Source organism: Trachemys scripta, chromosome 1, assembly GCF_013100865.1.
Source record: "Trachemys scripta elegans isolate TJP31775 chromosome 1, CAS_Tse_1.0, whole genome shotgun sequence".
NCBI classification, from domain to species: Eukaryota; Metazoa; Chordata; order Testudines; family Emydidae; genus Trachemys; species Trachemys scripta.
The window spans coordinates 235,630,952-235,775,130 of NC_048298.1; the positions used below are offsets into that span (position 1 = coordinate 235,630,952).

Sequence of the window (144,179 nt, forward strand, 5' to 3'; positions counted from 1 at the left end):
GCCATTAGGATATACTAGCTCTATGTTTGGTACACAACCCCCTGCCGTCCAAATATCTAATAAAAACAAAGCATTCACCAAGGTAGAAATGGATCCACCAAGTGGTCTAACTGCTACTTCAATTCTGAGGATTTTACTTTATAATATACAGTTTATGCATCTACCTGTCGTTTTAAACCTCTCTCATTGGAATATGGCAGAATTTGGTCATTGTGTAAAAACAAATGTATCACTTCTATATGCTCACTTGTTGCTAGATACTATAGCCTCTTATCAGGAATGGGTACAAGATCTGATAACAGGATGAGAAACTTCCACAATTTGGTATTATTTGAACTAGATGATTCCAGAGTTTAGATGGAATGGTGGTTCTATTTCAGGGTTATTTGGAAAGTCTATTTGGAACAGGGTAGGTATGGAAAACATAATACGATGTTAAATATTTTGAGCATCAGGTTACAAACACAGTTATATACATATGTTATATGGCATTGATGGTCTGACTACCGAAGAAAGACATAATGTATATAATATGCATGAATCTGCTAATTTGTTTAATCACATGAAAGTAAAAATTAATGAATTAATTACAGAAAATAATAAGAAAGTAAAAGAGCCCTAAGTGGGTAAAGAGATTATCTGTCTGGCCTATGATAGCTATGTGTTACCTATCATAATAAATTCATCAAGGAGTGTTGAACAAAGTAAATTGCCTGATTCAACCAGTTATGACCAGTTATCGAAATGGTCTTGCTCTTAATGTATAACAAAGATTCTTGTAAATTGGCATGTGTCAAATCATGCAAATTCCATATATCACAATTCACAATTTGGGGTCACTAACACTATATCCTAAAAAAGGGTATTTGTTATTTAAAACTGTTTTGTTTACTGTTGGGTTCCATGTTCATTTCCTTTATGGTATCTTTACCATTATTGGACCTGATGTTGCTATATTTGAATAAGTGGCAGCTGTCCCTTCAGTGGGTTACCTGAAGAGGACATCTACAAGGAATGACTGGCTCTGCCTCAGCTACTAGTATTTCATCCAATGACAAAAGTATGGCTGAAATCACATACAGCCGACTGTTCTGTAAAGGGGTATTGATATGTTTGTACATGTGACATCTTTGACATTGCAGCTCCTGTCTGTGATCATGCCAGCCAGATGCAGACCAACAATACAGATGATTTAGCCACTTCAGTTCTCAGAGGCTGCTTACTGGATTGGGTCCCGTTCAGAATCCAGCAAAGAAGGAGGCGATTGGTGTTAGTGCCCTGCTTATAACTTTTAGCCCAGTGGTTAGAACACTTTCCTGGGATGTGGGAGACCCAGGTTCAATTCCCCCTCTTCTCTGCCAGAGGTGGATAAAGGATTTGAACAGGGGTCTTCCCTTTCTCAGAAGAGTGTTTGAACCACTAAGCGATGGAATATTCCAAGGGGCGGGGGCTCCCTCAGTCTCTCCTATTGAAGCTGTTCCCCTGCGTATAAATAATGAATGAGTGGTTGTAGCAGGGGGACTGGACCTGGGACTTACTCTGCTCCAATAGGTGCCCTACCCACTAGGCTACAGAGTCATTCTCTCTTTGGCCTAATGACTATTTAAGTAGTTAGCCACTGTGAATAGTCACTGGGCCACAGAGAGAGAGAGAGAGAGAGAGAGAGAAGGACCACACCCCCCACACACACAGCTGCTTCCCCCTACTGTTTTGTGTGGAGCAAGACAAGTGCCTATCTCATTCCTGCAAGAAACAGCCCTTCCCTTAAACTGCTGGCATTTGTGTATCACATTCTAAGGCTCCTATCTCTCCCTATTCATTGTATAGGGAGCTTGGGCACCTAACTTGGCTTTGTGGCTCACTGTGGTGTTCCTGTGATTTCCTAGGCACCTAAAAGTTAGGTGCTGCAATGCTCAGCTTTGCAATATCTAAGTCCCTTTGTGAATCCCATCCTGATCCTTCAAACTCTTATGCACAATTATTTCATTTTGTGCTAATGGTTACCCGAGTGTCTAAAGTTAAACATCTACATAAATGCTTGCAACATCAGGCCTTTATGCATGTGTTATATCAGAATCAGACCATGTGAGTGTTAATCTATGTCTAACTTATGTAGGAGAAAGATAATGCTCTAATAGAATGGAGAAAGACATCCCATTAATAAGCCTGTTCACTCTAAAAAGACTAAGGGATCTAGAGAAGATAATTCAGCTATGACTCTAATGCCTGTTGGTGAAAAACTTTATAAGACTTGATAGTAGAGCTGATTGAAAACTTTCTTGTGGAGTGTTTTTCCTCTGGAAAATGCTGATGCAATGAAATCAAAATGTTTAGCAGGAACATCGATTTTGTTAATTTTCGATGAAAAATTGTCTAAACATTTTAATTCAATTTAATCACAATCTTCCATCTCAAGAAGTTATAGTATTTTGTTTTGACATATTATAATAAAATATTTTGAATGTAATATATAAAATGTCAAAATGATAAAGTTGAAACTAAATTTTTCAGAAATTTCATTTTACGGGAGATTCCGACATTTTGACATTTTGTTCCAATCTGGGATGAAAGGAAATTTTAAAATGTCAGCGTTTTCCTTGGAATGGAAATTCTGAGTTTCAACCAGCTCAACTTGAGAGTAGCTCACCAAGGTAAAAAAGAAATGAACTGGCATCTCTCAGATATATTGGGGGAAAAAGTGGTCATCTGATTGTTCAGGACTAATTTTGCATTTATCTGATAAAATCATTTGAGATGGTAGAAGTTCCAAGCCTTCAATAGGAAGAGATACCTGCATTTCATCAGAGAAAAGAGATGATTTGTCAAGCACTGAGAATAAACAGCATACTTACATATGCACTTTTATGTTTAACTGCCAATATCTGTTGCCCAATTAAAGTGGTTTATTTTACTATCAAGTTTAGCTAATTGGTACTTTGTTTTGGGTAGTGAATACAGAGCAGGTTTCATGGGAAACTAAACTCATTTGCTATGTGTAGTGGGAATAGATAGCTGGTACGAATTGCTCCTGATAATTAATTCCTACTTGTTTTATAATATAATCTAATGTCTCAAGCTGTCACTAAACTCCCATGTGGCCCAGCATACACACAAACACACATCAGGTGACATATTAGCGAATTTCAAAGATAATTAGTAAGCACACCACTATTTCTATATCTTTTATACATTAGTTTCTCTGTGAAGTACACTGGCCTCTAGTCAAAAACATATGGCCTGATTTATTTAAGAGGTGCTTAGCACCCACAGCTCCCATTGACTTCAGTAATGTATGTATGATTGTCTAAAGAACTGTGAAACATTTTTGATAGTATTGTTTTGTTTTTCCAGGTGCATTCTCTGGTTTCTTAGGTAGGCAAGCCGGGTTGTAGAGATCTCTTTCATTGCATGAGCATATTCCTGGTTTCAAAGCAAATGACAACTTACTAAAACTTTCTTTTATATAGCTTCAAAAATGTTTATTTCACCAACTTGATGGATGAGACAGAGCTAGTGTAATTAGTATGAGGTACAACTGCTCTGCTTGGCTGTAATGCTCTGAGACTGTGATGGGAGTGCAGTCAAGAGCACAGAGCTTCTGGGAAACAAGAGTGCAATGAGAGCTGTGAAGTGGTGTGCCAAATCTACTGGAAGAATATTCTCAGATCTGAGCCATTAGAACTTGCACCTGAAATAAGTGGCCTAGGGTTTTGTGAGCCTGGAACCTTTGTAAATGAGAGCAGTGCCCAATCCTATTATTAACTGTTCAGTAGAGTATTCACATATATTAGCAGTTATTTGTAACAGCTAAGGGGGTTTCAAACTTAGCTCAGCTTACACTAAAAGTCATACATGCTGAATTTAGTTGTCTCTTATATCTTTCCATCACAGCTGTTCCCTCCTCTGTTCCTTTCCAATCACTGCTTGATTATAAACTTAAAATTATTTCCATTTTGTCATATCATCCACCTCAGTATTGCAGCATTATTCTCTAACACCTACTTTTAAAATAATGAAAAGACACCTGGATGGATGTTAAGAAGAGGGAAATCCTACTTGAATATATACATTATTTATCTGTCTATTGATTGATTGCACCTAAATACATATTACTTCTGTCTGGGATTTGGCATATGCCCCACACTTGCAAATAAAGGATTAACAAGAGTCTCAAGCCTAGTTACCTCCACCAGTTTCCACCTATGAAGGCGGGGAGTTGGGAGCATTAGGACCAATTTAATGTTTGGCCCAGCTGAGGAGGAGCTCCATAAAGACAGGCCTGAAGCCAAGCAAAGTAGAGGAGGATTCTGGAGTCAGCCAGAGAGCCTGAGGAGGGTCTTGAGGGATTTGCATGACGAGACACTTCTCTATAGTGGGAGTCAGACGGCAGGAGACACTAATGAACAGTGGGAAAAGTAGGTTGCAGCCCGTAGAGGTGCTGAGGGATTGATGGAACAGGCCTTATATGCACAGCACAGAATGGCTGGGTTCGAACTCAAAGGAGAGGGTGGGCATGGGGTACCTTTCTGTGCCCCCAGTAAGAGGGGAAACACAAGCCTCAGGATTAAAAGAGGCAAAAACTGACAAGTTTTAGATGGGGCCTGAAAGTTTGGCATAAAAACTATTACAAATTTGGATATATTTTTTTCTGTTTGGATTTTTCTGTTATCTTGGAAGGGGACTAAACTTGAAGGGTGACCTGGGCATGAAAGATGCAGACTGCTGCAGAACCCGATCAGCGAACAACAGGAGGCACTAGAGTGGAGAAACCCATGCAGTCTGCATCTTGACTTGAGGGGGTGCTCTGGTGGTGAGTTAACCCATCACAGGGCTTGTCTACACTGACAGTGCTGCACCGGTGCAGCTGCACCGCTCTAGTGCTTAGTGAAGACACTGCCTCTGCTGATGGGAGAACTTCTTCCATCGGCATAGCTGTCTACACTGGGGATTAGGTTGGTATAACTACGTCGCTCAGGAGTGTGGATTTTCCACACCCCTGAGCAACGTAGTTATACTGACATCAGTTGGTAGTGTAGACCAAGCCAGTATCTAAATAGTGGTCTAGAGGGCAGGGCATCAGATTGGAAGTTGATTCCTGCATCCTATTCCTGGCTCTGTAACTGATTCATATTAACCCTGGGCAAGTAACTTCATGACTTTGGGTCTCAGTTTCCATGTTTACAAGATGGAGGGCGATGGCTAAACAGACACCTTGCACTTAGAGAGCTATGAATGAAAAGTTATGTGCATTAGTAGTAGGAGTAGACTTTGGTACCTAAGCACCATTTCTGAAATCTCTGAATAGATCTAAGTTTTTAAAAGACTAGTGCAACTGGATGGACTCAAAAGATAGGCAATGAGATGCCCGTCCTTTCATCTTAGACCACTGCTTTGGACTCAGAACAGGTTGATAGTATTGATCTAAAGATGTTATTATCTGATAGGCACTTACAGAGATTATTAAAAACTATTTAAATGCATTATCTTTTGATAGGCATATTTTTGTACTGTTCTAAATCTTGTTAGCTTGACCCTCAACATTAGAATTCAAATCTAGCAAATATTATAAGGACACGGTTAACTTATTGTTCACAACAGATAACTAAACTTCATGCTATTTGTAAAATGACTAACAAATTATTACTCCCCACTGTGGGTCTTAGCCCAGTGTACCCAATCCATATAAACTATAAAAATGTTGCTTGGCCCTAGCTTTATTGTAACTTACTTGCGAAGACCCCGGGTGGGAGAGGTACAGGTCCCAGCTGACTTTTTAGGCCACTTAATAAATAGTTATCTATTAGTCCTCTTGAGGAAGGTTTTTTTTTTTTTTCCCCAGCTCCTCTTCCCCCAATCTCACTTTTACATAGGAAAGAAGGTACTGTACTTACCACTGGGCTACTTGCTTTTTCCTATCTGGCAAGCAGAGGGCAGAAAGAATAGAAGCAGGGACGGCTTTAGGAAGTGCGGGGCCCGATTCGGACACCCGGCGGCGGTCCAGGTCTTCGGCAGCACTTCGGCGGCGGGTTCTTCACTCGCTCCAGGTCTTCTGCGGCACTGAAGGAGCCGCCGCCAAAATGCCGCCAAAGACCCAAAGAGAGTGAAGGACCCGCCGCCGAAGTGCTGCCGAACACCCGGACCACTGCCGGGTGAGTAAAAATTAAAAAGTTAGGTGCTCTTCTTTAGGGCGCAGGGCCCTCTTAGGCACGGGGCCTGATTCAGGGGAATCAGCCTAAATCCGGCCCTGAATAGAAGAAATGTCTTTGGGCCATACAATCCCATTAGAAATCTTCCACAGTTTACAGAATATCTATCCGTCAACAAACACCTCTTCCTCCCTTCTGCAGTACACCAGCCCTGATCCCCCTTCTGCCCTCCAAGCCCCTCGGTCCCAACCCAGAGCACCCTCCCACGTCCCAAACCCCACCCCAGAGTTTGCACCCCCAGCCAGAGCCCTCACGTACACCCCGTACCCCAACCCCCTGCATCAGCCCAAAGCCCCTGGCCACACTCTGAACCCCTCAGCCCCATCCTGGAGCCCCCTCCTGCACCCTAAACCCCTTATCCCTGGCCCCGCCCCAGAGCCTGCACCCCCAGCTGAAGCCCTCACCTCCTCCTGCATCCCAACCCACTGCCTCAGCCTGGAGCCTCCTTCCACACCCTGAACTCCTCATTTCTGGTCCCATTCCAGAGCCCTCGCCCCCCGCCCCCACTCCAGCTCCCTGAGCCAACCTGGTGAAAATGAGTGAGTGAGTGAGGGTGGGGAGAGCAAGCGACAGAGGGAGGGGGGATGGAGTGAGCAGGGGGCATGGCCTCGGAGAATGGGTGGGGCCTTGGAAGAGAGGTGGGGCAAGAGTGTTCATTTTTTTTTGCAAGTAGAAAGTTGGCAACCCTAGCCACTGAAAAAGGGATGCACTGACTATGTGGAGTACCTCCCTGAAATCCCAGTGGGAGAAGTTGCAAAGAGGCAAGATATTCCACCTCCTATTTTCATTGGTACTGAGCAATTCTAGCTCCTATTCACTTCGGTGGGTGTTCAGCAAGCCTGAAATTGGCACATATTTATTTATGTGGATGAACAGGCTCCATCCTAAGACCATAACTTTAAGCAACCCAGGTCTGAACATTCTGGCCTAATTCTGTTGTGAATTACAGGAGTGCAGAAAAATAACTAGAATTGGTAACCCTCTTCTGTACACCTTTAAATGAAAAATGGCCGTATGGACTTCAGTGAAATACTGGTGAAAAAATCAGTTCCCAGACTTGGAGGTAAAACCTATTCTCGGCATTGAATGTGTATGGCCAAGTGATTAAACCCTGGAAAAGAGGATTTACAATGTAAAAGATAGAAGCTTTAGAGATATAGCAACACTGGCGTGTGTGGCAGTAAAAATGAGGAGTATTTAAAATGTAGTTTTATAAACGCCTGCGTACGGTATAATGTTAAAATGATGATCTGGGTTAATTAGGTGCTAACACCGTTTTCTTTATTGAGAAGACAGTTTGTCTAGTAATTATTTTACACTAAGCAAATGAATCTCTAATGATCACAGATCTGATAGTTGAAACAGAAAGATGATAAAGTTATTTGTATTCTGTGGCACACATGGTAATCATAGGAGTTACAAATTACACTGTAAATGTGAAACAGATCCACAGAGAGAGAGAGAGCTCTGACCTGCAAAGAGAAGAATCTGGTAGAAGTTTTGCTCTTTTTGTTGCACACAGGGATCTGCCAACATTTGTTGAGTAATGCTCTGTTTATTCAAATAGGCAGGTTTTGGCCCCAGTTCTTTGCATCAGATCCTCAGCAGGAGTAAATTGACATCGTTTCACTGCAATCAATGGAACTATGCCAATTTTTCACCAGTTGAGGATCTGTCTCTTTAAATGTACTGTGTTTTCATATATTGATATGAGGCCATATCAAAGTCAAATTAAGCTAGTGTGACAACGATGAGATTGATATTGCAGTCCTTACTCAGTCATAACTCCCACTTGTGTCCACGGGGTGTTTTTCCCTCAGGGTGTTTTTCCTGATTGCAAGATTAGGGCCCGATTCAACTCCAACTTAAATCAATGGAAAATCTCCCATTGACTTCAATGGGAATTTGCCCATTAATGGGTTACATCCCAAGAGGTTCCAAGATACTTCATTAATTTAAATGGAAGCTGGGGGTGACATAGGATCAGACCCTAGAAGTAAATATATTTATGGGTAGTTGGTGAGTAAAATCTAAATAATGTACATACCGCACACATTAATAAATACTGGTTGGGTGGGAAGTGCTTTTACAGGGAACGTAGCAATGCAGACCTGGAAGCATTATATTATGTTACTGATTTTCAGTACATTTAAAAAAGAAACAAGTTAAGTTTAACGAGGTTTAGTGATAATACTCTTAAAAAGCCATACAGAGTATTTCTCCTTAACGGAAAGAATTACATATAAGATTCAGGAAATAATTATATTCATTAGATTAATGGAAGAAAGCTAAACTATTGCAGCAGTGCTCCTCCTACTCAGTATTCCTATAAATTATAAATAACATTCAATTTACTATGATTCCATAGAGAAGACAGTGCCCTTAATCTTCAGCTGGATTTCAAGCTCTAGCCTTCATTAATCAAAAGAGAAAGGAGCGCTTTCCTACATGTTTTATATTTATCAAAAAACTGGCAAAGGGAGTGAAAATATTTTAGGTGGAGAATAAAAGTCAAACCCTACTCACAAAGAAATACAGCTCATTTGAGACAGTTTTAAATAAGACTTTAAAAAAGAAAAAGAAGGTTTTTTAAAAAAATAATAAGCCTGGCATTCACATTTTATGATTAGTTTCAATTAAAGACCGCCCAACGTGTTTGTGTCTGATGCTGACCCTGAGCAGGTTTTGGAGTTCAAACTTGAGGCTAAGTCAGTTTAGGGGTTGGTTTTGGATTCCATAGTACAATGCTAAAATGTCATGAGGTGTTCTTTCATGACTTTGCCTAATGATGGATGTCTTCTCAGATGAGCTTTGATTTCAGTACTATGCTATCTTGAGCTGGAATTGCATGAAAACAGATCTTATTTTGAGCTTTCAGCTGCAATTGAACCAGATCCAGAAAATAGGGCCCCTTAAGTTCTGGATCAGAACCTAAACTGTAGGGATAGATTCTGATCCAAGGATTCAGTTCTGAACCAACTTGCAATTCAAACAAGTCTGAATTTGAGGTTCCAATATTGGGCCCTCCTCCCCACCTACTTTATAGTGGTTTTCCCCCCACTTCATCATAAATGGTGATTTTCCTGATTTTAAAATACCCATTTCAATAATCCTTTTATCTTTAAAATAAGGCAGTTTCCTATTTAGAATCTTATGTTCTAAGTTGTTCTCAGTCAGGATATTTCAAGAAAGCAGCACCATACAACAACTTTCCATTCTGCAATATTGGGTTTTTAGAGACTATTAATACTAATGTTGTACAGTTCCATCCCCTCCTCCCACACACCCTGAATGTACTATGTTTGGTACTACGACACCAAAACTTTAGAAGTACTAGAACTGTTTCAAACCTTTGGAAAGACATATTGGAGTGTGCAATTTTGCATTCCAGTCTGTAAAACCTACACAAATAATTTAGTTCAGATTGGTAAAATTGTAACTTGCTGTTCACCAGAGGGGCCTACTGCTGATCCATATTTTATGGAACTTACATTTTTAATGAAATAAGGAACAGCATTCCATTTCAGAATGGAATGAAATCCTGGCTGTTCCGTAATTTAAAAGAAAGAAAGAAAAACCCAACTCTACCGCAGCTCTCAATTGCAATGACACACTTGATTGCCTCTTTCTCTTTTCAGGTCAGTTCCCCTTCCCTTTCTCCCCCCATATCTCTCTCTCTCACACACACACACACACAACCCTACCTACCTTTTCTTCCAAAGTTTATTAATGGACCAGACACAGTATCCCTTTTGGCACAGTTTTGCGACTGTTGCTTCCTCTGCTTTATCTGCCTGTAGGTGTTTAAAGTGTTTCTTGGCTGGGTGGCTGCCCTCATGCCCAGGTACTGTGGAGTAGGCTTTGTGTATCAGTACTCATCTTGGCAGTAAGTGATAGACACCATTCCTCTTTCCCTCATACAACAGACAGATTTATTCAGAAAGGGGGAACCCTCCCCACTGAGAAGGGGAAGTATTGGGTTTTCTAAGACCCCTTTTTAAAGTTAACTCTAAAAAGATTATTGTTGCTGTCAGGACTGGAACAAATAGGGTTTGTGCTGCAAGTTAAATCCGGCATTGTTTTATTTATTTATTTATTTATTTATTTAAGTAGCTACCTACTGTTCTCAAATTGCCCTTTACTTTTAAAAAAGAGCAATGTAGATTGATTGCATTGGCAGGGCAACACAAGAATACTTGAATTGCAGATGCCAGCACCATGCCTGACCTGAAGAGAAAACTTTCTCCTTTCACAAGTGCTGTACAAATGCTCAGTTATCCATTCCCTTGAAGGAATAAGGGGGAAATTATCCCAGAAGCTGGCATGCTGCCATATTCTGAAAAGGATTAATATAATCTATGTAGTGATGCTGTATTTATATTTGATTCCCAGCTATTTTTATAAAAGCCAACTTCAGGTCTCTTTAAAGAGCAATACACACTGTTCAAAGAAAGAAAGAATTTAGAATGTGTCAGCTAATGAGAGGGCTTCTATGAGAAGAAAATTGTGCACACTTTCTAATTGTCTAAAACTACTTATGGCATTTGAGCTCATCTAATGTGCTTCCCCCTACTGAGTGAGACAATTGCAATAAACTTATTGTCAGGATGGGGATTGGAAAAGACGTGTCTAATTTGCCTTGCCAGTTGATTTGACATTTTTTGCTCTGACAATTGTCTTCCAAAACACACAAAGCACCAGTTTAAATAGATATCTAATTTTCAATTCTGTTTCTGCTTTGGCTTCTCTAAATTCTTTTCCTATACCTCCCTCTAGTGAACTGGAAGCAATGTAACAGGACAAGGAATGCTCTATAGTCCGCACTGAATTAAGAAAAATTATTTAGGAGTACTTTTCTTCCTTTTTAAACAGAGCCACTATCTGAATTTAAGGAAATTATACTTTCCTTTTGATATAAAATGCCTTTATTTGGAAAACTATCCCCATATACCTGATAGAGGCAATGTTGACATTTGCAATCTGTGATAAGCTTGAAACACCACCAGACTGGCCTTTTTATTATAGTTTGTCATGACTGTATGGATGGAGATAATGGATGCAACCTGTGTTTAAATACATGTCATTGTTATCAGGTCCCCCTCAGTCTTCTTTTCTCAAGACTAATCATGCCCAGGCTTTTAACCTTTCCTCATAGGTTAAGTTTTCTAAACCTTTTATCATTTTTTTTCTCCTCTGGACTCTTTCTAATTTGTTCACATCTTTTCTAATGTGTGGCACCTTGAATTGACACAGTACTCCAGCTAAGGCCTCATCAGCTAATAATTAATCCACATGCTACAGCCAGTTCACCCAAATCTCATTGTACCTTACTTATAATGAGAAGCACCTGGCTCCATAAACAATCTCATTGACATCAGTGGGACTGCTTGCAAAATGTGGTACTCCTCAATGCAAGTAAGGGTGACTGATTCTAACCCATTGGTTTTACTGTATATCTTTTAAAATCCACCATTTAAGCAGAGTGAGTTAATAAAACTATGCTTTAAGAAAAACTATGCTTTAAGAAAGAAATGCCTGAATGAACAAATCCTGATGAAAGAGCATCGAGGTAGTTTTCAGGCTCATAGTAAATTGGAATTGACTTGCAAATGGTGTGAGGCTATTCAGTTTTAAAGAGTACATTGGGGTATCTCTTGTTTCAGGCTTCAATGTCATTTGTGTCTCAATTAATTTGTCTTATAGAAGGTAACTATACAAGCCAGAAATCAATGCAATTATTTACATCCTGGTGACAAGTTCTTCTGGTGCAACAGCATGTAGCGAGAAGAGTAATTCACAATATGAGAGTCATATGTCTTTCACCTAAAAAGCAGAAGGTATACGGTGCAGGGCCAGGCAGGTGCCGTAAAACAGACTGCTATAGTCTGCTGATCTGAAGCCAAGGATACATATTGTGACTTAACTTAAAACTGAATAGCTGACCAGCAGCTGCTATATGTAAGATTTCCCATACCAGCCAACAAAATACACGTTTGTTAATAACACTTGAGAAGAATGTGGGAAATGTCATTATTTTTAAAAAAATAATGTGACTTGGTTTACCCATTCACTATTATTGCTACCTTCTTGGTCTCATAACTGACTTATTTCCAGAGACCCTCCTTGTGTGAAGGAGACAAGGAGGGGCACCTGAATGTCTGCCTTTGAATGAAAGACAAGGTGAGTGAGATAATACCTTTTATTGGACCAACTTCTATTGGTGAGAGAGACAAGCTATCGAGCTACAGAGAGCTCTTCTTCAGGCCTGGGGGCAAGTCCACACTACAGAATTAAGTTGATTTAAGTAACGTTGACATATACCCACTGCAGTAATTAAATCAGTTTTGCATGTCCGCACTAGCTCCTTCTGTCAGCAGTGCACAGCCTCATCACCAGGAGCACTTCCACTGATTTAACTGTCAGTGTGGGGCATTGTGGGAAACTGACAGCTGGAGCCCCACTGCACCAGGCTGACAGACGGAGGTCTTTATTTACATCTGCCTTATGTCAACTTAACTCTGTAGTGTAGACCAGACCTGGGAAACTTACTCAGAGTCTCACAGCTAAATACAAAGTGGAAGAGATGTTTTAGCATAAGTAGTTAACACACATTTCAAGGGACCACTAAGATGAAGTGGTCTGTTAGAACTCCTCCAGTTACAGGGAGGAAAGGAAAGGAGGGAGGGGAAGCAGCAGGGGGAGTTGTTTGTTGTAATAAGCCATAAATTCAGTATCTGTATTCAGTCCATGATTTTTAGTGTCTAGCAAAATTATGAATTTAAGCTCTCAGGCCCGTCTTTTGAAAGTGTTGTGCAGGTTTCCTTTGAGCATGAGGACTGATCGATACAGAGTGATCACTTTGTGAAAAATGTTCACACGTCAGTGTTGGGTGTTTTTGTCTTTTATCTGTTTTCTGTGTGAATTCATTTGAGAGCACAGTGATTGTCTGGTTTCACTCACATAGTTCCTATTGGGGTATGTAGTGCAGTGGAAGAGGTACACCACAAATTGTGATAGGCATGTGTAGGGCCCATAGAGTTCCTGAAATATTACTACCACCAGATAAGGATCAAACCAGCAGACAGATGACTGTTAACGAGGCCAACCAGCAACTCTCCTGTACCAACTACTATAAAGAACTCAAAGAAGACTCCAAACCCCAATTTACCCAAGAACTTAATGGCTATCATTAAGTCCTTCTCCAAACTACTCCAAGAGAAACTCTACAAACTCATCCCCCATGAACCCATCCCAGAGATTTCTACATACTGCCCGACATACACAGACAAGGGAACCCAGGCAGAACCAGCATATCTGGCCATGGCACTCTTACTGAAAGAATATAGGGAGTCATAGAAACCATCCTCAAACCACTCACCACACAAAGGGCCAGCTTCCTCCAGGACACACCAACTCAAAGCAGCACGAGATCCTGCCAGCACAGATGTAAAACCTGCACACATCTCCTATCAGAACACTCGGTGTGCCTCATGTCCCAACAACAATTATGTGGGTGAAGCCAGACAATCACTATTCTCTCAAATGAACTCACACAGGAAAATGATAAAAGACAAAAACACCGTATCACCAATGGGTGACACTTTTCACAAAGCTGTCTCTTTATAGCTGAGCTCTCAGTCCTCATCCTCAAAGGAAACCTGCACAACACTTTCTTAAGACAAGCCCGGGAGTTTAAATTCACAACTTTGCTAGACACTAAAATTCATGGACTCAACAGAGACACTGGCTTTATGGCTTATTACAACAATCTAACCCATGAACAACCCCCCCCCTCAGCTGCTTCCCCTCCCCTCCCCTCCTTTCCTTTCCTCCCTATGACTGGATTGGTGTTAACAGACCACTTCACCCTGAATGATAGCTTGAAATGTGTTAACTACTTAGGGTATGTCTACACTACCCGCCAGATCGTCAGGCAGCGATCAATCCAGCAGGGATTGATTTATCACATCTAGTCTAGACGCGATAAATTGACCCCCGAGCACTCTCCTGTCGACTCCTGTACTCCAGCGCCACAAGAGGCACAGGCAGAGTCGATGGGGGAGCGGCAGCAGTCAACTCACCACGGTGAAGACACCCCGGTAAGTCGATCTAAGTACGTCGACTTCAGCTACGTTATTCACATAGCTGAAGTTAACAACAAGGAGTCTGGTGGTACCTTAAAGACTAACAGATTTATTTGGGCATAAGTTTTCATGAGTAAAAACCTCACTTCTTCTGATGCATAGAGTGAAGTTGCGTAACTTAGATCAATTCCCCCCCCCCCCCCCCACCCCCAGGGTTGACCAGGGCTTAGCTAAATACAAGATGGAACAGATTGTTTAGCATGTGACACTCTGAGTAAGGCTATGTTTACACTAGAGCGTTTACAGCAGCATATCTGTAAGATCTTTCCTGTAGCTGCTCTATGCCAATGGAAGAGAGCTCTCCATCAGCATAATTAAACCACCATCAACAAGCAGCATTAGCTATGTCAGCGGGAGAAGCTCTCCTGCCGACATAGCGCTGTGCAAACTACCACTTATGCCGGCGTAACTTATGTCACTCAGGGGTGTTGTTTTTCACACTCCTGAGCGACATAAGCTTTGCAAACATATGTGGTAGCGTAGACATGGCCTAAGTTTTCCAGACCTGAAGAAGAGCTCTGTGTAAGCTCAAAAGCGTGTCTCTCTCAACAACGGAAGTTGGTCCAATAAAAGATATTACTCACCCACCTTCTCTCGTTAAGGCTTGGTCTATGCTACCAACTTATGTTGCTATAACTACATTGCTCAGGGGTGTGGGTTTTAGTTAACATGCTACCTATGCCAACGGGAGACCCTCCCATCAACATAGCGCTGTTAGAGCAGTATATGTACGTCACTCAGCCCCTAAGGGCTTTCACATCGACATAGCTACTGCCTCTCGGGGAAGTGGAATATCTACACCAACGGGAGAAGCTCTCCCATTGGCATAAATAGCGTCTACACTAAGTGCTACAGCGGCACAGCTGCCCCTCCACCACTGCAGCACTGTAAGTGTAGACAAGTAATATCCTAGTACTGACAAGGCTACAACAACACTGCCTTTGAATGAGACAGTTGTAAAGGACTATCAACAAGGGAATAGGCCAAGCTGTGGAGGAACAATAGGGGACCTGCAACCAGCTCTCTCCAGATCTCTAGAGGAAGGAGTGAACATAGGGGAGAATGGAGAGACTGAGGTGTTGGCATAGCCCTTTGACACCACAGAGGCTGAGAAGATTTGTGGGGAGGAACAAAGGGACAAGTTTCCTGAGCGAGAAGGAAACATTTTTAACTATCAGATTGGTTGAGCTGAAGGACACTGGATGCAGGGGTCAGAAAAGAAGATTCCATGTTACAAAGGAGAAGTCATATGAAAGAAGAAAAAGGGAGAGGAAGGATCTCTGATCCCCACTCGAGTGGTAAGGAAACTGAGGCAGGGAATGGTATGTAGGTGTTTTGCCTAGATATGTATTTTTCTTGTGCTGTCTAAAGTAGTCATTGTCTTTAGAAATCCTTCTGCAAAGTCTGTGTCTATTTGCTTTGACTACCACCTGTCCTTCAAGGGATAAACTGTAAACCAGAGTGCTCACAAGAGTGGAGCTCTAGGAAAGGATATGCTTAAACTACTGGAATTCTTGAGGAGTCAACATTGATCTTGGGTCCTAGACCAGCTGGGCTGTGAAGTTTTACTTCTCAAAAGGGATATCAGGGTCTGTGCCTAGGAACTGTGCCAGTGAGGCTAGAGCCAGATACGGTGGCTGGAGCCTGCAGTGACACAAGGAAGCTTAAGCACATGGGGCCAGCATGCGGGTTCAAACAGAGCATTCTCATGAGAGTCCAGTAGGAGAAGCTCAATAAAGGCTGTGATAATACATTGCATTTCTCAGTATACTAAAGACACTGTGAAATCTCTAGCGGACATATTCTATTTTTGGATATGCCTGTGCAGCTCCTGGTGACTGCCACGGGAGCTGCATGCACAAATATGAAGGCAGAATTTGTGTCCTGGTATTTAATGAAGATTCTCACTAGAATAGGAAAATACATATCCACCACTGAAATTCTCCAGAGTCCAGAGAGGCTCAGATCTGGTATTACCATGTGGGTCCATCTCTACTTCTTACCTAGTGGCTTGCAACTTGTTTGCTTTAATGAGCATGAGTGAGAGCTAAATCCTTCCTCCTGGTGGTTGTGCCCATTTGCTCAGCAATACAATCAATCTCCAGTGAGAAGGTCTATTTTCACTTCTACCGCTACATACTTCAGGGTACAGTAAACCTGAAATCAATTGAGAGAACTTAACTAGCTCTGGAAGCCAATGCCTCCTATTTCCTAGTGTCTGACCTACACTAGGCCACAATGTGGGTCCGAAGAGGGCAGTGAGGGAAGATTAACACTATTTCTACACCCTGGTTATGCTGTGGGTAGAATCCATTAAAGTGTATAGACTTAATGAGTCTTTTAAAAATCAATTTCTGGGTAAATAAAGAGGGTCTTTTTTGAAAAGATGCTAGCTGGCCAGTTTAAGGACAAGTGGTGCTTCAAATCAGTTGCACCACAAACCACACACTGTTTACAAACTGTAGTTGTGCAACCACCCACAAGCTCTACAGGTTGATACTGAATATCTTGACTGCATTTTATCAAAATACTACAGTAGAACCTCAGAGTTACAATACGAGAATTACGAACTGACCAGTTAACCACACACCTTGTTTGGAACTGGAAGTACACAATCAGGCAGCAGCAGAGACCCCAAAAAAATGCAAATACAGTACCGTACTGTACTAAACGTAAACTACTAAAAAAATAAAGGGAAAGCCAGCATTTTTCTTCCACATAGCAAAGTTTCAAAGCTATATTAAGTCAATGTTCAGTTGTAAACTTTTGAAAGAACCGTAACATTTTGTTCAGAGTTACGAACATTTCAAAGTTATGACCAACCTCCATTCCCAAGGCGATCGTAACTTTGAGGTTCTACTGTGTTCAAAGGTCATACAGCAGAAGGAACTTGTCATGCACAGTACATGATGCTCATCAGGTGATCTTATTTTGAACTGTTGTTACCAGAAAAACAAGGTGAATCATAGAATCATAGAATATCAGAGTTGGAAGGGACCTCAAGAGGTCATCTAGTCCAACCCCCTGCTCAAAGCAGGACCAATTCCCAGCTAAATCATCCCAGCCAGGGCTTTGTCAAGCCGGGCCTTAAAAACCTCCAAGGAAGGAGACTCCACCACCTCCCTAGGTAACGCATTCCAGTGCTTCACCACCCTCCTAGTGAAATAGTGTTTCCTAATATCCAACCTGGACCTCCCCCACTGCAACTTGAGACCATTGCTCCTTGTTCTGTCATCTGCCACCACTGAGAACAGCCGAGCTCCATCCTCTTTGGAACCCCCCTTCAGGTAGTTGAAGGCTGCTATCAAATCCCCCCTCATTCTTCTCTTCTGGAGACTAAACAATCCCAGTTCTCTCAGCCTCTCCTCATAAGCCATGTGCTCCAGACCCCTAATCATTTTTGTTGCCCTCCGCTGGACTCTTTCCAATTTTTCCACATCCTTCTTGTAGTGTGGGGCCCAAAACTGGACACAGTATTCCAGATGAGGCCTCACCAATGTCGAATAAAGGGGAACGATCACGTTCCTCGATCTGCTGGCAATGCCCCTACTTATACAGCCCAAAATGCCGTTAGCCTTCTTGGCAACAAGAGCACACTGTTGACTCATATCCAGCTTCTCGTCCACTGTGACCCCTAGGTCCTTTTCAGCAGAACTGCTACCTAGCCATTCGGTCCCTAGTCTGTAGCAGTGCATGGGATTCTTCCGTCCTAAGTGCAGGACTCTGCACTTGTCCTTGTTGAACCTCATCAGGTTTTTTTCTGCCCAATCCTCTAATTTGTCTAGGTCCCTCTGTATCCGATCCCTACCCTCTAGTGTATCTACCACGCCTCCTAGTTTAGTGTCATCTGCAAACTTGCTGAGAGTGCAGTCCACACCATCCTCCAGATCATTAATAAAGATATTAAACAAAACCGGCCCCAGGACCGACCCTTGGGGCACTCCACTTGAAACCGGCTGCCAACTAGACATGGAGCCATTGATCACTACCCGTTGAGCCCGACGATCTAGCCAGCTTTCTATCCACCTTACAGTCCATTCATCCAGCCCATACTTCTTTAACTTGGTGGCAAGAATACTGTGGGAGACCGTATCAAAAGCTTTGCTAAAGTCAAGAAATAACACATCCACTGCTTTCCCCTCATCCACAGAGCCAGTTATCTCATCATAGAAGGCAATTAGGTTAGTCAGGCACGACTTCCCCTTCGTGAATCCATGCTGACTGTTCCTGATCACTTTCCTCTCCTCTAAATGTTTCATAATTGATTCCTTGAGGACCTGCTCCATAATTTTTCCAGGGACTGAGGTGAGGCTGACTGGCCTGTAGTTCCCCGGATCCTCCTTCTTCCCTTTTTTAAAGATGGGCACTACATTAGCCTTTTTCCAGTCATCTGGGACCTCCCCCGATCGCCATGAGTTTTCAAAAATAATGGCTAATGGCTCTGCAATCTCACCCGCCAACTCCTTTAGCACCCTCGGATGCAGCGCATCCGGCCCCATGGACTTGTGCACGTCCAGTTTTTCTAAATAGTCCCGAACCACTTCTTTCTCCACAGAGGGCTGGTCACCTTCTCCCCATGCTGTACTGCCCAGTGCAGCAATCTGGGAGCTGACCTTGTGCGTGAAGACAGAGGCAAAAAAATCATTGAGTACATTAGCTTTTTCCACATCGTCGGTCACTAGGTTGCCTCCCTCATTCAGTAAGGTGGTGAGGTAATATCTTGTATTGGGCCAACTTCTGTTGGTGAGAGAGCTTTTGAGCTTACACAGAGTTCTTCTTCAGCTCTACAGTGGAGGTAGTAGGAAGACTACAGAGAAGAAGAACTCCTTCTCTGTGTTCCAAGTTTTAATGACCACAAATGGTATTGCCCTATTTTCTCTCATCTGAATAATCACAATACCCACAGCAGTGTCCCCTAACACCATGCAGGGGCATTGTGTCAATTCTGGCTCAGAATGAAGAATACCTGTTGCTCAATTGCCTAATGCAATTCTCAGCACCAGTAACACAGGGGAGGAGAAGGAATCCTCCACAAGGCTATATTACTTACTACAGTAACCAGGTATAGAGTAGAAAGAATATTGAGGTTCCTAAAAGTAGGCAATCTGAGCTGGGTGGTTTTAGGTTCAGAGCTTGTTATCAAATATGGAAACCTACAGCATTGGCTTACAAATAGTATAAGGAAAAATAATTACAAAAGTGAATAAAAAAATCATCCAAAACCCTCTTAGTAACATGCAACAACCACTATTGGGTGGATATTGATAAGATGGATGTTGGATCTTGCTTTCCGACACACGCCTACATGCCTTCCGTTCTCACTTGTTCAAAAGCAGCTGGCTCAGTTTGTCCAGCAGGGGGCATCCTGCTGCTACTTTTCCTACCACTCACTTTCCTTTTATCCTATAAAATAAAGGAAAATAAGAATGTCAACTTTTACCTTTGGGATAAGCAATATTAATGCGGATTCCCTTATTTTCATCACTGTTCCCATTATAGATGAACCCAGCTTTTCAGCTATGTATATCTTTTTTAAAGTGACAGACAATTGTCTCAAGTGTGTCACACTTGCTCTAAGCTAACAAAACGAATTTCTGAAATTTCATAAATCTAATGAGCCATTCAGCCCTCTTGACAAATCTGTAGCTTGGTGTGTTTGTTTTTTGCTTATGTCTACTGGAGAGCCAGGCCATTTTAAGAACTCATAACTTAGCAGATGGGTAGGGCATAAATTAAGCACAATAGATTAAAGTCTGCTCTTATTTATGCTGCTTGCATAGTGAGTGAGTCCACTGAAGTTAGTGGTGGCTCTCCAGATTTACACCAGTATAAAAGAAAGCAGGATCTGATCCAATGAAGTATTGGCTTTGGTGAGACAAAGTGGGTGAGGTAATATCTTTGTATTGGACCAACTTCTTTTGGTGAAAGGGACAAGCTTTCAAACTATACAGTTCTGGGAAACACTCAGAGTGTCACAGCTAAATACAAAGGGGAACAGATTGTTTAGCATAAGTAGTTTACATATGTTCTAAGGGACCATTCAAAGTGAAGTGGCCCATTAACATCACTGCAGTCATAGGACAAAAAAAGGGGGTTGGTGGTGGGTTACAGATTGTTGTAATAAGCCATAAATCCAGTGTCTTTATTAAGCCCATGATTTTTAGTGTCTAGCAAAGTTATGAATTTAAGCTCCCAGGCTCATCTTTTGAAGATGTCATGCAGGCTTCCTTTGAGGATGAGGACAGATATATCAGGTATAGAATGATCGCGTTGTGAAAAGTGTTCATTCAACGGTGACATGGTGTTTTTGACTTTTATCATTTTCTGTGTGAGTTCATTCAAGAGCACAGTGATTGTCTGGTTTCACCCACATAATTGTTCTTGTGGTACACATTATGTTGTGATAGGCACGTGGAGGACCCATGGCTTCTGTGGGGGGGTGTTTGATCATCATAGCAGTGGAGTTATGTCAGTACATTTTCCATCTGTTCTGGCAGGGTCTGGTGCTTTTAGTTGGTGGGCCCTGATCTCAGGAAAGCTTGCTTCTAATTATGAGCTTGGCAAGGTTAGGGAGGTGTCTGAAGGCCAGAAGAGGGTGTTAGGAAAAATTTCTTTCAGGATTTGGTGCCCATCAAGTACGGGTTGTAATTGTTTAATGAGACCTTGTAGGGGTTCTAGTGTGGCATAGGTGTCGAGCCCTAGGGCTGGAGCACCCATGGAAAAAAATTAGTGGCTGCTTAGCACCCACTGGCAGCTAGTTCTCCCCTCCTCGCCCCCATGGCCTCCCATCTGCCGGCAGCTCCACCGCATAACTCCTTCCCCTCCCTTCCAGTGCCTCCCACCCACCATTAGTTGTTGGCAGCATGCAGGAGGCACTTGGCGGGGGGGGATGGGGAGGAGTGGGGATGGTGCGCGCTCAGGGGAAGGGTGGAACTGGGTGGGAAGAGGCAGGGTGGTGTGGAGTCTGGGGCATAGCAGGGGGTTGAGCACCCCCGGGGCCTGGAGGAAGCCGGCGCCTATGCAGTGTGAGGTGGCAGGTAACAACCAGGTGTGCAGTTAGAGGGTAGCGAGGTTTTGTGGGGGTGTTTGGTTTTTGTTTTTTTTTACTATATTGAAGCAGGTTCTCTCGGGGTATTTGGATGGCCCATTCCATGACGCAATCTACTTTTCTGTGGAGGTAAGTATGGTGATCCGTGGGTTTCTTGTATATAGCTGTCTGCAGGGTTCCATAGTTGAAGCTGATCGCGGTATCCAGGAAGTTGATGCTAGTGTGGGAGCATTATGACAGCAAATTTCTTGCACAAAAGCCAAGAAATGCCAGAGTTAAGGTTATGCACAGTAGCTCTATTCCCCCTTGTGTGTATGTTTTTGATTTAGGGGGAAATTTTGTGGAGGTTAGGCTATCAACTCTCATTAATTTAGAATGGCAGTTGGGTACCCAACTGCCCTTTGTGCTTTTGAAAATTTCCCCCCTAGGCTTTCATCTGTATTAACATACAACTTTTTCTACAACCTTGTTAAGTGTCCACAGATTCTTTATGGTTCTCACTGCTGACCTCATTCAAGACCTGATCCCAAACCCACTGAAGACAACAGGAGCTGTTCTGGTGCCAAAAGCTAAGCTCATTAATCCATTTTTATGCACCTCAATAAGGAGCCTCATTTTTTTCAAAATCTGAGCACCTCGCACTTCCCAGCAGCTCTCTTGACTGCTAGGCACCTTTGAAAATTAGGGTTCTTACCAGGGCCGGCTCTACTGTTTTTGCCACCCCAAGCAGCGCGCCGAATTGCCACCGCAGACAGCGGGGGCAGTCCGTGTGCCGTTAGGGCAGCACGCACATTTCCGCGGCAGCAGCAATTGGCGGCAGCTTCTGTCTTCAGCTGGAAGACAGAAGCCGCCAAATTGCCGCCGCGGGCAGCTGAACGTAGAAGTTGCCGCCGCCTCGGAAATGCATGTGCTGCCCTAACGGCACACGGACTGCCCCCGCCGTCTGCAGCGGCAATTCGGTGCGCTGCTTGGAGCGGCAAAAACACACGGTCTGCCGCCCCTTGCAGATTGCCGCCCCAACCACCTACTTGGAATGCTGGTGCCTGGAGCCGGCCCTTGTTCTTATATAGGTGCCCAAATATGGATTAGGAAGCTTAACTCTAGGTGCCCATTTTTGAAAATCTTAGCCCTTGTATGTAAGCAACTTTCTTGGTCTTTGTCTGGCATACACAGATTCACCACTTCTCCCTGCAAGTCTTTTGATTATCCAATAGTCTAATTCATCATGTTGTCAGGAAGTTTGTTCTAATATTGATTTTAAAATTTCCCTTCTTTAAATTTAATCCCGTTCCTCCTAGCTAAAACCTCTATACTTTCTCTTCTTGGTATTTACACCCTTCAAATAAATTGCAGGTTCCAGCACATCAAAGCAGACATCAAAGGACTAGTACTTTACTGCAAGGGACTGACTTCTAATAACATCTAACACCAAGATTATATGTTGGAGCGCACCATAATACTACACTTTGGAGGGGAAAAAAAGTATGAGTTCTCTGTTGGGAAGCGAAAAAAAGTAGACTGGATAATCAGGCATTTGTTCAGAATTTGATCTATGTAAGAAGCATCATCGTTGGAACATTTTGCAAGGTGAAATGCCACTGAATGACCAAGATGTTTTATAACTGCAAAGAGAAAGCAGATTCTAAAAAAAGATATGCTTCTCTTAGCCAAAATAAAGCAGATACACCAGTTGGATACTGAGAAATGTAACTCACTAGATATTATGACAGAAGACAGGCTCAAATGGGCTACATAATTGAATTATTCCTACTAAGCTTAGGAGAGCATCTGCATTTGCATTGCTGTCAGTCTAATCACAATGTTCTTAACAGCTACACATCTCCATTAATATAAAGCAGATATGCAATCTGACCTCATTCACTATGCAAATCTGCACATTTTTGTTTTGTCACCACTGCCATGATCTGCACCTCAATTATGAAATAACTTTATAATTCTGGGTCCCAATCCTGCAGTCACCTCATACTTTAAACACCCCTGCACTGAAATCAATGTGAGTTTCAGGTGCAGTAGCAATGAAGATTATATCCATGATCATGAATGGAACTTTCTGACTGGGGGTCAGGAATATCCTGTTCCTCCAGTCACAACACGAATGCAGAAATGTTACTCTTGTCCTAGCAACAGGAGCATTTGTTCCAGGCATTTCAGGAAAAATATTTTGTTTTTTAGATGGTTACAGTAAATCCATTTTAACATTGTATTATAATAACCCTGGTGAAAGCACTAGCTAATACCCAAGAAATGAACTGCCTGCTTAAAGAGCATCTGAAATGATATTTTGGCTTAGGATGAGGCATAGAGAATAATAGGCCAACCTTACTGTACCTTAAAAGTGTTCCATATTAGTTTAGCCTGTTTTGGGGCCCATGACCCTTCCTCTTTCCTACTGCTAGGACCTGGCTTTGCAACCCTTACTCACACTGAATAGTACTTGTGCAGGCAGTCCCATTGACTTTGAAGGGACTACTTGCCTTAGTGTACTACTCATCAACCTGAGTGTAACCCTTCTGCCATTATTGATGTAAGACATAGCCCAGGTGCCAGGTGAAGCCAACAGCAGCAAGGGCTGGGTTCAATGTCTAGTGGTTCCTTCTGACAATATAACACAGAACCGTCTCGAGTCCCCACCCAGTAACACGGGACAATTACACATCACCTCTGGGTGCCTCTAAGAGGCAATACTTCCCCTCTCGCAAACACTGAACCTGTGTATGGAAAAGAAAACTTTTAATAAAAGGGGAAAGGAACCCAGCATACATTTGGGAAAACACCACAAGCATGATCTGAAAACATATGACCATGAACAAAACACCCACCCCAGAGCACACAGGGCGGTGTCCTTTTTCCACAGCCTCTCATCTTGTAGTGTGAAAGTCCAACAAACAAATGTCCCTTTAACATGCCACTCCCCTCTCCCTCCACTGCATGCCACTCAGTTGTTGTTCTTGGTCAGCAAAGACTAAGGCTACCACAATAAGTCGACCTAAGTTACGCAACTCCAGTTACGTGAATAACGTAGCTGGAATCGACGTAGCTTAGGTCAACACACTGCAGTGTCTACACTGTGCTGGGTCATTCCCGGTGGAGTACCAGGGTTGACTGGAAAGCGCTCTGCCATCAATTTAGCGGGTCTTCACTAGACCCGCTAAATCGGCCCACGGTGCATCAATCGGTGGGGGGGGGGGACATAGACATAGCCCCAGAGTTCACAGGTGCATTCGCACGAGTTCACATCCCATCCCAGATGGGTGGGAGAAAGGCACTGTCAGCTGCTCCACCATCGCTTACTCCACCACTGTCTTCTCTACTGCAACTGATGGAATGTCTTGAAACCCCACCACTTAACACAGCTCTCAGTGATTTCAGCACTGAGTGATGGAGCCTCACTGTAATACAGGCTGGGTAGACTTTTTTACCAGAGACCCTGCCCCATAGCAGTTCTAATGCTTAGACCTGGCTAGCAATGATGTCAACTCTAGTGATCCACAAGAAAAGCCTCTCAATTGAGTCTTAATCAGGTCTGTTATTAAACAGGTTAAATGCTGTCTAGACCCTTAGTCAGATGCCACACCACCAAGTACAAACTCAACTCTCCCTGTCCCTGTCCCTGTCCCTTGTCCTCCCTTCCACATCGCTCATCTCCATTGGGCTTTGGCATTCCTACCCCATGCTTAGCAAGCGCAGTTCAGTTGAGAGTGACCCCTTCAATCAGGGCATGCCAAGCACAGTTGTGCTACCCTTGATTCACACAACAAGGATAAAAAACCCTTTATCATCCCTCCACCCAATAACAAAGTGACCTTCAATCCAACACCTGCCAAAAGTGATCATTTGGGCTCCATCATGCTGGCTGAATCAAGTGGCTCCATCACGCTGCACACCTAGGCAGAGTGGGTGTGTCTATACAAATACAGGCTGTTCCTGATGTCCAGGGAGAGCTCTTTCAGACCCTGGTTACATGAGGAAAGGTTGCAGAATTTGTCCCTTCATCAGCAGCAAGGGGCCAAGTTAATACCAGCACCAGTTGCCTGTAAACAAAGACTTTGGCTGATTCAGTACCATAGTAAAGACACAGTTTGGGTGGAGAAGCACCTCACCTCTAGTCAAGGCAAAAGCACTAGCATCCTCAAAATAGATGATGAGACAAAGAAAGCTCTGCTTGGGGGAACTGTAGTTAGAGACCTAGGGGAACTGAAGTGAAGAGGACATAGCTCTGTGTTGGGCAGATAGAGGATGAGTTGTGCTGGCTGGCAGAAGAATCTCTGCAGGGGATGGGGCAGGAAGCTTCTCTTGGCAGGCACAGCAGGGAAAGGGTACACAAGGAATGAAGATGCTAGGAGCACAGTCTAGGATCACAGTCAAGCAGTGAAGCCAACCCTCCCACTGAGCTCTCTTCTGTTCCTCCAACCTTCTGCTGCAGAGTTGAGTTTGCCCAGAGAATTCCAATTATCTTCTGGGGATTTACAGTCAAATATTTTCAAACTATCCAAAATGTATGATATTCCTGAGGGACTATGCCCTGCAAAATATAAGGTTTTACAATTTAGCTGCTCTGTGTTATTCCATCACAAAGCAAATATGGGAATTTTTTTTTAAATGTGAAAAATATATCATCCTGACTCTCCTAATTCAAAAATTCTGAAGGGAATGTGCTCAGCTTTCCAGGAAAAATTTCCTTCAGACAAGAAGCCAGACATGGCAAAATTCAGAGCTAAAGGTAAATATTTTGAAAGCTTGAATGGCAGCAGTTTTGCAACCATTGCAGTGCTTCCTACTGGCACCTGCTCTAATATCTGCATTAGAATGTTGCTCATTACCTCCTTCATAGTCAGTGCTGTATATTACACATGCCACATTAGGCTGGACACTTGCAGAGCTGTAGGAGAAAGACAAACAGTGACCTTATGCGTATGAGTGTAAAACTCTAATGCATGAATACAAACTCCATTTTAAATCAGGCCTAAAGTTGTCTGGTGTTTTGATGTTATAATTCAGAAGCATCATAAGAAAGTTTCACTGTATTTTACTTTCAGTAAAGTTTATATAAGCACCTTCTTTAATTGCATGAAAGAAGGCCATTTCCATTTATAGAGCATTACTCACTGAGAGGCATTAGCAGCAGCTGCCTGGAAGTCAGAACCACTTATCGTAAAATGCATCTCCCTTCAACAAGGCCTCTTCATCTGGAATAAAAGAGATCACTACAATCAATTATTGGGTGCATAACATGATATATGTTCCTATTGATTCTCAATACGACTAATTGAAACAAATAAGAGCAGAGGGATCCCAAACACTTGGGGACTCATTAAGTGCATCTTAACTGGTTTACAGCAAAATACATTATTATTTTAAAGAGTGCACTACCTTCTAGTTATAAATTGCCTACTTCTGTGTGATTGAGCAATTATGGAGTGGGCCATAGAAGAAAATATATGAACCTGGGCATCCAAAAAAAGTGAGGCACTCAAAATGAAAGGCCACTTTTGAAAACATTGGCCTAAATAAATGAGATTTTCTAACAGAATTAGGTATCCAGCACACACTGAATTTCAGTGATTCTGTAGTGAGGCGGGGTGGCCTCCCAGGGACCCGGAGTGGGAGGGCCCCCGCACTGAGCCCTGGTGAGCGGAACCAGGGCCTAGTTGCCCCTCCCCCAGGAGGTGGGTTGGAGGGGCAGGAAGTATAAAAGCTGACCCAGAAAGCTCAGTAGGGAGGCAACCACCGAAGACACCAGATGTCTCCTGTGGCCTTCCGAGCTGGGAAGCGGCAGAGGGTGCCGAGGGAGCAGAGGACTGGCCTGGACCGCCCAGACCACTGTTGGACCTGACCCTAGAGGGAGAAGACAACTGGCCCGGACCACCGCTGGACCAGACCCCCCAAAGATTTGCTTGTGGTCCCGGGAGTCGCCGTCAACCTTGACCCCTCCTCATGGCAACAGGTACACCAAGAAGGGGAGTGTGGAAGTGGCCCAGGGGTAGCAGACCCCTGTCTGGTTGTAATACTGACAGAGGGTGAGTAAGCATGTTGCGGCGTGGATTCCCACTGACCCAGTGACAAAGCGCTTTTTCACTGTCAGGACCCTGGGCCGAGACGCAATGGAGTAGGTGGGCCTGCATCCCCCCGTCACCCCAAGCCAGGCGTGGCAGTCTCCCCTTCTTCAGGCCAGACACCTGAGCCTCAGACTCTTTGTTGCCCCACCTTGATCCAGGGCTGGGGCCAATTGACTGTTTGTTTCCCACCCAGCCTGAGTACAGGCCTGGGCCTCAGCTGCAAGCAGAGACTGCTTCGTTCCCCACGGCGGCCGACGTATCAGTGACATGGTGAGGCGGAGTGGGAGGGCCCCCGCACTGAGCCACTACAGATTCAAATATAAAAACAAAGAGGTGGGAGGAAATACAGCATGCTATTAATGTGCTCGTCAAACTATAGAAAAAATATGTAAGAGATATATATTTGATTTCTCAAACTATAAACTAACTACAGCACAAGATCAATAGATTTTTAAGGCCAGATGGGACCATTAATGATTATCTAGTCTAACCTCCTGCATAACTCTGGGCATAACATTTCACCAAGCCATTCCTGCATCAAGCCCATAACTTCTGTTTGAGTTCAACTAGATCTTTTAGAAAAGCATCCAGTCTTCATGTAGCGATGTACAGTAATATAGAATCCATCACATCACTAAGTGGCTTGTTCCAATGGTTAATTACCCTCCCTGTTAAAAGAAAATTGCACCTTATTTCCAAAAGGAAAATTAAAGACTGCATCATAACCCATTTGCACAAAGTGTGCATGACACTTTAACTTTCTTTTCCTGACTTTTGAGTGACTTCTTGCACAACGTTGGCATTCAATTAATGAATTAATTCTTCATCTGATATTAAACAGAAGTTCATTTGTAGCTGTGTCTCAGATCAGTTCCCAAAGCACAAGAATGAACATCTAAAAAGCCACAATAACTGGCAGTATTTGGCAAACTCGGAAGAAGTCAAAACCTGAACGGAAATGAAGAAATATAGTTGTGTTTTGTAAATCAAAAAGAATGATCCTCTGTATCTCAGGGTAGCTGCTTTTTCTGCTCACTGTTTGCTTTTGATTCTGGGGGGTGCATTTTGGGAAAGTCTGAACTGCCCATGCTATATACCTGCTCTGTGGGTAAATAGAGAACTTTAGCCTCCAGGGCTTTCAATATGACACCTTTCACCATGACTAAATACTTACAGAAGCTAGATCTTCAGTTAGTATAAACCACTGAAGTCATGGAGCTATACTGACTTACACCTGGGGAAAATCAGGCCTAAAAATGTATTTAAAAGAGAGTGGGATGGCGAGAGAAAGATTTGGATTTGATCAAAATTTATATCAAATGATAAATTTCCTTTCAAGGATAAAGAAACAATTTTTATTGGTTAATATTTCAATGATTTACAGGCATGGATAAAAATTTCACACCTTAAGTAAATGTTTGAAAAAATAATTATCTTGAGGAATATCTTCTGTACAAATATTTCAAACTGGCCCCCTGATTCTTGGGCAGAGTTCTCTACCCTTGTTCATTTTTGTTCTTGTTCCTGTCTCTGTTTGCTCAATTGATCTCCAGGTAATTGTTTTTTCTGTCTGCTCATCTTGTCTTTTCCTCTTCTGTCCCTGTTTTCTCAGGTCATTTAACACTGAGCTACATTTTCCATGTACTCCTATCTATGAAGTTTTAAATGGAGGGAGGCAGAAAACAGAAAAGTCAATGCCACATTACTGTAAATTCTCTTTGGAACAAAAGCTGATTTTGCTCAATCTTCCTGGAGACTTTTTGTGATCATGGCTAAATGCATTTAATTTTCACAATAAAATCTGATTCAGTCATTCGTGATTGAAACAGAGCTATAATTCAATTTGGAAATGTTCAGATTATATTTCTGTTCCCACAAAAATAAAACCCATTAACTTTACATTAAGGTGACTAGACTGCATGTCCCATCAATGCAAAGCATATTTCCTCTTTTTTATGGGGTTATGTCATTTAACAATCTATAAGCTACTCATTAATTCCTCTTCTGCTTCTTGAATAGCCCACATAGCTCCACATTTAATCCTGAACAACAAATAGCTACCCTTAACTCTGACCATATTTATTAGTTCTGGAGGAGGAGGCAGTGGTGCCTTCTAACAACTATTAGCTCAGTCATTAGAACACTTGCCTGGGATGTGAAAGACCCAGTTCTACGGGTGGATAACTAATGAAAGAGTGATGGGAGCAGAGGGGCTAGATCCTGGGGTCTCCTGCCTCCTAGATGGGTGCCCCAATCACCAGACTACAGAGTCATGCTCTCTGTATCCCAATGATTGTTCCACTGTGGATAAATATTTAAATAGTCATTGGGCCACAGAAAATAGTAATGACTCTGTAGACCAGTGCTGAGAGCACCCACCTAGAAAGCTGCTCCAACCACTTTTCATTGGTTAACCACAGTGGAACAGCTTCAACAGGGACATTGTGGGACCCCCACACTAGTGTATCCCATAGACCAGCAGTTAGAGCACTCTTCTGAGAGGTGGGATTTGAACAGGGCCTCCCTTCTCCTTTTCTGATAGAGAGGGGGAAATTGAACCTGGGTCTCCTACATCCCAGCCAAGTACTCTATCCAGTGGGCTGAACCTGATAAGGTGGGTAGCAGCTCCTCCTCCTCTGGTCATATTTTGAATGGCACCCAAGCTGATAAGCAGCTTCTGAGCATGCCCATTAGTGCAGGCCCCACATGTGACTTAGGCAGCCGAATGCCTGTCTTCCCTAGTTTGTGAATTACTCAGGGGCTTAGGCAGGAGATACATGTCTGGTCAGCTAGAGGGAGGCAACAGTACATATGCCCAGAGGCAGGAACATAGGTGCCTAGGGAACTTTTACTTTGAAAACTTGGGTGCCAAATGAGTTTAGGTGCCTACACAGCTTGGTGAAAGTTTTGTGGATCCCAGCAGACCCAAAACTGGTACTTGGGCACTTAAACTCAAAACTTAGGTGCCTAAGTACCTCCCAGCCATTTGTGCCTTTTGAAAATCTCTCCTGTATTATATTCCAGTAGTGCTTGCATTGGGCTAGGCACTGTCTAAACACACAGAAAGATACAGTCCCTACCGCAGAGAGGTCACAATAATATTTTTATTCAGAAAAATGCAACTAATTCCGTGTCTATTCATACACCTTAAAATTTGAGAGACCTTCAGGCCCAGCAAACAAACCTCCCCTCCTGCTCTCATCAGTTGGTTCATTTTATGTTAATGATACTGACATAAAAGCCTGATGTTCCGCCCTGTTGTTAGGGAAGATTTGGCTTTGTAATCTGTCCCTTTGGGGACTTTTAATATTGGCACATTTCGACTTCACGATTTAAATTAAATGCTACAAATTTAAAAAAAAAAAAAATGTGAACCTGAGTTTCTGTCCAGGGTGCTGATCAGATGATTTCTAGGCAGCAAATGGCAATAACATATTGCCTTGCGTGATTGGAATACTATTTAATATAATTAATTAATTATGATGTGCTTTATTAAAATGTAGAATATTTCATACATATTCACTGATTTAAATACTTACCTATTTCCTAATAAATATAAACATTTTAAAAAACGAACTGACCCAACATCAAACAAATGTACACATACAAAATTAAAGCTTTACCTACAAGTGTCAGTCTTCCCTCTTTTACAATATTGATTACATTTGTTCCTCTCCTGTGAGAAACATTTTAAATTCATGTTACAAAATGTGCACCTCTCTTCACAATATCACCACAATGGCAACTATTGTGTATGCAGTGAGTTTACACGATTCATTAAAATCACAGTGGGTTCATGGACATATTAGTGAGTCTAGCACAGCTGCAGACACGATATCATATCAATGACACATGTTGGAATTAAACCACAACGATGCATACAAATTACATTAACCATTTGACAAAATCAAGAAAATGTACAGCTGAATCCGAACACATTCCTTTGCCTTCCCTGCTGTGCATTGATATTTTAGGTTACTCTAAGCAGAAAATGAGGACCATATGTGTGCACAGCTCTGTAGCCGGAATGACTGAAGCCAGAATATGGCTACATACTAAAACAAACCCACAATGGGTTGTAATAAATGGACTCTGCACTTTGCTTTTGTGACTTCAGGATCTTGTGATTTACTGCCTTCTGCTTGGATCACACAAGGTCTTTCTCTTTTTCTCATTCTGTCTAACAACTGCAGGATGGATCACCCACACAGCTATAGTGCACATAAAAAATTATTAATCATTTTTGAAAGATTTTTGTAAAAATTACATACAAATATTATGTTTCCCTGTCATTTGTTTAAGTTATAAAAGCACAGACTGAGAGGATGACTTCATAATAAATCTGCTAGCACTCTTGGGTATTGCAGCTTTATGTAACTATGCTAATAAATTACCTCTTTTTTATGAACACTGTAGTTTAAACATCTTTTAGCAAAATGCCAAAATGAAATGCACCTGTGGAAGCCCCATGGGCCTGAATTCAATCTTTTCCTAGCTTCAAGTTAAATGAAAAACAAATCCTAGAAAACATTGTTTTCATGCTATTTGCATTTACCTCCCATCTGTATCAGATCCTAATACCGCAAGGAAAATTTATGAATCTGTATTGACTGCATAAATAAAACTGTAGAATTAAAAATGAACTTTCTTTGGCAGATTCTTTGTCAGATTACTAATTCCACTTTTACTTTAATAGGAGTTACGTTTTGCACCCTATTGCTCCACAAAAACAAATTTAATGAGGACCCTGCAAGTTTCCCACCCTCCTCTGTCAACTTGCTTCAACCTTTGTTGTGTAGGGGACTTGACTAGAGTTGAGAAGATCTCCATGCTCCTTTGGACATTGACCTTTTGGCTGAGCATGCTAAAAAGTGTACTAATTGGTGCTGATGGTGACTGTGAAGTGTGTTGTATGACACCTGTCTATTAGGAACTGAAGACGGCTAGCTTATTTCAGCTAAGCCACACAACTGCTGGCAAATGGCAACAAATGCCCAAAATAACGAATGATGCTGGTAGCAAGCCAAGCTATGCCTGCACAAACTGGTGCCCCTGCTAATGGGACTGTATAGCATAAAACACAGCTGTAGAGCACTCTGAGGACCATAGTCCTCCTCGCTGCCAACAAAGAGAGAGAACTTTTCTCAGCATGGAACATTCATTGTCTGCTGTACTGCAGGTGTGGCCATGTTCCATACTTTCAACATTCAGAAGAGTTCCAGTATACCACTGGTCTGTTGTAAGCCTGTTGCTCAGCAGATACTGGGAGTAGCAGGCCTGCCTGTGTGCTGCCTTTCACTGCAATTGCAGCATTGCTCCAATGCTGACTTTTGAGGCATGACATCAGTGTAGAGGACATGTGTGATTGGTTTGCTGTGGCTATTCCTCATATCCTCCAGAAGGATTCTTGCTGTGGTCAGCTGCAGTTCACATCATGTATTGCTAGGTTTACTGAGGCAGATTCAAAAAGGTACTTCAGCACATGCACACCAGTAGTTCCCCTGAAGTCTTTGGGAATAATTGCATACTAGAAGTTAGGCGTGTGTTCAAGTACCTTTCTATATCAAGGCCTGAATCATGGGCTCCAATGCCCAAATCTACAAAATTGGTAACAGTGAATACTGACATACAGAAATAAATTTGTTGAAACTCTTTATTTAACTGCTCAGACTAATGGAGGATAGATTGAAATTAATCACTGAATGGCAAAATAAAAAGGAAAGAACTCAACTGTGGGTGAAATTCACCCATGTGCAGAGGGCCTACAAAAGGTCTGTGCAGCATATAAAACCCACTTAAGCCCTCAGACTATAGTTAAGAGGCTTTATATTTATCTTTTAAAAAAAAACCTCTGTCAAATTAGTCACATTTTCTTCCCATTCTGTTCTAGATGATCCAAAATTATTGTCCCATTTGGAAAGAAACATCTTAGTCTCTGATGGAGACTAAACATGGCTTTACACCTAGGCTGAATCTCATCCAATTTGTGTCAGAGGAATAGAAATTCTCCAATCAAGTTCAACCAAGTGGTCTATTCAGCAACTGCCTCCATTATCAAACTACCAGGAAACATTTGTGAGCCTGCATTAGTAAATACAGAAGACAAGCTGATGCCTCTGTCCTTTGAAGATTGAGTCACTAGGTAGTCATAGTGTGTCAGATCTAACAGAATGTCCTGCTCAAATATTTGGGAGAGATTAGACTGTATCCCAAGCTAGAAGTGCTGGCTCTATGCACATTGCCATTAAGTGTACCACACGGCAAGTATTTCAATTGGATAATTTTACATGAATCTGGTTGATAAGTACTGAAGGAGGATTTGATTAAATAGACTATTAGATACTGTGTGTGAAACGAAAAAGATGTATATAATTTCCATCACATTCCTCCAAGATTATCTCTACCCTGATTTTCTTCTCCAAAACAAGTTTAACTAGTTTGCTAAAACCTTGTCGAAATCGGGGCTTATGTTGTAAGCAGGCCTATCTGGTGAAGTTAAAAGAGTGTCGTCTAAAGGGTGAAATGGAACTCTTTCATTTTTGTTTTCCTGTTGTTTTGGGTTTTGTCTAGCCTAATGACAATGAAACGTATTATGAATATTCATATTTTTTATCTTGCCAAATGTATTTAATTTGAAAAGAGTTGATCATCTCTCTGAAAAGGTTGTTTATAAATCCATACCACATCATCCAGAAAATAATGAACTATTCACCAATGTTTAAAAGATAACTAATTTTGTTGTTAGTTTACGACATATTTGTTTATGCACCAGAATAGCAGTGAGGAGCTGGAACACTGGTACATATGAGAATGATTGGCTGTCTTTTACCAATGGTGTGCATCTGTGATTAAAGCACAGCCAGGATGTGGGTTTTTTATACCTGAAAGAGGTGGGAACCCTGAACCCATGTCCTGTGGTGTTCTGGGAAACCAGAATACCAGTAGGTAGATGGCCATTTAAGTGCATGTGTTGTTATTTGTCTCTGGGTACATTACAGAGTGTGAGTTTAAGATTTTTTTTATTTTTATTTATTTATTTATTTATTTTTGTAATATTTAAATTTGTCTGTGGAGGGATGGGGAGAGACTTCATCCCTCAGCAGGGGACACGGTTGTAATGCTTATTCTGAAACTTAACTAGGATTTAAATAGTGCATATGACTTGTGCTAACCTTCTCAACAGAGGTGAATTTCATGCATCAAGAGGCCTGAATGTGACAGTCCAGTGGGTCTCTCTTAGGCTCTGTTGGAGAAAGCATGACAGTAGTCAGAAGCCTGGCCCCATTTGTGAGTTTTAGGCTCCCAGCTTTCCTGAGTGCTTTTGATACTACATGCAGATATGTCATCTTGGGTAGTTGTATCGCCTTTTAAAAAAATTATTTGAGTGGTTTTCCCCTCTTCTAAATCTTTTTAAACAAAGCAAAATTTTTCTATGACCTTCCCTGGCAACCCAATGAGAAACCCAACCCCTTCCTTAATCCCATTAATTCAGATAAAATAAGAAAACTATAAGTATGATGTTATACCCTAACATTGTTGTATATGTTTTTAAATGAATAACTGGCCTAAGAATTTTCATCGTATTTATTTTGATTGTGGTGAACTTCACACAGATGAAACTTGACAGCAACTAGAGTATGAGACAAATCAGTCTATATAAAATAAAAAACTAAACAAAAAAAGAGAGAGAGCTCTGAATGAAATGAAAGTAGATGCTCCTAGTACAAAGAAATGTGATGTGATTTGTGTAGATACAGGAACATTGTGAAGAATTCTGGCAAGATTTCCATTAAGAAATTATGGCACGTGTTTTTTGTTCTTCATCAACAACTTAACATCTGAATTGAACTCTGATATCCAACTTTTTCATCATTACAGCCCATGATCATAGAAACTAATGAAATGTCATGGACATCTGATGTATAGTATATGGACTTGTCAATTATAGTTCCCAAGAAAAGTTCATCGCTGTCAAAAATCTTAAATCTAGCTAATCCTGAACTCCTGACAAAGGATCAGATCAGTTCCTTCATTATTTTTTCCAGGGGAGATGAAAACTCTCAAAAATGATTCAATATTATTTCAGATTACTTATGTAGATGAGGGTGACAGGAAAATGAGCATTAATGGCATCATTTTGTAATTCATCATCCAACTCCATAGAAGCTTCTGTCCAGGATCTCTGTTCAACTGGGGCTCCATGGTTTGAAGAAAATATTTCCATTCTGTTTGGTGTCAGTTGCTGGTAAGTAGGGTTGTGGTGGCCCAGCAGCTATTCAACTCATATTGCCCTGGGGGCAAGAGAGATATGAAGAAGCAATGTTGAGGCACTAGGTCTCTGTAGCCTATGTGCCTGTCCCCACACCTTGGTGAATGTCCCAAAATCAGTGGCATTGTCCTGTAGATCTTTTGATCTCAGCAGGTTACAAGGTCCACTGATATGAGAATGATTACGGGTCTTTTGCAATGAGAGTCCCCCTATAATTAAAGCAAAGTCAAGATGTGGTCTTTTTATACCTGAGAAAGAGGTGGGGACCCTGACCCAAATCTTGTGGTGTACTCTGCCCCTTGTGGACCCTTGTCCATTTGAGAGAGAAATTAATCTCACTCCACCCATAGTGGGATGGTTCCAAGAAAATTCAACAGGTTGAATATCACAGGATTTTCAGATTCATGCATGGATTTTCTCCAGCTAATCCACCACCCAAGCAAAATTCTGGCTCAAGACACTGGGAACTTTGATTGAATAAGTACTAAGTACGTTCTTTAGTACTGCACCTATTGGTAATTGTAATGTTTACATCAAATAGAATTTGTAATAAATCACATAATTCTCCTGATTCTAGCCTATGAGCTACAGTTTCTGGGTTAGTTTTGTTTGTTTTCTGCGTTGCTTTGGTTGTTCTGAAAGAAGGCTGTTTTCATGAATTGTTTGAGAAATGTTCAGAGACTGATGTGAAATTCACATTGAGAACAAAGTGCCTGTCTATCAGAGTGTGACAGAATATATCTCTGTGTTCACACTGTACACACTTTTGTAATAATTTTTGCACCAGGTATGCCTTGTGAGGTATCATTTAAAAACTCATAATTTGCTGAGCAATAATATGGCAAAATGCATGTAGCAGCATTATATGTGAAATTATAAACATAAGCTGAAATCATGACTAAAATATGTTTTCCAGATAGTGTGAGGAGACAGCTCCTCAGAGATAAAGGACAAGTTGTTGCCTCAGCCTGGTATAAATAATGCTGAAGGACCATTACTTGCTAAGTGGCTATTCTTTGGCAGGTAATGGGGAAAGGGCAAAAAAAAATCTACGTCCCTTGGCCCGCGCCGCTTCCAGCAGCTCCCATTGGCCTGGGGCAAAGAACCGCGACCACTGGGAGCCGCAATCGACCGAACCTGTGGACGTGGCAGGTACACAAACTGGCCCGGCCCACCAGGGGCTTTCCCTGCAGAAGCGGCGGAACAAATTTGGGAACCACTGCCCTAGGGTAATCTTTAAGGCTGGCAGAAGCACACACAGATGTAGCTGTGAGAGACTCACATGCTTGAGGTTGTTGGAGCAGTCCAGGTTGGAGGCTACAGCAGCAAGGCATTGTAAAGGGCACCCCAAGATAAGGGCAGGGGTTACACAGCTACTCACTGGTCTGATTGTACCATTTTATGTCACAAAGAGGCCTACCTAAAACTTATGCCAAAAAGTTTCCAGGCTAATGACTGAAGTCATGCTAGAGCAAGGGCTAAAACAACATGAGTTTGTTTTCACTGGAGGAAAAGAGGCACTGTCCCAATGAATTCCCCAACCACCCTGTTTTTTTCCATGCTTCCACTTATGCATAGAAGGTCCTCTCTACCTTGAAACTTAAGGCCTCTAAATTTGTCTCCCTTAAATCCTTTCTCAATATCCACTTTTTTCCAGGACACCTAGAGGAAATTGGCCAGGGAACAATGGGTAGATTGAGGGACAGTCAGGTATAGTTGGTATTAATTTTTTTAATGTATATGGAAACTGTACATTTTTTATGTATCCCAGTTTCCTACCATTCATACATTGCTTATCTTCTTAGAGCTTGAGCCAAAGCAACTGAAGTCAACAGGAATCTTTCCACTGACTTCAATGGGCTCTTGATGAGGTCCATAGATTATAAAATCTTGAGGGCAGAGACTGTATTTTCCTGTTCACGTGGACACACTCTGCGTGCCAATAGAACACACAATAAATGACACTAATGCTAGCTTAGAAAAGATGGCTAATCTCTGTGCTCCCTATGTTAATAGATTACCAATTCAAAAGATATTATTGAAGCTTGACTAATGATGAGTCTGTGTTCAGAGAGATTTACTGCTTAGGGAGAGATTTCCCCAGAAGTCCACTAAGCATATCAATCAGCTTGATTTTGGCTGGCAATATCTTTCACCATCTTGAGCCCAACAAAGGCTGGATCCTAGATTTGTCTAGCTCTCCTTGTTTATACTAAACTCTGGCTTTTTCAGAGGTTAATAAAAGAACGATAGGCCCTTCAAAGTATTGTTTGCCAAGATGGCCCTCTGGTGTGTAATTTGCTTCTTCTTAAGAGCCTTAGCTATGTCCTATATTGATTTTATTAACATTTCTATTCATTATTTTCATGCTATTGGTATGTTCAGCACCGTACAAAACCTAGAGGAAAGCATAAGGTCTCTGGGACAAGGTGTCATATTATATGTTGGTATAGCACCTAACACAATGGGTCCTCAATCTGGTTGGCTTCTGGAAACTACCACAATACAAATGTTAGTCCCTAACAAACACAATTCAAAAACATAGTTCACCAGATGATTGTCCTCTCTTAAGTGGTGTGTCACAGGAGCTGGGCCTTTCAGAAGAGCCAGGGACAGTCTACCTGTAACGGGCTCTGCTAAGGAGAATGAGCCAGATCCACCTATAAGTAGTTGATTACCTAGTTGGCTGGATGGCAGTTAATTAGTTGGGAACACCTGGACCTAAAGAATGCTTCTGAGGGCTCAGTCTTAGAGAGGACCCAGAACATAGAGAGGAAGTTCCTGAGGAAAGGGACTTCTCAGGGGAGCTGATTAGAGTTCAGCAGGAAAGGAGACCTAGGAAACATGCTTCTGGAGGGAGCAGATTCTGAAAAGGCTATGAGTTCCAGTGAAGGACCTTATCAGACAGTGGCAAGAGGTCCAGATCACTGAGGAATTACACTCCACTCTGGAGAAGAGCTGCAGTGATTTGACCTTTGCAGGGACACTGGCCCCAGAGAAGCAACCCTTCCCCAGGTGATGGCAGGAGGCCTGACTCCAGAAGGGGGTTCTAGGTGGAGAGGGCCTTACTGGCGAAGAGCCTAGAGAGAGGAGACAGATGGACCCAAATGGAAAAGACTGACTAATATTAACTCCCCACCCACATCCCCTGCCAGGGCACTGGGGGGTGAAGACTTGCTTGAATGTCTGTTTGGCCTGTGATTAAATAAATTAGACCCCTGATGGGGCACTTCTTACTATATACAAGCCCCATTAAACTTATTGATAGCCCAAAAGGGGAAAGTATCAGAGGGGTAGCCGTGTTAGTCTGGATCTGTAAAAAACAATAGAGAGTCCTGTGGCACCTTGAAGACTAACAGATGTATTGGAGCATAAGCTTTCGTGGGTGACGAATGCGTCTGACGAAGTGGGTATTCACCCACAAAAGCTAATGCTCCAATACATCTGTTAGTCTTAAAGGTGCCACAGGACCCCCAAAAGGGGAAAATGAGGCAGAGGCCTACTGGGCCACCAAAAGCTGATGCCAGCATTGACACAAGGGGTCCCTGTGGGGGGGGGTCAGCACCCACATTATAACATGGGGCAAATATTATGGATTTGATTCTTCTCTCATTTACAGTGAAGTAAACTAGGAGTAATTCTACTGAATCGCTGAGGTTAGACTGGTGTCAAACTAGAGTGAGAGTGGAAAAACAGAGCCATTTCTTTTTCGTCTTTTGATTATTGCTTTAACTTTTTATTTTCACAACTTTTTAAATACAGAAGATGAAATAGAGGAAGGACAAAATGAATCTCTTGGTGGACTAACAATGAGTGTGCTTACTGCTTGCTAATTATTTGCGGGTAACAATACCTATACTTAATGCTACCCGAAACTTCTCATTATCCGATTGTATTCAGTCGCTTATATCTTTGCCATATTTTAACTGTTCAGGCTGAAATTTTCCATAGCAGGTGTCTGACTAAGGCTGAATTAGTATTTTTTAAGTTTCAGGGTTTAAGGTTTAGCTATTACTGAACTTTGCAGAAGTGCTGAGCACTCATGACTGAGTAGTCATGATGTCAACTAGAGCTGTGTTTTGAGGATATAACATGGTATAAAAAGGTTAAATACTCTGGAAAAATCAGGGCTTAGGTGTTTCGAGCTGGGCACCCTAAATTAATGGCCTCTTGACAATTTTAGCCTTAATCTCTCCATGACTCAGTTCCCCATTTACAAGATGGGGATGATAATGCTACCTATTATCACCGGGGTGTTGTGAAGGTAAATTAATTAATATATATGTGTTTGGATACTAAGTTGACAGCGCTGTAGAAACACCCAAAGAGAAATTAGTAACCTTGTATTTAATGCAGGATTTTAATGCTGTGTAATAAAATAAGGCCTAGGGACATACACTGAATGAGAAGGATAAGAAGAAATATAACAAACTCTTCATTCACTGAATGACACTGGGGTCTTATGGGAAAAAATAATATGTGATCATGTAATTAAAGACCATTTATAATGAATATGAACAAAGGGGTCGAACTAAGGTTGCACGGGCTACCTTATTTGTGGCTTTTCCTAACTTTTGAGTGCTTGATTTTACAACCTTAACATTCTTTTAACATGGGTTCTTTTTGGATGTAATATTCTATAGGCTAAGGGATATTATGCAGTACAATATTAAATAATGTGCTATATACAGTCTTTGCCAGAGAGACAAAGACAGCAGCTACTTCAGCGTTTTATACAGTTTATGATCAAGAAGTTCATGTTTGTGATGCACACTGTCTGGGACTTGTGAGCATAGAACTGTAACTGTAATTTTATCTTTCCTCAAGGTAATCAGCAAGTGTTAATTTCTTTCAGCTATATCTTCCAATATTTTCCCTACTGCATCCAGATGGTTTTGCTGAGCTGTGGAGCAAATGCATGGATAATTTTCTTTAGGGATTCCATGGCTAATAAAGAAATTGCAGTGGGAATCTAAGATGAATGATATCCTGAAAACCACAAACTGGGTCTAAAGACCTTGTTTTTAAATAATTCTGCCATAAAACCTTTCTTTAGCATTTGCCTCAGGAAAGTTTTTACTGCAGGTTTTAAACTAAGCTGCAATAAAAGCATTTTAAAAAGAGAAAACCTTGTTAAAAGTCCTGTATTTTTAAAACACATTGAGATGAATTATTACTTGTTCCCTTCTCTTAAATACTTTGATCAATTCCGTGAGGGGTATCCACTGTGACCATTCTATACAAAAAGCTTTGGTGACTGAGAAATTAATTCAAAGACAAAAATCTTTATTAAGATCAAGTTATGGTTGTAAATTATTACACATGAATTCAGTAAAACACAGCTTGGCACCTTTGCCTGGAGAAAGGAGTAGTGATAGGTTCAAAGGGTAGTAAAAGTGAGACTTACGGCCAGATTATACTCTCACCTAAACCAATGTAAATCGAAAGTGACTCCATTAACTGCAGCTGAATTATTCCAGAGTTGCACTGTTGTAAATGAGAACAGAATTTGGCTCTCACCCAGAATTTGGCTTACAGAAAGTGTTCCAAGGTACAATTGACAGCTGCATAGCCTAGTGTAGAATGGGGATTGGGAATTCTTGGGGGAAGGTCATGGAAGAAGCTTGCAGCTGATAGGAGTGGCCTGCTCTTCCAGGACATTGGTCAGGGGCTACCAATGAAGAGTCATCCAGTGGGTGCTGGTGTCTTGACAAACATCACTTCCACAAACTGAATCCCTGGCCAAGACAGCTGTGTAGCATCTGCTCAGATGGAGCAAGAGAAAACCCGTATGAAAGTTCAGGTACAAAGATCACAAAGAACAGAATCAGAAGGAATTTTGGAATGTTACCAGTTATTCCCCATATTAAGCAGAGCAAATATCTCTGGAAAATGTACTCTATCTAAATCCTGAAGGAACTTTTAAAGTATATGCATTTTAGGTGCTGCATCTAGCAGATGACTGTCATTCAGAGGTGAGACACTGGTGACAGAAACTAAGTATCATCAGGTTGGATGGTATCAGAAAAGTTCATCTGCTCAGCAAGCAACTGTGGATGTCTTAGTAAATAACAAGTAGTGAGGTCTAATGGACAAGAGGAGCATAGGTTCCTAGACAGGAGCACAGTATCCACTAGTACTGGGGATTTTAAACCCCAATCTGGCTACACAAGCAAGGAAGATGTACACAAGACGGTACACTCTCAGGCAACCATGGCTCAGATCATTTTACTGTGTCTTCTCCCATCACCCTTCCTGGCTTGCCACCATCTAGACTATTGGGGCTGGATTCACAAAAGGACTTAGGCACTTAACTGCCACTTTAGGTGCCTAAATCCCAGAATCAGGTCCCATTAGGATTCACAGTCCCTGCTCAGCTGCTACTGACTCCCATAGGTGCCTAAAATCAGGCAGTACCTACATTTTTGCAATAGAAGTTCCCTAAGTGCCTACGTTTCTGCATGGGCACTGCAACCTCATGTCAGGCATCTGGAAACCCAAGCGTCAGAGCAATACATGAACCAGGGGACAATGGTTGTTCCTCTGCCTAACTCACCTGCAAGGTCTGATCCAGTAGGTGTGTTGGGGAGCAATAAAATACCTAGGCCCTAAACTGAATAAAGCACCTGAAAATGAAACAGACAAAATTACTGACAAAGCTTTTTAATGACTGACAAGCATGATGCTCAATTTTGAGCAAAAAGCCTCCTGAAAACCCATATTTGGAAAAGATAAGAATATGCTGACGTGAGTCATGTTGTTCCCCATCACTTTCCCATCAATTAAAAAATAAAGGCTATATTAATGAATGATGAACTATGATATTAATATATGAAGAAAATTGCTGAATGGTAGAAAATAAGGGTTACATTTTTCTTGTTTAATGTTGATGTAAAGTTAATGATTTATAATAGCATAGAATGAAAAATGAAAAACAAATTTATGAGAGTTTGGATAAATATATAACTGGGTATGTGTTATGTTGATAGGAGGAAAGCTAATGAATATGTATTGTGGAAAGGTATCAGAAACCAAGTGAACAAGGGGCACAAGCTGGAAAATACAAGACCAGAGACTGAGATGACCTTCACGACCAGAAGAGCTTCCCAGTACCCTGGAACTCAGTAACATGGGCCCCTGCCTGTGCTGTCGTATCTATTTATTATCTGTCATATATATGATCAGAAATGATAAGTGCCAATGATTCCATCTGAAAATTTATAAATAAAGGCAAAAATTGATTAAGCCTAAGTTGGGTGGATCAATGCCTCACTTTCCAACCTTACAGACGTCGCTGAGCCCGATAGGTGAGCTTACACAAAATCCCAAGGAAGCAAGAGGATGCGCATGTGGCCTCCTTGGATGTTCTCTCTCCTTCCCCCAGATTGCATTGGGCTGGAGGCAGGGGTGAAAGTGGGCCCATACCCACCCTGACCAGTCCATTGCCTCCTGGTGGCGGCCTCATTCTATGTCAAAACCTACCTATATGTGGGTGCTGGCACAGATAGTGGGGGTTCTCAGCCATCTTAGCAGCCTCCAAGATATACGGGAAGATTGTCATCTTCTTACCATCTGAGGCTGCCACCCAAGAGGCAGAGGAGAAAGGCATCTCAGTGGGGGGCCTCTTTGTCCCTTTTGAGCCCCTGGGCATATGGGTGATTTGATCTCTGTCCCGTTCATCCTCCCCATCTCTGCCCTTCTCCTTCTTCTCTCCACCTTAGGAAAGCTGGTATCCACCATCAGCCCTCTCCCATTGGGCTAAAAGGACCCCACCCTCCATCACATCCTCTTGTTCCACCGGCAGGTTACCATCCAGCTGCCCACAGCAGTAAATGGCGGGGTGAGCTTGTCCATCCTGGTTCCTTACCAGCGCATCCTGTGTCAGGTCCATTATTTGTTGGGGGAGGTTAGGTGCTTGTTCTGCTGGGCTTTGGTGCATGTCCAGAGGCACTGTCCCTTGGCCCAGCAAGGAGGGATGCCAGATACCCCCAAAGCTCAGGGGGTCTTTGCTGGTGACGCTATGTGCCCAGTTCCCCTCCTCCTCCACCAGCTGACAATCCTTGGGGGAGCACCAGGGATAGCCGCCCCCCTCCCCTGTGGCACCCAGCTGAGCAGACTTGAACCTATTGCTGATAAAAGCCATTTGGCAGGGACCACGGAGGAGGGAGTGGTTGTGCCATCAGAGATCCCGGGAGAAGGCCCATCTCAGGAGGAGTCCACTGCACCCTCTACTGCCCCATCCCTGCCTCCCCAAGTCCCAATCCTATTGCTCTTGCCCCTCTGGCCAGCCATCCAGTGACACCACGGAGAGCTGGGTACTAGTTACGGGGGGTAAAGCACAGCCGGTATAAGTCTCAGGCCCAGTACCTCCCCCTTGAGGAAGAGGAGGAGGCCTCCTGTAAGGCATCTAGTTGGGCCGCCACTGGGGCTGCTTCCACGGTCCCTGAGAAAGTCCAACCTGTGGAGCTAGCCGGGGAGACAAAGTCCCTTATGGAAGAGGCATTTCTGTCATCTGTTCCTCCCCATTGGTGCCGATATGGAACTCGTCTCAGTCGCTAATGGGGAGGACCCTCTTATGGCAGGCTGGGTCCTCCAAGCAATCCTCTGGGAGAGTGAGGCCCTGGGTCTGACCCCTGTAGCTCAGTGGGAGGACAACCCACAGCCAGCAGACTTTGATATGGGCACCGAGTCTATCATGGTGCCACATCCTCCTTCCCCCATTTCCTGGTCTACTGTCCAAATACTGCCCCTGCTCTAGTTTGTGGGGCACCCCTGTCCTTTCCATCTGCTCCACTGCAGGATAAGTTGCGTCAGTTCCTGGCAGACACACGTGGCTCCAGGGAAAGGTGCAGTTTGCTCTCCAGTAATGGGGGGATTTTAATCTCTTTCTCCAGACCTTAAGGGCCTTGATGGGGGAAAGGAGGGGGACCAGGAAATAGGATTCTGCAGCCTACAAGTGGGTCCACTGCTTCCGTGATTCACTGGTCACCTTTGGGATCCACCATGGGTTGCTATGTGGCTGTGCAGGGCAGTGGTGTTTCCCAGCTGTTGCAATCCTCAATCCTTCCCCCCACCCTGTGATGAGACCAACTACCTTCTCCTCACTCAACATCAGAGGTTGTAGGGTGAGTCTCCGCAGGTGCCAGGTACTCTCCTTCCTTCAGACAGGGGGTATACTCTGTTATCTTCCTGCAGGAGACTTACACCAATCTAGCCACCGAAGCCGGCTTGCAGCTGGAGTGATGGGATGGGATGTACTTCAGCTACCTCACCATGCTTTCAGGTGAGGTGGCCACCATGTTCTCCCCGGACATACAGCCTGAGGTGCTGTGGTTTGCAAAGGTCATGCTGGGATGCCTGCTGTACCTCCAAGTCTGTGTGGAGGGGCTGACATTCAGTCTGGTTAACTTCTATGCCCCAATAACGGGCCTGGAGCAGGTGCATTTCTATCAGCAGTCATCCTGCATCATCACAAATGCCTGGTCCTGGGCAGGGATTTTAACATCACCCTGGACACAAGAGACCACCTTGGGATAGAGAAATGCCAGGCCACCACAGATGTCCTCAAGGAGATTGTCAACCATCAGCCCCTGGTGGAAGTCTGGCGCTACCACCACCCAGATGACTCCACTGCCTTCATTTTTGTCCAGGAGGACACTCAGTCGAGCCACTCCTGGTTGGACTGTATTTACATTTCTCAATTTCACATTTTGTAGGCCCACTCCTCCAGCATCAGGATGGCCCCATTCTTAGACCACCACATGGTGGCCATGACAGGCTTGCTCACACCCAAGAGGCTGGGGCTGGCTGTCAGAAACTGAGAAGTGGTTGGTCAGGCCTAGTGGCTGAAGCAGCGGTGTTCAAGCCTATTGGTCAGGCTGGGGATTGGAGCCAGGGGTCAGAGCAGGAATCAAGAATAGGATGAGAACACGGCAAAGGCAGGAGCAGAAAGAGGCTAGGGCTGGAATGGAGCAGGAGCAGTCAGTCAGAACCACCAAGAGCAGGGTTGCCAACCTTCCAGGATTGTCCTGGTGTCTCCAGGAATTAAAGATTACTCTTTAATTAAAGATTATGTCATGTGATGGAACCTCCAGGAATACATCCAACCAAAATTGGCAACCCTAACCAAGAGGCAGAGGATACTCCCAGCAAGGTAATGACATTGAGCAGACTGGAGTGGCTGCTCTCATTGGGAGCCTATATCCCTGGCCCTGCAGGGATCACCTGGTTAGACCTGGGCCCGGGGATTGACTGAGCCCTTGTTAATTGATGTGGAGCCCTAGGGTAATCAAGCTCAGAGCAGTAGCATAGCTAGGATAGGAAAACTGGATGGGCCCTGATTTTCAGGTGGGTGGGCAATGATGGGGGAGAGAAAAGGGGGAGCAGGAGTGAGGAGGGCCCACCTGCCCCCAACCCTTCCAGCCAGCCCTCACTGCTCAGCAGGCACCCGAAGATGAGACTGGCTGGGGCACACAGGCTCCGGGGCACACCCATGGGGCAGAGTAGGGCCCCACGAGGGCTCGAGCTCAGCCTGCCCCTCCCAACCCCGGCTCGGTGTCCGTCCACCCAGCTGCGTCCTTCTCCTGCAGGCGCCGCATGCAGCTGCCCCAGTCTCTGGCCCCAGCACTAGCCCCACAGCCCATTGAAGGATATGGGCTTCATGGCACCTGACTGGGAGTTCTGGCTGGCCTAACAGAGGCATGCATTTCCCTCAGCAAAGAGGTGGTGGGTTGTGGGGGAGGTAAGTGCCCGGCTGTCCTTCCGTGACTATGCCTAGGGGGCTAGTTGGAGAAGGGACAAGACAGTTGGAGTGAGATTTTTGGAGCTGTAGAGGTGTCTGGGCACTCTCCCTGGGGATCCATCCCTCTGCAGAAATTGTCAGGAGAAGCAGAGTGAGCTCTGGACTTTCGATGACCATTGGGTCCAGGCACCTTCATTCAATCCTGCATTCAGCTCCTTTGGGAGATGGATCACAGCTCCCTCTTCTTCTACACACTGGCAAAAATGAGAGGTGCCAAAAAGCATATCACCTGTGTCCTGGTGGAGGACGTCACCCTTCTCACAGATCCGGTGGAGATGCAGGGAAGAGCCAGAGCCTTCTACACCAGCCTCTTCTCCTCAGATCCAACCAACGCCAATACCTACAGAGTCCTGTGGGATAACTCCTTACAGTCAGCACAAGCAACCGGGTCTGTCTAGAGCAACCTCTCCTTCTGCCCAAGTTCTAGGAAAACCTCCATCTGATGCCCACCAACAAATATCCAGGCATCAAAGAGCTGACTGTGGAGTTTTATTGGGCATTCTGGGATGTCCTCAGCCTGAACCTTGCAACTATCTGGGCCAAGTCCTTGGGAAGTGAGATGCTCCCCTGCCATGCAGGTGGGCCATGCTCGCCCTGCTGCCTAAGAAGAGGGACCTCCACAACCTAAGGAATTGGGGCCCAGTTTTGCTGCTCAGCATGGACTACAAGGTCATAGCAAAAGCCATCTCACCACAGCTGGGGTCTGTGCTGGTGAACGTGATCCACCCTGACTAGATCTACACCATCCTGGCTGGACCATCTTCGATAACCTCTATCTGGTCTGGGATCTACACCACCTAATGTGTAGGGATGGTCTGTCACTTGCCCTCCTGTCCCTGGACCAGAAGCAGGCATTTGATCATGGGTATCTCATGGCCACTTCGCAGGCATTTGGCTTTGGGCCCCATTTCATGGGGTTTTTCTGGTGCTGTGGAATGTCTGGGCAAGCTCAAATAGGCAATGCCCACACCTGTCACCTTTGGTCCAGGGGTACATACGTCAGAGCTGCCCATTTTCTGGCCAGATGTATACCTCTGTTATTGAGACCTTTCTCCAACTCCTCCACAAGAGGATGACGGGGTTGGTGCATCAAGAGCCAGCCTTGAGGATAGTCCTGTCAGCATATGCCAACAGCATGCTCCTTGTGCCCAGGACATGGGAGAGCTATGGTGCAGGCAGAGGCTTGCCAAACCATCTATTCAGCATCCTCCTCTGCCCAAGTCAACTAGATGAAAAGCTTTGGCCTGATGGTCAGGGACAAGTAGCAGGTGGGCTCCCACCCACACTCTGTGCCATCTGATCTACTGCTCTATTTGTGTGTCTACTGCTCTATTTGGGTGTCTACCTTTCTGCCACCAATCCCTCTCCACTGGAGAATTGGAACGATGTAGAGGCCAGGATGTCTGACCAACCGTGGAGGTGGAAGTGGCTACACTGGAGCCTTTCCCTTCGGGAGAAGGTGCTGGTGCTCAACCACCCAGTTCTGTCCGTGCTCTGACACCGGTTCAACACCCTGAGCCAGCCGTTGGGGACCCTGGCCAGCCTTCAAAAAAAGATTCTGGAGTTCTTCTGGCCAGAGCTGCACTGGCTCTCTGTGAGTGTCCTGAGCCTCCTTCTAGGGGCGGGAAGACAAGGCCTGGTCTCCCATCTTCAGGCCCTGCAGAGATTCCTTTACAGGTAGTCAGGCATGGAGCTGCCTCTGAGGGCTCTGATACAACTGGCAGCTCTTTTATCTTCACCTGAGAGGTCTTTCCCGAGACCTCTGAGATGCCAGTCTTTTACCAGGACCTCCTCAGGACCTGGAAGCTAGTATCAGCGACCAGGTCTGTAGTGGCCACCAAGGGGGAGGACCTCCTCACAGAATCCCTGCTACACAACTCCCATCTCCATGTGCAAGTGGTGGAGCCCCACTTGGTGCACCAAAGGATGGACCTGGCTGGTGTCACCAGAATCTGAGACTTCTGGACCATGATCTCAGGGACTGGGCCATGTGCATGGGACTGCTCACCCTCCATGTCCCTGTTGTGTGCTCCAAGAGGTGAGGAACACCTGGCCTCCAGCTTCACTTGCTTTTCTCAAGGTGGGAGGATGCTCCCCGCCCCCAGCTCACCCCTCCGGAATTCATCATCAGGCCCCTGCCCAGTGAGCCTCCCTGACTACCCCCGACAACCACATGAGTCAGCTGAATGCCATCCAGTCATTCCTTCTGTGAACCATACCCAAAAAACTCCCACACACTCTCGTGCTTCATACCATCTACTTCTTTGCCTTCATGTCCCACCCTGACACCAAGTGGCAGGACCTTATCTGATCACAACTCTGGGCAGAGTTCCCCTGGGCCGTGTCCACTGACTCCTTAGATGCCTTTGTGGACTGGTGGGCAATGTCGGGGGTTCTCTGCATAAGTGTCCCCTTCTGGTTCCCTGATTTTCAACCTTTAATATCACTCCTATTCCTGTTTTCTCCTTTTGTCCCCAGCAATCAATTGTAGCCTAGACTTAGTGGTTCTTCCCCCTTTATTGAGGCTTGTCTTTAGCTATAGGCAGGCCCAGACCCACCTGTCCCAGTACTACAAATACTACACACCATCCAACTTCCGCAACAAATAAGGTCTTATATGGCCTCCTTCAGGGCACAACCCTGATTCATCCCCTGATTCATCCCGGGGGCAGCGTGAAAAAATAGTATATGGTTATATAATGAAAGACTGAATCATAATGCATATGCATTGCATAGGCAGCCTTGATTCTGGTACTTCCTAACTGTTAAGAGCTTGATTTTGCAAACTTAATAGTGTTCTTTTAACAGAGTTTTTTGCATGTAATAATATAGATATCATTGCTCTAGGTGCAGTTATGGGTAATGAATGCTATTGGGTGCTGATATATATCAATGATCCTGTCTGGAAGTGCTAGCAGAGCCCCTCTCCAGCCAATAGAATGAAGGATTTTGGAGGGTACAAGAGGAATGTGTTGGGATACCAACTGAAAATCCAACATCTGAACTGGTATGCTGCTGAGTGTGTATTTCTGGGGGAGGGGTGTTAAGTAGTTAATGCTGCTGATTTATATGGCTCCAGTCCAGGACAAAACTGCTACCTCACACTCTTCTCAGGCGGTGGAGTGAGACCACTTAGAAGCAGCAAAGGGAGTCTGGGGATCCAATCCCATATCAGAACTCAATGAACCTACAGATCTGATTAACTCCTTAGAGGAAAATGCATAATTTAACATGTTTGGGGGGAAATAACTAAGTAAAGAATTAGGCACATGTACACGGGAAAAGTGGACCTATGCCCTAGTTTTCACTGACAGACCTGCGGGTGGCTATATTACAACAGAAAAACTTCAAAAACAGACTCCAACGAGAGACTGCTGAGCTGGAATTGATATGCAAACTAGACACAATCAACAAAGGATTGAATAAGGACTGGGAATGGCTGAGCCATTACAAACATTGAATCTATCGCCCCTTGTAAGTATTCTCACACTTCTTATCAACATGTCTGTACTGGGCTAGCTTGATTATCACTTCAAAACTTTTTTTTCTCTTTCTTAATTGGCCTCTCAGAGTTGGTAAGACAATTCCCACCTGTTCATGCTCTCTGTATGTGTGTATATATATCTCCTCAATATATGTTCCATTCTATATGCATCCGAAGAAGTGGGCTGTAGTCCACGAAAGCTTATGCTCTAATAAATTTGTTAGTCTCTAAGGTGCCACAAGTACTCCTGTTCTTTTTGCTAGTTTTCACTGAAGATAAATAATTTTGAAGGTGTGAGTCCATTTCTGCTTTTCAAATGGACAAAATTAGTTAGGACAATTTTCAGGAATGAGAAGAGGTACTTTTTTCCCCAAGGCCTATAACCTGAGAAAAGCTGGCTTGTTTAATTTTAAACTTTAGGGGTGACATTCTGGCTCCACTGAATTCAGCAGGAGTTTTGTCATTGACTACAGTGGAGCCCTATGACTGTGTTTGTGAATTTTCATGGGATGCCATGACTTTAATCTGAGCAGATACCACTCTTGCTCATGATGGAGAGGCAGCTGGGCCAAATCTGAATGGCGTTGAGACACTCTTTCCTCTACCCCCCCCCCCCCCCCGTGTACACAGATTTGGGGTTTGAGCATTTAAGTGTCATGTTTTTAAGTTTTTCGCTACAGACATGAGGGCTAGAAACTTTTTTAATGAAATCTGAGATTCTAATGAATCCACAGGACCCCACGAGCTGAGGCTTTAAGACAAATACAAATATAACTAGACTTATGAAAAAAAATCATAAGAGTTGGTAGCACTGTAGGTGGGAGATGAGGCTCTGAGCAGGTCTGCCTGGGATGGGAGTATAACCGTGGGAACAACAGTCCTGAACACCAGCTGGGAACCATTTCTTTACTTTGACTTCTGCCCCACAGTGGAGCCCATTTTAAGTGATAGTGAGGATGCCAAGGAGGGTAACGAATGGCTCCCACCTTCCCCAGCAGGCACTGTCTACAAGCAGATGGTCTTGACAAGGTATCACCAGTAATGCTACGACACCTTGGTAAGAAGAGCATAAAATGGCTGTTAATTTTCATATCCAAGAGAACAAGAGATCTAAGATATGGCAGAAAGTTAAGGTGGTAGCTATACCAACACCAAGAAAAGGCCATTTCCTTCCATATAGCTCCTATCCAATACCACTTCTGAGCTGTGTTTAAAAATCCTAGAGTGACTAATTCTGCAAAGAATCATGCCCACAGTAGAGCAGGCTCTGACTGATGACCAGGCAGGCTTCAGATCTTATAGGAGCACTTGTGACCAAGTTCTTGCTCTTAGCACCCATAAAGAAAATAGTTTCCAACAGAAAGAGAAGACAGGGGCTGTGTTTCTTGACTTGATGGGAGCATATGATACCACCTGGCACACAGCTGTGCTGGTCAAGTGGTCTTTGATGTTACCTCCATGTATTGTTATGGCTACAGAAACGATGCTTTGAAACAGACAATTCCAAGAAATACTAGGCGATTAATTGAGCATTTGGAGGACCCAGCAGAATGGATTCCCTTAGGGATGGGTTCTTGCTCAAACATTTTTAAACATATTTACAGATTATCTACCTCCAATAATTTCAAGGCCATTCAAGTATGCAGATGACATCTGCCTAGCTTCAGGAGACAGAGACTTCAAAAAAAAACTGAGGGTGACCTGCACCAGTCATGTCAGACATCAATAGCTATTGCAAGAAGTGGAGACTTAAGCCCAGTGTGTCAAAGACAGTGTTAAGTATCAGGGGGTAGCCATGTTAATCTGTATCCACAAAAACAACAAGGAGTCCGGTGGCACCTTAAAGACTTATGCTCAAATAAAGCCGTTAGTCTTTAAGGTGCCACCGGACTCCTTGTTGTTTTTTTAAAGACAGTGGTGTCATGTTTCCATCTCAATCACACCAACACTTCACAAGAGCTCAACATCTTCTTGAATGGAAAACAACTAGCACATGGCCGAGAGCCACTAGGAGTAATTAGGAGTAACTCTAAGGGTACGTCTACACTTACAAGAGGGTCCAGCGGCAGGCAATCGATGTTTTGGGATTGATTTATCGCGTCTGGTTTAGACGCGATAAATCGATCCTGGATCGATCCCGGAAGTGCTCGCCGTCGACGCCGGTACTCCAGCTTGGCGAGAGGAGTACGCGGCATCGATGGGGGAGCCTCCGTGCCGCGTCTGGATCCGCGGTAAGTTCGGACTAAGGTGCTTCGAATTCAGCTACGTTATTAACGTAGCTGAATTTGTGTACCTTAGTCCGAAGTGGGGCGTTAGTGGGGACCAGGCCTAACTTACACACTTACCTACAAGGACCCCTCACTAAGGTGGCTCAAAAGACAAAGAACAGAAATGGCCTCCTAAATAAGCCTGTGGGCTCAACTTGAGCAGCTAACATGCAAACACAGCACTAGCGCTCTGATACTCACATGGAAAATACTGTGCTCCTCTGTAATTAACCTCTTCCCATCCAAAGCTAGTTGATGTATAACTGAATCAAATGATGAGAATAACAGAGGCTATTTTATAAACACTGATGGCTACCAGTCCTCTCTAATATGCCTCCTCCTAACATCAGGCATTATATTGCAGCAAAGAACCTCCTTGACAAATTCCAGGAGACGACACAACTGCCACTTTCCAGAAGATATGTGGGAAGTGCCTTGCCACCGACTCATGAGTAGAAGACCAATCTGGACTATGTGACCGACCGTGTCCATGGTAGATGCTGTCATATTGTGGCGAGCAGAACGGCAATGAGCTTCCTCATCACTCAGCTTGAGGAGAGACTGCCAGGCTTCAAGCAGCCGTGCTATCTCTAGTGCAAGCTCAAGCAGATCAGATGTAGGGTGGGGAGGTGTGTGGCAAATGACCACAGCCGGGGTGGGTCTCAGGAACAGCCGTCAGTGGAGCTGCAGTGCAGCTGAGGATGCTGCACACCTACTGAATGGCTGATCATTTTGTGCTGTTCTATCAGGAGGACTTTCCAGACTCCACACTGCTAATCCTGAGGCTACTGAATGACTAAAATGTGTGATGCCTTCTTCAGCCCTTTGACTTTTGTTAATGTATACGTCTCTCTTTTATCTCCCTACTTTATATTTTGGACTTTGAACTTTTTTCCATTTTTATTGTACCACTTGTGCACTTGCTAATACTATCTACATCAAACCTTCTCTCTCTCTCTCTCTCTCTCTCTCTCTCTCCTTTTGTCTCTCATTCATCCCTATCCCACCTAATGCCTACTGTCCCTCATTCCCTTTCCCCAGTGCATGCATAGTTTAATCAGCCCCTTCTTTATCTTGTTCCCTTCCTCCTCTCATTTCCCCTCACCTTTTCTCATCCCCAATCGTTTTAGTTCCTTCTCTTCCTCATTCCCTGCTCCTCTCTGACCCTTTCTTTTATTTTTTTTCTCCCTCCCTCTTCTCCCCTCTGATCATTCCCTCCCTCTGTTCCCCATGCATGGCTCAGACAGTCATTCTCCTTTGAGTCATCTCTCTCCCCAGATCCCCCCTTGCACTCCGATATCTCCCCCCCACACCCAGCTCTGACAGACGCACCCCCCACATGGAAGAGGGAAACACAGTGGGCCTCTTAGCTGGCAGGGCGTGTGACTGCCCGTGCGTCAGTAGTGTGCCGTGTTGTACAGGACACTATGTGCGTTTGCTCTAGTAGATGTGATGCTCCTGTGGGGCTGGAGCTCTTTGTAATGTAACTGTCCCTTTAAAAAAGGAGAAAGCTTCTCACACTCTACCTCTGGACAAAAGGCGCTGGGATCTGACTGCTTGACTCCAGTTCAAGAGACAGGGGAGACAGAGAGCACAGAAAGAAGGGGAAAGAGGAGACCCTGCCACAAAAGAGGTGAATGGGGGCAGGGATTGGAATTAGTGACACTGGGGAGGGAAAAGCTTTGGAGGGGAAAAGCTTTGGCTGAGTGATGCTGAAGATGCAGGGAACTGTGCGTGTCTGGATCCTAATTTTTTTGAATGGGAGTAATAACTCTAACTTGCTACTGTAGCTAGTAGGCAAGCTCAGGGTTTGCCTGTGCGAACTCAGAAACTACAAGCTACCTGCTTTGCTTGAACGTAAAGGCTTATTATGTATGTCAAAGGTATTGGATAGTGATATGTGGGGGATTGGAAGGATTTGCTACACTCTGTCTAGATGACAGTAGTATTATCAATTCCTGGGGGAGGGGGGGAATTAAACTTCACTTATAGACTTGTATGGAAACTTAAATTCTTTTTTTATGTAGAGATCCACAGTATACATTAAAGATTGTATGTTTTGTGTCAATATCTAGTACATAAAAATACAGGGTTCATTTCTTTGTGTAACTGAGCGTGAGTTCAAAGAAACTGTGAGAAAGGATGGCAAAGGTGCACTGAATAGGTATATTTCTTAATAGTATCAATCCTCTACAGTTTATTTATCTAAGATTATTTCAATTACACTTGTCTTCTATTTGGCATGTTTCTCTGTTCTGACTTTTTTAAATGAACGAGTTTTTTATTTATAAAATGAATGACAAAACTGAAGAAATTCTTGTGGTGTGCGAGGAATTTTTATTATCAAAAAGCAAATACAGATGTGCAAGAGCAGGAAAATACAGTTGTATAGGTACAGGAGATGAATGGGGAGTTAATGTGGGGAGGGAAAGGGTATAGATTCCAAGACTTAAGTTTTCTAGTGTGTTTATTATTTGTCCACAGCTTTGATATTCTTTAATGTAATTTTGTAGCATGGATTTAAACTCATTAAAGATCCCTTGTAAAAATGAACAGCTCATATTACTAATATCTTCTATTCTGGAGGCTGTAAGCAAAAGTATTTCTTGAGTAGAGAGTTCTACTATATCAAGGAGTATATTAAACAATTAGAATTACAAGTGATTTCTTGCAAGGCCCTAGTTTTTAGCAAGATTGTTTTGTTTAACTCATGTAATGCTAGTTTTCTGTTCCTGAAACAAATTTAAAAAAATTAAGTAACAATTTGCATTTAGTTTCAAGGGTTTGTCAGAAGTTTGTAAAATATTGGTGTAACCTGGATTGTTTTAAACACAACTCATATTACGGCTGGTTACATCTGAAATAACCATTTAATAAAATAATCCATATACTCTCTTTGATGAACTGCTGAGTTTTCTTTATATTCTGGTTCTAATTGGTCTCATACCATGTATAATTTATTTGCTTTGCTTTTATCAGATGTATAGTGTATAATGTATTATTGCATTCTCTCCAGAGATCTTAATGAAATAGCAAACCAGGGAACAGTCGTGATTTCGACATGCCTTTCCATGTGGAGGGGCTGGTAGCTATAATTGTATTCTATCTGGCAATCCTGTTTGTTGGAATATGGGCTGCCTGGAAAACCAAAAACAGTGGCAGCGATGGAGATCGCAGAGAAGCTATCATAGTCGGTGGAAGAGATATAGGCTTGCTAGTTGGTGGATTTACAATGACCGGTATGATAAACGCTCTTTTTTATACCTGAAACATAGCATCTCATTCTTTCTTTCATGTGAATAAAAGATATAGGCAATATTGTGTTTTGAATAATGCAAAGTGGAGAAAAGAAATCTTAATTTCAATGCACAGTCATGATTTAAGATGGATGATTTTTGTTTGTTTGATACTGTATTTGTTTAATGAATACATAAATATGCCAGGCATTTAAATAATCCTTATTATATTCTAAAGGGAGAATTAACTCTATTTATTTTACACTGATGCCGTATTAATCAGTAAAATAGAGACGTTTTGGGGCAGTAATTATTTTAAATAGAAGACTGAGTCATCAGAATTTTTCAGTGGAGTGAAGATACAGTTACTTTTATTATAGCATCCCAAACCTGTGGGTTAGAGATGTGTTTTAGGAGAGAAAAAACTTTAAATGCAGAAAGGAATGGGAAAATATGCTGCAGAAAGAGCATTTTTGATGCACTGGGCCAAATTTAATTCCATTGATTTCAATAGAATTACACAAGGATTATTTTGGCCTATTTTGCCAGAGTTTGGCAAAATGACTTAATATTGTACTGTGCATATTCATATTAGCGGACAGAGATTAGGAGAAGATTTGAGTATTACTTTCAATCATACCAGCGCAACCTCTGAGACTCAAAGGGGTGCACTGGAGTGTCTGGGAGAACCACTGGACTAACGGAAGACAATGGGGCTACTTGTGTGAGTAACTCTTCAGTAGTATGAGTAAAAGCATCACAATCTGGCCCTAAATTACAAGTGTTTTCATATATTCTATCTAATTTGTACAAAATTACATTGTATACAAACTGAACTGACGTCATCTATTTATTTAAACATATGTCATTTTGTTTTAGAATCATTCACATTTGTGATATTCCTAATGCAATTCCAACATGAAGTCCTTACACCTCCAATTTAGATTGATCAGATTCTATTGAAATTTCTTTCTTATGCTGTATTTCCAGCTTCAGAGTTAAGGAAGAGACTCATAAAAACTAAGAGCAAAATTCTGTGTTCCTTAATCAAGCAGAATTCCCACTGCCTGCAATAGGAATTTTGCTCACTTAAGGACTGCAGATTTGGTTGTAGAGCAGAAAAATTGTTCAGGATGTTGTTTAAAGCCAATGGATTCTGAATCAAGGCTAAAACTCTACTTCCCTCCCTCCACTGTTGTGTAGTGTAGTGTGTTCCTGTTGCCTGCTGAACTGTCACCTCTCCATTCAAAGGAGGCTAGATATCGCTGACTAACTCTGGTTGGAACTTATTCACCAAAATGAGGCACGTCACCAGTAGAAGTGACTGGAAGATGACGATTCCATTTTGTGGCAACTTCTGAAGTTTCAACATTTGTTTTACTTCCACCTTGGAATGAAACCAAAACCTCTCAAAAATTTTCAGGACAGGAGGGTGTGGGGAGGCTGATGGTTAGGGTTAGGCCTCCGCTGTGGGAGACCCACATACAAATCCCTGCTTTGCCTGATGAAAAACTCCGTTCTGAATCAGGCAGAGCAGGGACTTGAACCTAGGTCTATCACATCCCAGTCCTAATCACCAGGACACACACATCCTCCTGACACAGTGCCATTAGTATGAACACATTCCAAAGATTTTTCTCCCAAAACAAAGAAAGAACAAAAACAATTTTATTTTATTTTTGAAACCTTAAAAGTTGCTGCAAAACAGAATTGTCATCCTCTGATCATCTGTGCTGGTGATGTTTCCTGTATTCACACAGGATCCAGTCCTGATGTCTTTGTTCAGGTAAAAATCCCATGTATTTTAAAGTGTAAGGCTCGATCATCCAAAGACTGATGCACATGCTTAATTTTATGTGCTGTGAGTAGCCCCGCTGAAGTTAATGTGGGACTACCAACCGTGCATAAAGTTAATCCCATTCTAAGTTCAATGGCACTTCGCACAGTGCTCAAATGTACGTGTATTCATACATTTATGCAGAATCAGGGCCTAACTCTTGTTTGAATAGGGATGATTGGGCCACACAGTTTGTAAAGCAGGAATGAAAGGCAATTTTTAAATGTAAGATGATGATAATCAACCATAATATACACAAAACTGCCATGATACGCCTTGGTATTTTGATGTCTCCGAACAATGGGGGATTTTGATTTTTGGAGAGTATCTTGTGATATCCAGGCAGAATGAGTTAAAGGGAAGTATTTTAGTTTGAGCTTTGAAATTCCTGAATTTTAGGAATATTATTCCAACATAAATACATACCATTAATTCCCTTAATTGTTTAAATGCTAATTCAAAAACAAAGCCTGACATGTAAATGAGAACGTAAATGAAAAACTGCTTATTGAGCATCACAGCACACCCATAGCACAAACATGTGGCAACAAAAAAAACTTTAAAATTGTATTTATTAGAATAGGGCCCAATTCTGCTACCTTGACTCCTGCTGAGTAGTGCCTTACTCCACAAGTAGTACCACTGAAATCAAAGGAGTGACTCCTAGGGTAAGGTGTTACTCAACACGAGGGTGGCAGAACTGAGTACCTAGATTTTAATATCAAATTTATGGCCCAGTCCTGGAGTCCATGGGAATTTTTGGATTGAATTCAATGGGAGTAGGATCAGGCCCTTAGCTTTATTGACGTTTATTTTGTAAATAAGCATTTGGACAGTTTATAAAATATATACACCCAATGAATAATGTCAATGGGGAAAATCTAAATGGAGTTTTATGTTTCTTAAGAAACAGCTGTATTAAAAAGTAAATAATATGTTTTGACACAAAACGGTTCAAAGCTAAACATATCTGCTGTTCTCAAAATACAAAGAGTTAGAAGACTGAATTATGGTCAAATCACAAAATTTCATTTTAAACCTGAAATTGTTTAAGATGTATTGAAGAACAAATTAAGCCTTTAACTCATATATCATTTTATATGTATAAATTTGAATATGAACAAATTATTAGCATTTTATTTAGTAAAAAAAATTACCTCGGGGATGAGATCTGTGGCAAATTTCAGCCCACCATAAATGTTTATGGCTGTGATTAAACCCTGGGGGAAACCCTGGGAGTTGTTTAATCAAAATGCTGCCACAGCCTAACAATAATGCTCCAAATGGAGCCATGATAATAATGATCCTCGGACACTGTTCTTTATTTTAGTCAGAGAGAGCACTACATTTTCTTACATAATGAAAAATTATCAATATGATGCTTGTGTGATCCGTAACTTTGTTTTACAAAATCTCATTAGCTTGATAACAATTTGAGTGATAAGTCAGCAGATTGTTTTATAAAGAAATGCTAGCTGGTTTTCTATCTGCGTAACTACAAGAGAAATCCAATATTGTGATACGTGTTGACATGGAAGGATCATTTAATATGAATTTCTGTGTTTCTCATCTGAACTAAAAGCAGAATTTGAGTCCACATCATAATCTATAACATCGTAATCTATAACATAATCTATAACATTTCTCTTGGTGTACATTTAAAATGGAAAGTTGGTGTTGTCTGTATTTCATCCGAAGTGTAGGCAGATAAAAGATTAAAATAGTCTCCCATATGTGACTGACTCTGTAGATTACTAGTTTTTTATTCCCTGTGGCTGGCTTGTTTAAAAAAGGGAGATCACACAATAACTACATTAAAATAACTTTAAAAGTGGGGCTTAGCAAAGCTAAGTATCAGAAAATATACATCTAAGAATGAAATTTCATCCTTATGTCTTATTTACTTATTTATTATGACGTATGCATTCCCAAAAGGGCACCTTCCCAATGTTCTAGGTACTTACAACAGATGTTTAAAAGACAGTCTTGCAAATTAAAATATAATTAGAAGCCACTCCTCACCCCCAAATCCAGAAACTGACCAACCAAAAAATTAATACTGAACAATATTCCACTGTATCCTCAAATACCAGCCATTTCTCCTGAAAGCCTGGGAAAATAGATGAGCTCTGGAACATCCAGTGCAGATTAACCAATTTGGGCTATTTGTGATAAGAGTGGAAAGTCATGGTTCTTCCATGGAGAATGTCCTATCAACAGCCTCTCTCTCTTACCGACTGATCTTGCTCTTGCCCAAGCACCTGCCTTGATCATAGCTATGGCAATGAGAGAGGCAATACCCTAAGTGGGTATGAAATAGATTTCCTGAGTTCTGCACAGACCTCAGAGATCTGATTCTGGGGGCAGAACTCCCTGTTCATGCGGGGAGGTGGTGAGAGCTAACACCACCCCCACAATTCTTTGGTCTATTAAGGTCTATTAAGAGATCCTCAGGTACAACCAGGTCAAGAGATGCTCTGCACCATTGTTAGAACATTCTAAATATCAGAAAGAACAATACAATGATCTGTTATCTTATATATGCAACCATGTATGTACATGAGTATTACTGCATGAGCAGTTTTGTGAGGGAAGGAAACCGAAATGACCATGAAGTGAAGCCCAGATTATCCCATTAGAAATGTGTTAATATATTAGAAACAGCACCTCAGAATTTTTGTCTTACTCATATAGTATATGATAAAATAAAATAAAAATAAGAGTTCGGTCTGGTACTAAGGAAGCTGGTCAGTATTTCTGGGTGAAAAAGGCTGTGCTGGACAAAATAATCCCTTCTGTGCATTCAGAGCCCTGATATACATACTCCTATATGATTTATAGCAGGTATAAAATGCCTAAGCAGCATAGGAAGAGAAGTGGGTGTTCTGAAATGAGAAAGTCAGGGGTCCAGACCTGTTACTCCCCATCCCAAATTCAACCAATGCTTGGTGCAATTGATCTGACTCAGCCAACAAGTTATTCCAGCCTGGGACTTTGAGTACTGGGCACCACTCTACAGATTCTATGTCCACCTTCCCTAGTGAAGAAGGTAAAACATCCTTCCATCCACCTAAGCATTTTCAATGTAGACATTACAATCATGGTATCTAGGCACTTCAATCCCATTACTATATACTCTTTAACATACAGCTAGCAACACATATCACAGGCATGTCAGGACACTGGAAAACCAAACTAGACTGGACCATGTTTTCTCTAGCTTTTCCACCCATCCCTGTTAAGCAATACAAAAGCCTATAGTATGAGCAGTATGTCAGTGATTCTATAATATTGGGTCCTGGTGCCAGGGATCAGTAATGGGGTGAGTGCTCTTTCTATCTCTTGATATCTGGGCATGCATTATTATCATTGCCAGTGTCTGTGTATTGTGCAATAAATCTTGGCAAGCTACCAAGATGTCCACTGACAACAGCAGGATCACAGGGGGAAGGATTTGGCAATTCTTACCAGGAGCAGATCTTCCACTGCTGTCCCAAATATATCTCCTACAAAGATTTGCAGCTGAATACTGGACCAGGGCTGTGATTCTGAATGCAGAGTAGAAGATACTAATTATTTCTCTTTGTAGCCAGAACTCCACTGTTAGCTTTGTTCCTTAGCCTGTGGAAACGTACAAGATTTAGCTTCAACATTAAAAAACACACAAACTCACATTTTGTACCTGCTCGGTGATATTATTACAGAGAGTGTGGGGCGAATACTGTAAACAATCTCCCATAAAAGTTTATTAAAATTTTTAAATAAATTTGTTTCATCTGTGTTCACCCCCCACTTGTCTTTGCTTTCTTCAAATATTCTAACAAATTAGTTTATTGGCATGAATGTTTGTAGAAACAGTGACTGCTGACAGCATATTGCAGAATACTCAGAGAAAGTGAATTTCAAATCACAAGTTTTTACACTGGAAGTATGATTCTAAGAGTTACATTCCTTCTCATCTAATCAGGGAATAAGAACCAAATCTTGTGACCTCTGTGTCCAATCAAAACTGCGCAGGTTTTGCATTTCAAAAATCTAGCATTAGTAATGAACTGCCCATGAACAAACTACAGACCCAAACATTAATTCATAAATATTTTTCAGAGAGTATCTGTACAAATACATTAGAGAAAATCAAGCTCTATTTGCAGGCAATCTGCAAACAGGAAAAGAAATCATATTCACTGCAATTATTTGCTATGAATTATTTGCCCAGATCTAATTACAGTACACTTCTGTGTGTGAGATCTGCATTTGAGACTTAGTCTTGATCCTCAGCCTCCCAGGTCTGGCAATCTGCCACCAGAGACAGAATGAGTGCATTAGCTTCCAGTAGTTGGGAATATCACAAATATTGCAGTTCTTCCTGTGAATGAAAGCAGGACCTCTACATATAGCAAAACTCAGTTCAGGAATGTATCTTTAGAAACCTTCAATACAGATGAGACAAAGTCTAAAAATTTTGGTAGAAGGACATGCCCACCGTAGCTCTAATTTTTTTTAAATGGCATTTGAAGTACTGAAAATTGGCCAAATCTAGAGATTTTTTAACTTAGCTGGAGAGTGAAACTCAAGACATATTTTAAGGACCCTCATTGGTTAAACTCTTGTTAAATCTAAACGTTAAGAATTTTCTGAGTTGAGTTCAGCTTATAGTTATATGATAAATGTTGACCATCAAAATAGAGTTTATGTTTTCAGTTCTTCCTTCTCTTCTTTTTCAGCCACCTGGGTTGGAGGAGGCTATATCAACGGGACAGCAGAAGCTGTGTATGTCCCAGGCTACGGGCTGGCTTGGGCTCAGGCACCCATTGGCTATTCCCTTAGTCTGGTTTTAGGTAAGCAAAAATAAATTAGTCTTAAAATATACAGATGTTAAAATTGTTATTGGAATGCCCACAATTAGGGCCTGATGCAAAGGGCATTACCATTAATGGTGGTGCTTCCAGTGCCTTTAATGGGCTTTCAATTAGGCCCTTAGAAAGGAAACTAATGCATTACTAATTACTGGAAATAATTTGATATCTTAACTCACCAAGACTTCCTTTGACACCTAGAGGTTAACCCTTCTGAATGCACTAGAGGACTACTACAGTAATATAAAGCTTTTATTTTGAGTAAATTTTGTTTCTTTCAAATCTGTCAATGAAAGGTACTATATATGGCCCTCATCACCTTAATATTTGAGAACAATCTTGAATGTGTTTATCCTCACAATACTCCTTTGAGGCAGCAAAGTGCTATTATCAAGATTTTACAGGCAGAGAGCTGAGGCACAGAGGCTAAGTGATGTGCCCAAGGTCACATAGGAAAGCTGTGGCAGAGCAAGGAATTGAACTGAAGGTTCTCAACCCCTATGCTAATGCCCTAAACAGTGGACCTTCCTTCCCCTCAAATTCAGAATGAAAGCCAAAGTGATATACCAAAATTAGGAGGCTTACACTGAATGGCTGCTAGTATATAAGGTCTAAAGTATTGACAGTGTAATTGTTTGTTTTTTAAATACAGTACTTCTGACTTCATAAATATAGTCTTATTATATGTTGTTTTAAATGAACATAGTATATTTTATTTGCACAAAAGGGAGTTGGTCTGACATCACAATTCCTTTTTTTAATTAAAAAAAATCAGAAAGTAAAATTCATTGTAGAACAGGGGCTCTCAGATTTCTTCATAGGGTGGAGCACCACTTAATAAAGCTATTGTCTTGTGAACCACTTTCCTTCCCATGCACAATAGTATAGATTAACTCCTGACCGGTTTGTCATCATCTTATTATTTAACATGAGATCCCTGTATCAACTACAGCAATTGTTTAAATGGAAAAGTACTACCAGGAATGTATGTATTTATTTTTATCTCTTGGTAATGTGCTAAGTGTCCTTTCTGATAAAAATGGATCCCATTGTCTAGTTTGGCTCTTCACTTCATTCCCCCTCCCTTCTATTCTGTTCCTTTGTCTCCTGCTGATGCTTTTCTGCCTCTTTTCCTCATCTCTACCTATACATCCTTCCCCTGCCAGGTGGCTCCTTGCTCCCCCAAATATGCTTTCCAGTCATCTAACCCTGTTCATCTCTTAGACATAATGCTGGGTAAATTCCTTCCTTTCTCATGCTGGACATTCATGTCTGGCTTGTGGATACATCACCAAATAAAATTAGAGCAAAAAAACCAAAATTGCAGTCCTGTTCCAATATGTTGATCCCAAGCAAAGCACCTTTACATTAAATGAAAATGAACCACTCACAGCAGGCTGAATGCACTAAAGCACAGAGCCTTACACATCCATATTTTGTTTTTCATAACCAGACCATGTGTGTTAGTGTTGTGTGTATACATAGGGTAGAGGGGGGTAAATGATTTTCATTCATATTTATCCTGCTCTTTGAACCGCTGCTTTCTTTACATGGACAAATAAAACTTCCTTTTATGTTTAGAGGATATTTTAATTACATTTTACATTTCTTTAAAAATACAGTTCAACAGATACATTTACACCTGTTAAAAGCAGAAGTGTTTTACTGACTGTAAATACATTTCTCCACTAAAGTTGGCGTTTTTTGTTGTTTAATTTTTAGGTGGTCTATTTTTTGCAAAACCCATGCGTTCCAAAGGCTATGTGACAATGTTAGACCCGTTTCAACAGCTTTATGGAAAAAGAATGGGAGGGCTGCTGTTTATACCCGCTCTAATGGGAGAGATGTTTTGGGCCGCAGCCATCTTCTCTGCATTAGGTAAGGGATCAGCAGTAAAAACATTAGTTCACTATCCAGAGGGAGTTTTAAAAAATCAGAAATGCATAACAGAAGCACCAGTTCAAAACCAACCCCTGAACACAAAAACTACTTTAAAATGCGAATTACCCTGGCCAAACAGTTTTTAAAAGGACAGTTGTCTTGGTCTAGAGCAGTGGTTCCCAAACTGGGGTTCGTGAACCCCTGGGGGTTCGCAAAATGTTACAGAGGGTTCTCGGGAAAAAATTCCCTAATGGTGGACAGAGCTGTCACTAGGGACCCGGGGCAGCATGGGGCCAGCAGCCTGGAGCCCCTGGACTTCCAAGAGCTAAGCAGATCAAAGCAAGCACATCTATCACACTGAGGAGATATAAACTTCAAGACTCCTTATAAGAAATGGAACGGGAGGTGGATATTTTTTGCTGATTTTATAATTAAATAGGCAGCTAGTATTGTTTTTAAAATTATTATGAAGAACAAGTTTAAGCTTTGTTGTAACGTGCGTTGTTTGCCTGGACTGCTCAAGACCTGAATGCTTGTGTAGGAGGAACTCTGAGTTGGCTTCTTAAATACCTTCATGCTGTTTCACATCTGATACTCCTTGATGAAACATAGGAGCCTTGTCTTATAACAGGCTTATTCAAAGTGATACAAGCTACGAAAGTGAGATCTTGGAAGAGTGTTGCCATTTTCATAATGTAGTAAAAATACTGTAATGATAAATAATAATTAATAATAATTAGTGTGTCATAAAAACAAATTATATTTCCAAGATCACTGCTTTTATAATTTAAACTCAGGTAAAGGAGAAAATTCCTGGAAATATTCATTTTTAAGAGGGGGTTCGCGAGACACAACATTTTAGTGAAAGGGGTTCACAGATCGTTAAAGTTTGGGAACCACTGGTCTAGAGATACCCGATTATCAGAACCATGATTATCTCAGTATACTTTAAAGCATTTTGTTATTTTCAGCCACACAATTTTTGTTGAAAGCCTCAAGATCACAGCAACCAGGAGTAATAGCTGTCAAAGAAAGAGGATAGTCACATAACATTTTTGCTAGTGCATATAAATGCTATAATCCCTAGCAGTTGACCATTGTAGAAGTCCTAGCTGTAAAACAATTTCAACGGATCATAGAACATTGAAGCTGTGACTGATCAATGAACCTAAGTCTTGTTAAACTCTGAATGCATCTGTATTTGGAAAAATAAATAACATTCTTAGGTTTCAAAAATGATTCAGAGAACTAATGGTTCAGAAAAGGAAGAGTAATATTTGTATATAGAAAATCACACCTCCATTCTCCCATCCCTATTAGAGATTTGAATTTTGCTATCCCTTCAAAAATGGAGAAAACTCTTGAGTTAAATCACCATTAGTGGTCGTGATTCAAACCAAGTAACACACAGCGTGCACATATATAGTACTGCTTTACAGGACAATCTTTTTTTAAACAAAAAATAAAATTTCAAGCTTCTTTCCAACTGTGCTCTGATTAACTGCAAAGCACTGGGGAACTTGTTCTCCATAATTTCATCACAAGACCCTTAAGAATCTGAGAGCAAACTGCCTGCTGAGGTGATGGGAAGTGAATGACTCGAAGAACTTTCTGAGAATTTAAAATGTTCTTTCTTTTTGAATGAAGATCAATTGATTTTTGAGAAGGCTTTATGTTGTATTTCAAAGCAAGAAAGTAAGTATTGTGAATGCCTTTCTAGCATGTTATATTAACAAGTGATAATTAAAGACTCTAAAATGGAGAGATTTCCCCATTTTAGCTACTATTTGAACAAAGTCAACCATTTTGTGCTCCCAAATTTACTGGACCATTCTCCCCTATGAAGGTTATATCCACTATGGGGAATAAGTTTTGACTCTGAATTTCCTCATAGTTCTTCACTTGGGAGAAAGGGACAGGTCTGCAGCAGTCTAAGAAAGATATGTGGGTCCATCCCTGAACCTATGAATCTTGGAGGCTCTCTGAAGGCATCTGTGAAGAAACAGCATGCCTCCCACTAGCCCCCTGAAGCCCTAAGACAACACAGCTTCTGCAGGAGCTGTACTGCTAGGTCTTTCCCAACTATGGGTTCACACGGACCTTAGTGATTACATACAGGAGAGATGCCACACCTGCAAGTCATTGTGATGGTTTAAATTAAACATTCTGCAATTAGTGGGGGAAGGATTTTTAAAATGAATGATAAAAGATGCATTCATGTGACACTGTTGGGGTTTTTTGGTTGTTTTTTTTCATCTAAGGAAAATATACTAATTGCTTTATTGAGATTCACTGTTTGAATGAATGTTAAAGTTTTGTGCTGTAGAAATAAAGTGTATTTAATCAATACTACAAAAGCAATTAATTTCTAGAGTAATGTCCATACACACAACATCTGGAAACACAGGGGGCTGGCCACTTTGCCCCCACATAAGCAGCTCAAAGTGCACTTAAAGCAATTGAAGAAGGTGGATGGAGAATTCCACCTGGGCAGGGAAATTAGCCTCTGCTGTAAATCCAGTGGAAGTGTCTCTTCTTCCCCCTCTTATCCCAGCCATTCCTCCACCCTCCTCAGGAGCTCCAGGAGGTTTTCTGTCTCCCTGGGATGAGGCAGAATGCAGCTCCACACCGCTCCTTACTATCGACTGGATCTTAAAAGCAAAAAAACAGGCCAAAGAAAGCAAAGTACAGTTTTATTTTGCAGTGTGTGACATATCTTGAAACTGGCTTCTGAAAGGAGACTGAAGAAAGCAGAATAGCTAACGTCTTTTGTTTTCCCCTCCAGGTGCCACCATAAGTGTGATCATTGATATTGATGTCAATATTTCAGTGATTGTTTCTGCCCTGATTGCAATTATGTACACTCTGGTGGGTGGACTCTACTCAGTGGCCTATACTGATGTGGTTCAGCTCTTCTGCATCTTCCTGGGGCTGGTGAGCTTGCTCATTTATATTTTGTTGCTGTTGTTTTTTCCAAGCATAGTGGTCTTGCTCTGGAAAATGGGCCAAATCCAGAGGCCCAGAGCCCAGCCTAACTGACCGATTGGGAACTGAGTATGGTCACTGGGAGTGGGGAGAAGAAATCCTTCCCCTCACCATGCTGCGAGCAGTGTGGTTCTGCAGAGACATTACTTCAGCCTAGTGGCAGTATAAAGTAGCCTTCCACAGACCCAAAGAGCTTCTGCTCAAAGGAGGACTGGAAGATTCTCACAGCAGTGGATCTACACACCTGTCCTATAACCAACCAGTCCTGCCCCCTCTTCCTCATGCAAAGCCTCCACATCCAGCCTGCACAGCAGAACTGCTCCAGTTTGATTCCAGAGGGAGCTCGGTGAGCGCAGAGCTGCATTTGTGCCAGTGAGCCCATACACTGATGACATGTGGGAGTTTGAAGGAGGGACACAGGACTCTATTCTCTGGCTCATTCCATCCCTTTGAACCACTCAGGCAATGCCAAACCTCTTGTAACTCCTCAGCTGGGGATACACCTGGTATAGGGGAGTCCCAGCACATAGTCACCTCCCTCCCAGCAGCCTGTGGCACAGAGGGTGAAGAAGTGCAAGAGGGTGAGCAGCCAGAGGGAGAACTGCTCCAGAAATCCCCAGCTGGCATATGGTCCCTAGGGCACCATAGCCTTCAGGCACAGTTCAGAACAGTCTCTAGACTGTCCTAAACTATGCCAGGGTTTGGGATTAGGGCAGAGAATCATGGATCCATTACTGAATGTACTGAGAATCCCCTCCCCTTCTGTGTAGTTCAACATAAACTGGATGCAGCAAAGAATCTTCCCTTTAATCATTGTATGTGTGTATGGTACATACAACAGCTACATTAAACGAACATTATTAAGATTGAAAAGTCAAACATTCAATTCTTAGGAAACTCCAGAATTAAAGATACCTGTGAAACTTTAATTTGGCCCCCTTATGTGTATGTATTGCAGTACAGTCTTTAATTATCTGATCACATACTATTTTATCCCACATTAATCCTGCTTCATTTGGCTCTCCCTGTTTCTGTTCCTGTTCCTGTCTCCCAGTCCCAGTTTTCTTTGCCCATCCAATCCCATTCTCCCCACAACCCCACCTCCTAGTCCTAGTTTCCCTCTCCCATCCTGATGGCCTTCACTCCAGTTTCCACCCTCTAGTAGGCCCAGCTCTTGTTCCCTCTGCAGTCAAATCAGGTAACTTCCTCTTTTAAGATGCCTGATCCCAGCGGAGGCTAATGAGAACACAAGAGAGACAGGCTCCCTGTTCTCAGTTCAGGTGCCCAGACCTGGACTCAGCATAACTCACAGCACCCAAAGCGTCAATTGAAAGGAAGATGCTGTTCAGCTCTGGGCTGGAGCATGCCCAGTGTGGATAGAATCTTCAGAGATTTTAGTTCCTAAATCTAAGAAGATCCTACTGAGCATATGCAAATTGTGATTTTTCTAAAGCTTCGAACTTGACTAAATATGAGCAGAATGTCATGGGGATGGACAAGGCACATCCCTGTGGCAAACACCAGCCCCTCTTGCCAAATTTCAAGTGACTGCTCCAATAACAGGGACAAGCAGATGGTTTCATAGATTCATAGATTCTAGGACTGGAAGGGACCTCGAGAGGTCATCGAGTCCAGTCCCCTGCCCACATGGCAGGACCAAATACTGTCTAGACCATCCCTGATAGACATTTATCTAACCTACTCTTAAATATCTCCAGAGTTGGAGATTCCACAACCTCCCTAGGCATTTTCCTGAAGGGGACTCAGCTTTCAAAAGTTTGGGAAACACTGATTTATAGTATAATTCCCTCTTATCTGTATACATTTGGTTTTTATGTGTACCTACATTTTGTGCCAAACTTTCCACTGGCATAACTCCGTGGACTTCAGTGCTGTGGTGAATTAGCCACTGGGCCAATGGGGCCCATGCCCAGGGGCCATGGCCAATTGGGGAGTCCCTGGAAAAATGGGCACCCCTGCACAGGAGTGCCAAGCAGGCAGGCAGGGGTGAGCCCCTGCGCCCTAATCCCGTTTCCTTGGTAGGCGGGCAGAGTGGAGGGCAGGATAGCGGGGGTGGGGGGCTGCAGGCAGAAAGGGTGGAGAGGGGCCCCCACTTGCTCTGGCCCAGGGCCCCACAAACCCCTAATCCACCTCTGCTTCAGTGAAGTTACACCAACAGAGAATATGGTTCTCTTGTGATTAAACTTGGCATTTGAGCTAAAGCACATAGTAAGAAGAAAAATACTGAGTAAAATTTTTCATACAATAATTTCATAATTTTTACACAGACTGTTATACTCAATAAAATGTCACTCTTTGGTTATAGTGGATCAGTGTTCCTTTTGCAATGTCACATCCTGCAGTTAAAAACATTGGATTCACAGCTGCGCAGAAAGAGTCTTGGCTTGGATCCATTGAATCGCTTGATGTCTACTCATGGCTTGACAATTTCTTTTTACTGGTAAGTAATGGCTTGTATGAGAGAATAAAGCATTTAATCATTCATAGTGTATTGCCATGTGACGTGTAAATGTAAAGTGGCTAATTAAAAGTTGCCAGTAAACTGTGCATGGAGGTTTTTAACTTCTTCACTGCTGATGAATATACTAGCTATATCCTGATAGTCAATTGATTTCAATGAAATTTCAGTAGAATATGGCAGCAGAGCAGCTGAAGTGGAGGGCCATCAGCAAAGCAGTTAAATATTGTTTAGCTAAAAGAGTTGACCTAGTTAAAGGTAAAGAATAAAATAAGGATACGATTTAACAGATGGCATTCTTGCCGGAGGACTATATTGTAGGAGGCAATAAATACTAAATACAGCTGATTAAAGATGCTACAGTTGTAGGTGAGTTAGAAAACCCTGGATGGATGGATGGATGGACAGACAGATGCATGCCAGAGTGAAACTGAGTTTAATATTTTCAAAATCCATTTAATATAGGAACGGCTGGTAACTCCATGTATTCTTAAGGTTGCCCAACACTTTGCATTAGAACATCCTTCTTTTCAGTTGCTTATAACTTTGGACGTATAACTTCCCATTCCAGGTGAATGCCTCAGGCTGAATGAATTTATTTATTTATAAAATTTCAGCCAAAATGGTTCAGCTGTTTCTGAGAATGGATCTAGAAAATACATAGGGTTTTTTGCCTATGTTAAAAGATTCTGGCAACCTTTCTTTTGAGAAGTCAAGCGCCCCCATGCTTTAGAGCAGAAACTTGGAATTTGATGCCCTGTGTGCCAAGGATGTAACTTTTGCTATTCCTCTGAAAATCAGGCAAATTTGGCCAAGTTGGGGAAGGAGTAGAGGAATAGAATATATTACTGGTCTCTATTACTCTGTTAGCTCAAGGGGAAGAGGTCTGTTTGGTGGTTCTGAAGGTTCCAACCCTGTTGATGGCCCATGAGGGTATCAATATAGTGCCACATGACGGAATTTCTGTTTCTCCATTTGTTCTTTTTAAAAACATAGGAAGTTACATGCATAAATGCACAAAAAAAACCTGTGTTAAAAAAACACTATATTAAAACTGTAAAGCCAAACATGCAAAAAAATGAAGAAATGTCAGAATTAAGGTTGCCTGTGCAACAGTGTGTATGCATTATGATAACAGTTGTTAACTATATAATTACATACTACTTTTTCCACAGGACCCCTGCCACATTCAGTGCACAGGATGGATGGTGCTCAGTTAACGAGCAGCTGTTTAATATTTTGTTTTTTCTTTGTTCAATATGTGGCCCCCTTCCTTATATTTTGGACACTATTCAAACCCTGTTCTCAAGACAGACTTGACATTGCAACCTTAGTAATGTACTTTTAATGTAGATTTTTGTGTGTTGGTTTAAATTTACTCAAACATGATTCCTGTTATTCAACAAGATAGAAGAAGAGATGCACCATTTTTAAAAGAAAAAATATTGTTTCTCTACCATTATGATGGTTTGAAAGTTCTGTGCCACTGCTTTCTTAGACTTTCCATTGATATTACTTTGGCTGCATGGCTTAGAAGAATTATTTGAGGACTGGGTTGAAAGTACATAGTTGCATGGTTTGGAGGTCTAAAACATGTGTCAAGTACAGAGAAATGTTCATTTCAAATCCTACTGGTGCCTAAGATAGATTTTGTTGGCTTCAAGAGGGTGCTCTGTATGTCAATTTTCCATCTATGAAATTAGTTGATAATATTTCCTAATCTTTATTGTAAGGTTTAATTAGTATTTCTGATGCTCATTGAGATCTTTGGATGACTGGTGAAGTGCGAAGTATTAATAATAATTGTTCAAGGGAATGGCCTGCACAGAAAAGGAGAGATGTGGTTACACATCAAAAGATTTCAGTGTAATTTGAAAGAGTGAAAGTATTCAATTGTTATGGGTTGTGCCTGTTGAAATTTTCGATAGCATATATAATTGAGGTAGTAACAACACTGGATAGGAGCAGATTATTGGTGTTGCTTGTTACGGTCTATATAAATATATTTATATCAGAGAAACCCTCAGTAAACCAGAAATGATAGAATATTGTTTATTGTACTTGCAGATGTTGGGAGGAATCCCATGGCAAGCATATTTTCAGCGAGTTCTTTCTTCTTCATCTGCCACATATGCTCAAGTATTATCCTTTCTGGCTGCCTTTGGCTGTCTTGTGATGGCCCTTCCTGCGATACTCATTGGTGCAATAGGAGCATCAACAGGTAAATGACTGACCACAGTGAATATAACTATGGCTATCAGTGTGTGAAAACCCTTATAAAGTATATAATCCAGCCAGGTAATATCATTAAACTTCTCCTGATTTCCTTTACACAAGAATAGACCTGAATGTAATTGTAGAGAACATTCTTCTGACTCAAAGTATCCCACAGCTCAGTCTAATGATGTAAATATTTAATATATTTTGAATATACTCATGAACTACCTATTGTAAATGTATAAAACTACCTTCTATTGAATGGAATCAGAGCAAGTTAATTGTGTATGTCATAGATCTTATGCAAATACCATCTAACAGAGATTCTACTATTGTTCAAGTGGTACAACCCTATGCTATTACAGCTGGAATTTTGTCCCCATTGCTGCCATTATTTTGTCTCTCCTAGGTGTCAACAGACTTGGTACAATATTTTAGTTTGCGCTACATCCTGATATTAGCTATTTATTATTAATAATATAATTTGCATTTATATTGCCTAGGAGCCAGTCAATGATCATGGACCCATGTTGTTAGGCATTGTGCAAGCATAACAAAAAGATATTTCCTATTCCAAACACCTGGGCAGTGGCTATGTAGGTAAAGCCACCTGGTGATCAGCAATCAATGACACATATCCTGGGCCTTTCCTTCCTTCTACTCCAATTCAGCAACAGAATGGCAGGAAAGGTGGTTGCTCCTATTGTTGCACTGCTCTCTAGGGAAGTCTGAGGTCTTAATACACCATGCTGTCCTGCACAGGAGCTTGAGAAACACAGAGTTTCCTTACTTCTAGTTTTGGTCACGAGACACATAGTGCTGCCCCAAGGAAGTGGTCAATGCAGAAGAGTGATATGCAGCACCAACAGTCTGTTTTCTGTGATGCTGCTAATGATTGGGAGGAATTGGGGGCAGAAGACCTTTCGTATACAGGGCATCATGGGGATAATCCAGTGCACTGATTTCAAAGAGTCAGATGAGGGCAGCAGGCCATGTGGGCACCCAAAAGATTCCAGACAGTTGAAGGTTTGAGGGCCACTGCATCAGAACATAGCAACAAAAAAGGAAGGGGCCTTTCGGGTGCAGAGGTTAGTGGGGAAGACATTAGCACAACTTATTAGTTTCATTGTGAAATCAGCAAATTTAGCCAGGTATATTTGAAGTGTTCAGGCTGAAATGAGCCCACCCCTTCAACTGAACCTCAGGTGGTACAAACCCTCTGCAAAGCAGAACAGCTGGTTTATATTTGCTGCAACCAACTGAATTCAAATTGGCAAGGTTTGCATAGACTCAATGAGCATGAATGAACATGACAATATGCACTGGCTCACTGATTATTCACAAAGGCAAAGAAGTCAATATGTATCCTACACCATCAATTACATATATATGTATATATATTTGTATTACAGATTGGAACAAGACTATGTATGGTTTACCAGACCCCACAGAGAGGCAAGAAGCAGATATGATTTTACCAATTGTGCTTCAATATCTTTGTCCTGTCTATATTTCTTTCTTTGGCCTTGGTGCAGTATCTGCTGCTGTAATGTCATCAGCTGACTCTTCAATCTTATCAGCGAGTTCTATGTTTGCTCGAAACATTTACCAACTTTCATTTCGACAAAATGTGAGATTAAATTTCAATTTATTTTTGTAATGAAAAGGGCTTGGGGAGACTTTCAAAGTGACACTGTAAATTTTTCCATTTGTTTCTATCTCTAGTAAGATAAAATGTAACATTTCTCTTATTACAGTATATTAAATGAAGAAAATGAAAAATCATAGAAATCCTGGTGATTATGATTAATTACATAGGTGAAGAAGTAACATCTGATGAAACTGCATTTAGCTCTATTCATGATGTTACACTATACTTGAACAATTCCTAATTATTATTGTCAGTACAAGTTTTATTAAATCATTAACTATGAGACATTTTCAGAACACCGATTAACATAAAAAATGCTTAGAAATCATTTGACAAATTGAAATTGAGCAGAATGAACTATAGCTTAAAAGCCTGTCAGTGTAAATTAAGTGATATGTTCTCACATCAACAAATTGTTTAATGATGTGCTTATTTTTAAAATTCAGTTCTGTCAGTCTACTTTTGCTTGTGCCCTATATTAAACTATATTTCCCTAAAGCTGCAAAAATTTGGGGGTGACAGCCACGCCCCTTGAATTTTTTTCTTCTTACATGCTATATATCTTCCTAAATCTTTCACAATATCTGTTTATGAATCATGCAAAATCCTCTGATTTTTCAGAGTCTTATATATGATCTAGTCAAAATAAAAGTCATACATGCATTACTATGGAAAACTAACACTTTTTTCTTTTTTCTTAGGCTTCAGACAGAGAAATAATTTGGGTCATGCGAATCACTATTTTTGTCTTTGGAGCATCAGCAACAGCAATGGCTCTGCTAGCTAAGTCAGTTTATGGACTCTGGTATCTCAGTTCTGATCTTGTTTACATCATCATCTTCCCTCAACTCTTATGTGTGTTATTTATCAAAGGAACCAACACTTATGGTGCCATTGCAGGATATTTGTTTGGCCTCCTTCTCAGAATTACTGGAGGAGAACCATACCTCTACCTTCAGCCCTTGATTTTCTATCCTGGTTACTACGCAGATAAAAATCATATATACATCCAACGCTTCCCATTTAAAGCACTTGCTATGCTTACCTCCTTCTTCACTAATATTGCAGTCTCCTACCTAGCAAAATATTTATTTGAAAGCGGTTCTTTGCCACCAAAATTAGACTTCCTTGATGCTGTTGTTGCGAGGTACAGTCAAGAAAACATGGACAAAGCAACTCTTGTAAAAAGTGACAATATTATATTAAATGAACTTGCACCTGTGAACCCTCGGCGCAGTCTGACTCTGAACTCAACTTTCACAAATAAGGAGGCCTTCAGTGACATTGATTCAAGTCCAGAGCTATCCAATGCTGAAGATAACTTGGTGACCAACACAAAATGAAATTCTGCTTTCACATAAAATGCAGTGCAACAGGGTATCCCATCAAGAATGGTAAGAGGCATTTTAGCAGAAGAAAAACAGGGACCAGGAATAAAATGTCACTGCACAATTCTTTAAATCACTTCTATGAGAGTGGGAGCCTGTGAAATAAACTGTTGTATTTTATTATCAAACTTGTTGCATTGGGTTATAGAATATCAAACAAAGGATAAATTCAGCATCCCCCTTCCCCCATGCAAACAGATCTTGATACTACAGAATTTAATAAATATATAAACCACAAAATATACGTAACAGAAAACAGTGAAAACTATTTAGGTCAGCCAGTATATAAAGATACTTGACATTTGTCATCTGTGAGATTATGATATGGTCACTCTAAAATAATGAGCAGTCAATATTATATTGGCACAAATTGAAAAATATATGGTCATTACTGTAAATGATTCATTGCTAGTTATCAGGTTGCTTGAACAAGAAGTAATAATTAACAACCTTTCTTGCTTTTTCTTATAACAAATTTAGTAAAAATACATCCAGTATTTTATTATTTCTACTAAAGGAATTAAGTGTGTGATTAACAATAAGTTCCTTATAGGAGGGTTAAATGTATTATTCTTAAAAAAGGTTCAAAAAGATATCACTATTTTAAAGTGGTGTTATCTTATACAATATGCAAGATAACCTTAAATAAAGTATATTACTACAGATGCCTTTCCTTTCCAGCTCTGGGAGGCTGTCACCAATAGAGGATAAAAAACTTGTTTATAAAAAAAAAATAAAGCAATACATTGAGTTGAAAATTAAGCTCTGGGTGAAGTAATAGGAATTTATGCTTTCTAGAAGTAAATACAGTTTTGCAGTTGTGAGAAAAGAAACAATTTCTTCACTCAGTGTCAAAATGAATATTGGACATAAACAGCCTGCTGATATGGAAATGTAACAGTGCAGAGTCCATTAATAGTAAGGGGAGCCAAGAGGGCTGGATGGGAGATAGGGGTGGGAATCCTGTAGAAAATTTTGACTTTTCATCAACAAAACAAAACATTTTCAAACAGAAAATGCCATCTATTTTATGTGGGGGGTTGCTGTGAAAAGTCTAAATGTTCTATGGAAAGTGGACATGTGGAAAAATTCCCTTTGTTGAAAACCCAATTTTTATTGAAAAACAGTTTTGACAGAAAAATTTTGGGCAGCCATAGGTGTCAGCCTTCAAGGTCAGAGTAACTAATAGGAAAGGCTAATCCACACACCCAACAGGTGGCACAGTGATGCTTGTCAGCCAAAGGGCGTCTTCCTTTGTTAGGAGGGCTGCTATTGGTCAATCCCAATGCCTCTTTGGAACACTAGGATTGGTCAGCAGATGGATCAGCACCCATAAAAGGCAGCACCAGACTGAAGTTGGCCTCTTACTGCTCAGCCCCGTGGCACAGCAAACTAAGAACAAATAAAATTGCAGCCACTTGACCATATCTTAGATGTCTGTGTCTGTTCTCATTAGTACGGTCCTTCCCAATGGGAGGCGTAACAGCTAAATTGCTCTATAATGAAGAGTTATACTCCAGTAATTCTCCAATGATCCTTGTAAAATTAACAGATGACAGAAAAGTGTAAAACTGAAATTCATATTTCCTTATGATTTGATTACTGGTGACAGTTTCTTATTAACTTTCATGAAACTATGAATTATAGCAGAGAACAGAAAATGTAAGAATAAGTTTTGCTGCTAAAGGAAGAAGCCATCAACTTTTGCATTCAGTGTCAACAAAACTTTCACAAGGTTGATCCTTAAGTTTTTTTGCTCCTTTTGTGGAGTTTTAATTCTATATGTATATTATGTATGTACATAAAATTCATTTTAGAAATGTTAATGTTTTTCCAAAAGTCATATTTCAAAAATAACACTGCATCTCAGCTCTGAATGTGCACCTTATGAACTGCAGGGCTAGATTTAAAAGAAAAAAGTCAAGCTCTAAGGACTGTAGATCAAAACTAGATCTCCTTCAAATGCACACATGGCCCAATACACAATAGAAATGCCAAGTTTCTACTGTGTGAGTGAATGGAAGAGCAGATTCAGACCACTTAGCAGGCCAAAACCTGCTGCATGCAGAGTGACATTCTCCATTGGACCATATAGAAAGGAAAGGAGAAAAGTTGCTGGGGTTTGGCCAGTGGGTCTATGCAGGGAGGGTGCAAGGATGTTTTGCGCCTTAGGCGAAACTTCCACCTTGCGCCCCCCCCCCCCCCCTGCGGGAGCTCTCCGCCCTCCCGCGGTCCCCCGTCGCAGCTGCCCTCCCCCCGCGGCAGCTCCCCCCGGCCTGGAGAGCCTTGCGGCAGCTCCCCGCCCCAGCTCACCTCTGCTCCGCCTCCTCCCCGAGCACGCCCTCGCTGCTCCACTTCTCCCGCCTCCCAGGCTTGCGGCACCAATCAGCTGTTTGGCGCCGCAAGCCTGGGAGGGAGAGAAGCAGAAGCCCCACCCCCACTTACATGCTGCAGGCAGCCCTCCCCACGTCCCCCTGCCCCAGTTCCCTCCGTCTAAATGCCGACGACGACCGGGGCGGCCGAAGATCTGGCCGCCACCGAAGGACCCGAAATGCCGCCCCCCAAATGCTAGCGCCCTAGGCGACAGCCTAGGTCGCCTAATGGGTTGCACCGGCCCTGGGTCTATGCACAGCTCAGATCTGCTAGTCCAAAGCCCCCCATTAGCTGACACAGTGAACCATGCCTGTACCTGCATTCATAATGCAGGTGGCCTGTGCCCTAGTTCCAGGACGAGTATGAGGACTCTATCTGGCAACCATTTGTAAATGAACCATGCAAAGCCTTGATACTTTGGCTCTTTATAGGGGAAGCAGGGCCGGCTCCAGGCACCAGCTGGTGCTTGGGGGCGGCGGGTCCCTCAGTCCCTCTCGGAGGGAAGGACTGGCCGCCGAATTGCCACCGAAGAATGAAGCGGCGCAGAAAAGCAGCCGCCGAAGTGCCGCTGATCACAGCTTTTTTTTTTTTTCCTTCACTGCTTGGAGCGGCAAAAAAGCTAGAGCCGGCCCTGAGGGGAAGCCAGGATCTCACCCCTCAGGCTAAATCCTAACACCTTCCATGGACTTGGAAGGCCTGAACATAGCAGAACTACTGAAGATCTGCTGGTTCATGGGGACAACCTGCAGTGAAGCTGCACTGAGGGCAGGGCTGAGCAGAGGATGGAGATTCTATTTCACAAAGGATTTCAAGATTTTGAAAACTGGTTTTGTTCCAAATTGGAATGAAACCCAGCAACTTCTAAATTCTCAGCTAAAGGAAGTTACAAAAGAAAAAAGTTTGAATTGATTGAAACATTTTGCTTAGTCACAATCATTATTTCAATTTTGACTTTTTAAATTATACATTATAATACAGAATTTAAAAAATTCAAAATGAAGCATTGCTTCATAATAAAAATCAAAGTGTTTCATTCCAAAAATATTAAAACTTTTTATCTCCTAAGTGAAATTTCACTGAAACCAGCACAAATGTGTTTCAGTTTCAACAGCACTGCATTCACTGATGGAAAATGGTTCCATCAAAGTTTTCCCAACCAGTTCAAAATGGGGGATTCCACATCTGTTACTCTCTGAGTAGCATTATTCCATGGCATCACTATTGCAGTAGAGGGCAGAGGTTCTGGAACAATTTGTATAGTGGGGGCGCTGAGAGCCATTGAACCAAACTGTAAACCCTGGATATGATGGAAACCACTTCAAGCCAGGGGGTGCGGCAGCACCCCCAGCACCCCTAGTTCCAGCACCTATGGCAGAGGGGGAAGGACAGTCTGGGGTGTGGGCATTGGTTCCACAACTCTGCCAATCCACAGAACACACCTATATGCTTGCATAGAGGGGAGTTATAGAAACTGCAGAGGGACTGTACGGATGCTCTTCTTCAAGTGTGGGAAGATTCCAAGGTCCCCACAGAGAACTGTAGCATAATGCCTGTCTACAAGGCTTGATCTGCACTACAAACTTAGGCAGGTATAACTACATCTCTTAGGGGTATGGAAAATCCACACCCCTTAGCAACATAGTATACCAACCTACCCCCAGTGTAGACAGTGCTATGATGACAGGAGGGCTTCTCCCGTCGACATAGCTGCTGCCTCTCGGGGAGGTGGAGTACCTGTGTTGATGGGAGAAGTTCTCCTGTGCAGCTGCGCCACTGCAGCACTGTAAGTATAGACAAGCCCCAAGACTTCTTGCCTTAGTTCAGTGTATCTAACATTAGAGAACAAAGATGTGAATAAAAGTAAGGGCCATACCCGAACCTCGACTTTTGTGAAGAAAAACCCATTGACTTTCTGATTTCAGAGTAGCAGCCGTGTTAGTCTGTATCCGCAAAAAGAAGAACAGGAGTACTTATGGCACCTTAGAGACTAACAAATTTATTAGAGCATAAGCTTTCGTGGACTACAGCCCACGTGGTGCCACAAGTACTCCTGTTCTTCTTTTGACTTTCTGATGTTTCTTTCCTAGTTTTGTAGACAGTAGTGCTAAATCCTCTATACAATCAATAAGACCAAATTATGGAATAAGTTCATTTTCAGACACTGAGGTCATTATTTCTAGGCCTACCATTGTGGATAAAGTATTCTTATCATGATTGTAGGCTTTATTTTCATACTCTTAAAATTACTGTGGAAAACATGCTTATTTGGTAGGTTTGTAGAACTTTCTGCATGAGATTTGTTCATAACATCAAGCTTATTACATAGCCATGATGTCAAAAATGAATGCAAGTAATCTATGAACTATTATTATGTCTATAGCTGTCCACATAGGATATGTGTATTATAACTAAACTAATCTTATGTGAACCTGAACTGAATGTAAACTTTAAGTGAATCATGTATGGCAACAGTCAGATTTAGCCTTTTATTTTCATATAGTACAATAATTTAGGAATTAAAATATAAATATCACAGAAACAAAATTGTCGTTTATTTTGCCTTCTACCCGTTAAGCTCATTTGAACAAGTACAATGTGCAATTAGGCAGTAAGTTATTGTAAATCTGCTATTTAACAGGGTAGTATTTGTGGCTATTGTTATAAAATGTATATTTTTGTCTGTGTCAGAAATATTATATTAAAACTCTATACCTAGCAAGTCAAACGAGAACCATACTATAGATGTCTATGTTTTAACTGCATCAGTACTGTATTAAATAGTGCCCAGGTAATTCAGGAAAATATTGTCTAGTTTTGGCTCTGTTTTTGTCCATCTATTAAAAACAAATATAAATTTATTTTATTATCAAGCAGAGTAAATTGTGTTTGGTTTATATACACCATATAGTACCACAGAAATAAATCGTCCTACAACTGGAACACTGATAAAGACCCAGGCAATCTTCTGATCCTCACTTTATTTCACTTTACTTTGGCAGGGCCAGATTAAGGCATATGCACTATAAACCCAGGCCTAGGGCTCTGGTTCCTGCAGTCATGGGGTTACACCAGAATCTAATCTTTCATTTTTTAAGTAGCTTTCGATTCCTTGTGGTTGTAAAGGAAAGCTTGAAAACATGAACCCGATGAGGGTAACTAATGCCGTGTTATCTGCCTGATTCTGCAGACAGCCTGCAACCACAGCTCTGAAACATGTGACCTGCCCCATTCATCTTAACACAGTGTTAATTCCCAGAGCCATTGCTTTGAGGGGCCCTGCCAGCACCACTACATCAGAAGACTCTGTGTGTAGCAGGAAGAGAAGAGTGCAGTGGACTTGGCCTTCTCACCCAAGCAGAACTTCACTCTGCAACTGCTAGAAAAAGTATTAGGTGATCCTCCCGCTGCTGTCTCCCTTGCTCTAGAGGATGAGATGTCACTGCAACTGTCCCTGCTGTTGGCAGAGGGCAAAGGGGGTAACTCATGCCACTGTTCTGCCTCATTGAGAGAGGGACGGGCCAGCCACTGTCACACCGTGTGGCAAGTGGAGCCACAGCTTGGGAGGTGGAGCCACTGGAGTGCAGTGGGTCATGTTGTGTGCCTAGATGCCTGGATTACCTACATCCAGTCCTGGTAATCTGGAATCTGAGTCTGCTGTACTTACGCTGGAATCAGTGAGAAATTTGCCTAAGCAAGGACTGCAGGATTGGGCCCCATTTGTGGAAAGGTGAGCAAAAAGCCCGACAGTCTGAATGAAGTGAAATACAAAGTATTCTGTTGGGGTTCTTTTGTTTTTTAAAAGGAGGGTGGGGGGATTAAAACTGTTTCATCTTTTTTTTTTCAGTTTTACAAAGGTAGGTAGCAATAGTATCTCCATTTTACACATGAAGACACTAAATGATAGAGGGTCGGATTTTCAATAGCATTTAGGCACCTCTTACTCCCTTGGAAATCAATGGGAGTTAGGCACTTAAACTGCTTCGGCACTTCTAAAAATCCCACTAATTCCTATTGATTTCAAGGGGCATTTGGGACCTAACCTGCTTAGGCACTTCTGAAAATCCCAGTAGGCACCTATCTGCATCTCTAGGCAACTTTGAAAATGTGGTCCAGAGACACTGAGACTAAGATTAAGTCACTGATTTGTTCATCCAGCTTTTGGAAAATGTACAGGGTGCATCTGGATCACAGGCTGAAACAACTGGCTAGGATTACAAGAATGTTGGTACCCTGTATATATATTTCAATAATACAAACAATTAATTCAACCTACCGAGACAGAAATAGGAGAAAACATAAACAAGAGACTGTGATGTGCTTTTCTTTTTTAAAGAAAGATCTCTTTTGATGTTTTATATATATAGTAGGTAAAATGTGATATAGATGCCAGTCAGATAGGCAGCAGCCATAAGAAAATTCCCAGAGACTCTCTATAGGAAAAACTTTGAAAATTATTTTTTACTGGCTAATTTGTAGTGATGTAAAAGGTTTTGGTGAATTTATTAGATTGTAGAATGGGTCTTACTGCACTACTGGTGATCCTAACAACTACTAAAAACAGAACGCACATGACAAACATGGGAAGACGTACCACATTCCCTGATAATTTGGCATACGCACAAACACAAACAAATATGAATACAAAAAAATGCACAAATTTTGCTGAAACCTCACAATCCAAATACCAGCATTCTCACTCCACTTCATGTATTTAAGAAATTACATGGTCCAATCTACTGTAATATCTGAGGCCTCCCAAATACTTAAAATGGAAATGATCATAATAATATATCACTCTTTCTTGCTTCTCTGCCTGTAAAGACGTAGTTTGATGGTTGTTTGGGAACCTTGGTGTGTGCGTGAGAGTGAGTAAAGTGTGTGTGTGTGTGTGTGCACATGCACTTAAAGTCCAAAGGAAATGGTACTTTCTTGTTCTAACCTAGTGCATAGTGGAAAGGTTAGCACTGTCACGTGCTGTAATATAGAATGGCAAACAGTATTTAAATATCCTTTCATTTTTTGAATGTAGTATGTGCAAATACTTTGATAGTGGATATAAAAACTGACAGTGGAGAGGCAAATTATTAAAAAAGAGGCATAACTTTTCATTTACATGTTTTTTAATCATTGAACATTTTAAAAAGTTGCTTTCCATCTTTTGTATGCAGCGAGCTGACTTTTTAAATAAACTATGAATCAGCTCTCTCTTAGAAAATTTCAGATTTCACAATTTCAAATCCAATCCTAATCAAAGTATAGGGATGATAACCCTACAAATACTGACTAGTACCTCCACTAAGAAAAGGAGTAAATTCAGGAGCAGCACAAAGTTTTAATCATGTGAATGTCTTTCTGTATATTGAGGGCTTGATTCTAATTTACACAAAGGTAGATTTACATCATTCTGGCTGTGAAAAGGGGCCTTAACCTGTGTATAAATGAAACTAACACCAACAGAGAATCAGTTCCTGATTTATTATTTTTATTACTCTTTCAAAGTATAAATCAAAATACAGTGCAGGTTTCAATGATATTGACGCATTAAAGTACATATCCTTCTTTGGAAATGGATTGGCACTTTTCACCCAACTATTAATAAAGTTTCCTTTAAGTAAAAGAAATTTGATATTCCCAGACAATTTGCTAATGAAATGTAATCAATAATTGTAGCAGTGCTTGGCACCATATTTTGTATTACTTAGCAGTTTGCATTCATCAATGGGCTAGGATGCCATTAGCGTGGTGATTTAAATTCAACTGAAACTCTAGATTAAGCTCAGGTTACTCAAAAGAGTGGGGCAACATTCTTACCCCCTGGTATTCTGCTATCATGATCCCCACCAATGTGATATGGGAACAATACAGGGCCTGCATTAGTATCTTTGGTTGATGATATTGTTCTGATGCTGGACACTGGTCTAGTGTCCCAGTTGTATTAGATCTGTCAGCAGCCTTTCATAATAGTGACTACAAAGCGGTGTTGACTCTCCTGTGACATTGGGCAGGGGTGAATGTAGGGGTGTACATTAGTGTCCCATTCCTCCTTTTCTGGAAAATTATATAGGATGGTGCTGAGTGGCTGTTCATTCACTCTAAGTATCTGCTCATGCATGGGTCCCTGGGTTTCCATCCCCTCCTGTTCAACTTATTTGCCTCTTGTTGAACTGGAGGGGATGACAGAATGGAAAGGTTATAAGGTGTTTTGTACAGTAACTCCTCACTTAAAGTCATCCCGGTTAATGTTGTTTCGTTGTTACATTGCTGATCAATTAAGGAACATGCTCGTTTAAAGTTGTGCAATGCTCCCTTCTAATGTCATTTGGCAGCTGCCTGCTTTGTCCACTGCTTGCAGGAAGAGCAGCCCGTTGCAGCTAGCTGGTGGGGGCTTGGAACCAGGGTGGACCGGCAGCCCCTCTATCAGCTCCCCCTATCAGCTCCCCATTCCCCTAAGTTCCCTGTGCAGCAGCTGCCAGCAGGCTAGTAATTGCCGGCAGTTCAGCTGTCCCTCCCCCCACTGCCATTTGCTGCTCCAGCCCTCTGCCTTGGAGCTGCTCCCAGAGACTCCTTCTTGCTGTGCAAGGAGGAAAGGGGGGGGCTAATGTCAGGGTGTCCCCCTCCCCCCTGCTCCTGCACCCTGCTTACCCCTTCTCCATATATAGAGGACATGGACGGAGAGAGACATAGAGAGCTTGGGGCAGCAGCTGCTGTCTCAACTTCCTAATCCATTTAAAAAGACAATGGATTTAAGAGTGGGTCAGCTTACTTAAAGGGGCAGTGTGCATCTCTCTCTCTCTCTCCCACACATAAGGTGTGTCTCTGTCTCTGTCTGCTATGCTGTCTCCTCTCCCTCGTGTTCGTGCTGCCTTGTGTGAGAGGCTACATTATCAACAATGGGTTAACCCTTGAGGGCTCAGCCGAGTGCTAGTTCATCATTTAGCAGCAAGACATTCCCTGGGAAATATCCCTCCCTCTTCCACCCTCTGACTTCACCACCTCAACCAAGCTTCACAATCATCATAGCTGTGAACAGTATTAAATTGTTTGTTTAAGACATATACTGTGTGTATATCTATATAATATAGTTTTTTGTCTGGTGAAAAAAAATTCCCTGGAACCTAACCCCCCCCCCATTTACATTAATTCTTATGGGGAAATTGGATTTGCTTAACATCGTTTCACTTAAAGTCGCATTTTTCAGGAACATAACTACAATGTTAAGCGCGGAGTTACTGTACTGCATTGCTCTGAATATGCTGATAACACGTAACTTTTTGCTTCCTTTTCAAAGATAGATGATATATAGCAGCTTCATTCTTTTTCAATGCCTAGCCAAGAAAAAGACTTGGATTTGAACTGTTTGACTCTCAATCAGAATATAAAGGATGTGTTATCCGAAAGAAGCAACTCCATCAGTTGGAGATGGTTGTTATTGCTCCATCTATTGGTGGAGTGTGTATATCCTTGCCAAAGCGGTTCATAATCTCAGAAGAGTTATGTCCCCGGCTGCTTTTGGATTCTTAAGAGCCTTGTCTAATCTAGGAAAAAAGCTGTTTAAAAAATGTGTTACAGACTCACCACAGATGCAGTGCTATTGCCTGTGGGTTGAGTTTTATTTAATACTGAACAGATCCATAATGCACTCTTTTTATTATTTTTAGGTTTTGCACCCAGTAAATCAATACCTTGAAAATCCCCTCAGCATTCTAATTTACCCTTTCCCAACAAGCAGATTCCCATTCCAGCACTGATTAACTGCTGCTGATGTCACTGTAGTCATTAAGGCCCCAAAGTTATGCGTTATTGCCATTTAAGAAATGCCCAGGCATCAAGGCCTTTTAGAAAAGCTAAAACAGAGGGCTAAGAGGATAAAAATCCAAGGTCTAACAGCTAGATTTTTTCAATAATCTGAGAAAACTCAGAGCTGCTACAGCCTTTCGCAAGAGGGTACTGCTGGTGAAGCTAAACAGACCTCTTCTTTTTCCCTGTCTGTGAATGATTTTTAAAAATTAAATTAATATCATATTGATTTCATTTAAGTGATAACGTGAAGAAGTGAGGCTGATGTTTACAATCTATGCTCATGCTTTCAAGTTAGTGAAATAGAAGCTGTGCTGAAAGAGGCAGCAAATAAAAAGAACTGAAACCAAATAGTGTGTTTATAAGGACCCTTGACCACAGAGTGGAATAATCAGAAAGGTAATTGTTTGATTAATAATGTACAGACTAAGTTTATCCATACATACCAAGATCCCACCATTATTGTTAAAACAAGAACAGAAATGCAAAATGTATACAGCTGTTCTGGCCTGCTGGAGAAACAAGTTTAAAGAGCATCAGAGAATTTGGAGAGAGACTTTGTATAAATGAAGTGAACTTTAGCAACTTTGGACATTTCAGCAACTACTGTAACAGTGTTGATGGAGAAACTGCAACTTGAGCAAGCAAAATTGCAAAACTGGCCACGGGATGCACCACAGAGAGGCCCATAGAAAGTGACTTGCAGTTGTAAGTTGCTGAAGAGAGTAAACCAATCCGTGTTCAAGGTATATCCTAAAATGATTGTACTAACAGCTAAGGCCTAGCTTGTCATACATGGACCATTATTGACGGCCAAACAGAAACAAAATGAGCATGCCTGGACCTGTTACGTTCTATAGGAAATGATCTTTTATAAATTTGCTGATGTGATTTCATTGTCAAAAAAGGGGCTAGGGTGTTTCAGCTTGCACTGGTCACTGGTTTACCACTGTCATGCTATTTCCTGCTACATTCACATTTGTGTCCCATGACTTGAGGGACAGAGAAAAGATCTTTACTGATACTGGAGAAACTGTCAATAAACAAATCACTTTCCAATGCTGCCAGTCCCTTAACCTTCATGAGTAATATATATGTATAAAGAAATCTGAAAAGGGTGTCAGAACAAATAGTATCTAGAAAACGCTCAACTTAGCTTAGAAGACTTGGCAATGCGATTGTCGAATGCCTAGATTGCAATCTAAAGACTATTTGAATGTTTTCATTACTCAGTTCAGAAATGCAAGCTAATGGTTTGCTCTTCCTAATTGTTAGATGCCAGAGCAATCCTGATGACAAATAGCAGGTATGTAATTAACTAAGGTACAAAGTGCAATGCAATATTCAAAATAAAAGTCGCGTTGGTAATATGTTACCCTTACGCATGCCCTGAACCATAGTAACAGATTTGATCAGTGCAGGGTATGTAATTTACCACAGCTTTGTAAGTGCATGGTCTGGAACCATTTTCATGCATCTCAAGGTACTGCACCATGTTTTGGTCTTTTAGGTAACAAGAATGAAAAAGAAATTTTAAATTTAAAAAATCCCATTGTTCTTTACAAAGCATGTAACCGATTCTCAGAGAATTGGAGCAGGGCAGGAAATAATGATAGGCAGCAATAATAACCTGTTTTAGAACTAAATTAAGGCCCTGCCAGAAGTTTTGTATTTAGGAACAACGGTATTACTGTATTAAGGCATATGAGTAGCCCATCTAGTCTGTGCAGTATCCAGCAGTGGTCAGTACCAGGGTCTATGACGTGAGGCTTCAGAGGAAGGGTCAATCCTTGTCATGGTCAATCATTTAAGGTGTCAAGAAATTGCTTCTCTAAACCTTGCCCTTATGTGACATAAGCAGGTAGTTGGTAATGAGAGTTTGCAGTTAGGAGCAAAAAAAGATCAGAGTCACTCAGTAATGCAGCCTGGATTAGCATGGATGAGGTAAAGAGAACTGCAGCAGGAAAGGAAACCTGTTGGCTCAGCCAGGTTCTGACACTGAAGCTTGAAGTGACTGTCTCCATCTTTTCCACAAAAAGGCAACTCCGAGTCTCCAGTTCCAGCTTTCACAATGCTGCCTGATGGGCCATGTGAAGAATCTCTCACTAATCCTCCTTGTCCAAAGTCTGCTGCAGATTTTCTTTGAGAGTGTCTTCCTGTGAATCCTCCTGTTCTCTTATTAAACTATCGAGTAGTTCAGGTTTGGATACAATGATATTTCTCTCACATCTGAACAAAGAGGGCTGATGAAGGAGGATGGGGGTCACAGACTTCTTCCAACCTCATTGCAGGAGTACTGCTTCCTGTAGCTAAAGACAGGAATTAATATTAAGACTCCAATCACATCTATATTTTTTATATTTCTTCACAGCAGTGAACAATGCATAGGACTATTGTTTCTAGTGTACTTTGAATTTTTCTATAGCTTGCATATTTTGCTCCTTATGCATATCAAATATAGATAATTAATTATTATTATTATTTATTAGTAATTTATTACTAAAATGCCCAAAGGACAAATGATTAGAGCCCCATTGTGTTAGGTGCTGTGCAAACACCTGCTCCAAAAAGTGTTCAGTGTAACAACACAAGGCATGAATGAGTTTACCATGCAGAGAGATGGATGAATCAGCAAAAGGAGAGGTAGCAGTGGTAGAACCATGCATTCACTACAATCACATGCACACTTCTTTTGGGTTCTGAATCACTCACATCTTTGTTTTTAAAATCAAGTAATAAATCTCAGCTATCTTCACTTGACCCTAAATTGCCCACAGCCCTGCACCTTGTGATGTAATTTCCACCTCTGTATTGTAAAATGGTTGTTCAATGCTACCATTCTGATTTCGTAGCATCTTCTATTAACAGTGAATACCAACTGTGCACAGGCGTAAATGACTGTACAGTGTACACGGCACTGGAGCGTCAAGTCCAGAGCACTGTAAGTCTAAGTCTTGTTATCCAGTGGACAGGGCACTGGACTGGAAGGGGCTGGATGGGTGTCAGAGAACTGAATTCTATTTATGGATCTACTACTGACCAGAGTTTGACCTTGGCCAAATTACTTCTCCTTTCCATGCCTCAGTTTCCCTCTCACCTTGTTTGACATGTATAATTAGATTATAAGCTCTTCCGGGCTGTGGCTGTCTCTTACTGTGTGTCTGTACAGTGCTTAGTACAATGAGACTTAAACTTGCTTCGGGCATTAGGTGCTACTGTAACATAAATAATAAATAATACCAGGAAGGTCAGTCGTTACATCAAGGGACTTCTGCAATCATGGGCAGTTTCTTCCCCAGTACAATGCCACAAATAACATTAATTCCAATTACTGCTGTTCTTTGTCTCTCTTGTGCTATATGTAATGCCTGACGTTTTAAATTAGCTTTTTTTGAATGCAATGACATATTAGTATTTAAGCGTGCCTGAGAATTTCCTACAGCACAGATCTTCATTCAAATAACATGATTTGTGAGACTGCTATGCAAAGACAACCCCTCATAGTCAGACATTGGATTTAGCAGGAGATTCACCATCTTTATAGCATTGTTAATTTGATAAAATAGGATTTTTGTTTAAGAACATTTGCCCTGTATGGACATTGCAGACCCTCTCTAGTATTTGATAAGCAAATGATAAGCATCATAATTTCTTATAACTTCAGTGCTATGCCTATATGTCTCACACTATCCCAACTTCAATAATGGCCTTTGAAGCCTGTAGGCTTAGCAGGTAATGCACTGTCAGTTCTTTATGCATTCTGTTATTGGTTTCTATAATTTACCTGCATTTCCATTAGCTGAGCTCCAGGGCTTTTACTGTGCACTTCTAATCTTGCAAATAGTTGAGCTTCATTGCCTTTGCTTTGGGAATGAAGAAATATTCTTTTAAAAATACTATTGACCTTTCTTTCTGAAGCATGTTGCTAAAGAAACACAGGAGTAGCAGGCACCTCGCCCATTCAGCTGATGTCACTGCTGGTAAATAAGGGCTGCCTGTAGAGAGCAGAGGGATGGCAAAGGGCTGTGCACAAACCGTTTGTTCTGTTGGAATTCACAAAGGACCATGGCCAAAATGAGTTTTGGTTTGTGTGTCAGCTTTGAACAAACCTCAACACCAGGCAGAACTGAAACTCCAGTTTGGAATGGCTTTTTTGCCAGTTTGTATGGCCCCCTTCTGTATCAAACCACTAAAACTAATCCTGTGTTAGAAACCCTCCCTTTCTCTGGATCACACAGTGCAGCTTTTCCTCACAATGTTGGTCTTTTAGGCCCAGATCTAGGAAGGCACTTATGCATTTGTGTAACTCAAAGCAAATGAGTAGCCCCTTTGAAGTCAATGGAACTATTCACACGCTTCGTTATACACCTGCTTAAGTGCCTTTCTGAATCAGGGCCTTAGACTGTGAACTTTTCAGAACAGGAATTGTCTTTCTATTGGTCTCCCATACTGAGCCAACTTGTCATTTTGTTTACAAAGAACAAATACATATAATATTTTACACATGGTTCTCATGATAACAGCCCATCTGTCTAAAATTTATTGCAAATTCATCAACTTTGTAAAGCTTGGCTTGAGTTTTGGATATATATGGCAATAAAATCCCCAAACAGGACAAACTGTTCTAACACAGGGGCAGAGCAATGGGAAATTAAACCAAAGGAACAAAATCTCTGCTTACACTTAGAGCTGTAAATGTAATACCTATATATATAAATGTATCTGTAGTTATTGAATGTGTGTGCGCACACATGCACACACACAACATAGTATCAAGTTTTCAAGTTTTTTTGCAAAAAAATTCATAGAAATTTTGAACATGAAAGATTTTGACCTACTGTAATAATTACATTCAAGGACTTCGATGAATTCATGAATATATAGTAAATGGATGAGAATGGTCTGTAAATGAAGGAGATGTCAATATCTGGTGGCAACAGAAGGCTGTCTGGAGTGGACTTTCTTGTGGGACACTGTTGTTGATGTCCCGGATCCCTTCCCTTTGGGGAAGCATTAGGGAGGAGAGGTCATTCTACTGGTGCTTCTTCCTGACCTAGTGCGTGGCTAACACTCACTCTGACTAAACCAGATCGAGGAGAGAAAGGTCAGGCTGGTGAAAGCTAGATCATCCCTTTTCATTTTGTTAATGCAAACAATGTGTCCCTGGTTCCTGGAAAAGGTTGGAGAACACTTGTTTGTGTGTGTATCATGCTCCTTTCTTATTTTTATTCCCCTCTCTCTATTTCTCTTAATTTGGCTCCTTCTGGATGCAGTATAGTGAGCAACAGATTACAGAATTGCTTAATCAGGGCAAGGACTAAATCAGACCCAGCGTAGCAACGATGTGTCCCTCAGTCTGTAAGCTAGAGGCCCAGGGGATTACAAGGTCTCTTCAAGTGCAGTATCCCCAAACTTAAAGCCCAGCCACCTTGTGCTCCCTAAAATTCTGACTGATCAGACCTTTGTGATTATGAGAGGCTGGCAGTTCACAGGCCGAACCTATTTTGCAAACCCCAGCAGGGGAGAGGAAGAAATAATACCAGTGTTTCATCCAGTCCCATGACCGGTGAAGACATGCCAGCAGGGCCGGCTCTAGGCACCAGCAAAACAAGCTGGTGCTTGGGGCGGCACATTTTTAGGGTCGGCATTCTGGTGCGGGCCATGCTGCCCCTAAAAATGTGCCCCAGCCGCCCTAACTCGCCTCCGCTGCTGCCGCTCGCGCGCCGCTGCTCCCCCTCCCTCCCAGGCTCTCAAACCCGGGAGGGAGGGGGAGATCCCGAGCGGCCATGGCGTGCGAAACAGCTGATTCGCGCGGCGAGGCCACTTGGGTTTGAGAGCCTGGGAGGGAGGGGGAGACCCTGAGTGGCAGTGGCGCACGCCCTGCTTCTCCCTCTCCCTCCCTCCCTCCTAGGCTTGAGAGCCTGGGGGGAGGAGGCAGGGCTGGGGATTTGGGGAAGGGGCGGAGTTGAGGTGGGGCTGGGGGTGGGGTAAGAAAAAAACGAGGAGTGGGGGAGGGCGGCCAAAATTGTTTTTGCTTGGGGCGGCATAAATCCTAGAGCCGGCCCTGCATGCCAGTTGCTAAATTAGCAATGTTGCAAGATGCTAAGCATTGTTAGGGTTCCCCCAAGACTCTTCCACTCAGTTCTCCAAGAACTCAGTTCGACCTCTGTCTTGTCACTCAGGTTCCTTTGTTTGGCAAACTACAAAGCTACACTGAGTTGATCAGCCTCAAGTACAGGGGATGGATATAGGGCATACTACACGTCCAAAGTCACACGGCAAACCTCTTCCTTTATATACAGTTACACATCACAATGAATTTACTATACATTGCATTACACATTTTGGGATTGGCTTGGTTACTTTGTAGGACCCAATCCCTGTATAGCATGGTCTGTCCATGCACTGTTCACACCTGATTCACTCCTTACCTCCTTTTACATTCCAGATTTATCTTATCCATTGTTATCTTGTCCATTGTAAGTGGTTCCGTGAGTGTTCCCCCTTATTTTAGCACAGACATTCTGTGTCCAGCCTGCTGATCCATTTACCTCCTTAATCCTGTCTCCCAAGAAATGAGGCCTCACCCATGTCCAGTTAATCATATCAAGCCAGTCCTACCAGTATAACTTTAGGCGTGAAATTGTCACCTAGGCGTGACAATTTCAGTCTTGAACTCTAGCACTTATTATGTGGCTCGGGCAGATCCATTATTAGTACACCTCTACCCCAATATAACGCGACCCAATATAACACGAATTCGGATATAACACGGTAAAGCAGCGCTCCGGGGGGGGCAGGGCTGCACACTCCGGTGGATCAAAGTAAGTTCAATATAACGTGGTTTCACCTATAACGCGGTAAGATTTTTTGGCTCCCGAGGACAGCGTTATATCAGGGTAGAGGTGTATTATGCTGAACTGTGAGCATGATCAGCCTTATAGAGCTCCTGTATCAAAAAACCTTCTATAATACTGAAAAGATACTAAAATGCAGGCAGGAATATATTTCATATACTGCATAATGTGATACAAAAGTGATTGAGCGAACAGATGTTGTATTTGGCCATACATAAGGATATTATTACAATACTTGACTTTGTTCTTGCCCATTTTCCTCCATCTTCTTATGTACTTTTAAACACTGATCTACATTTTTGACTTATTTTAACAAAAAATTCTTCGAGCATGAGCATGTTGCTGGCTGGTTGTTACTCTCCAAATGTCGTTCAGTAGATTAAATATTTTGAAAGTCAATCATTTCCAGTAGCCATCAAGTGAAACTGAAAGGTAGAGGGAAATATAAGTCATCTCCATCAATTCTGATCTTGTTGCAGTCAAAATCTCAAATACAAGGTCAATGCTGAGAGGAAAATGAGACATATCATATACTGAAGGTCTCATTTTCAATAAATAAAATTCCCAGCTGTATATTGGTGCCTTCTCAATGTACCTTGAGTGGCAGAACATTTTAAATTGCTACTACCAACACTTCAGGAGATTTTTCTTTGGTTATCAGTTTTCTTTCCCCAGTGTCTTACCAGCATTACTGTAAGCCAATTGTGTCAGATGTTCATGTTTTGTATGGATCTAACATATAAATCAAGATTTTTCCTACAAAGTAGTCACAAAATAATCCATTACACCTTCTAAAACAAATCATAGTACTTTACCATTTGGGGTATAATTCATAAAATTAAAATGAACAAGGTGCAACAACCTTATATAAATGAAGAAGTGTAGACTATCTTTTCTGCAGTGTATTTGCTATTTTAGTACAGCATCCCAGCTATGCCTATATACCACTCTGTGCCACAAGGACTCCTCGTTATTTTTGCTGATACAGACTAACACAGCTACCCCTCTGAAACCTGTGTCTTCAGTCAGTCTTCTCATATACTGTAGACTCCTTGGGTAGGCTCTATTTATCAGTGGACACAGCAGAGGTATCGTATATCACAATAAGCTCTTACGGTGCTATATAAATAATGGTTATGAATGTGAATATTTACATATGGCAGTGAAATAATTATAGGAGCACATAACGCATGTAATGGAACAATTCATATGAGGAAATAAAATATAAAGTCACCTTAGAACCTGAGATTTTCCCAATCTATACTATACATTCCTTCTTTTCTTTCCTAAGAATAGGAAATGGAGGGTTTAGAAGCTTAATATTTCTTTCTATACCACACTGGAAGTTTTGTCAATGGCAGGTGCACTGTATGAACAAAATATCTCATTGGTCAGGTCAGCATCTTCTAAGAGGAAATGCTGCAGGAATAGGGGCTGAATGTTATGAAGCTACCGTGAAATTTGCAATATTTTCTTCCTCTATATATTTGAAGAATGGGGCCATCAACTCCTAACTCAAGTACCATCAACAACAAGAGAGCACAGAGAAATTTAGATTCACCCAGTAAATAGTCCTTTTGGAGCAGGCAAGACCATAAAAATGGGAAGGCTGAATCTTCCTTATCATAGAAATCTGCATTGCAACTAACCTGAGAAAACAACTTTCTACTGAAAATCCTATCTATTTTGGAGTACTACCATGCTTATTTCTTCTTTGTTGAGATTTGGGGGCTGGTTTTTACACAAGCTCCACTGTATGGCTAATACAAAGGGATCACTTTTATAGAACTATTTTAATCTTGCAAAAGGATGGTAAATGTTTTGCTCATATTCACGAGAGATTAGCTAAAGACACAACAGTTATTTAACACCTTCATTAAAACTGTTAATGCCTAGAAAACCGTACAGAGAAAATTATTTGTAATATTTTCTAAGTACTACCTCTACAATCATGCATCTAAGATAGTTTAATCAAAATCAATGTAGAAATAGTAAAGAAAAAAATAACTAGCTATTTCAGTTATCCATCTTATAAAGTCCTTGCCTCTCCCTCTCTGATGTCAGGCTTGTGTTTTACCCCCAAAACAACCTGTAATTATTTGTTTGCTAGCTTTTTCAAATGTATCTGTTTGTTAACCAAAATGCAGCCCTTAGAACATTGGCATTTTTGAGGATTTGAACCAACTAAATGTGCATGAGGATTTGATTAGGCAGACAGATCAGATTTAACAACCAGAGCTGCCTAGGAGTTTTTCATTATAATGATTTCCTGACAGAAAATGCCCATTTCAAAATCAAAATCTTCCACAGAAAAATTTCAGTTTTTCCAAAATAGTTTGACTTTCCATGGGGAAAATCAAAATGACAGCTCCTCAGCTATCCACGGGAAGGTTCTTGTCAATTTCACTTTCTGCCTGAAGACTGACAAAAGCTTTTCAGGAGGGCTTCCAAGACTGTGAGCCCTGCCTCTGCCTTCCAGGCACTCAGGCTCCCCACCTTGCCCCAGTTCCAGGGCCAGATAGGTAGAGAGACAAGAGAGGAATTATGGATTGCACATGGGAAACTGTGAGCAGAATTTGGCCTTTACATTTCTAGAAAACAGCTCACCGCAGCCTCATTAATGTCAATGGGACAACTCACAGGCTATGTCTACACTGCACACTACTGGTGTCAGTGTATAGGGTAGGGATAGCTACACGCTGCAGTGAAAAGCAGTCTGCATTCACACTGCAATGTGTAGCTACATCTGTCAGTGAATGGCTCTGGCAGCAGGGAAAGGCTCAGCAGCAGGGAGCTCCCCCTGGACAGAGCCTTTCCTTGCTGATGGAGTTTTTCACTGTGGTGGGGAAATCTTAGCCAGAATCTTTCCCTGCTCCCGGAGTCCTTCCCTGCTGCTGAAGCCTTTCCCTGCAGCAGGGAAAGACTTCAGCAGTGGAGAGGCAGTGGGACACTATACTGCTAAAAGTAGCACTGGAGAGCGGGGAGGCACCACTTGGACAAGTAGGATACGTACTCACAGGGGTCAGGCATGTCTTAATTCTAATCATATTCAACTCTAACCAGTGCCTCATTGTTTATGCTATTTATGCCTGTGCTAGGAGTCCATGCAGTATATGTACTCTACACACCGTCAAAAGGACTATGCAGTGTAGACGTACCCATAGTGCATAAAGTTAAGCACATGTGTAAGTATTTGCAGGATCATGTATATGAGGAAATATGGATACTTAACAATATTATGCTTTAAAGTGTGTGGCCAAACAGGGAGAAACAAGTTCCCTCCCAGACAGGATAGAAGGCAGCTATTTACCTGTCTCCTATACAAATTAGGCACAGTAGAATTAAAACAGTGGAAGGGGGATGTAAGGCCCACAGGAAGGGAAGAACAGCATGAGGTCATCCTGCCTCTTGAAACAAGGTATTCGAACTTGGGAAGATATAAACAAAGATAAAAGTTGGGTCCTTCAACTGAGGGGAGAGGGTGTTCAAGTCTCTGGAAACTGACTCGGTGAGAAGCGATCTTGAACAAAGCCTGTATCTTGCAAGCAGGGGTGACTCTAGGCACCAGTGCACCAAGCGCGTGCTTGGGGCGGCAAGCCGCGGGGGGCGACCTGCCGGTCACCGTGAGGGTGGGAGTCAGGCTGCCTTTGGCGGCAAGCCTGCGGGAGGTCTGCTGGTCCCGCGGTTTCGGTGGCAATTCGGCGGCGGGTACGCCGAAGGCGTGGGACCAGCAGACCTCCCGCAGGTGCACCACCGAAGGCTGCCTGACTGCTGTGCTTGGGGTGGCAAAATACGTAGAGCCGCCCCTGCTTGCAAGATTAAGTTTTAGACTTTTAGATGTGTGTGTTTTCACTTTTGTTTGCTTGTAACCCTTTCTAACTTTATTCCTTTTACTTGGCATCACTTATGCTATGTTCTGTTGTTAATGAATTGTTTTATTTTTACTGTAAACCAACTCAGTGTCGTGTTTCATGGAAAGGTGCATTTACCCAAGGTAAGCTAATAAGCTGTGATGTGCTTTTGTGTCTTTAGTGAAAAAATTTCTCTGAACTACCCAGGAGAGGGCTGAACACTGCAGGGCACACGGGCTGGGAAAATTCAGGAGTGGCAGTGTGTTGGGGTCACCTTGCTGGTTATAACCAAGGCTGGTGGAAGCCGGAGTGGGGCTGAAGACAGGTTGCTGGGGTCAGAGCTGGTGAACCAGGGCTGTCTAGCACACAGACATTCAGGGTGTGACCTGCATGCTGGTAGGCTTGTTGTGAGCCCCGCAGGCTCTCAGCTACAGCAGCAAGGCATTGTGAGGCACCCAGGGTTGCAGGGCAGGTGGTGATACAACCTCTCATTGATCTGGACTGCACCCTCAAACTCCGAAAGAGTCATAATAAATATTTAGGTCACAACTCTGCAAGCTGCTGCATCCAGACAAACTCATACCATGCTGGGGCTCTGTTCTGGGGTAGGATTTGCCTATAGAGAACAGCTTGGAGAATTGGATTCTCAATCAAAATTTTGAAATACTTCCTCTATCAGAATGTTTTAATACAATCTGCAGTAATTGTGAATTTTCTAGTAAATTTCTTAGATTGTAAACGCATCAGGCTATGGCCTATGTCTTGATATGTTTGTACAGCACCTAGTACAGTCAGGTCCCAATCTTAGTTGGGGCTGCCAGGCACTACTGTACTCTGAATAGTAAATACTAATGTTCTGTGCTGGAAGGAAAAGAGGCTATGGACTAGACAGAGCCAGAGGGGAAATTTCAACCAGATGTACCCAAGGGGGAAGGAACTGGACTAAGCCTGTCCAGAGAAGAGACAGAGCAGACCTAACAAACAGGACTAGAGGAGAGAAGCAGTGCTGAAATTCACACCTGCCAGACAGCTGCTATTGGAGACAGAGAGGAGAAGAGGTTAGACACTTTAAACTTCATTTGATGCTGAGGTTTGAAATTTTGTGATCTCTCAGTTGAAAGGAATTTACCTTCATGTGGTGAATAGAATTTACCAAGTTACCAGGAATATTCCACAGTGGAGCTATCATGCTCTGCACCTGGGAATTACAAATAAGTTGGTGATCTACAAAAGCAGGCACACTTTTCCCCACAACCCCATTATCTGTCCTGACCCTTCCCAGTGCAGTGTTGCCCACTTATGGGAACATTTATCCCAGGATACCTCCCTGGGGGCTAGCCCTTTAAATTTGCCAGAGACACACAGCTGCAGCCCTGAAATGGCCATTTTACAGCTTGCAGCTGCTATTGCTTCCTGTCTCTTCCAAGAGGTAAGTAGTCTAACTCCTGTTAAGTTTCCCCTTAACGTTCCTGAGGAGAAGGTATGTTTTCACAGTCTGGTTTACTATAAGTCACTGTATTCGTAGTTATATAGTATCTGTATATTCTGGAATGGCTACAAGGCTGAAGCACATTACACTGCATAAGCCACTGCAGTGCCTCAGTTGTGGTGAAGTGATTCCTATGAATGCTGAAGTGTGTCCGTTTTAAAGCACTTTGGGATTCCTCTACAAATAAAACAGTATTATTAAACATAACAGGAAGATAGGAGGAGCTCTATGTGAAATGCTTTTGGCTAGGTTTTTGCCTAGGTTTCTTAGGAAACTATAGGTTTGGTGGAAATCTCACAGGGTACAAGGGATGCCTCCCCTCAAGAAGTCTGATAGTTTGGAAATCCAGATGCAATGGAGTGCGACAGGTATAGTATGTACACACACGATTGGTTTGCTGAGTACAGTGTACTAAAATTAGAACAGGGAACAAAATTATTCTAAAATCAATTCTAGCAAAACCTGGCACTGGTGCTGAAAGTCACTTTGCTTCTCCCTTTTAGATAGCTTCTTGCCCAGCAAACTGGAGCTGGAATTATCAGAAGTGGTTGCTGATTTTGGGTGCTCCGATTTTTGTATACCTGATCTAAGGCAACTAGGCCCTAATTCTCAGAGATGTGGACTGCTCCCAACTCCCACCAACTCCAAAGAGAATTGTGGGTGCCCAGCCCCTCTGAAAACCAGGCCATGTATATTCCTACTTACCTCAATGCACTCTGAAAGCTTATATTTGGAGAGCTGAAATAAGTATGTATTTTCAAAAGCAAATCAAATATTATGCAATGAAAAGCATTTATATTATAAAAGAATAAATGTAATTATTTCTGTATGATTTCCAATAGTGATTTGTTAACCAGGGTCCAACTATCCACAGAAAGCTATGAATATTAGTATATATCCAAGGTATTAATAGTATGCTTATAGCTGAAAGAGGACATTACTACAATTTTTGCAGTTACAAATTGTAAATACAGAATGACGAAGAGACAAATGTCTCCCTGGGGTGCTTTTAAGAAGCAAAACCTTAATAAGCTCATCACTTATAAAAGCTGAATGCTTGCCCAGGGACAGACAAGTAAATGGGAAAGGCATCATGTGGTTATGTTTCTCTTCAAGTATAACCTTCTAAGACTCTGGCTAAGCTCATTTTGTGATTGCTACCACACAATGGAATGTGCACTAAAGCAAGACTGAGTAAGACAAAGATGACATTAGCCCAAAGTGACATCTTAGTCTGTAGGTACTTTTGAAATGGACAAGAACGCAAACTCTTGCAAAGGAGATTTTCTGCTTCTTTTAGGGGTACTTTCCCTCTTATCCTACTAGTCTCTAGCAATAACAATATCTGCCAGAAAATCTATTGTGTTTCTGCCAGTGGTTAAACTTTCCAAGGCAATCACTGCTTACTTATTTACCTACTAATGTCTGTAGATACAGTTGGCCAAAGGAACAATGTTTCTAAAAATATCCATTTCCTGCCTCTCTCTCAAATTTTGTATATACACAGGGTTATTCTTCTGGGTTCTGTTGAATTACACTTGATGCTCATTGTGGAAAGAGAGAGTCTCGAAGGGGAGAAATAGGTTTGTTTTATATTATTTTCCCAGGTGGAGTCATTACTATGATGGATGAATTGTGAAGGATACTAGCACTAAGCAAGGTGCCGGTCCCAGTGGAAAGGAACCCTTTGCGGCTAACTGCAAAAAGGAATGTTTTGAAAGTCTGCCCAGGATGCCTATGTTTTCCAATTTAGTTTTTGAAATGAATGCTTCGGAAAATAGACAATTCCATTCAGTTAGCCCTGGCACACTTTTAGCTTCTTGCAATCAGAACATGAGCTTGAGGTAAATAACTAAAAGAGAGGCTGATCACTGGGGTAATTAACTAGCTCTTGTCGTACCATCCATTAATACATCAAGCTATATGGCTAAATAATATATAGCCCCTTGCAGGTGCACAAGACCCTCTCCACCTTGTGCCCTCTAGAAAAGCCAGATTTAATCCCAGTCCCTGTACTTAAGGATGGCTTGTAACTAGCACTAATTGAAGTACTAGCTTCCCCAAAAGGGGCCAATGCCATGACTTGGTTGGGAGGAAAATGTAGCATATCCTGTGATAAGGTGTAGTCAGGGGTTATTCTGGCTCATGCTCTCCCAGAGATCCCATTTTACAGATCAGGAAAAGGAAGCAGAGTCAGTGGCTAAAGTCGCCAGAATTAGTCACCGTGAACAGAATGCAATTTTCTCAATGTATTCTATATTATTTTCCATAAACATTATGTAGGGATATTAAAGAAGGTACTAACAGTGATTCCCCCAAGTGACAGTGACCCCCTCATAATTTGTCCCCCACACTTTAAAATCCAACAGTTTCACCAAGTACAAAATCTCTTGGGTCTTCTGTTAAAACTTGCAAGCTACTGGCTGTAGAAACCATTGATTGTATCTATCCTGTGAAAGATACTTTATTACTATGTAAAACTTGCAAACAAGTTAATTGACTTTGTTCTTGAAGTAATTGATACAATGTAAACAAACACTATAAGCCGTTAAGTGACTTTCACTTCATTGTAACAGCAAGGGCTCCTAGGAACAGAGCCCCACCCTCTGTGATTAAAGGGCCGGGAGTCTCAAATGAATTAGCACACACCCTGAAAGTGGTGGAGACAGTAAATTAAAATATGGTTAAGATATGGAATGTATGTTGATGAATGCATGTTGTACATGAATGGTTAGGGAGGTGCCAGCCTAGAAAGGGATCAGAAAGGGAGTATCCATCAGCTAAAGAATGTGTCAAGTAGGACCACCAGACAACCCCCTAAGGGTAAACTGGGATCCACCCCATCACCTGGAAGGATGAGAAACACAAACTTTGGACAGTGTGGAGCCACCAGGAATGTGCCACTTTGGACAGGAATGTGCCATCTGCAGATTGAGTCAGCAACAGCAGGATGAAACAGCTCCCATCGACTAACATAGGAATTAATTCCTATAAGAATGGACTCTAAAGACTGATGACTGAGTCTCTGGTTCTGCTGCTAGCCTCCAGGAGCATCAGGTGCACCTGACACGGACTTGGCTCCATCCTCATGACCAAGATACCTGGCCAGTAACTTGGCATGAGCAACTTCTAGGCTGGTAACTATAACACCTATACAGAACTTGAATGAATGATCGTGTGAATGTGTGTATATGTGTGTGTGTGTGTGTGTGTGTGTGTAAGGAATAAGTAGTGATAGGAATAAGTAGTCAAACAACATTGTTTACTTTTATCTTTTGCTTTACCATTATATTTACAATAAATGTGGCATCTTTACCTTATCCCTCTTAATAAGATCCTGCTGGTTTTTATTCTATTGGTACAACATTTTCTCCTCTATTTTGCTATTCAAAACCTGAATCCAAGCTATGTATTAATGGGTCACATACTGTAGTCACATGGTAGTGTTTCTGTTCCCTGACCAGGCAAGCATATTTCTTATTATCAGATCTCTGGTTTGAATGTTTGCAAACCAAGAATTAGCCTCTTGGCAGGGGGGTGAGGGGAAGAGATGACAGATATGAGAACTGCGAGTTCAAAAGACTATACTGAAAATGTGCCAGACAAGTATGGACTTTTTGGACAATAAATGTTAAGTGGATTTCTTGGGGATTCCCTAGGGAAAAGTTACTGCAAATTATCCAACTCTGGTTATGCAAAAACCCAGCCTTTTGAAGCTACCTCCCCTTCACTCCCCAAGGAGGGGGTCTTTGTCTGATGATAAACTGATACCAAAAGCCAAGGTCAAAGGCCCCAGCTATATAAGGAAATGGCTGCCCTGCCCAGCCATTGTTCTGATTCTGAATCAGAGACAGTAATGCTGGGAAAACCCAGTTTGGGGTTTTGAAATACTAACACCTTCCAGAAGCTGAGGTGATCTCTGGAAAGCTTTTTAACATGCATGTAGGTTCTCTTATTGGTTTTATATGTTTTCTCTGCAGTGCTTTCACCTTAAGAATATATGAGCTTGCTTAGAAAGAGGTGTGTGGTAACCTGTAACTGCAGGCAATATGTTGGTCATAGCCTTTGGAAAAAAAGTATAGAGCAGGCAGACTGGCTTGCTGGAGCAAGTGTAGGACAGGGAACTGTGCATCCTAAAAATCACCAGCCAGGAGGGAGTGAGGCACAGAGCTCCCCCCAGGAAAGGCGACAGTTGGGGGCTGGAAGCCTTTCTGTGGGTGCCCTTGGTGAATCACAGAGGGGGAAAACGGGTGCAGGTGCCCTGAAACTGTGACCGCTAGCACAAAAGTGTCTGAACACACCCAAAGTCCGTTCCTTTGAACATTCCAACAGCTATTCCCCAAACACTGTGCAGTACCTGCCCAAATTTGCTGCTAAATAAGACTTAAAAGGGAAGATGTTTGAATGAGAAAACATCACCCTGTTGGCAATCTCAGCAGAAAGGCTGAGGACCCATGGACTAGAGGATAAACCATGCCCTTAGGAATGGTCCCTGCAGTTCATAATGGCGGCAAGCTGCTGGGACAATGTGAGGAAGATTCCACTGTCCAGGCCCAGATTTTTCTGGTTCCTGGGATGAGCAGAGGGCTGATGTATCCAGTACTGTTAATCTGGCACCTTTCATGAGCAACAAATTTATCTTAATTTCTTTGAGGCAGGGATTGTCTTCATTTGTTTGTACAGCGTATGAGCTCTGATCCTAACTGGGGCCTGTGGGAGCTATTGTAATACAAATATCCATAATAATTGTATGTGATGGAGAATACATAGCAGCTCCATGAACTTCCTTGGCCAGAGCTCTGACACCAAGGAAATTAAATGAGCCACAAAATGATTGGACTTTCACAAATAGGACCACAACTATGCAGTTATATGTGTGAATATGATAGGAGAAAACTGAATGTAAATTTTGCTGCAAAACCAACAACTAGCTTTTTATCTTTTTTTGTCTCTTAAAAAAGAAACAACGAACCCACCTAGTTATAAAGCTGGGTCCACATACCTAGCAAAATATATCTTTCTGCTACGACAGAAGTAAAAACGAAATAAAATAATATGTCAGTCATCGCTCCACAGATTAGATAAATAGGGTGAGATTTTCAAAAGAATCCAAGTGATTTAGCACTAATTTACCATTACTTTTAATGGGAATTGTGGTTCCTAAATCACTTGGTTGCTTGAGAAAGCCTCACCCATAATTTGGTGGTCCCCAAATCTGCACATCTCCTCTCCAATACTTTTATTGAGTGGGAAAGGTAATTTCGCCAACTCTTTTTCTTCTGGCATTTAGTATATTTTGTATTGTGAGAGGTGGAAAACACTGTTTACAACTAGTGGCTTTGGGGATCTGATAACCATGGCACTATCACTCTGATGCTATGTTCCCTTTTCTCATGTATCAAAGACCCTGCACCGCAGAATGTGGAGTTAGATTTCACCTTTTGATAAGTATTCTTATTCACTTTACCTAAACTTCAGACTTCTTTCCAATACAACTCTTCAGATCATTGTGTTTTTGACAGGAAAGAAAAAGGGCTGGTTAGGCAAAGTATTTGAATACTTATTTTTGCACTTAGTGATTTGTAGGGCTGGAACTTTTTTTAAAAAAAAGTTTGTAAAAAAGCATAGGTCATGAAAGCATTTATAATGATTAACAAATATTTATATGCAGTGTTGTAGCCAGGTCAGTCCCAGCATATTAGAGAGACAATGTAGGTGAAGTAATATATTTTATTGGACCAGTTTCTGCTGGTGAGAGAGAGGGAAGCTTTTGAACTTACAAAGAGCTCTTTTTTTTCAGGCTGGAAAATGTACTCCAGATTGTCACCTAAAAACAAGGGGGAACAGATTGTTTAGCATAAGTAATTAGCATATATTTCAAGGAACCATTCAAGGTGAAATGGCCTATTAACATTAACAAGAATCTGACAGACTTTCAAGCCTCAAGGAAACGTAGTTAAAGAATTTAGGCCTTGGCTACACTCGGGAAGTGCGAGTGTAGTCGCGCCACCAGCGCTGTGAGAGAGCTCTCGCAGTGCTGTATGTACTCCACCTCTCCGAGGGGAGTAGCTTGCAGTGCTGCGAGTGAGCGTGCAGTGCTGCAGGCTCTGATCACACTGGCGCTTTACAGCGCTGTACTCGCTGCACTCGGGGAGGGGGTGTTTTCACACCCCTGAGCGCAGCAAGTTCACACCCCTGAGCGCAGCAAGTTGCAGCGCTGTACAGCCCCAGTGTAGCCAAGGCCTTAGGATATAGCTTTTATTTGATAAAAGAAACTTGCCTTTATTTATGATTGCCTCACTTAACACAGTAAACCCATCAAAGACTACAGTAGAAGAGTAAAGCTGGGCTTCATCTCAGATAAACAGAAAAGCGTTCCTCCTACAGGCAATATTTGATTATGTGCATAATCATTAAATAGCTAATAAATGTCAGATATTAGCAAACATCTGTATGGTCAACAACAGCCATCAAAAGGGAGAAAAGATGATAGCTACTGTGTATATCAAATGTAATAAAGTTCATGGATCGTTAAACTTCCATTAAGGTTTTTAATGCTGCTCCCCCCCCCCCCTCAGAGTAGCCTCAGAGATGGGGGGGGGGGAGATTGTTTGGACCAGCAGGAGAAAAATAGGCCTAAAGATGTTCTAAGGATTTTCTCACCTCCTTTTGGGTGCTCAATCTCTTCATCAGCTTGGTGAGATGAAATGATTGGCTGGATAGAATGATGCAGTGGAAGCCTGTGCACCCTGGGGAGGGAGGGTTTATAAGCCCTTCCCACAACAGAATGATGCCCTTGGATAGGGGGAAGAAAAGCACCTGCCATCTCCTTCATGGGATGAGAATAGGACTGAGTTTTGGGACCTTGCTGAGGGCATCATACTAGTTGCCTTTGAGGGTCTGGGAAGGAATTTTCACTCAATAATCCTGGGTAGCATGGGAGGTTTTCATCTTCCTCTCAGCAGCTCAGAGATCCCATGGGTAGGTTAGGTTATAATATGTTCATGTTGTCACACCCTGGCAGGTGCCCAGTATGACAGATAAGGCAATTTCCTGCAATATCATTGAAAGACTTTATTGTATTAAGTTTGTGGGAGCCAAGATTGTATGTAGCCTCTCTAGGGGGAGAGGTGAGAGATATTGCAACATCGTGCAGTATCTTTGTAGTCCACAGTTTTAAATGATGGTTTATGTATGATTGTGTTCCATATGCTATGGGGGAGGGCTGCCACAGGTCCTCTGGGAACTAAAACAGTGGGTGGTGGCAAATCAGCCAGGTTGTAAATGGCCCCAAAAAGAGGTACCGCTCTTTGGGAAGGCTCAAATACACTGATTCAAACTGGGTTCTCCAGACACCAATGGACAAAGAAAGGACTTTTACTCAGGGCCTTCTTTCTGATCCAGCAAACCAACAGGACCTTATGTCCTGGGGGTGCCCCAATCGTTCCTGGGAAGGGTTGAATGGACTTGACCTACTAGGGCCCATAACACAGATGGGTGGCTTCTGGAAAGCTTTTAGCGTGTGTATAAGAATTTGCTATTGTTTATATATGTTTCCTCAGTAATGCTTTTACCTTAAGAATAAAAGAGCTTGCTTAGAAAGAGCTATTTTGTAACTTATAGGTGTGAGAAATTAAGGTGTTCATAACCTTCAGAGAGAAAGCAAAGCACAGATGCTGGCTTGCTGGGGAACTCACAGCATAGGCAGGGAGTTATGCCACCTTGAAAATCTCTGTCAGGAGGCAGAGAGATGTGGGGCATTTCCCAAGACAGGTAACATCTGGGAGCTGGAAGCTTAAAAGTTGGTTTCCTTGGTGGACCACAGAGGGGGAATACAGGTGCATTTTCCCTGAAACTGTGGCACCCCGTGTAGATAATCTTTCAATAGGACATCTGGTTCCCTGGTGAACTGGAATTGGAAGCAGGATTGCGGAGAGCATCCCCTAAAGAAGGTGGGGAATGGAGTATGGGCTCCTAACATCTGGTATGGTAAGAAAACCATCCCTTTTCCCCACCCCCTTACCCTTTGCATGATGGGAGTGCACTGGGCTCCCAGCAATGGTGCTGGGACTAGATTAAAGGTGTGGAGGGGGTGCCAAAGGCAGTTGTCCCTCACGGTGATCTGGGTGACAGACATGCCATGGGTGACAAGCACTGGGTGAGGTATTGCCAGAGTTTTTCCTACATTTAGTAAATTAATAAAGTTGGAGCCTAGATAAAGCACATTCCTGCTGTCTTGTCTTCCTGTGGGATATGGGCTAAAAAAGACTTGCAAGCTATCCAACATTCCCATGGCAGTCACTTTTAGGTCTCTTGCTTTGCCCAGATGTGTGCATATTAATGTGTTTCTAAAGGATTGTGTGTAGACATTATAATAGTTATTTAATTTTACACATATATTGCATTTACGTATAATATTGCCCCTCAAAATATTAGCCAGCATATAACTTTTAAGGGTACTGTATTTGAGTTATTACGTGTGTGTATAATAGAGCTGAGTCAGATTACAAAAGAGAACAGAGAAAGAGACCACCCATTTAGAGTTATAAACATTCCTGTATTTCAAGGAAGACAGACCAAACAGACCAAAATATTGTTCTTCTCTCTTTGCCCTCCCCCTTCCCAACAAAGTATTTGTGTTTTCTCAGGCTTACAGCAATATTTCATGAAGACCTATTTACAAATGCCACTCTTCTGGTCAATGTTTTTCAAACCTCCTTTATGACCATTTCAGCTGGCTGATTCATCTTGGCACCTCAGTTCTAAGTGATAAACATTTGCAGTAGTTGCTATCTCCTGACTAGATGAGGGTCCCACAAGGTTTGTTTTGCCAGAACTCATATTCTTAGATAGCTCATTGTTGTTCTGCTATTCATAGCAGTAGCTCTTTGGCCATTATATGACTGAAATCTGTACCTAATAAATGGCTGATCAGCTGCAGCTTATCTCCCTTCATCTCAGTTAGCACTAAGTGGAATAAACCAGCATAGCAGGAGTAAATGAACCATGGCAAAATTGATCTTAACCTCCACCCCTTTGATTTAGCAGCCACGCACTAGTTAAAGAGACAAAATCGTTTCTGTCAGCTTCACCAGGTTTTGTAATAAAATTTGACAGAGATAATGTATCTTAACATAACAGACTGAATTATCACAATTAGAAAAAGTGGATATTGGTCTAACTTGCTTTCCTAACTTGCTTGCCTACTGCTTTTTCAATTTCCCTTGGATTTAAATTCAAGCAACCACTGCCTGAGATATGAAATTGTTCTAATTCAAAATTCTGGAGTTCCTCTACCCCAAAAACCAACCATTTAAAACCGGCATAGCATCTTGTCCCATTTCCAGGAAAAAGCAGGGGAGAGAAAATGGACCTCGGAGGAACTATACAGAGCTACTAATATTTAGTTTCTCCAAGCTGACAGACCGGGTCAGATTCCCATTTACATTACAAGCTCCTCTACACTACTCTGGCAGTATAAAAGGGTGTGTTATGGGGTGTAATCCCCACACCAGCCTTGGAGGAGTTGAATTAAGGCAAGTGGACCCAATCAACAAATAAATGGGGGATATTTAGGCTTTGTGGAAGGCACTAATTAGGAGGAAGCTCACCTGTGAGGGAACAGGCATGGCTTCTATAAAGCCAAGAGGCTGGCACCAGTGGGAGAGGAAAAGCTTACAGTTTTCTTTCCCGAGGTAAGGGAGAAGGAAGGGGGAGGCACCTATGGGGAAGGGTTTATCTGGTAGGCTTAAGAGAGAAGGGTCTGATTAAGAGGGTTGGAGAATGAAAAGCTTAGAGAAGCATGATAGGAGGTATGAGGGATGAGAGCAGAAAGGTAGATGTAGCTGCAGACCTTAAATGCTTGCTGTAGGGCCCTGGACTGGAACCTAGAATAGAGGGAAGGCCTGGGTTCCCCTATTATCCACAGCAGAGTGGTATTGCTGGAGGCAGTGAACAGGAAGACTGCCTGCTGTCACCATGGGAATGACATAGTCAGGGAAACAGGCATGAGGACTGCCTGATGCTGCTTGTGCAGAGAAACTTTGAAAGACTCTTCCGAAAGAGGAAATCACAGTGTGATCTGGCTGGAGGGCTGAGTCACAAAGCAGCCGTACTGCTATCCTGTAAGCAGGAGGAGAGGCAACACTGGTTAAAGAGAAGACAGAAGGTGCTGAACTGGTGGAGCTAATCCCCAGAGTAGCCAGAAGGTGGCACCACCCAGTAGTAAGTGACAGGGCTTAAAAATTGCAATTTTGTACAGAAGAGCTACCCCTGGTCTACACTGTGGGGGCGGAATCGATCTAAGTATGTCAACTTCAGCTATGTGAATAAAATACCTGAAGTCGACGAACTTAGATCGACTTACGGTGGTGTCTTCACCACGGTGAGTCGACTGCTGCCATTCCCCCGTCGACTCCGCCTGCACCTCTCGCAGCGGTGGAGTACAGGAGTGGACAGGAGAGCGCTCGGGGATCGATTTATTGCGTCTAGACTAGACATGATAAATTGACCCCCGCTGGATCGATCGCTGCCTGCTGATCTGGCGGGTAGTGTAGACATACCCTTAGTGTATGAGATGAGCATTTGGTATCAGTCTTTAACTCTGTCATGTGCCTAAGTTTCAGCAGTGATATCATATGATGTTACATCTAACATATGGAAGCAGAGCTGGGTGTTTGGATATTTTAGTCAACATTTATAGAGATACTAACCTGGATGCCTAAACTTTAGGCATCCAAATCCGTAATCTAAAAAGGTATCGGTTTTACTGTTGTGTTGTCAGGGCTCCAACTCCTGCATGCCAGTCCAGTCTAGCTGGGCCATGAAAAAGAAAATTTAATGCCCAAATCTTAGTACTTCTGCAATGTCAAATCTGATGAAAGCTACACTGTTGCTAATGTAATCTCTCCCCTCTTCAAATGATACCCTCTCAGCTCAGAATCGTACTAAGATAATGCCCTGCCTGAGGAACACAGGAAAAGAAATTCCTATACTGGAGAAAGGAAAAAAAAAAAAAAAGACTGAAGAAAGAGACTATGCAATAGATTTCTCGGAATGGTCAAATGTGTGGAGCTTCTGGGAAAGGAGATTAACTAACTCTTGGCCTCTGGTATCTAGCCCTTCTGAGACAGAGCTGGCAATATGCCTCACTGAGCCATTATTCTGCACACATGAGACTCTGGTAAGTGGTAGAAGTACAACATTATCAGATTTTCTCCATCCTGCAAACCTAGCTACAGTGTCTCTCCTATTTCCATCCAGCAATATAGTTTCTCTGTAAGACCCTTCAGCAGTGCTCCGCACATGACATTTGAAAACAAATGTGAATAGCTCCCCAAAAATGTAGAGAGGCTAGTATTTTATAAATAGCCTACTTATGAATGATTTCAAGTACTACTTGTTATGACCGGATTCCCAAGGGGAGCCAACTGAGATCACTCAATTAGGGTGAACTGCAACAAATGGGGCAGACAATCCCCAAAGCTGGTGGATATTCCAATACTTAGGATTTACCAAGCCAGCACAAAACAGCTTCTAAATTACCTCACTGGTTGCCCAGAAGCCAACAACACAGTTCCCTTAAAATAACCCAGTCTCAGGCCTCCACCTAGACACCCAAGTTAAAAATAATGAAGATTATTGAAAATTGTATTCATCATATAAAAAAGTTCTACCAATCCCAAAGTATTGGACACATTACCTCCCAGATAATTAATATTCTTAATTTTAAGAATTCTTATTAACAAAACTAAAATTTATTAGAAAAGAGAGAGAGTTGGTTAAAAGATCAGGATACGTACAGACATGAGTTCAATTCTTCAGGTTCAAATTCATAGCAGAGATGGTGAGCTTTGTAGTTGCAAAGAAATCTTTTAGAATTTAGTCCACAGGTTACAGTCCAATGTCCAATATCATATTCAGTATCCATATCATGTTCCAGTTTAGGACTGGGATCTCAATCTTGCAACTCAAACTTCCCCTGATGAAGCTTAAGCAGATCTGAGATGACAGGATCAGGACTCAATGGTTTTCTAGCAGCCACATGACCATACAGTCCTGGGAGAACAATAGGCTTTTGATATACCTAAACCTCACTGGTAATTAACTACATGGATTAACATAAAATAATCTATCCATTAAGCAATTTTGATAAACTTTAAAGAGACATATAGATAATGACATTACTACACCCAAGATTCATCTAAATGTTAATATTCCCTTTTGATCTCTGAATCAATAGCTGTCTGTTTACATGGGTAACATTTATGAACACACACATACAATTAGTATTACTTTTAACATCATAGGTTTGCATTTCAAAGTTCTAGCCTATTTACCAGGGAATGGCCCTAATTACCATTTCTAACATGTCTCTACAGTTGACTCTGGGTTAATTAGCCTGCAGGATGCTTAACCCTTTCTGGTGTTATGTTACACTTTGTATAAGATTTGTTGCAATTATATAACAGTGGTAGCAATAATGATTTGCATGGTCATATTTTAATTAGACAATGTCACACTTGCTATTATTTATAGTGCCTTATACAAAAGTTTCTTTAATTATTCCATTTTGATCTTGATGCAATACTACTTAGTGCAGATCTTCAATATCCCATATAAAAATTAAACATTTCCATCACTTGACTTTAGTGTTAGTTTATCTGATAGTATTTTATTAGTATTCAGTTCTATTACTATTGCAATTGTACGCTTTTTAGTAATGTACTTCCTATATCTAAGCTTGCTATAGTATCTTGTGAAATTGCTGGTACGCGTTGTGATGAATAAACAGGTCTTGAAAAAGCCACTTGCCTATGGTTAGTTTAATAATTTTCCCATGAGTGGCATTAGCTGTTGCAAAATGTAAGCTTTTATGTTATTTAAAAAAAAAATTGTTGTAACTACAACCTTCCAAATATAAGCCTAGTGTAACCTATATAGTGGTGTCTGATGGACAGTTCCAGGGTTGCTGCTTGTGCTCAGAGCTTTCCCAAGTTGCAAAAGAGTGAAAACCAACCAGTCTTTTTAGTGTTTGCTGGTACTATTCAGAATCCTGTGAACAGCGGTGAAACTAATAAGAGCCAAGTTAATTTCACTCTGCTGTCTGGGGACAGTTCTGAACAGCAGTTCTGGAGACTCGAGTGAAGGAATAGGGATGGGTAGAGTAGTGGAGATATTCACTCATGGCTGCCAAAAGAGAGGTAGACTACTGCGTGCATTAACCTTTGTAACCCTGACCCATGCTGGATGATTGGGGCCAGAAAATAAAGTCTAGTGTCTTCCTAGCACCCCTGTGTATCCCATCTTTATTACAAAGGGTGAGCTATTCCTAGACTTCTTAAAAGTCAGTCCATTACATATCTACACTCATGTACCTTTGAATGCTGAATAAATGCTATATTTTTGCTGTATTGAAATATACACATATACTAAAACATGGCTCATGGTATAGCTCCAAAGGCACCCCTGCTTTACTGCTGTATAAATATGTGTCTGCTCACAATATCCATTACCCACAACCAGTATTAATAGACCTTCCAAAAGTTTTGCTGGAAAAAATTACAAGGTCTCCTGGATTTTAATTAACTAAAAGAGCAAGCAGGACTCAGAAATAGCTTCTAAAATGGATCCGGGGCAAACAGTGAATAAGATGAACGACAAGGCTGCCTAATACCTCAAGCTGTCATCATGTACAGCTTCTGTATAGTATTTATGGTCTCTTGGTAAGCTAGAAAAAAACACACTAAACCTAATGGAGGCAGGAAAAGAAGGGGCTAATGGGGCCATATCCTGAAACACACACAAATGATTAGTATGATAACTTTTAATCTTGACTAGGAAGTGAAGGGATCAAAGTGTGGTGTGACATTAGAATGGAATTTGTCATCTAGCTTTCATACTCAAGTAAAAAATCAAGGATGATTTGGCTTCAGGATTTATTTCAGATTCTGTCGCCTTAAAAGAGACAAAGCATGGAGAGTCAGTCATGAGATGTGGATTCTATTGCAGACTCTGGAAGTCTATTTTAAGCCTATTAAAAAAAAAAAACCTCAGGAAATATCTCACATTGCAAGACACTGGATAACCCAGACAGACCCAGAGTCTGTTCCAATATAGCATTTACTATATTTTTTCTGCTCTTTTTCTCCAGGCCACACTGCCAGGTGTGCGCACTGGCTATTTCCAGGTGCATCTTATTCCAAGTTTAATTACACTGAAATATGAATTGCCTCCCATCCTTCCATCTCCTTGCTATCCTGCAATTTGTTAAACCACCTAGGAGAGTGAGACCTTCAATGATAACTGTAAAACAATAAGACATTCACATATAAGCTTAACTGCTCTTTCCTGCCAGCTCTTATTGCCTCCCTGAGCAATAAAAGGAGGTGCAGAAATAGCACACAGGAAACTTCCATTCAAGGCACAGAGGTTAGACGGAGGCCTGGTGCCTCAGACCTCTTGATGCTCTTGTTTTTAGGATTATGTAAGTGTTTGCCTAAAACTTCAATAAAACTCATTTACTACAATATTTCCTAGGCTTAACTAATAGTTTAATTTTGAATTTATTCTTGGCTTCTCCAGATCTGTAAAACAAGATAATAAGGAAAGGACTCAACCATCCATGGGCTTGACCAACCAGTTCTCTTAATATCTTGGCCTCAGGCTTGACCCAGCTGTGTTCCTCAACCTCACTCCAGTTGGACTCAGTCATCTGCCCTATCCACATGCATTCTTCTCATCCAATCTATTGTAGCCTAAATACTTGAGGCTGCACTTTGTACAACCACGATTCCTGAAGTGCAATTACAAATAGGAGTGCATCTTTGAAAATCTAGGCCTATGTGTCCCTCCCATCTACTCTGAGGGTACATCTACACTACAGGGGGGAGTCGATTTAAGATACGCAAATTCAGCTACGTGAATAGCGTAGCTGAATTCGACGTATCGCAGCCGACTTACCCCACTGTGAGGACGGCGGCAAAATCGACTTCTGCGGCTTTCTGTCGACGGCGCTTACTCCCACCTCCGCTGGTGGAGTAAGAGCGTCGATTCTGGGATCGATTGTCGCGTCCCGTTGGGACGCGACAAATCGATCCCCGAGAGGTCGATTTCTACCCGCCGATTCAGGCGGGTAGTGTAGACCTAGCCTGAGTCTACCTCATCCAGTCACCCCACTACTCGTGATTTATGTTAGAACATATAGAATTAAGATAGACCCCAATCAAAAGCACAGATCATCTTCTTCTTAGCGTATGCACTACATGCCTCAGCTTCCCTGGCCCGATCTGACTATATGTGACTTTTGCCTGAGGAAGGACTGAGCTATGATAGAGAGATTCTGCTCTAGTTGCCCTCAGATGTGCTGGAGAAGATGACCAGAAACGACATTGTGAATGGGGTCTCCAGGAAGAATTCTGGCTGAGTCATCCATAATCCCCGTAGAGAGAGTATGGCAGTCCTCTACCAGCCAACAGAACTGGTTATTGGAAAGGCAGGGGCACAACTATAGCCCACATTCTTCCCTCCTGATCAGTATTTAGACAGATGAAAACAACAATGATACCAACAGGGAGTAAGGCTTCTGCTGCTCAATGGGATTCTGACCAGCTCCTGAGCAGGGGCATCACCTTTAGCACACACCTGATATGGGATGGTCAGAATCTGGCTTTGAGTAAAGAAGCTAATGGGACACTGACATTATTGAGACTATTCTCTTAAGTCAGGGCTGCAGATCAAGCAACTAGTAAGGACCTATGGCCTTGGTTTCAGGAGCAGTATTGTCTGAGGAAGGAGAATTAGGTGATGGTCCAATGTGCTTTCAGCTTTGGATAATACAGGAGTATCAAAGAGAGGTAAACTGAGATAAAATGAATTTATGAGAAACCAACTTACTCCAGTAGTGGAACTATTCTGCACTGCTGAGGAGAGGTTGTTTATTTGCTGGCAAGCTTGTATAATAAGGTTGCCGTAAGTCACTTTAACTCTTTTTTCTGTAATTGATCTAAAGTAAATACAGGAGCCCCTGATATTTTTGGCCTGGGGGACTTTTTGTTTGGTTATTGGGGTGTTTTGGTTTTGTTTCACCTCTCCCACGTCAAAACAGTAGCAGTGTGATTTGAATAGTGAGTTACGTGACAACTAGGGTTTGCTTATTGGACCTGGGAGAGGGTAGGAAGGGAAGATTGCAAGGGCTACTGGCAAAAGCTTTGCTGTTTTCTAATGCTGGGGTCAGGTTGAAAGAGTCTGGGGAACAGTGCTTGCTTTATTGGTAACCTTTATTGCTGGAAGTGCTAGAAATTGGGGAAGGCAGAGTAGTAATCATCTATGCGTTAGTCAGTTTGCTTGGAAAATTGCTGGGGACAGACTGTGTGGACACATCCAAGCCTGGATTTTTATTGGACATATTTGCTGCTTTGCCTTGGGTATTGCTTGTCTAGTATTAGTTCTCTATCCCTGCTCCCACCTTTCATTGCTTTTTCTTCAATGAATAACATTAATCATAAAGGTTTTGGATTTCATTTGGTTTTGCTTGTGGTATAATTATTATACATGGCTAATTGTTAAATTAGCCATTACGCATTTTATTAAAAGCTAGATATTATTTAAGGGTCTGTTCCCTTTGAAACCAATAGTAAACTATTCTGGTCAGTTCCAGGAGAGGAGTGAGTCCTAAAATAACCTGCCCTTTTAAAAAGGGGTAGAAAGAGAACCCACATTTAGCACCTTTTTGCTGACAATAACAGATTAGTTATATTTGGGCTTTCACGTTCAGCTAGTCAGTACAACTATAAAACAGACCTGACCCTTACCCAGGGATGCAGGGGTAAGGATCCCATAGAAGTCAGTAGCTGCCTGCTATGCATCACTGAGGATAAAATCTGGCCAGCAGTGAGGATGAAAAGCTGGGGTGGAGTCATATTTACCATATCACAGGCAATACAGTAAAGTTTATAAAAAGCAAACTTCATCAATAATTCAATACCCGAGCAGATTCACCTTGGCATCAAAAAGCTCCAGCAGGAAAAATCAAATTTGTTTCCTTTATTCTGCAATTTTATGATGTTTATAACTTTTTATTAGAAATGGCACCAGGTAAGCATTTTCCTTGAACAAAAAGCTCTGGTCATCACATGTCTTTTTATAGAGGAATAAACTGAAAGAGCCATCAACTGGTAGCAAGTTCTGGTCATTACTACTGACCTGAGCTGGATTTGAACGAGTAAATCTCCTGAGCCATTCAGTCCCCAAACATTAGAACTAATAACTGTGCAGCCATCCTTGTAACGAGGGCTAAATTCACAAAGAGATTCAGGTGTTGCATCACCTACCTTTTGGGCACCTAGAAAATCACTGGGATTCACAAAGCCTGACTTAGCTGCCTACCATCCCTATACAATGCATGGAGAGAGTGAGAGATGCCTAAGCCAGCATGTTGAGCAGGGAGCTGCCTAAGATAGCTAAGGGGAGATGCTGAGGGGATGGGTGTGTCCTAAACCTTGCCCCTCTTTGAGTTAGGCATTTAGGTGCCTCCCTGAAGCATGGACCTCTCTCTGACAGGGATTCTCAGTCGTAAACCCCTCTATCAGGGGCAGAGGCCTAACATGTTTCTTGCAAGAAATGGTGGTGGTAGTGGTGGTCACTGTGCTCGTACAGCCTCTTCTCCCCATAGGCCCAGGATGTCCAATGCTTCCTGTTTACACCAGGCAGGAGCGCATCTAGTGCATGGGGCCAGCCTGGTCGGTTGTGCAGTTACACACAACAAGGGTGAGTTGGTAGGTACGCTCACCAAGGTGGGCATCCAGGAAAAGGCATTTCAAAACCATGTAAGGAGTTTAAAGGGCATGGAGGGAGAACGGCTTCGGCTGGTCTCCATGACCCTGGGGCAATGGAGTTTACAATTGTGACCAGAGCAGTCACTGTTGCAGGAAATGGAGTATTGCAGGACAGCTGCTGAAGCACAGTTAAGATCAACACAGGTCATGCCATGTTTATTCTCGCACTGCCTCAACGTCAGTAGGTGGACCTTGGCTCCACGCCAATTGGGGAGGTGGTTTTACTATAGCAAGGTGCTTACATCGACCAGAGACAAATTTGAGTATAGACACATACACAGATCGGTTGACACAAGGCAACTTATTTCAGCTTAACTCTGTAGTGCAGACCAGGCCATAGATTGTACGCACTTTGGGGGCAGGGACTGGTTTTTGTTCTGTGTTTGTGCAGCACATAGGGGTCCTGGTCTGTGACTGGAGCTCCTGGATGCTAAGATAATGCAAATAATAATACTAACCTGAATAGCTGCCTTGAATTGCTCAGAGCTAATAAGCATTACTTTTTCTTTCTTTCTGCTATTTCTTATCTCTGCCTTAGCATTGAATTGTGCTTTAAAGGCACAGCCCTGCACTGCAAGGCAAGTGGATGGGTTGTGTATGGTCCTGACATTCCATTTAATTTTCTTTTTTATATTCAATTCCATTATTTCTAGTTACATCTCCTGTTAGCGCCTTAACCAATCCCTCTTCATCCCTGTTGCTGATACAGTTCATATATTTGTAGACAGTTGGCGTGTTTCCCCCACCTCCTTTATTTTGCCATGCTAGACATATTTTCTTCTTTCATTCTTTCCTCATGAGAGCTATCCCTCCGGCTCCCTAATCAGAAAGGGCTTTTCTCTTGAATTATTGTTAGTGTGTGTCTTGTATTGAAGTGTGCAGAACTGAGGGAAACAGTCAAACAGAAAGAGATTACCACATAATCCCATTCACAGTGAAATACAGACCTACGTCGTATTATATATAGTAGGCTCAGTTGGAATAAATTGGTGTAGCTACACTGATTTACAGCTGCTTAGAATCAGGCCAGTAGCTCTGCTTACCCTAAATTTCCACCAGTAGGAAATCTCTACACAGCAAAGAAAAACCTGCAGCTTGCCTGTGCCAGCCGACTCGAGCTCACCAGGCTCAGGCTCATTGCAGTATAGACTTCTGGGCTCGGGCTGAAGCTAGGGCTCTGAGAGCCTCACAAGGTCCCAGAGCCTGGGATCCGGGTCCCAGGGCCTGGGCTCCAGCCCAAGCCCAGATGTATACACAGCAATTAAACAGTCCCACAGCCTGAGCCCAAGTCAGCTGGCATGGGCCAGACAGGGGTGTCTGGTTGCTGTGTAGACATCCCCTTAGAAAGTATGAAACATTCTGAAATGGAAAATTAGACTCTACTCCTGCAGCTCCCACACAGATGAGAAGCTCCATTGATTTCAATGGAACTGCCTGAATGAGTAAGATCTTTTGCAGGATTGGCCTCTCAGTATTCACTTCCTTACCAGTTAATGTTAAATATAAATAATGTTCCCCATTCTGCAAATCTTTCCTCATGTGAATAGTCAAATTAACATCAGTCAATAGGATTTCTTGCGTGAATAAGGGCAACTTCTGTTAGTAAGGTTTTGCAGGATTGTATGTGATTGTACTTTTCAGAAATAGATTTTTATAATCCTAGCTACTTAATTCGTCAACAATTTTATAAATAGAATAAGAACCTTCCCAGAAAAGGGAGAATAAAAGTCATCAGGGAAGTGCAAAATGATAATAAATCTCCTTCATAAACACTGAAGAAATGGAATCCGGACGTAATGCCATATAGTGTCTTCCATGAATAATATTTTCTTTTTCACTAACAGTAACAATTCATAGCTGCAAATGCTTAAAAGCTGGCTGTAGCCAAGTGCAGAATAAAGATTGTGATTAGCAATTTTTTTGTATAAACATTGCACAGCAGTTGCCCTATTTGGTGGCAGGCTATTAGACTCTAATGAAAAATGTGCATTTTCATTAGCGTTAATGGTCTTGAACATCAGCCCTACACTTCTAGCTGGCCTAATTCAGTGGTTAAATTCTGGATTCACTCCTGTGAGATATGTTGACCTTTTAGAGCTGTAATATACACACACTGTGTGGCTACTAGTGTAGGTTCAAGTTACAGGATGAGTTAAGTGAATGTGGAGACTGCAATCTGTATCTCTTAGAAGTGGAAGACATATTTCTGTGACAAGCCCAGGTGTCTCTTTGACAATGTTTAGTATGATGCCTGGCTGTTGAGCTACAGGGAAGGCCTCTCCCTGATCTTATTGTTTCCTTGCTTTTAATGTTTTGGGTGTGAGGGTACAGTGTACCTGGAGCAAACTGCACTGGGTTTTATGAACCTTCTTTGCTACTGGAATAAGTGACAGACAACATTAAATGACATGATACTGACTCTCACATATCCTATTGTTAACACTGTTTGTATTTGGGTTGTGATAAAAAGAGCCCAACCCAGATTGAGGCCCAGTTAGCATTATAGAATCATAGAAGATTAGGGTTGGAAGAGACCTCAGGAGGTCATCTAGTCCAACCCCCTGCTCAAAACAGGACCAACCCCAACTAAATCATCCCAGACAGGGCTTTGTCAAGCCAGGCCTTAAAAATCTCTAAGGATGGAGATTCCACCACCTCCCTAGGTAACCCATTCCAGTGCTTCACCACCCTCCTAGTGAAACAGTGTTTCCTAATATGCAACCTAGACCTCCCCACTGCAACTTGTGACCATTGCTCCTTGTTCTGTCATCTGCCACCATTGAGAACAGCCTAGCTCCATTCTCTTTTTGGAAACCCCCCTTCAGGTAGTCGAAGTCTGCTATCAAATCCCCCCTCACTCTTCTCTTCTGCAGACTAAATAAGCCCAGTTCCCTCAGCCTCTCCTCGTAAGTAATGTGCCTCCGCCCCCTAATCATTTTTGTTGCCCTCTGTTGGACTCTCTCCAATTTGTCCACATCCTTTCTGTAGTGGGGGGCCCTACACTGGATGCAATACTCCAGATGTGGCCTCACCAGTGCCGAATAGAGAAGAATAATCACTTCCCTCGATCTGCTGGCAACAGGGGCGGCTCTAGGCACCAGCAAAGCAAGCAGGTGCTTGGGGCAGCCCATTTGCAGGGGCGGCAGCCGGCAGGGAGCCAGCATTGGAGCTGAGAACCAACTGGGGGCCCTGGGAACTGTAGTTCCCTGATTAGCTCCCTGCCTATAGAGCCAGCCCTGGAGCAGGGAAAGAACTACATTTCCCAGCATTCCCCTGGCCGCTGTCAACAGGAAAGGGAGGGGGAGGAAGTGAGGTAGCTGAGCCATGCTGCAGCTTGCTGTGAATGGAGAGCTCAATGCTAGAATGGGGAACAAGTATGCCCCAGGAGTAGAAGGCTTTGCCCCAGATATCCCCTTCAGAAGACATCCCCAGCCTGGATTAGGGATACTGGTGTGACCTCACCTTGCAGCCCCCAAAAAAAGAATTGGGTGGACTAAATGGACAGTACTCCCTCTCTATCTGAAGCCTATCAAGGGGGGTATGTGGATCCCACTAGAATTTAAAATGAAAAGTAAGGGAGGGGAGGCTCTGGACCTGGGCAGCTTTAGATACAGATACAGTAGGAGGATTTCCACTTCTGAGCCATGGAAGCAGAAATTGACTTTTCCTTTTCAGATATAGCTAATATTCAGAAAGGGAGTCTAGAACCTGCCTTCCAGATTTGAACACCTCAAAACTCAGGAGTGCTCAAGCTCAATTTGGGCAGCTGTTACTTCATTTCTCCCAAATCAAATATACTGATCCACTGTAACTTGCTGTAGAAAAGGTAGGATAAAATTGAGCAAGAAATGCTTCCCAGTGGTTATTAGGACTGGAATTGCTATTTTCAACAGCCATTGTCTTCCTTTTAAACAAATAAAAAGGCAGTGATATTGCATTGGCAAATTCCCCATAGAAAGAAAGAGTGGAACAAAAGAATAATAAAGGCACCTCAACTTTTCCTTATTTATGGAGGACAGTCTTATAATATGCATCCAGATACCCTCCAATCACACAAGCTGAAAATTGTTCCACTTTACTGTAGTTCTGTAACCATATGGGAACCAATCCTGTCTGTGTTCTGTGCACATCTAAAATTCCTGCTGAATGACCCGCCCTGGGAGCGAGTTACCAGTGACCCAGGTGTTACCAGATTTGCCGATTACTTTGGGGTATGCTCATTTATTTGGGTTACTTTTCTGGGGAAGAGGATTCTGTAATCCTATCAATGTACTGCTTGTATCACTTGTGTTTTCATATGGAGCTCTACTTCTCCCTCTGCAAGTCCCCTCCCAATGGAGCTATCCTGCAGGACCTAGGTTCCCTAGGGCTGGGTTACTCCAGCCCCAGAACCGGATGAACGAACGAACACACACACATATTAACAGAGCAAGCCTGAGTGGACCGGGTCAATCAGCACTGTCAAACTGACCCCTTATGTGTCTCTGGACTCACTGGGCTGGATGAAGCAGCACTTTCAAGCTGCCCCTCCCCCCCCCGCCTTATATTCCCCTGGGCTCCATGGACTGGGTCAAGCAGCACTTTCAAGCTGTTACCCTTATGGGTCCCAGATTCAGCACATCCCTTTCCCCACTCTTCCATCACAATTGTACTGGCAGTAACCTACTTGATGAGGAAACCCCTGCAGCACTCAAAATACTGTGGGATCTTTAGCTTAGGTAAAAGAAGAGTTGCTGAAGAGTGAATGGGGAAAGCTAAAAACACAAGAGTAAAGTTTAGCAAGAGAGAGAGAAGCAACGAAGTTAACCATAAAAGTTCTTTATTGAATAATAGTGATAACTACACAAGGAGGGCTAAACCAACATAACATACATTATTAAAGGTTAATACTTAAGGTAGAAAGGAAAACAGAGAGAGAGAAATAAGGGGATCTCACCCACTCCATGAGGCTTGAACTGGTCGGGATTCCCAGGTGATGGTGGTAGCTCAGGGTCCTGAGTGCTGGAGACAGGCAGAGCCCTCAGCACGATCAGTCAGGAGAAGATGGAGTTCCAGTGGAACTGATGCCTAGTTTGGATCTAAGCATCAGAACCCTGACTAGAGGATGAGTAGGGATTTTTGTAAAGAAAATACAATTGTTCAAGGGAGAACAATAGATATGTTTATAGGTAAGCTGATGACTCAAGGGTTTTCTTTAGACTAGACAATAGGAGCTGATCCTCTTGGCTATGGGCGGTGTTTTCTTCCAGGGAGCTCACAATGCAACTAGGCTGCTTCAGTATTTGGATATCAATTAAGGATATCAGAATTGGTCTGATAATTGCTAAGCTGGGTGTGTGCAGAGAGAGGTTCATTAGCATCTGGAGCAGAGATTCCCATGATGCAGTGCTTCCCTGCTTTTTCTGGTCCCAGAATTCAGTGTGGTTCTCTGTTCTCCATTCTGTATGTAAATTGAGATGTCTTCCTGTCCCATCTTTCATGCAGATGAGGTTGGGGAGTTGTCTCTGCTCTCCATTCTGTATGCTAATGGAGATGTCTTAATCTTGTCACCCTTGTCAGGAGGGGTCTAGGTGTGTCTCCCAACGCCCTTCACTGTTCTCTGCAAGTTTTTTCCTCTGATGGGTTTTGGTTTTAACCAGAGGCTGGGGGGGGGTGGGAGGTATCTTTTATGAGTCAGGCTGGATACTGCATCCTGGTTCCCCAAGAACACAGAAGTGTCTGGTATCATAGGGCTGGGACGGAAGGAGGGCGCAGTTAGCGGGGGAGAGGCCAGGGCTGGGGCGGCAGAGGGCTGCGGGGGGTAGACCAGGGCTGGGGTCGGGGGCAGTCAAACATTTTTTTTGCTTGGGGCGGTGAAAAACCTAGAGCCGGCCCTGGCTGGCAATGCTCCTACTAATGCAGCTCAATATGCCGTTAGCCTTCTTGGCAACAAGGGCACACTGTTGACTCATATCCAGCTTCTCATCCATTGTAATCCCCAGGTCCTTTTCGGCAGAACTGCCGCATAGCCAGTCAGTCACCAGCCTGTAGCAGTGCATGGGATTCTTCCTTTTTAAGTACAGGACTCTGCACTTGTCCTTGTTACACAAGGCTGTCCACACTGCCCAAACACAGGGTGAGAAACAGTCCCTGCGCTGAGGAGCTTGCAATGCAATCTAAATAGAAAAGACAAAGGAAATACTGTTATCTCCATGTTACATGTAGTTATTAAACTACAATACCCACCTGGGGAAGTGAGGAAACGGATTGACAGAGCAAGACGGGTACCCAGAAATCACCTACTACAGGACAGGCCTAACAAGGACAATAACAGAACACCACGGGCCATCACATACAGCCCCCAGCTAAAACCTCTCCAGCGCATTATCCACGATCTACAACTTATCCTGGAAAATGATCCCTCACTCTCACAGACCTTGGGAAGCAGGCCAGTCTTCGCTTACACACAACCCCCCAACCTGAAGCAAACACTCACCAGCAACACACCACACCACAGAAACACCAACCCAGGAACCAATCCCTGTAGCAAACCTCGTTGCCTACTCTGTCCCCATATCTACTCTGGCGACACCATCAGAGGACCCAACCACATCAGCCACACCATCAAGGGCTCTGTCAGGGCTGGATCCCTACTTTGAACTTTAGGGTACAAATGTAGGGGCCTGCATGAAAAACTTCTAAGCTTAACTACCAGCTTAGCTCTGGTTCAGCTGCCACCATTTCAATGGATTCCCTTCCTGGGAAACCTTGAAAAACCTTCACCAAATCCCTGGTGAAAACAAATCCAAACCCCTTGGATCTTAAAACAAGGGGAAATTAACCATTCCCCTCCTTCCTCCCACAAACTCCTGGTAAATCAAGATCCAAACCCCTTTGGATCTAAAAACAAGGAAAAAACAATCAGGTTCTTAAAAAGAAGGTTTTTAATTAAAGAAAAAGGTAAAAATCATCTCTGTAAAATCAGTATGGAAATTAACCTTACAGGGTAATCAAACTTAAAGAGCTCAGAGGACTCCCCTCTAGTCTCAGGTTCAAAGTACAGCAAACAAAGATAAACACTCTAGTAAAAGGTACATTTACAAGTTGAGAAAACAAAGGAAAACTAACACGCCTTGCCTGGCTATTTACTTACAAGTTTGAAATAGGAGAGACTTGTTTAGAAAGATGTGGAGAACCTGGATTGATGTCTGGTCCCTCTCAGTCCCGAGAGCGAACACACTTCCAAACAAAAGAACACAAACAAAAGCCTTCCCCCCCCCCCCCAAGATTTGAAAGTATCTTGTCCCCTTATTGGTCCTTTAGGTCAGATGCCAGCCAGGTTACCTGAGCTTCTTAACCCTTTACAGGGAAAAGGATTTTGGAGTCTCTGGCCAGGAGGGATTTATAGTACTGTACACAGGACAGCTATTACCCTTCCCTTTATAGTTATGACAGGCTCATTCACCTGCACATCTACTAATGTTATATATGCCATCATGTGCCAGCAATGCCCCTCTGCCATGTACATTGGCCAAACCGGACAGTCCCTCCGCAAAAGAATAAATGGACACAAATTGGACATCAGGAATGGTAACATACAAAAGCCAGTAAGTGAACACTTCAATCTCCCTGGTCATTCTGTTACAGATTTAAAAGTCACTATCATTGAACAAAAAAACTTCAGAAACAGACTTCAAAGAGAAACAGCAGAATTAAAATTCATTTGCAAATTTAACACCATTAATCTGGGCTTGAATAGGGACTGGGAGTGGCTGGCTCATTACAGAAGCAGCTTTTCCTCTCCTGGAATTGACACCTCCCCATCTATTATGGGGAGTGGACTACATCCACCCTGATTGAATTGGCCCTGTCAACACTGGTTCTCCACTTGCGAAGTAACTCCCTGCTCTCCATGTGTCAGTATATAATGCCTGCATCTGTAACTTTCACTCTATGCATCCGAAGAAGTGAGGTTTTTACCCACGAAAGCTTATGCCCAAATAAATCTGTTAGTCTTTAAGGTGCCACCAGCCTCCTTGTTGTTTTTGTAGATACAGACTAACATGGCTACCCCCTGATACCAGATGGAGAATGGAGGCTCAGAGTGAGGAAACTAGCAACTTGCCTGAGATCACACAGGAAGTCTTTGATACCTGAAGTTTGAACCTAATTCCCTTCAGTCTTAGCCCCAATGCCTCAATCACAAGGCCAGCCCTTAATTTCTTGATGATTTTTAGGGGGGCTGGCAGGAGCATATTTTGAAAGTAATGTAATGGATATTTAAAGTTAATAATTCACAGAACTATTTTAACAGCAGTTTCACATTACCCCGAGTAACAAGATGTAGCTGATTCCTAGCGTCCCACCAAATGGGACCCTTAGTTTGTGATAATTCTTGTCTATATCTTTATCTAATACACATTGGACCAGATTCTCAGTTTCAGTTGATTGTTTTTTCACATACGTTTATACATATCTCATTTGTGTATGTATATCCCTAATATAAGCATGTAAATCAAGTATTTCTATATGTATATGGCCAGTTATCTGATTGGCCACCTGTGCACAATACCCAATTTGCAAGCATATACCTGGTATCTGTGCATATAAATTAGATACTCAAAAGTGCACATGCCTGACTTTCAGCCTGATCTCTGTTCCTCTTTTCTTGTGTTAGAAACCAATGCTGTTTCCATACCTGCCCCTGGCTGGTTCATACACACTGTGCACTTCCCCTGAACAGATGATTACGGATCATAACATGAAACTGTCCAAATGTCTCTTTTCCTTACCCCCCTTTTCCCTCTCTCTGTACATTTTTCTGGGGAAAACTCTTTTCATGGTCTATAAATATTTTTTTGTGTTTTCATTCCAACTGAATCAACGCCCATGATGATAATGACCACAACTACAGAAAAATCAAATGCTGTGATTTTTGTACTCTTGCTTTCTGCAAAAATGATATATTGATTGTTCATCAAGTAAATGCTGCTCTCCATGATTTAGATCCACTTCATTTAAGATTTCACTCTTGGAAGTAGGTGGCTGACAATGTAAACAAGTGCTTTGTACCTGCAATGTTATCCTCTAATAATTAAATTTTCTTAAAGAAACCTCTACAAGATTTTGTGGCTGAGTACCGTATGTGAGAAACTTCTTAATTTTTGTTTTTATTGCTAGGAACCAAACCCCACTGTACCTGATCTCAGTGAAATAAAATGTTTCAACATTTAAAATAAGAAATATGGATCAGGTAAGCTGCCACTACAAAGCTGTGTGAAGAAAGGATTTTTCTATTCTCTGACTATTCCAAAACATTTACATTTCATTCCGGGTCAAACTGAAAACAAATTTTATTAAAATTTTCAGCAAATTGAAAAGGTATGAAAAATATCATTTTGGGTCAAAAAAAGCACTTTGTTCAATCCAAATAATTTCTGTTTCAAGCATTTAATATTTAAATTTTTAAATAAATTTGAAGCAAATTTCTAAATAAAAAAATTGTTTTGAAGCAAAAATCAGAAATGTTGAAATAAAGCATTCTGACTTTTTCAGAATTTGTTTGTTTTCCCTGATGCAAACAATTCAGCAGCACCCACATGAATTCAAAAATGTTTCAGTGTCACTGAAAAAAGTTTTGGATGAAAAGGTTTTTGTTCAGCTCTAGCTGCCGGTGCACCTCCCGCCCTCTGCAAGTTCACTTTAACTAGACTGACTTAACTCATCTAGCTTTGACTGTTAGAACCCTGAAATGCAGCCCAGGTTCACTGAAGTTTACAAACCCTTTCCGCAGGCAAGCGGCAGAGAGGGGCCATGCTGCTGCTTCCGGGAGCCGCATGGAGCATTCCCCTACCCTGCACCCCAGCTGGAGCGCCGGAACGGTGCAAGCCCCAGACCCCGCTCCCAGCGGAAGTTCAAGGGCCAGTTCAAAATGGCTGGTGGGCCAGATTCGGCCTGCGGGCTGTAGTTTGCCCACCCCTGCTCTAGGACAAATCTATCATAGGTGACTTTTTGTGTAATATCCCTTCCTTCCCACAAGTGCAGGGGAGGGCCTTCTGATTTTGAGATGAACTCCTATTGTGACGGTTCTCAGTGTGCCCAGGATTGCAAGTCACCTTGTTACCCCTGCCTCCAGCAAGAGGGAGAATTGCTGGGGCTTAAATGGGTGTCAGCTCCCTGCCACTACTAGTCTATTAGCCACCCAAACAATCTCCTCTGGGCTAAGCCAACCCTTTGCCAGCTGGAATTAAGAGGTTCTTGAGTCACACACTGCCTCTTACATTGAGGCAGTAGGGTCAGCCATTGGCTGCTCCATAGCCATCATCTCAGGACCCTCTTGCCTGGACAGGACACTAGCTGTACTTCTCATTAATTTGAACTTTGTACATGCAGTCAGTCAGTAAACAACTCCAGTGATCAAACCGAAATCCAGCTTGATGACATCAGATTTTCATTGCCATGTTCATTCCCTCCCTTAGGAAAAGGTGAGGCATCTGTCCTTCCTCCACCCCCCTCAGGTTTAATTACATCTCAAATGACCACACAAAACCCATAGATTAAGGGGCACCTTTCCCCCTCCTCAGGCCCAGACCAGAAGTGACGGATTCATCTCTTCCGGGACCGACCGCCCCAGCCAATCACACCGGCCCGCGAGGCCTCCCAAAGTGCGGGGCCCAGAGTGGTTGCCCCGATTCGCCCTACCCAAGGGATGGCTCTGCCCCTCCTTAACATCTACACCTCCCACAGCAGTTGCTTCACCCCCCTCTGGGCTTTTCCCATCCTTTGCAGGGTAGCATGAATTTGTCAGCACTATTGCCGCCCAGCGTCTCGTTTTGGGTGGCTCTGACACGTGCCACCGTATGGCCTTGCCTACTTTCCCTGCTCCCAGTGGTGTTCTGGCCCACAGCATGTCCTAGTGTTACCAGTGTCTCCCCATTCCCAGCTCTGGGTCACAGCGCCTTTTAGCCGTACCACAGACACACTTGGCACTGACTCGGTTTCCCCAGCAAGAGTAAACCGCGAGTTTGCCCTCTTGACCACTGAGTCTGGCCACAGCTGGCTTGTACTTGAGCCCTTGGGGGTTTAACCCTGTTACATTATTACACAAAATAACACATCAGGAAAAATAACTTCCCACAGTCTGAATCCCAGAACAAGCTTTAGTGGCCATTAGACCCACACCTGTTTGCTGCTAGTCCCTGATCTGACACGTCCTTCTTCCTGGGTCCCATGGGACCCTCTTCTTCTGTTTGAGCTGCCTGTGTTTGTTCGGGTCAGCAAGCGTCTGTTGCTTCAGTTCTGCCCTGTCACTCTGACTCCTGGCCTCCAACTCTAACCGTCTCTCCTCCGCAGGCAGCCTTTTCCACTCCAGCCTCCACAGCTCTGGGCCTCTCACCATTGCTATCTTTGCTGGATCACCTGGGGAACTGTATGTTTGGTCTCTAACATGCCCTGGAGGAGAAAAAGGGATCCCTGGTGAGTCCCAGTTTGGAGCAGGTACCCCATTCTGCCTCATGGCATATGAGTGCAGCCTGACCACCAACTCTGATTTCTTCTGATCAGCAGCTGACGGACCTCGCTGTGCACACAACTCTTCTAACTTCTTCTTGGTGAGCATAGCAAAATTAGCATCTAGCCATATTCTGCTTTCCATTGATCTATTTCCCTTACCCAAAATAAACAAACAGAAAATAACAAATTGCAAGTCTTTTTTTTTGTCCATTCTCAACCTTCTCCCTCGTGACACTCTCAAAATCTCAGCTACCAGTGCTTGGAAGGTGGTTAGCTAACCGACAGACTGTGTGTAAACCCTGCCAAGACTATGCCACTGTGATGGTTCTTGGGGTGCCCAGGATTGTGAGTCACCTTGTTTACCTCCCGCCCCCTATCTCTAGTGAGAGGGGAAAATTGCTTGTGCTTAACTGGGTGTCAGATGCCTGACACCACCAGTCTGTTAGCAATACAAACTATCTCCTCTGGGCTGTGCCAGCCCTTTGCCAGGGGCATTAATAGGTTCTTGGGTCACACCTATGGTTTCAGCTTCAAACCAGGCAAACACACAACAGTTTCAGCTGAGCTTCAGGCTTCTCAGTGCAGATAGACAAACACTTGCTAGCTCTGCTCGAGCTAGCATGCTAAAAATAGCAGTGTAGCCAGGGGGTAGCATGGGCCGCTGCTGGAGCTAGCTACCTAAATACAAACATGACAGAACCCCCTGGGTACACACTTGGGCCTGAGCCACTGTCTGTGCCTCCTCCCAACTACACTGTTATATCTAGTACACTAGGTAATGCGTGTCCATCTTCCCATGCTGGGAAGCACCCTCCCCACTGCAGTGTAGACACGCCCTAAGTGAATCCAAAAAATTTAAAGCCAAAACTGAAAGTGAGTCTTAGGGCATGTAAACTCACCTGCACCAAAACCAGTTTGCCAAACCACTGCTATATGAAACCATGAGGTGCCCACAGCTGCCAATGGACCCTATAATCATAGTACAGAAGGCTGCTACTTTATTTCACAGTTTAGTGAAATTTCCAAACAGTGACCTTGCCACAGAGCAAGACTTTTCCAAACCTGAAGATTCACAAACTCCACACTGTGGGCCTTCATTATATTCAGTTCCCACTTGCAACTACTGTGGTGGTACATCCTTTCACAAAAACAACAAAGAGTCTGGTGGCACCTTAAAGACTAACAGATTTATTTGGGCATAAGCTTTCGTGAGTAAAAACCTCACTTCTTCGGATGCATAGAGTGAAAGCTTATGCCCAAATAAATCTGTTAGTCTTTAAGGTGCCACCAGACTCTTTGTTGTTTTTGTAGATACAGACTAACACGGCTACCCCCTGATACTTGACCTACTTGAGACTGCAGCTGCCAAACACATTCTCTCTCCCGTCAGCTGTAACGCCTTCCTCGATTCCGCAAAACATCCCATAACTTCTCTTTTATTGAATGACACTGGCAGCCTTCATGCATGGTTCAGCTGCCCCCTTTCAAGCTGGGAAAATACCTTGAAATGACAAAAGCAATCGTGAACAAGACGTTAGAGAGAACAGCTGCTAGGGTCTTGNGACAGGGTAGGCCCACTGCTCAGTGAAGAGGGAGAAACAGTAACAGGAAACTTGGAAATGGCAGAGATGCTTAATGACTACTTTGTTTTGGTCTTCACTGAGAAGTCTGAAGGAATGCCTAACATAGAGAACACTGGTTCTCCACTTGTGAAGTAACTCCCTGCTCTCCATGTGTCAGTATATAATGCCTGCATCTGTAGCTTTCACTCTATGCATCCGAAGAAGTGAGGTTTTTACTCACGAAAGCTTATGCCCAAATAAATCTGTTAGTCTTTAAGGTGCCACCAGACTCTTTGTTGTTTTTGTAGATACAGACTAACACGGCTACCCCCTGATCCTTTCACAGTAATTATGTGCAAATGACTAGTAAGATTAAGTTGTCACGTGAATGCACCCACCAGTTCACATGTAGCCATGGTAACTGCTACTATCAATTTTATATTGAGAGAAATGATTTATTATTTTTGATCATCAAAAAAAGTCTTCTATGCCCTTCACAGAAACAAGTCAGGAAGTAGTCCCTGCCCCCAAAGAGTTTACAGTCTGAATCTGAGAAAGCACAAGTTGCAAGGTTGGAGCTGGTGAGTAGTGCAAGGTTTGTTTGGGGGTTTGTCTCACTTCCTTTAAGTAACATGACTGAAGTGAATTTTTGCATTCTGCATAATTTCCTTTGAGCCTACTATCTATGCTTGAGGCCAGTAGCTACAGAAAGTTTTCTGGAGATTCTCCACCATTTTGCACCCTAAATATGAGTTCTTCATCATTAGAATCTCTTTGCCACTCCCACGTAATATTTTGTGGTGTTAAAATGTTTGAAAATGAAGGTGGAGATAATCATTCATCTTTGTTGTACGGAGGGAGGGACAATAGAAGAAGAAATATATTTTCCGTGGTATGTCTCCTTAAAGTAGTTCTAAGGCTGATGTTTTAACAAAGGCATCATAGTGAAGGTTGGATGAGCAAGAAATCCTAAATTTCAATAAGCCATAACTTAAATGCAGCGCCAAAACACTTTCTTTGTGATCCCTCCTTTTGTTTTTCTTCTTCCTTTGCACTAATAGTTTCCTCAAGATAACTGGCATATTTGAAAATACTGCAGAACCTTACATTGTCTTGAACAGTACATATTTCTTACACTTCTGAAGAAGCAGCTGTTTATCCTCCACCCTGACAGCACATGAAATTTATTGACAGCTGCACATCTTAGAATACTGACGTGAGAAATGACTCCACTAAATTCACTGAGAATGTAGACGCTTCCTTAGCTTGTAAGCATGACAAACTACAGTTTCCTAGGGGAAAAAAAGATGAAGGCTATTAAAATTTAACCCATTGCATTTCCAGCAACTGACAGCTGGGTTCATGCCTTCCCAAACAAATGATTGATATAGAGTCTAATCTTCTAAATGGCTAATAGCTGGTCTGGCTTTCTGAAATGAACTCAATTGACCTTAGAAAGGAAAGTTGCATTACACCAGACAGAATATAGAAGCCCTGCCTTCTTCACAGTAGCACTTGTTAATATATAAGCTTTTGGATATGTGGCTATTAAGGAAAAGCCTAAATATAAAAGATATTCTCAAAGATATTCTATGAGAACTTTTTTAAAATATAGCTAGATCCCATTGTGACTACTTTTGTTTACAAGGATAATTACTTCTCGATGGATGTTGATGTCACCCATCTTAAATTACTGCCATTAATTTAGAGTATTAGTCATAAACTATTTTCAATTAACTTTCAGAGAGTTTGTCATAAGCATTAGAGGAAGAAGAAAAAGCTGCTCTTACTAATACTACTGTGTATTTAATCTTGTTTTATAATACAGTCTGTTAGTCATAGTCATTTATGTATTTCTTTTTGCAAAGGGCAAATAATCAGTTATATCGCTGTTTGACTGAATTGTAAAACAGACCTTCTGTCATGTGATGATGGTAAAGATTCACAGACAGAGATGCTTTCTCCTAACACCAAATAAGGAAAACTCTATTGTCCCTAACATTGTTCCTGCCCTTTTTCTCTGGTTCACTGGAGAGCTTGTGTCTTAACCCTAATCCTTTTTCAGGGCTCCTTTTTAGAAGTATAAAGAAACAGTATTTGTAGCCTCCCACCTTTTTAATGATTATTCACACAAAACAGGTGGATTTGTTTAGATAAGTCAGAGGCTAGTAGACAATAGCTAGCTGCTGCAGGTCCTGAAAGCTGAACGTTCTAGAAAAGGAGCAGTAGAAAGCGGATGGGGATGGGCTTTATTTTCCTCTGACATTCCAAATATCAGGGCAGAGGGAAAGGACTTCAGGAAGTCCTACAGATGGAACAGTTTCAAATGGAATTGTCAGAGCAAAAGATGGCAAGCCGAGTGTGGTGTCAACAATCACTCTTCAGATGCGTGCACAGGTGGTGATTTTGACACAAGTATACAGTACAGAAGGGAAAGGTAGATCCTGACCCAAACCAGCTATTCATTTCCCCTGTATGGATTAGCCATTAAGTCACCACTGAAGAGTTAACAGCAAGCCATCATTTGTTACTGTGCTGTCAAAGACCACTGCTATCACAGGTCTCTGCTCATACGCATGATTGCACTCTGTGTAATCCTTCTTCTTTTTTCATTTTCAGCAGAAAGAAAAAACATATGGAACCTAGAGGTTCTTACAAATCCAATATCCCTACTTTTGATGAATATGTCAAACCAAGGACCAGGAAGCTTTGCCAACAGGGAGTTCTCCAGGTGAAGGAGGAGCAAATACGGGACCCTTGGGGTAAGTGGCTGTCTGTAGTGTGTGTTTGTGTTTGTGTTTGGGGGTTACTTGCTGTGTGCTGAGCTTGTTTTTGTTTTTGTTTGACTATGTGCTGCGGCTGGCAGTTGGAAGCTTTTAAACAAGATTTGAAATCTAGAAGCCTCTGTTCATTGGCTGAGCCTTCGGCAGGGGGCGGGGCTATCAGGAAGGCCAGGGCTTTATAAAGCAGTGAGTCAGCAACCGGGGGCTGCTAACAAGGAGTTTCGAGAGGGAGTTTGGAAGGGGAGTGGGAAAGGGGCGAGGGACACTTGCCAGTCTTTAAAACCTTTAAACTATAATCAAAACTTTTTGATTTAAAAATAAAACATATCATGAATCTAGGTAACTGTAGGAGAGAATGCAGGCAGAAACCCAGCAGCAGAGTGGGGGCTATTCTGTTTATTGCGCTCAGTGTAGCAGATATGATTACCTGCCCTGTAGGCGGGTGGCATATGTGGGCACTCGGTGCAAGGAGCTCCTGGCCCTTAGAGACCATGTACGGGCTTTAGAGGCCAGGGTTGTGGAACTGGAGGAGCTAAGGGAGACAGAGGTATGCTGATGAGGCTCTCCGGGACACCGTAGATTTGTCCCACCTCTGGTCAGACAGCCCCTGCACTGTTAAGGAGGATGAAAGGCTCAGGGAAGGATAGCAGTCAACAAGAGCAGAGGGAAACCTTCCGATAGTTGGAACCCCCCTTCCAGATGATGTTGGGGTATCTTTTCGCACTGAGGTTATCTCTCCGGGGGAGGGAACTCCAGTAATTAGGAAAAGGCAGGTGTTAGTAATGGGAGAATTGATCATTAGAAACAATGATAACTGGGTTTGTGATGACTGGGAGAACCGTATGGTGACTTGCGAAGGTTGCAGATCTCTTGAGGCATCTAAATAGACTTATGTGTAGTCCTGGGGAGGAGCCGATGGTCGTGGTACATGTAGGTACCAATGACATAGGGAAGGATAGGAGAGACGTCCTGGAGGCCAAATTTAGGCTGCTAGGAAAGAGACTGAAATCCAGGACTTCTATGGTGGCATTCTCAGAAATGCTTCCAGTTCCACGCGCAGGGCCAGGTAGGCAGGCAGAGCTTCAGGTCTCAATGCATGGATGAGATGATGGTGTAGGGAGGAGGGGTTTAGATTTATTAGGAACTGGGGAAACTTTTGGGCTAGGGGGAGACTATACAGGAAGGATGGGCTCCACCTAAACCAAAGTGGATCCAGACTGCTGGGACTTGCATTAAAAAAGGTTGCAGAGCAGTTTTTAAACTAAGAGAATGCAGCAATCGGCTTTCCCCAGAGGAACACATGGATCAGACAGAGACTTCTCTTAGAGGACAGTCTATTGATAGAGATTCTCTAGGTTTTAGTCAGGAGGAGAGGATGGAAGAGGATAAAGTATGGGCCAGATCAGGTGAGAAACATTCACATAAAGAATCGGACACATCAGAAAAGGGCACACAAATAAACAGTGACAAGTTTTTAAAGTGCTTGTACACAAATGCTAGAAATCTAAATAATAAGATGGGCGAACTAGAGTGTCTCGTGTTAAAGGAGGATATTGATATAATTGGCATCACAGAAACCTGGTGGATTGAGGACAATGGGACACAATCATTCTGAGGTACAAAATATATCGGAAGGACAGAACAGGTCATGCAGGGGGAGGGGGGAGTGGCATTGTATGAGAAAGAAAATGTAGAATCAAATGAAGTAAAAATCTTAAATGAATCCATGTGTTCCACAGAATCTCTATGGATAGTAATTCCATGCTCTAATAAGAATATAACAGTAGGGATCTATTATCAACCACCTGACCAGAACAGTGATAGTGATGATGAAATGCTAAGGGAGATAAGAGAGGCTATCAAAATAAAGAACTCAATAATAGTGGGGGATTTTAATTATCCCCATATTGACTGGGTACCTGTCACCTCGGACAAAATGCAGAGACAAAATTTCTCAATACTTTAAATGACTGCTTCTTGGAGCAGCTGGTACAGGAACCCATAAGGGGAGAGGCAATCTCAATTTAGTCCTGAGTGGAGCGCAGGATCTGGTCCAAGAGGTAACTATAACAGGACCACTTGCAAACAGTGACCATTTAACATTCCTGTGGTGGGAAGAACACCTCAGCAGCCCAACACCGTGGCATTTAATTTCAGAAAGGGGAACTATGCAAAAATGAGGAGGTTAGTTAAACAGAAATTAAAAGGTACGGTCACTAGAGTGAAATCCCTGTGAGCTGCATGGACGCTTTTTTCAAAGACCCAACTTAAATGTACACCCCAAATTAAAAAACACAGTAAAAGAACTAAAAAAGAGCCACCGTGGCTTAACAACTATGTAAAAGAAGCAGTGAGAGATAAAAAGGCATCTTTTAAAAAGTGGAAGTCAAATCCTAGTGACGTAAATAGAAAGGAGCATAAACACTGCCAAATTAAATGTAAAAATGTAATAAGAAATGCCAAAAAGGAGTTTGAAGAACAACTAGCCAAAAACTCAAAAGGTAATAACAAAATGGTTTTTTTTAAGTACACCAGAAGCAGGAAGCCTGCTAAACAACCAGTGGGGCCCTTGGACGATCGAGATACAAAAGGAGCACTTAAAGACGATAAAGTCATTGCGGAGAAACTAAATGAATCTTTTGCTTCAGTCTTCACGGCTGAGGATGTTAGGGAGATTCTCAAATCTGAGCCATCCTTTGTAGGTGACAAATCTGAGGAATTGTAACAGATTGAAGTGTCACTAGAGGAGGTTTTGGAATTAATTGACTTGTTACTGTTATGTTTATCACTGGGACCAGAAGGCATTCACCCAAGAGTTCTGAAAGAACTCAAATGGGAAATTGCAGAACTATTAATTATGGTTTGTAACCTGCCCTTATATAAATCCATGGTACGCCCACATCTTGAATAATGCATACAGATGTGGTCTCCTCATCTCAAAAAAGATATACTAGCATTAGAAAAGGTTCAGAGAAAGGCAACTAAAATGATTAGGGGTTTGGAACAGGTCCCATATGAGGAGAGATTAAAGAGGCTAGGACTCTTCAGCTTGGAAAATAGGAGACTAAGGGGGGATATGATAGAGGTATATAAAATCATGAATGGTGTGAAGAAAATGAATAAGGAAAAGTTATTTACTTGTTCCCTTAATATAAGAACTAGGGGCCACCAAATTAAATTAATGGGCAGCAGGTTTAAAACAAATAAAAGGAAGTTTCTTCTTCACACAGCGCACAGTCAATCTGTGGAACTGTTGTGAAGGCTAGGACTATAACAGGGTTTAAAAGAGAACTAGATAACTTCATGGAGGTTAAGTCCATTAGCCAGGATGGGTAAGGAATGGTGTCCCTGGCCTCTGTTTGTCAGAGGGTGGAGATGGATGGCAGGAGAGAGATCATTTGATCATTACCTGTTAGGTTCACTCCCTCTGGGGCACCTGGCATTGGCCACTGTCGGCAGACAGAATACTGGGCTGGATGGACCTTTGGTCTGAACCAGTATGGCCATTCTTATGTTCAAGGAAAAGTTTGCTTATTTTATGATAGAAATACAGTGGAGTGGAGTGGTTTTTCTTTGAGACTGTAGGGCCTGATTCTGCTGAAGCCAATGTCAAAACTCTGTTCTTTCAGTGAAGCAAGATTGGACCCATAGTCTTTTATTTCATAGCAAGCTAGAAATGGGTGATAAATGGCTATCTACAGTAACTTGCCATCTTGAATAAATACTACAGTAAAAACGAGTAAAAATTGTGGAAATAGGGTATGCAAGTTACAGTTTGCTTAGATGGATTCAATTTATGCAGTGTTGCCAATACATTTCTAGATTTTATGGCTTGGCTGATTCTTGAACACAGAAGCTATAATAATAGTCAAGCATTCAACACTTCTAATTAATAAATTCTACAGAACCTCTGAGAACTTGTATGGTTCCTAAATGAATCAAATTCATAGAGTACTTTTTTCTTTTATTAAGGCCTTTTGCAGTCAAATATGCAGAGATATTATTGGTGGAGTAATCATCTGCATCTGGTATGAACACATTTTGCAAATAAGACAACGGAGAGAGGGATGTTAATCAAAACAACTGCTGAATGTCATGTAGGCCTAAAATGAATGTCTTGTTGTCCTTGGTTAAAAGCTGTTTAATTTTGTGGCCAAACTGTTTGGTTCTTGTTAATGCTTTTTTTTAAATGTTTGCAGCCATGCTTAAATATTGTATGACTAATGTAATTAATTCGTGCGTAAGCATATTAAATGAAATAGAGGTCACCTGTTGTTTGACATTCGGCTTTATAAGCAGGCCCTCAGGATGACAATATTTTACACCACTGGTGCACAAACTTTTCCAGTCGCACCTCCCTTATCATTCATGGAATTTGTCACGCCTCTCCTCTATTACTTGTAATTTGACACTGGATTTGTTTGTTTGTTTTGCAAGGACTCTATCCTGCAGTGGAACTGGGATCTCACTGATATAATAGCAGGAGCAGGATAAAAAAATTAACAAAGAATGCAGGAGCAGGTGGGAATGGGAATGGGGATTGCAGGACAGGAACAGGATTAAAAAAATAGTCCTCCTGCGCCGCAGACAACATGAACGTCCCAGCTAGCAGCAGTGCAGAAGTAAGGGTGGCATTGCAGCTGTTGGCTGCTCTGCCTTCAGAGCTAGGCAGCCAGAGAGCGTAAGAGGGTAAGATATGGTGACAAAGGCATTAAAAATGCCATACATCGATTATATAAACAAACAAAATGACACTGACTGAATGAAAGTCTCTATAGTCTTAAAGACAAATTCTTGGATCTTTCACTGGCTGGGCTGGTGGAGATCAGATGTAAGGTGGAGATAACACTTTGGGGCTCTACAGTTTCTTGCTGTCCAAGTGTCTTCTGTCAGCCATTCTATTAGTATCAAAGGAAAAGAGAAGCCACTTGTTGACTTTCCCAGACAGGTGATTTGTAATCATTTAGAAGGGGAAGTGATAAGGAGAGAATGATGCCTTCTTTCCCCCCCAGAATAAAGGGTTGTGGGTATTTGAACCATGTATAGACTAGGTATTGGTCGGGCCAGAGACAAGTTCTGATTCTCCTAGAAGATAATGGGTACCTGAGTACTACACTTAGGAAGAAAAAATGCACATGTACAAAATGGGGAACAACAGGCTAGGCCGTAATACTGCTGAAAAGAATCTGCGGCTTTTAGTGGTTTACAAATTGACTATGACCCAACAATGTGGTGCAGTTGCAGTAAAAGTTAATATCACCCTAAGGCATATTAACAGGAATATTGGATGAAAGACATGGGAGTTTAATTGTCCTACTCCACTCAGCACTGGTGAGGCCTCAGCTGGAGTAGTGTGTCCAGTTTTGGGTGCCACACTTCAAGAAAGATGTGGACAAACTGGACAGAGTCCAGAGGAGAGCAACAAAAATGGGGAAAAAAGGTTTAGAAAATTTGACCTATGAGGAAAGGTTAAAAAAACTGGGCATATTTAGTCTTGAGAAAAAAGTCTGAAGGGAGACCCGATAACAATCTTCACATACATTAATGGCTGTTACAAAGAGGACTGTGATCAATTGTTCTCCTCTCAAGGTAGGACAAGAAGTAACAGGCTTAATCTGCAGCAAGGGAGATTTAGGTTAGATCTTGAGGAAAAACTTTCCAACTATAAGGATAGTTAAGCACTGGAATAGGTTTCCAAGGGAGGTTGTAGAATCCACATCACTGGAGGCTTTTAAGAACAGGTTGGACAAACACTTGTCAGGGAGGGTAGGGTCTTGGTTAACTTGGTCCTGCCTCATCCTGGGGAGCTGGACCACATGACCTCTTGAGGTCCTTTCTAGCCCTTCTGTGCTTTGTTGCTCTCTTGGTTAATCTATTACAAGTCACTGGGGCACTGAGATGTGCCTCTTTGATAGCCGTTTTGTGAGTGAGAGCACTAAGCACCATCACTATGAGCAGGCGATTTGAGAATCCAGAGTATAGGCATTGGGGTATCATTTATAGAAGCTTGGGTTCTCATTCATGTATATTAATACAGTTTGGGACACTCTGGTTGACACAAATTCCTGGCAGACAAATCTGAACTCCTACGTAGTCCTACTCTGCCAATACTTTGGAAACTTGTACCATATGACGACATTATAGAGATAACACAAACATATCATGTAAATACCATGATACCAATCCTTAACTGTATTAGGGCCACTTTATATTGTTCCACCAGCACAAAGCAGCCTTAAAGATGATGTAGTTGGCTGTAAAAGGATCACCCCGGTGTAGGCAGATCCTTAGGTGGCAGAGTGGACATAGAAGCTCCTCAGCCAATCCCTATCCCCGCTGCCATCATAAGAAGTGTGGGTAGAGGAAGGGGGCTCACACATAATAGGTGGAAATTAGCTCAACCCTGGCTTACACTGGGGACCAACCCACTGTACAGCAGCCACGGGATAGGAAGAGAGCAAAAGTGCATGAAAGCCCTTGGCTACAACCAAAGAGGTCATACAACCAGGTGCCAACAACCAGTATTTGATATGTAGCACTTCCCAGCCCTAAACCACCTGGTTTGGGGTGTTTTTGCTCAGTTAGAAAATCCAGTCAACTGTTGTGTACTAGTCTACACTGTAAAGAATAAAACAAGTGTCAGTATGTGATAGATACATTTTCATTACTAAGAATATTTTATAAAGCTCCACAGTGTAATAAATAGTGTGATGATTTACACAAAGGGTTTAAAAATGCCCTGAGTTCTCACTGTCTCTCAGAATTACCATGAGTTTTGCTTTAAGCCAGACAGTCCAGTTAGGAGTATTTACTGTCTGTTGGAAACTGACAAGAACATGAAAACTCCAGAGAGGGAATTGTCAGTGTCACTTCTTGATGTCATGAGAAGATTACAGAAGCCACATCAGCTTTATAAAGATGGTTGTTTACTAGTTGAAAATGGTCAAAGTAAGCTTTTCCTGTGCCCTGTGGGGGAAGAGTTTCTGAAGAGACTTCATGCAGTTTTATGCTACTTGTCACAGCAGCATAACTCATGCTCTGCTCTTAAGCAGTTTGTCTCATCACTGTAAGTGTTTTGTTTGGTTTTATTATTGTTTTTCTTGTATAGAAATAGGAGACTGGAAAAATCGTCAGGGCAAATGCCGCAGTTCTGACTCCGGGAGGTGCTGAGCAGCCACGATTCCCTTTGGTGTTAAAAGTTTGTCTCTCTCGCTCATTCAGAATCAGGCCCAGTGTTTGCAAATTGTGCTAAGATCAGCGCTGATATTAACTAGGGATGCGAGTAATCAGACACTCACATGTTTTATTTAAAAATGTCAAGTATCAGAAGGTAGCCACCGGACTCCTCGTTATTTAAACATGTGACATAGAAAATACCATTTTACGTCATTACTTATCCATGAGACCGTCTGTAGTTCATACGTTTCTTTAATATACTGAGTTTTTAAATGCAAAACATTAATACAAAAATATACAATAAAACAGTTATCTAAACAATAGATTAGTTAGTACTAGAAAGCAGTGAGTTAACATAAAATAAAGTAATGTTTTGGGACGTGCTTGATAAATATTGTTCAATCTAAATTTTTATTTTACAGAGATGCACAATAATAAAGAATGGCTCTAATCGTTCTATGAATAAGTATGTATTACAGTAAAAGTAATCGTTGATTATTTGGTTGCACCCATAATGTGTTAGGTGTTTTCTAAACACAAGCCACAGGTCTTGCCCAAAAGATTTCGCACCCTAAACTTACAAGAGAAAAGAGTTATAACACACAGTCAAATGCTCAGGGTGATGACAGAAACACAACTTCTTAGTTACAGGGTTGGTTGTTGCAAATTTCTCTTTTCTTTTTAAATTAAAGATGGTCTCCTCCCCCTTAAGTCTCCCCCCCTTATCCTTACTCTATAGTTTTAACCCTCTCATTTCCCCAACTTTAGTCCCAGCATCTTTATGCCCCTACTTCCCAACATTCAGCTCCCTCCCTCCATATAAACAAGCAGTTCCCTCTCTTTAGGTATATGAATGAAACACATACATAGATAGCTTAGTTTCTTGTTGGCATCACAAAAAGAGTGGGCCTTCAGGAGAGATTTAAATGAGGAGAAGGTAGTGGTTTTTTGAACCAGTTCAGTCAGTACATTTCATCTGAACTAAATACTTTTAGGACAGGAGGTCATAGAAGTGTAGGACTGGAAGGTACCTTGAGACGTCATCTAGTCCAGTCCCCTGCACTCATGGCAGGACTAAATATTATCTAGACCAGGGATCGTCAACCTTTGGCACACGGCCCCCTGGTGGGCTGGGTCGGTTTGTTTACCTGCAGCATCTGCGGGTTCAGCCGATTGCAGCTCCCACTGGCTGCGGTTCGCCGTACCAGGCCAATGGGGGCTGTGGGAAGCGGCGCAGGCCGAGGGATGTGCTGGCCTCCCTTCCCGCAGCTCCCATTGGCTTGGAGCGGTGAACCGCGGCCAGTGGGAGCCACGATCAGTCAAACCTGTGGACGCAGCAGGTAAACAAACCAGCGAGCCACGTGCCAAAGGTTGCCGATCCCTGATCTAGACCATCCTCAAATTCTTTCACAGACCATATCCCAAAAGTAAGATTAGCTCAGAGCCCTCCTCCATTCCTTTTCTCGATTGGACAGCCCATTCCCAGGCAATCCTGCAGGCCACCATTTCTCCCATCCACCACTGCAGAACATCTGTGGTCCCTAAAGCAAATGCATACACAAACATTAGAGAAGTGCATTATGTATTTTTAGATTTTTTTTTAACATATGATTTAGCAACTGCAAACAAAGAGATGGCATCAAGAGTCCTACCATGTCTTCATTGACTCCAGCAAGCACTCTGCAGAAAACCACTGGTCAATAGATCTCTGTGCTAGCAGATACGAGTACTTGCCAGGAGCATTGCATTTGCAAATGGTGTCAGGCAGATTGCATCTCCTGAAGAGTCGCCTCTCTGCATTTTCAGAGAGTAAATGACATCACTTGTCAGACATTTTTTCAGCACAGATTAAAAACAGTGTCTCTCCTAGAATCCTGCTGGGTGAGACTCCAAGATATGACACTGCCCCATCACAAAGACCCGGCTATCTAACAGGATTAACTACCACCACTCAGTGGGGTCTCCTGGCACAGAGTAAGCGCAGTAAGATGTAGTGTGCCCGCTCTTCTCAGCAGTGTTTGAAGTTACTGGAGGCTCAGAGTCAGCTAAGATCTTTTCCCAGTAGCAGAAACATTACGTTTCCAAGGGTGCCTTCATTATGGGCAGCCGAATCACAGTCTGTCTCCAGGCTTTATTTTGCTTTCTCTGATATCAGTATTTCCTTTCCTTTCTGGTATTCTTCAACTAGCCTGCATGTGGCAGCTGTGATTCTAAACTCAGCAGGAATCACTTGAAGCAAGGATCTAGCACACAAGTTATACTGTAGCTTTTCAGCATCACTGAACCAGGATGATCAGAGGTTAAAAATGCTGTTTTTAAAGGCCCTGATGCTACAGACTAGCTCTTTGGTGCTGAGATGTGCTTTTACTGCCCTGGCACCGCAGCAGAAATATTGGCCTCTTCCAAACTTATGTCAGGTTAAAGCCTCAGATGGCTCAAGAATTTAGAGCCAAGACTCTACCAAGTTCCACTATGCCACAGTCAATGTCCCTTTCCCCCTTTTTAGCTCCTCCTTGCAAAAGAAGAAGAAGATCCCATATTTTTCCCTGCCAGGCTTTTCTGTATATGATGGTCCAGCTTGTTAAAGCCTGGGCTTTTTGCAGCTGTAATTTGCTAGCACCAAGAATTGCAATATTCTTTACTCAGCCCGTCTGCAGCATAAGTTTGTAAACTTAGGGGCAAGGACTGTTTGTCTTATTTGCTTCATGTCTCCTCACCCAGCACAATGGGACCTTCTCAAGGAAGCTGGTCCCTGCGATTAAAATAGGTCCAACTCCCCTGTGCCAGAGCAGGTACTCCCAGCTGAGTCAATTGCGGAGGCAGAGCTGCACCTGGGCTATAAAAGGTGAGAGGGGGCCAGTAAGGGTAGAGTTGGAAGGGGGACTGCAGAGTAAAGCTGTGGAGTTAGATGGTCTTTTGCACTGGTTCTTGAGGAAGGGAGTTGGGCAAGAAGAGCTGGCTGAAAGCTTTGTTTTTCTTTTGGGAGAAAGCAAGGAAGGCAGACCAGACAAGACCAGGCCAGGCCTAATTTTGCATGTGCCCCAACTGCCCTTTCAAACAGGAAGGGACAGTGCCTTTGGGAGAAGAGGTTATGCCCAGCTTAATGCTGAGTGGAAGCTTTTTGTGTTTGTTCTTTAGAACTCTTGGTTAATAATAATAATTAAAAAAACAGGCCCCAAGCAAGGCTGTGATTGATTTGAGAGACTGTGTAGAGTTCTTAAGGGAGAATGTTGAACAGGGGGAAGGTGTTGCAAAGTGACCTTTCACCACGAGGCGGTGCTCAAGAGGCAACTGATCATGTTACAGGACTACTGTCTGAAAAGTAAAACAAGAATATTCTTTAAAGTAGGAAAATGAATCAGGTATTACCCCTTCAAGAGAAGCTTTGAATTTCTTACTTTTACATTTCAATACCAGCAGTGATGTGAACTAGTCTCCAAAAACCTGTCCAAAGTATCCATATTTCTCACAGAATACATAAATAAATAATAATAACCGATTGGCATTTTATAAATACCATGTTTAACTTCTCACTCACCTCCCATGCTTGAGCTGCACTTATTTAAATAAGTATCTGCAACTTTATTATTTAATTATTTCATTAAAAACTTAAAATATGGCTTCATGTAAATTATAGTATTAATGCAAAAATCTAATACAATCCCATGCAACAGTGTAGTCAGTTGAAATGGCCAGATTGCATTCTAGTAGGCAGTACACACAATGCTTAAATAGAATGTATCTTCCCTGTGTGCCCGGCTACTCAGCTGGCTGCAGAGGGGATGCATAGTCCCACCCCCACACTCTCTGCCTACTCTTAGACATCTAGCACCATAGAGACACGTGGGAGGGCTGGTGTGGGGGGCGAAAGGGAACAAGTACCTAGCACTGTCCTATTTGGGTTCTAGATAGTTCCTGCACAGGGGCTCCAGCAGTAGGTGGATGAAATTCTTTGCTCCCTTCTAACTCCTCCCTTGTGTGTTCGTACAAAGGCTGGCCAGAACTTGGCCTCTAATAGCTTGCATTCATATTAGAAAAGGACCTATGCCCGGAATTGTGAGCTATGCTTGTGTCCAGGTTTTGACATCCCCTCTTCAGAATTTGAATATCTTTGGATTTGGGGTTCAGGTCCATCTCAAACTTACACAACATCTTTCATCTTGATGGATCCCAAAATGATGCGCAAGCTATATGTGAAAGAATCATATGGCCCACCACAGAAATGCTATCAAATCTGGAATAGAAGGTGGCAGATGCTTTATACAAGCAATGCTATATGATACTTTTGTGGGGGATGGGGCAGAACAGACTTAATTGAAACAGCAAGAGGAACTTAGGCATGTAGAGTGCGATTACCAGAGCTGAAACCTGCGCAGAACATGGAAGTTAGGGTTTTTTTTGTTTTGTTTTGTGTTTTAAAGAGTAGGGATATTATCCAGAGGTCTTGAAATGACCTTGACTGATCTAGCCCCCAGCTTCACGTGTCATCCAAAGGCTAACACCATTCCAATTACACAATGCCTTTTTATTATGATGGGGGTATGGATTTATTACTGATCCAGATTTTCCTTGGTCTTACTTCACCAGAGGTTGGATTTGCTTCCCTGTATATTTTATCTGGAAGGTATTTCCCTCTCCTCTCTGATGTATGCTTCTTCCTGGCAACTATCACACGCTTGTAAGTCCCCCATAATAGTGGGGCTTTATATCTTCATTTAGTTAAGAAATGCAGTTTTTCTAGATTATGGAGATCTGGGTCTGAATTCTTTTACAGCAAGGTCCAGTCATGATTTAATTAGTCCCATTTTGAAAACCTGCACAGTAAAAGCCAGGGACTTGTTTGTTACCAGTAGGCAATCTCTACCAGGGACATGAATATTTCTATTTAATTCACCCTATTCTATGAGATTATCTGGTACAATGAAGTGATTTACCTGGCAATTAAAACCTGACCTCTTGGATTTGATAGCTATGGCATGAGCAGAGACCAAGGTTCATTCTAAACTGGCAGTGAATATATTGTTGCCGTTTTAACATAGCTGCTTAGCTTCCAATAATTCCTGGTATACTAACTGGGCCTGTGCATAGAATCTGGTTTTGGGACAAGGATGAATATTATTAGTATTACAGTAGCATATACAAGCCCTGAGCAGGGATTAATGTCCTGCAACAGTGTTGGCTGCCTCTTGAGCACCCCCTCATAGGTGGAGGTCTGCCTCTGTTTCTCCTCCTCTTTACGGCCTCTTACAAAGTGTACACAGGCACCACCACCCCTGCCCAGGTCTGGTTTGATAACAGAAATAGATTTTGATGGTCCTCAGGGTCCCAAAAATCACCACACACAAGTCCACACTTAGCTCTGATGTCTTCTCTCGCAACTAGAGCTCTTCTTCCGTCCAACTCTGTTCTCACAGCCCATCCTCCCTGCTCTTCCTAGCCAGAGATCAGCCTTCTGGCACTGGCCTCTAGGACCAAACCCAGTCAGGGTTTCCCCCAGGAGCCTCCTGCTCACTGGACTTGGGCCCCCAAATCCCCCTGCCATCAGGGGTTTTCTTTTCCTGCAAGAGCCTCTCTCACTTCCTACAGTTTCCTGAGTTTCCCCTTCTAGCTCTGTTCACCAACTTGCCTCTGCCACTTTTTATATCCCAGTACAGCCCCTCCTTATTTCAATATGTTTATCATCATTTCTGTTCTATCCGTATCATGGAGCAAATCACCAGTCCAGGATCTGTGATTTTTATTTCCTTTTTTCTTTTTTAAAGAAAGATGCAACAAATTCTGCAAACTCTCAACCACTGCATTGGAAAAACAGTGCAACCGAGTCAAGGTTTTGCTTTGCTTATAAATCCAGTGAACAACGAGTTCATGTGTTTTGAATAACCCCAAAAGGTCTTAATAAAGCAGCTCTTAGAAATTATTGGTACTCATTTTTGGTCTTTCCTGTTCAGTCATCATTAATTTTTGATGAGTGTGTTGGGTGTCTGAAAAAATAGCTATTCAATAGATTTTTTTTTCAAAACCACCAAAAAAATGCATATGCACGTCTTTTCTCCAACTGTATTCTCTAGGACTAAAAAAGGGCCTATAAAATGTTTTGAAAGTTAGTTTTGAAGCTTCTCCTGAATGGCTTTTAAAAACTAG

The 144,179-nt window shown here is 42.3% G+C and overlaps 1 protein-coding gene across 1 annotated transcript; it reads left to right on the forward strand.

Moving 5' to 3' along the window:
• The first annotated feature begins 53,724 nt into the window (after positions 1-53,724).
• Positions 53,725-76,861, forward strand: SLC5A7 (solute carrier family 5 member 7). The gene is made up of 9 exons (XM_034758067.1): positions 53,725-53,929; positions 55,313-55,535; positions 62,094-62,207; positions 63,948-64,103; positions 66,892-67,040; positions 69,418-69,552; positions 71,638-71,791; positions 73,200-73,417; positions 74,140-76,861. Exons 2-9 carry the CDS (start codon positions 55,358-55,360, stop codon positions 74,779-74,781), a joined length of 1,746 nt encoding a protein of 581 aa, XP_034613958.1. The 5' UTR covers positions 53,725-53,929; positions 55,313-55,357; the 3' UTR covers positions 74,782-76,861.
• Positions 76,862-144,179: the final 67,318 nt, after the last annotated feature.

Coding starts and splice junctions, on each gene's coding strand:
- SLC5A7 (XM_034758067.1), top strand. CDS start 55,358: ATGCCTTTCCATGTGGAGGGGCTGGTAGCTATAATTGTATTCTATCTG. Junction 67,041..69,417: donor TCTGCATCTTCCTGGGGCTG/GTGAGCTTGCTC, acceptor CTTTGGTTATAG/TGGATCAGTGTTCCTTTTGC. Junction 71,792..73,199: donor TGCAATAGGAGCATCAACAG/GTAAATGACTGA, acceptor TTTGTATTACAG/ATTGGAACAAGACTATGTAT.